The following is a 101,856-nucleotide window of genomic DNA, read 5'->3' on the forward strand; positions in this document are numbered from 1 at the left end:
TTGGATTTTGGAGGATTATGGCAATTTTCATTTCTTTGGAATCAGAACGGAAATGGTAGTCCTCCCAACCAAATGATTGAAATAGGGTCATTCATTCTCATTCCTATTCTAGAGTCCAACTCTTCCCAACCAAATATATTGCAAAAGTATTTGTCAACATTATAGTCCAAGCAAGGTCCAGGTTTCATAGAAAGATGTCACTTGGAGTGATTCTACATACTCATTAGTTTGTTGAGTGCTCATCAACAGTAACAAAGGATTATGTCGAATGCCTAAAATTGATAACAATATTGGAAATAATAGAAATATTCATTACAAGGTTGTTGTGTTTTAGACGACATAGTTTACTTTTTCAAATAGTTATTTCTCCATTTGATGAGAATTGGACAGAAAATGCCTTAAGTAGGATACTGTTGACCACTAGAAATGTTACAACAGCCATTTTTTGCCTCAAAAAGCAGCATTTCAAACTTCTAATATTAAATAGTAACTATTACAATTGCTATTATGATGGTGTTATGATGGACAACAGTGGAAAATAATGGATTATCTTTTCTTTCACTTTTTAATGAATAATTTTTTTATTGTAAAATTATTTTTGGAAGGAAATTTAATGTAAAAAAATTAATTATTTTTAAGGGTGATATATTTCTTCTTAAATTTCTCTTCTTCTGTTTGACTAAAATTAGATAAACATTGTTGTAGAACTTGTATTAGGACATTGTTAACTTCCTTGTCAATTGTGCAAATTTTTACCTTCCTTTTATCCAATATTTTGTACGGTCTGGCCAGCACCTAGTAATTGTTGATGAGTAGATTGAGCTTTATGAAATGCAAACTAGCTGTGTTAGTATAAGCTCTTGTGGTGACAACAGATGCATGGATTATATAATTCTATCCTGCCCTCATTCTGGCATTCAGAAATGGTGTATAAAGTATTCCTCAAGCTAAAACTAGCTTTATTTCAGTTCTAACTCCACCCAACACTGCAATTGCATGAAACATGATGGACACCTCCAATTGAATAACACTAAAATGTGGTCCACTTACTTGAATTTAAGATGTCACCCTCATCTAACCTCATTTTGGTAGGAGAAAGCTTATCTATGATCATTATTTTTATCTTGTCGCCTTTTCAAGATTCTTATCACCAAATGCATGCCTTGTAGGATGATTTCCAGTGCATGCTGCTCTAATAGACAGACTGGGTTGTCCAAAAAAAATGTAACATAGACTTGATGCCACTTGGCTTACCCATAGCTACATTTCTATTTAATCATCACTCCATCATGTCCCTCCATCCAAAGTATTAGGTAGACTTAATCTAGCCATAAACTAGTCCATTCAAATCTATTATAATACTAATATACTATTTTAAAAATTCAATTAAGTGCTATATTGGGTACAAAGTGATTATTATTTCTATTTTATAAATTAATTAGGATGTATTTGGTTGAGATAAAGTGGAGGAGGTCAGTAAACCAACTATGGATGACCTGGGATTGTCCTCTTCATAACTATTAAAGCATAATCTACAGTTAATATTCATTGCATGAAGAAGGCTCACTTTTTCACCAAAAAAAAAAGAAGGCTCACTTTTAGCCAAACGGTTCGGCAGCCAGACACTAAAATAAAAAAAAGTCTCCTTCCGTGAGGACCGCACTTTAGAAAATAGAAAGGCGACCTTTTTCTTCTTTAAATTTAACCCGCGGGTAAGCAGAACAAAGTCTCTCCCGTTTAAAATCCCAGCCCACCACATCAACACTAAATCCTCCGCCACCCACCACCACTACAACCACTGGCATGCTGTTCCGCCTCCTCCCGCGCCGCCAGTCCCCGCCGGCACTGCCTCCTCGGCGTAGAAGGATTGCGGTGGTTCGGCTGGGAAGCCGGCGGGGGTGGCGCAGCGGCCGGAGGTTCTTCGTGGGCTTCCTCCGGCGGGTGCGGTTGGGGTGTCTGGTGGCGCAGTACCGGAAGGCCTTGAAGCGGGTGAGGGCGCGCTACGCGGCGCTGATGTGGGATCTGATCGATGGGGCGGCTACGATCGAAGCCGTCCATTCCCGGACGCTCACGGAGTCCTACTTCCCGGCTATCGTGGGGCCGAAGCCGATCATCGTCGCCAGCTGCCCTAACTACTATAAATTCTGATAGAGAGATTATAATTTGTCTTCCCGCGCGCGCGAAAGGATGTTAGTATATGTAGTAATAAATGGGAAATGAAATTTAATAGGAGAGCAATATCCATTTCTCTCTTCTTCTTCTTCTTTTCTTTTTCTTTTGATTTTATGGGTATTTTCATGTAAATAGATTACGATATATTAGATATAGATGGATCCGCTTGATCTTTTACTTAAATCTCTAAATGGTGAGGATTTTTTTTTTTTCGATTGAAGAGCATTTTAGTTTGCTGGTTCTGCTTCAGGATTATAAATAGTTCTAGGAATTACATCCGCCTCAACTCATCATCATGATTTGCAAAGCATGATATAGAGGGATGCTAATCAGTTGAGATAACACTAATTGTTAAACTCATTAAGTTTTATTGCAGATTGTATTGAATATTATCTAAGATTTGGATCTAGTTAATTTAACTCATAGTACGACTTGACTTGTATCATATTGGAGATGAAAGGAGATACATGAACATGTATTGATCTTAATTAAGAAAAGTTTATGGAACCAAAAGTTTAAATACATTAAATCAAATAAAATATGAGAAATATCACAAATCTCTTCCCGGCTCTTCGTTTCCTAATGTCTCTCACGAATCCAAGGTAGAGAAATTTTTTTGCATGTTCAGTATCTCTCTCTCTCATGCATGCACGCACACACAAATACGCATCAAACTCGCTAATTTATAACTTGCATTAATTATCATCTTTGTAGTTCATAATTTTTACCAGAAAAAATAAGAATTTTTATATGGCTTGCGCTCAGAAATCTAATACATATATGAGATATTCTTGCTAAAAAATGATGGTAGGTTGATGATAGATATATGCTATGTGGAAAAAGAACCAAAACGATCTTCCATCTACTAATTAGATGCCTATTTGTTCGTAGTTTATGGACAACAGTTAAAGTGCAACTAAATTTGAGAGGATGGCTTACCAGCATTAGTGATTTGTGGACCAAATGGAGAAACAGAAAATTCTAACAACAAATGAGAAAAGTTGCGGATCAGTTGATTGCTGTTGTCTATTGCAAAATATAGAAGAAGCGAAATGCTCGATTTTTTTTAAAGAAATCAAATTCTATCTATTGTATTTTGTAGAAAATCTTATCAACCTTCTTCAGTTAGAAGCATTTGTGTTTAAGAAACTGCTTGACTCTCATCTCAAACTTGAGAATAACTTCGCAGCATTGACGTCGCACGTTGAGAGACGTTGATCTATTTTTATAAATACGCTGACTTATATTAGGATGCAAAGTTTATATAGTTGTACATTGAAGATACAGAGATCCTTCAAACTACGTATGAGATTGTTAAGTTTAACAGGTCTACTTATAGACCACTACCTTTTGTAAAAAATTTTAATTACTTTTTAAAAAAAAAAATTCTTTATAAATAATTTTTATAAACTCTATTTTTCTTACAAAAGCCGGGTGGCTTTGCCTCCCTCTTCGTAAAAAAAAAAATCTTTAGGTCCTACCTAGTCAAATTAGAAAGTCATCATTCAGACAGACATTTGTTCCTTAGGCTCTTTTTTAATGTTTTCATGTGCCTCTTTGTTAGAGAATCATTTACGGAAATTGTGGCCATAGCCTATGTACAGCCTGAAGTTCCATTGTCACTTTCATAATATTTTGTTCAATGATAAGTCGATATAATATTACAACACTATAGCAACTGGTTGTGCAAACTAATAAATTGTTATATGCTCTCCAAATATATTCAACTCTTTTATTAATCGCAGTTTGACAGCCAAGCAGCTGGTTAGCTTCCAGTAGGCAATTGTATTGTTAAAAAAAAAACAGAGAAAAATAAAAGAAAAGAAAGAATGCTTTGCTGTTTGTATATTGTAGATGCCATGCAGGCCAACCTTGGACGCGTGTAGGACGGACAGCCCTTTCACTGCTGCATGAAAAGATGCCGGCGTTCATTGCAAGACACGGAATCAAGCTCAGGTCCATCCAGCTCACCTGGGATCATGGATTGGTCCACCCCGTACCACGACTACCAGCAAAGGGTTGGAATGCTAGGCTGGCACTTGCTTTTTTTTTCGTGCCCACTGACTACACAGTTTTTTTTTTTTTTTTTCCTTAAAATAGAGGTATCACGGATACAATCAAACAAATCAAAAAACAGTACATCACGAAGTACACAAAGCAACTCGCCTCTTTCACTCAGAGATGATCCCCTGAATGATTGGCAATAAAAGAGGTCACCTAGTCGGCAGCCCCATTGACCTCTCTAAATACGTGCTTCGCCTGGAGCACCATCCCACCACAAACCATGGCTCGAATATCTTTCAACAGCGGATGGTAATCACCGACCCCCGAAAACATGCTGGACTCACCCAATGATCGTCGCAGAGTCACCCTCCAGAGAAACCTCTCTTCCCTATAGGGCATGCCGAAGCAGTCGAACGTAGCACAATCCAGCCCAGGTGACTCTCAATTTCGCGGCAGGCACGGAATTCCATATCAACACTTTTATATGTTAAATAGCACAATATACACAGCATATACAATTAAGACATAATTCAATCATGCATTCAATCTTTTATAAGATGGCTCAGGAGTATAATCAAACACCTTTATGATGTTAGTACAGTGGTGTAACATGTAAAGCAAGGGAGGTGCATTTCATGTGTAAAGATAAGAGTTAATTCATGCGATTGGGCACAACTTAGGTGGCATGGTTGGGACTTGGGCACCATGTGGGATGGTTAGGACCTGTGAGGGCTCACCTGCATTTAGCATTTGGTTATTGGACTCACCATGACAAAGTTGAGGTGCAGCGTGCTAAACTTATTGGAGCCAGGATCCTCTCCAGTTTAGGGTTAAACTGGAGAGATCTAGTCTCCATTCACAACTGTACAGATATTAAAAATCGTTCACATTAAGTGGAGCTACATGAAATCATCACATTCTTTTTTTTTTTTTTTTTGCTCTTCTGTATATAGAACTTACAGCATTCTAATACAATAGATCTTACAGCGGGAAGAGCAACAATATGGCCGAATCCCAAAATACTAATTTGGAATGATTAGCTACATATAAAGCGAGTCGATCCTCGACACTAGTAGCTTCTTTGTAGATATGTGCTGGCCTGAATGATCGCAATGTGGCAATCAATCTCCTCGCATCATATGATCGGCCAAACCCGGCCCTCCTAAATCTCCTCTCAATTCTGCAAGCAGAATGGAGGAATCATAAACGTGTGCTATCTCATTTGTGATACAGGATTCACTCAATCACACCTTGCATCATGCAATGAATGAATGGTCAGTTCAACCACGAAACTGGGGACATTTAACCTGGCTTTATGGTGCCCAATTACAGAATGAAGAAAAAAGGGAGCTTTCTCTTGGGTTTGGTTGGGAAATATACAAACAAATGATGGGCAAGTCAGCAGGCTGATCACCTTCACTATAAATATGGGACACATGGATAGGAACTCCCCGAGCAGAAGATGAGAGGTTGAAGCTCTGAGGATTATTTATTTATCCATGCAAAAACTTTGGCTGGGTCCTTGTAATCAGAAGGCATATCCATCTCGAATTCATTGATGGCCCGTTTGACACCTCCATAGGCAGCTGTCAACTCCACGTGGGGGAACAGAATCCAAGCATTAACACGTGGCAGCATCAAGGAGGATAGTGCCTTACAGTCCCTCACAATTCCACCTCCATCCAGGTCATTATGAATCCATACACCACATCTTTGTGCTCAAGATGTATCAACTCAGTATAACAGGATTTCTTTTTTTTTTTCCTCTTTTACACAAATTCCAACCTTCTTATTGACCTTCCAGAAAACCTCGTTACCTTACAGATGAGTTTGAAGAATAGGATAGTACCTATCAAACTAAAACAAACACAAAATTAGAAATTTGGTAATATCCCCTAAAATACCTGTCAACCGGAGGTGAGAGTGGATTAGATTATATCCGTCCAATTTTTTTTTTCATATCTCAATTAATATAAATACAAATTTAAATATTAAACTAGTATCCGTATCAATATTTATTAAAAAAATAATTTTTATAAAAAATATAAATATGTATAGACAACTATTTTTAATTAAATATTATATAGCATTTATAAAATTTTAAAATAAATACGTAACTCTGTTATCATATTATTAATTAGATTTATTTTTTGCTTAGTAATACTTTGGTCTATGGACATAAAATTTAATTATCTATTTATTATTTATATTTCTAATATCTTTACGTCTGTATCTATTTAAAATAAATATAAATATAAATTTTTATATTTAATATATATATATATAATAAAATAAATATAAATATGAATATGTTAATCTCCTACACGGGTTTGATCGAAAAAATATTCCATCCTTAGATCTCGCAACTATACTTTAAAGAGCATAAAAACCTTTACCACCAAAAGCTTTTCTAATCACCAACCATTCCAATAGAAATAGTTCCAACACAGCATTCCAAAAACAATCCGCAACAATTAATCCAAGCAATCTTGTTTGGAATTGCAAAATTGGCATTTACACTCGAAATTTTTTTCCCATTTAAGGCAAATCCCCAAACAACCCCAAACAAAGACCTTCTTTTTTCTCTTTTTTTTTCTTCCACTTTTTTTTTTTCTCAAGCACAATTTCGCCCATCACTAAACCACAACCATTTATACAAAATATCAAATACATAAAACTATGTTTCTTTTTTTTATATAACAATCATACAAGAGATCAGCGGTGGCAACGTACTCATTATCAAATTATTTGAAAGAAAAAGAGAAATTAAAGATAAAAATAAAGATGAACCCCAAACAAATACCAATTTTCCTTCCCGCTTGTTTTTCCTCTGTTGATTTCACAAACGTACGATCCCAATCACTAATGAACCAGAACAAATTATATAAATTTTGAAACACATAAAAATTTGATTTTGATATTTTCGATATCAAGACAAGAGATCAGTAATAAGGCCATTAAAATAATTCCCCCGGATTTAATCAAAGAGAAATTCCCAATCAAAAATCCCTCTTTCCCCCCCTTTTTTTCTCTCTGTTTAATTCACAAGCTCAAATCCTTCAATCACCAAGCCAGAGTATACATTCAACCACATAAAAATCTAATCTTATATTCATCACACACGAGTTCAGAGATCAGGCCATAATTCATCCAAATTTTAGAGGTAAATTATAAAAGGACAAAGCAAAGTACAATAATTGGGGGCAAATACCAAACGATCAGGATTCCGATCAGGCGCAAGCACAGGGGTTCTCCAGCGCAACGAGATCCTCCTCTCCACGGCTCCTAAACAACAGATACCCGACGGCGAGCCCCACGATAATGGCGACGAAGACGCCGCCGTTGAAGGACATCACGGCGAGCATGAGGAGGTACCCGATGCCCGAGTTGAGGCCAAAGAGGACGGCGGAAGCGAGCCTCGCTGGAGCCCACGGCCGGCCGGCGGCAACGGAGAGGAGGAGGGGGGTTTCCACGGACAGCGGTGATGACGGCTTGGATCGGGCGAAAATCTTGAGGCGGATCCGACGGTCCTCCATGTACTGGTAGAAGGCGGCGGCGAGGAAGAGGGCGACGAGGCTGAGGGCGTAACCCGGCCACGACTCGGTCCGCCACGAGTCGAAGAGGATAGTTACCTTTTTGCCCCAGTAGAAGGTCATGTGCATCATCTTGGCCTCCAAGAAAGTCGGGGGCAAAAGTGGAAAAGTGGAACCAAAAAACTGGGAACCGGGAAGACGGTAGGTGGGAAGGGATGCGTGGAGGGGTCGGAACTCGGAAGATAAGCACCCGGACGGAGACGAGAAGGTCATATAAGGAAGGAAAGGAGGGGTTTTTTATTTAATTTAGTGCCCTCGCCTTTTGTCACAATAACACTTTTAGGTTTAATCACGGTATTATAATAAGACAAATGTTAGGGTCCTTTTCTTGCAAACCCAGCATCTTTGGCTTGACGAAGCCGGTATTTTTAATATTATCATTAGCCCTAACTACCTATCAACCTACCTCATTATTATTTATATTTTTTATTTTTGCTATGTTAATTGTGTTAGAGAGCGTATGTTATTAATTCTTTTGAAAATTATGAATGAAAGGTGTCATTTACGAAAATCCTTGAATGATTTTGTATGATAAAGTTTTCACTTTTTCCAAACATACCATAATTAATCTAGTTTATAACTTTAATGGAACTAATGAAAGTAACATGTTTCTATTATTTTTCTGATTAGTTAAACGCCACAAGCTGGCTCCGTCTAACAAGCTTATTACTATATAATCTATTATATATCTAGAATGGAGTTTCGGCTTGTATAGAATTCTTCATTCATCGGAGCTAATTTTAATAACACCAGCATTAATATACTCATCCACCATCGATCTTTGTTTAATAATCAAAATATATTAATGATGCACATGTTAATATATTTAGTCAAAGTTAATTACTTAATATATAGCAAAAATTTAGTTGGAATTTTTTTTATTTATTATAATTTTTTAAAATATCATATTGCATCTTAAAAATAGTCAAAAAAGGAGGATAATATTACAGTTTATTGCATGATGACCAACAAAACTTTAACTTTTATAGCTTTTTATTTATTATAATATATTATATTATTATATTTCATTTCTAAGATAATTAAAAAATAGAGAAAAAAAATCATACAAACATATTGTATGAGTTACATGCTAATTTTCTATCTAATATTCGAGCCTGTATTCATTACTAGATACTATGACATACTTATGCTGTTTAATATAAAATACAATTTATCGATATTGTATTTTCTTAGGCATGCAATCGATTTTAAAGTAATTAAGCACAAGTTCTTGGTCCTTTGTGTCAAACTACTAAACACTCCCCCATAAACCTCAAGCGGCGACAATGGTTGTTTAGTAATTTCATAAAGAAGCAGGGTTCGAAGACAATGAGGGAGGAGCAACGCGTACGCATGTGTGCGGTACAAAGATGTACTTCTCCCCTATACTACACGCCATGGAGATTACGAGGAGAGCGTGGAAAACGGGAACAGGGATAATATTTACATATGGAGATAATATTTACACGTCAATCCCTTGCCAAATTCAGACTTGGGTGCAAGAAATTTTAGACATCAACATTTTTCAACGTGCCCGGATCTAATCGTTTTGAATCCCATGTCCTAAGTCAATCCCCTTCCACACCTGGCTGCATACCAAATGGGTAGGTTTGGCTCTTCCCTTGGAGCATGCACGAGTATAGGGTTCGTTTGGTTTGTAAAAAAAGAAGAAGAGAAAGTGTGGTCCACGAAAAAGTAATGAGATACCTCTTGTTTAGTTGGAGTTTTCAAAGAAAAAAGACGGAAAAGTTATATTTTCATAGAAATATGATTTCCATATTTTATGGGAAAGTTTTTCACATAAGCCGAAAATCATTCCATTTTTGTTTTTTTTCAAAAAAGACCCTTCTGTATTAAAGAGACATTAAAGACCTAATTTTTATTAAGGGTATAATATAAATTACACATAACTTTCTCAGAAAAGTAGATGGTCAATCAAATATAAGCACTCTAGAAATCTGTCACTTTCCTATGGTTAACCAAACATGCTAAAAGTACTTTTCCAGGTATCCTCTTCCTAGGAATCTGCTTCCTATGAATCATATTCTTGACAGAAAAAATGCTTCCTGCGAACCAAACGAGCCCATAGATTATTTTTTTTGGTACACCGGTCGCTCATATTAATCTCGTGTGAGCATAGCATACGAGGTAACTCAGTCTGTAACTCTGTTTGTCTTTCGATACACATGCATGGCTTGAAAATCCTTACACCTCTGCACCAACCACTAGAGCTCGTTTGGTTCGCAGGAAGCATTTTTCCTCCTAAGAATATGATTCCTGGAAAACAGATTCCTAGAAAGAGGATGTCTAGGAAAGTACTTTTGGCAAATTTGGTTGACCATGAGAAAGTGACAAAATTCCAAAGTGCTTATGTTTGGTTGGTCATCCACTTTCCTAGAAAAGTTATATATAATTCCTATTATGCCCTTAATAAAAATTAGGTCTTTAATGCCTCTTTAATGCTTCTTTAGTGCTGAAGGGCCTTTTGGGAAAAAAATAAAAATAGAGTGATTCCAACCTCATGGGAAATTAACTTTTCCATGTTTCTCATGTGAATAACTTTTCCATGAAATGTGGGAATCATATTTCCATGGAATACAACTTTCCTGTCTCTCTCTTTTGAAAACTCCAACCAAACAAGAGGCATTTCATTACTTTCCCGTTGACCACACTTTCCCCCCTTTTTTTCCCGCGAACCAAACGAGCCCGAAATGTAGGAATCATATTCCCATGAGAATACAACTTTTCCGTCTTTCTCCTTTAAAAACTCCAACCAAACAAGAGGCATCTCATTACTTTTCCGTTGACCACACTTTCCCCCCTTCTTTTCCCGCGAACTAAACGAGCTTTAGATATTGCCAAGAAGTGGAGGCGCATCCCCCCGCTGCCCCTCCTCCAATAACCACTCCACCACTACAACAGAATCTCCCTCAAGAATAATGCTTTCCGCAGCTAACACTCATCTCGCATATGAGATGCCCTCTCACGCAGCTCTGAGTTCACTAGGCAAAATTTTTTATATTTTTAAAAAGAAAATTTTATCTTCATTATATTCAAAAAATGGATTTAGAACTTTTAATTGCTTGGTGCAACTACTAGGATAATCCCTGTTTCATACAAGGACAGAGAAATAGAACTTGCTACCAAGAACCATTTTTGGACTATTGCTCTTGCAGGTTTACATATGTAACTTGGGGCAGGTCAGACAGAAATCAGATTGATTCAACCTTTAGATTTAGTTGTTTTGGAGCAATATACGCTTAACTTTGGTTGCTTGCTAAAAAATTCAATCCAATTTCAAGTTGGATTGAGTTTACATCGCGACCATGGGTAACCCGGTCTAATTAGAGCCAAATCAAAATTATATAATACCTATCTACCTGACCCATTTTGAGCCGAAGCACTACCTCTTTTGATTTTAGTGCTCTCGGTCCAAGTAAATCAAAATTTAAACAAGGTTCCTAAATGTAATGTCTGCATTCAACTTGGACTTTGATCAAATCGACTTCACCCAACCACGCCCAAGTTATGTTTCGGTTGAAAGTTTGGAGTTGAATTGGGTTTAATTTTCTTTGAGAGGTTCATCATCATATTGATTTGGATTTTGGTTGGGAATTTTGTTGACCAGGTTGGGCTCTTGTAAGGTGGCATGCACCATGGGATTGCCACTGGTTTGGAGCAGGTGCTCTTGTAAGGTGGGAAATGGCTTCGTTGCGCTCCACTTAAAAACCTCTTCCCCAATTTATATTGGCTATGTTGGGCTAAATCTGGACCTGTATCATCCCTCTTCAACCCAACTTCTTCAAGATGAACATTATGTGTGGCTCTCTATCCTTTGAGGCACAGCAGAAGTTTCAACTTTTAATCACTTTTTCAGGTATTTATCTCAATTCCGACAGAATCATCTAATAGTTGGGGAGCAGTGGTAATTTCTCATCAAATTCCCTTTATAAATTCCTCAACTCTAGAGGAATCAAACGACCTCTAGCCAAAAAGATCTTGAGCCTCATGGCCCCTCCAAAAAGTAGAAGGGTTTCTTTGGGTTGCCCTTTATAATAGTCCCAATGCGAGGGATTTCTGACATAAGAGATTGCAAAAGAATTTTAGTGGCTGCATTTTTTGTGACATGGATTCAGAAGCTGTTGATCATATCTTCATCTCCAGCCTGTTTGTTGCGCAAATGTGGGCACCAATCTCTTCTGTATTTCATCCTTTTCTAACTCTTTGTTTGAATGATGCTTTACCTGAATCCAATATAGCTTAAACACATGCCCGCATGGATTCTCACATACCTCTCTCTATTCAAGCCTTGATGCCCTCGTCATGCTAAGAATTTAAATTCATCCAAATCTAATTACAGGGACTATGATCAGCCTTGATGAGCCTGTGCTGCATTTTTCCTTAATTCATATAGATCACGGACCAAGTCCACCCTAATACAATTCGTCACAGTCCAGAATCTCACTCCACAAAGCTAGTCGGAAAGCATATTTTGAGTTTCTTAATCATGTATAAGTATCCAAGATTTTTATAATGAATAACTGATTTGAGACCAAACACGTGCCCGCACGGGTCTGCATACTTATTGTCGCTACATAAATACCTCCAACTCAATAATATTTGGTGGCTAAGCTAACTTATTCACTAAAGAAAAAAAAAAAAAAGAGTGCACCATGAATGATCCAATCTCCCCATGAATCAAACTATAAAATGCAGTTCATGGGGACAAACAAAAGTCCTGGAGGGGGGTAAACTTCGGTGCTCTCCACCCTGGATATCAGTCGTTCCTTTTCCACTGACGCTAATTTGAGAAGCCAAAGGTAGGGATCATCATTGGGCCGGAGATAGGTGGAGAAAATTTAAAATTTTACACTGGTAACTCAATAAACCAAACTAAAGTAATATTTAAAATTTACGACACTAGTTCACCTTACACAACTCAACCCCACGGAACCTTCCTGAGTGCCAATAGCGTTACCTAAATCTTGATCTGAAGCTACGTTATATCAAACCTGAAAACCCAACCTAACTCAAATTTCCTGGCAGATGGAAAGGTGTGCATTGGGCAGTGTTTTAATTGGGCGGATACAGGTTGTCATGACTTAAAATCTGGTGGACATTATGAAAATTTTTCTGAATTTGCATCGGCCTTATTTTGAATCAGGGATGAGCACAACTAAAATCAACAATTTATATTTGTTTCTAAAATGATCTTGTCCAATAATCAGAGATAATATTTGTTCTGAAATGATCTTATCCAATGCAGAAGACTCTCATAAGTGCTGTTAAAAAAAAAATGTGATCACATAATCTTCTAGCATGTTTATTGTGAGGCGAAGAGAATTGCTGACTGAGTTGTCTTCTATACTGTTCATCATATTAGCGAGTTTATATGAACTCAGAGTTTTACTATTTCTCCTCCACCAAGTTATATTTTATTTATTTTTTGATATGACTGGATGCATTGTTGGCTAGTGTGAACAGTCGGTGTACTGCACCAAAAGAAAAAAAAAATCATCCCCGGCAACGCAATGTCCGAGTTTCGTGAAGCTCTGGTGCTCTGAAATGCCAGAGCACAATGGTTTGTTTAATGGGTTTAATTGGATATAATGGAGATCGATGTGACTAGTTTATTTATTAAAGGTGACCGTCCTTCACTTAACTTGACAACCTGATACCACGTCAGCAAGATTTGGTTGGGACATAATCAAGTTAGAGTCATAAATTAGCAGACATGATTAACTCCTTAAATATATAGCTTGAGCTTGGAGGACTGGCAAGCTTGACCCACATCAACTCATTACTAATCGAGTTAGATTGAAATTATTAAGAATGAAACTTGAAATTAACCTATAAACTTGAAATTATATATTAGAAAGTGAGGAAAAATATATGAAAATACTTTTCCCTTCCATATCAATAAATTCTGAAAGGATCATCCCCCTTTTCTACCAACATAATTAATATATAAATAATGCATCTTGCTTTGCTGGCTGCTCAGCTCTCCCAACGAACGAAGCATAGAAGGTAACGCGCGCCAACTGGAACCCACGCGGGCTGGCTGCAGTCCCTAACGGTCAGGTTCGACCGTCAGCCAATCAGCGCGGCGTGTATCGCGTCGTCTTCCAGACGGCGTTGCAGCTCGATCATCGGACAAACCCCGCCCTGGATTAACGGTGCTGCGGGGAGCCCATCAATTTACACCAAAGTTCCCCGGGCCCACATAATCTTCAAGAATTTTTACAAATCTTCGCGTGCCACGACTCATGGGGAACTTGTCGGGTGCATGAATTGGTGCCCGTTCAAGATTTCGAGCTGCTTCGCCTCCCTTCTCATTGAAAAAATAAGCATATATATCTAACGGAATTTTTCTTCGGCTCTCGTTTAAATAGCCGGCCATCATTCTTTCTCTCTCCCTCGCTTCTCTCCGCGTGGTCCGCTGGTTTGGAGAAGGGAGCGAGACGCGGGGAGAGGAGAGGGGGAGACGAAGGGGGAAAGCGATTTCCGGTCTCTCCCTCCGCTCCGTTCTCTTTGGCACCTTCCCTCGAGGTAGATTTCCAAGAATTTGTTGCAGTTTAGATCGAATCGCGTAGTTTTCTTCCATGATTTTGTCCTGCGTATCGACTCCCTCTCGTGTCTAGGTTCTCCTCATCTTGACACATTTTGGTTTGTTTTTTTTTGTTTTTGTTCTTGATCGACTTCTTGATTCTTGTTGATCGTTGGCATTCTTTTGAAGCAATTGTGGACTTGGTACAATTGTCGTTAAAGAGATGAATCGATGCCTTTTTTTCTGATAGGCTTTGGATGTCATTAGGCTGAGCCTTTCCCTTTTTTTTCCCTGATTATTTTGGGTAGGTTTTGATGTCAAGCCGTTGATGTCAAGCCGATACATTGAGGTCTTTTTATTGCATCCAGGATTTAATATTGAAGAGTTTCATTGCATCAGGGTCTGGGATGAGTTGATTTAAGCTTTTATGGGGTATTGGTTCATAGGATGTGAAACAGATAGAACACTTTGATCTTTTTTCCATTGTTCTTTTAAAATTCATTTTAGTTTTGATAGTAACATGTAATATAATGCTGGCAGAGCTCCTTCTATACAATTTTGGTTTTTGAATTTACCTATAGACTTAAAATGAAAGCTTTTCTTGCTCAAGTTAGGATTATTTTCTTGGATTGTTTTGACTGGTCTTATTACTAGAAGAGATGAAATGTGTCGTTTGTTAATGGATGTTGGCAATCCTGAGATCTAGAAGCTCTGATTAAAGTGCTGCTACCTACTGTTGAAGATGGGGGTGATGTCGAGGAAGGTTTTGCCTGCTTGTGGAAGCCTATGTTTCTTTTGCCCTTCACTGCGAGCTAGGTCTCGACAGCCAGTGAAGCGATACAAGAAGCTTCTATCTGACATTTTTCCTCGATCTCAGGTCTGTTTTTATGTATTTGTCTGTTCCTTCATTGTTTAATACTTGTTGTTCCAGCAGATAACTAGCTTTTGGATGTTTTCTCCGTAACTTTTAAATTTGAACCACTTAGTTCTCACTGTCAATGAGAATGACGGCAGTCAGGTAAATTCACTGGTTTTTCATGGTGTCATGCCAATTCTTCTTGTATCAAAGAAAAATGCTGCTTGTTTCTTTTATGTTGATATGCTCTTTCTATTGATAGATGTTACCATTTTACTTGGTGCAAACTCTGGATGGTGTGTAGTGTTATCTATAAGCCTTTAAAATTTTGCTTCTAAGATGTTTAATAACATTGTCAAGCTCTAGATTAAACTTGCAACGAGACCCAATATTCAGTTTATCGTGGATAGTCAATATTGAATACTGAACTAATTAATAGCTTTTTTATTTTTGAATTCTAGTACACATCCACAGTTAGGATACATAAGTGCAAATATAACAATAATAAAAACTAAAATTTGTCCTCGAGTTGTAATTCGTGACATTTCGAAAGGTGGAGCTCATTGCTACTTTCCAAAAAAAGAATGAATTTATTTTCAAAATAATAAAGAAATTATGCATAAACATTGAAAATAGTTGAGTTTTGACAATGTAAAATTCCTTGTGAAAAGGAATCACCAATGTATGCTGATATTGTTCTATTGCAATCTTCACAACCAAAATGTTCTTTTTGCTATTCTACATGCATTAAGAAAATATCAACTAGATGATCCTTACATGGTGTAGTGGACATCACCAATGCCTCACCAACATCTACCCTTCTCAGTCATAGAACCCCCGACATCAAATTTTCCTTTCCATTAACAAGAGCTTGACAAAGCCTTGCTAGCATAGACCCTTCACTCATAGAACCCTAATCCTAAACCTATTGGCACATTTGCCAGCTCACCCGCTACTCTTCCTATTTTGGCGTGCATCAAAGCATCATAGACCCCTTATCGTTCATATTAACAAAAAAAAAACCCTGGGATTTTGAAATACTTTGCTAGAATAAAAAGAGGGAATATGGAGATCAAGGGGATGACATGGCATGAGTTGGTGTAAGGGAGGAGGGGATGATGGTGGATGGCGGACAACACAGAAGAGGCTGGATTAGGTGAAGAAACATAGTGAAAGGGATGGCTAAGCTACCATCAAAGGCACCAAGTATTGGGATGCCAATGGCTGCCATCATTGACAATGGGTGCTTAGGGAGGAGACTCAACTTCAAGGTGGCTATGAGATTGGGGGAGGGGGCACCAAGTATTGAGGGATGCCAATGGCTGCCATCATTGGCAATGGGTGCAGAAGGCAGAACCTCAACACTTCAAGAGGCCTCGTCAACTCAAAGGTGGCTATGAGATTGGGGGAGGGGGAAGGTGATGCCATGATCTGTTGAGAAAGTGAGAGAAAGGGTTTGTATTGAAGGGGAGAATATGATCGAGGGGTATGAGTGAGATGGGAATTAAACCTGGAGCTAGTCTACTTTAGTTCCTCCTGAAATATCTATTTTTAGAATTGATAGGTTCGACAAGAATAAGCTATTATAGCTCTAATCCGGTTTTTTCAAAGGTGTTTGGATGGAATAAGGCCTTGCCTTAGAGAAAGAGCCATGAAAAAAGGCATCATAGACTGCAATCATTTTAAAAACAAAGGTCATAATGTCTTGATGACATTTTGGGGTGAAAATACAAGAGACTAATTGACCATGTTAGTGCTCCACTTGACTACCAAAATGGTAGGTTATAACTTTTGTAGACCTACTAGCAGCTAAGAAGGACATTTTCCTAAGAAAAGCAACAAGGTCCAAGTCTGCTTCAATCGAAAAGTAAAGATTGTGCACCTCCTAATACATGGTAGTCTGCCTCTTTGGCTTCTAAACTTAGTCTACTTTAGGACTTTGGCTTCCTAATAGGCAGTGATGGCCACAAAACATGCTTAAAAATTTAAAGAGTAAGATTCATCTTCAATGAAACCAAAGCATTTAGACTGACTAAACAATCTTGTATCCACTGAGAAATAACATCACATTAGCAACAACATAGACAAATAAGGTATTGCATTAAAGGTTGCATCAATGGACAAACAAAATTTTTGACAAGAGCATCTTGAATAGGGGTGGCAAATAGTTGGTTTGGGTTGGGTTAGGTCAGTTTAAGGTCATATAGGAAGATTTTGCCAACTTTACTTAAAATTTTCAAAATAAAAAAGGCCCCTTGAGGCCCCTGTTTCGAACGAAACATGAAATCAAGGGCATAACCCTTCCTCTTCCCCTCCCTGGCCCTCCGCAGCCCTCCTCTGGTGATTCCTCTCTCTTCCTCCCTCCCTCTCTCTCTTCCTCTCTCCCCTTCTCTCTCTCCTCTGCCCTCCCTCCCTTGGCTTTGCTATGTTGGTACAAGCCTGATGCAGAATGGCATGGTACCATACCGAACTGTGCCTCCAAACAACTAGTACGGGTTCCGATACCGGCACAACAATCCTTGGTTAGAACTAAGATTGTTTGGGCTTTCGAATCAGGGAAAGAGGCGAATTGAGCTAAAGTAGGCCATACTAGATCAGACTAATTGGTTCTGCCTGGTTTTAGAAGTTATTGACATGATTCACTTGGTTTGAAGTTTTGAACTGACTCACACTTATAAAATTTCTGTCCCCCCCGTATTGTTCTTGGTCTCAACTCTCAACCCTCTTTCTCGTCTTGCCTATCTCTTCAATTGCTGCCATGTTGGACTATCTCGTGACAACCTCTAGATCTTTGAGACCATCTCCTCCAAGGTTAGCAGTACTTGTATCGTGACTTATGCTGGTCAGCTACTAGGTCCGTACGATAAGGTATGGTATTGTACCTATAAGGGTATGTAGTATTGTGCCATTGGGTGCTGGTACCGCAAATCTAGAGAGAGGAAAGGAGGAAGAGAGGCATGGGGGTACTTGTAGGCGGCAATTCAGTGCAGGATGGTAGGTAGGCAACATCAAAGGAAGTAGCAATAGTGAAGTTGTCAAGGTCCTAGAGAGCAATGGGCGATTTTGAGGAAGGGTTTGGCGGCTTTGGCCCATTTGGGGATCTTGGAGGGCTTGTAGTGGAAGATGTCAAGTGTGAAGAGCGGGTGGTTTAGGATAGAGAGAGGGAGGGGGAGGATGAGGCGCTTGGTTGAGGTAATTAGCAGTAGCAGTTGAGGGCGATCGATGGCCGGGTCGTGGAAAATCGGGATCAAGGGGTCAAGGGAAAACTTTATATATGTGCGACTGTTTTGGCCTGAGTGAACCAATTCAATACCACCTGAAATTGGGTAGAGCCGGTAGGTTCAGTTCGATTGGTCACCAAGCTTGCTGAATTCACCACCACCATCATCGGTCGTCCTTGATGCTCGTGATCTCCACAGGCTCCTCCACCACATCCACCACAATTGTCTTCTCTGAAAGCCACCATTGAGATGCTAGACCTCTATGCCTCCCTCTCTCCCTCTCTTTCTCTGCCTATCTCTCTAGAATTGTGGATGAAACCCTAGATTGGGCAAACTTGGTACCTGACTTGTGTGTAGCTGCGTATGCAGTACCAGCTCGGCCATCCTTTGAAGAAAGACAAAGGTAGTTCACTTAAATGTAATTGAGCTTAGTTTTCATGCACTTAACTTGCAAAAGGAATGGAGTGCAATAATTCAGTTGAGCAGGGGTTAGGAATTTGATAGCCTTGGTGAGATATAGAACCTAAGGTAATTAGTGTATTAGCTGTCACAAGATTCCCAAATGATTGATATGCCTTGTTAGGGCCTGCTCGCTTTGGGCTGTTATGCTATGAATTCTAGAATATATGAGCTAGGGATCTAGTACACTATTGACTAGTGAATTATCACAATGTCTGCAGATATGACATAGACATGCTATTTTAGACTTTCTAAGTCTTCTATTTTATGCTTTTTCTTTTTTCAATGTACTATTTGATTGGTGTTTTAGTTCATTTTGTTGGCTCGATTAGTCCATGTTCTTTATTGATCATAATATCTTTTAGATGGTACAAAATGAACCCCCTCCAAAGTTCATAAAAAAGAAGCTTGCGGTCTTGCTGAAATTTGCACAGCCATCTTAAAGTGAGGACGTCATCCAAAATGTCATTACATCTCACACTAGAAAATATTTCAGATATTTTCATTGAATTTTTGTTAATTATATGAGTTGCTTGTAGATATTTATCAAATCAATGCAGTCTAAAAGACGTGATCATGGGGTTATACTGTCATATTTTTCTGAAGTGAGATTTCTGCTAGTGCATTGTACAAACATATTACTTTAGAAGCTCCAGGTCTAAGGCCATCTTGTAGAACTCTCGGACTAACTACTGCCATAAATGTAGGTAATATCTTTGCAATATATTCCATTTCTGTATGCTTGCTGACTCACTTGGCTTGTTTTTGCCTGTTTGCCTCTTTTGTTTGTAGATTTTACTCATGAACTGCATCCTAATCTTTCAATCTGTATCATGCAATATTTGCCATTTGCCATCTATTAAGCTTGATTATCTGGTACTTGTGTCAATGTTAGAGACTAGACATCATGATCTGGTACTGATAGAAGACATTTCTTACTGACAAGGAGCAGGCTTCTCATTGTTTTCATTAAAAATTTCAGTTGAACAATTAATAAAAACATAAATTATTTTACTTTTTAGCTGCATGATTGCTCATGTAGCGACTAATAAACAGAATTTTATATAAATGCATTTACCAAAATAATTTGTTTAGTTGTACATCCTTTTTGTTGCAGGATGAAGAACCAAATGATCGCAAGATAGGCAAACTATGTGAATATGCTTCTAAAAATCCACTGCGCATCCCAAAGGTAGTTATCCTTCTTTTCTCTCTGCCATAATATGAAAAATGAGGTTGTATTCTCATTGTTATATAATATACAGCAAATTATATGGTCTTTTCCTTTTATTGATGTCATTTGATTCTTGTTGCTTTAAAAGGCTCAAATTGTGAATTTTCATATGTTTTGGCTGAACCTCTTGAAGTTTCTTTCTGAATCATTTAAACAGCATTGACAAAAGGATGGAAGATATACGTGTTTCTTAAGAATTGTTATCTTCCTTATATGTCAACAAATTGCTTTAAGTTTTTTTCTTCAATTATTGGAATTTCATTCCTTCAGTCGGTTTCACCTTATAGTTGGCTTCACTTAATGCAGTAATTGCATCAAACAAGGAAATATATTAGATTTTTAAATTTTGGCATTCTGGACTCTGCAAATGGAAGATGTCAAAGTTTTGTTAGCTTAGTCATTCACAATTCTTATGATGGTTTAATGATTTTATAAGATAAATTTTATTTGTATTTTGTAGTGTTAACTAGTTTCTTTATAGTTGATAGCAACAACAAAAGTGACCCGAAATGATTAATGTGAATAACTAAATTGATATTATAGGGATTGTAATCATTGAATATTTATCATACTTTTGTACTCTTTATTTTCTGTATAGAGATTTGACACAGGTAAAAGATCATTATATTGAGAGAGCATATTCTTGCAAGTTTAATTTCTAACTTGTCACCTTGCCTAATTTTGTAATGTTTTTTTGCATATGACTACATTGTTTTGTTTCTTCAAACTTATCCAGTGTTACATTTATATCTGTATAATTTTGGCAGATTACAAATTATTTGGAACAACGGTGCTACAAGGAATTGAGAATCGAGCACTTTGGCTCAGTAAAAATTGTCATGTGCATCTATCGTAAATTATTAATTTCTTGTAAGGAGCAAATGTGAGTTGTTACTTCTGATGAATCAAATGCTTTTCTAGTTTGGGTTCATAAGTTGTTCACCACCATCTGCTCTTTCCTCATAATTAGCATTATCTCATTTTGTTTGCTGATGATGTTCTGGCTACAGTTTTTTATTCCTGGTAAAGTGCTAGCTTCTGTTTTTCCTTTTTCTAAAAAAAATCAGCAAGATAAATGACAGAACACCATTCATATAGATAACAAAAAAGATCAAAGGAAAGGGACAGAAAAGGACACAGACTTTATATGTTCTTCACTGTTGTAAGTTTAGGTCGTTAGGTGAAGGTGAATAAAGAGGCTTTCTAGTATATGAGTCTAGAGGGAGGTTGTAATCACAAATTAAGCCATTCTGCAGCATTTGATCAGTAATCACAAGCATATAACATTTAATAATCACTATCAGAGCTCTCAAAATTGGTTAGACTAGTAAATTTCAAAAGTGCTTAAGCTTCCCACCTTATTTTAAACTTAGCCATCGCATATCAGTTTACATATTGTTTTCTCTTCATATTCATGTGGTTCTTATTTGCTGACTTATTTGCATCGATTGTTAGAAAATAAAATTATCTTTTAAATCAAGGGTTTAAATCTTGATATCGAGGCCTAACCCAGTCTACAACTGGGTTGTATATATTAGGATGGCTAGGTCGGTTATAAATATCCATTGAAAGCAAGAACTAAGAGGAAAAATAAACAATAAAAGTAGATTAAAAAATTGGTGTGTTGTGATGCTAGACCTTCCCAGGTGTTGGGACATAAAGGTCTTGGTCCATCTCACTCTAGAGAGAGTTGGGGTCCTGAATGTTTTAGGACAGTTTCTCTTTGTCCAATACTAGATGATTGATAGGCGACAGACAGAGCATCGATGTGGCTGGTGACTCGTGGGTGGACGCCCTCTCCTTGAGACTGGCCGACTATGGTTGACGTCGAGGCAGGGGAGGGACTGCGGGTATGCGACCTCCTCGACCTCGGCGGGGCAGCTTGGGGTCCGGTCCCTTGCCGAGAGGGTTCGGTACATACCTTGCCGAGAGGGTCCGGTCCCTTCCACTACCGGGGTGTGCGGGTCCCGATGTTCAGGTGTGCAGTACCTCGACTAGGATCGGAGTCAGGGTGGGGAAGCTTTCCCGGGTGCTCCGGCAGGAGCACAAGCTAGGGCTGCAGTGTGCTTGGATCTGGCGCCTGGGCCTTCACCCGAGGGTCGCGTTGTTCAAATGGAAGGTAGTCTAGGACCGGCATCCGACGAGAGCAGTACTCAGCGGACGAGGCTTGAGGATTTTCGCAGAGTGCGGGGTATGCGAAGTTGATGAAACTGTGGACCATGCGCTGTTGTAGTGTTTATGGGCGAGGGAGTCATGGCGTTTGGCAGGGTTGTTGCAGAAGGGTTGGTCTTAGGGGAACCAATTCTTTGAGAGCATCCGTCGGTTGTCAGGCAACCCTCTGACACGCCAGAAGGCGGTTAAAGCAACTTGCACAACATACCAGATCTGGCTGGCAAGGAATGCTCGAACCTTTGGTGAGCACAGCATGTCGCCAAGGCTCATAGCGGAGAACGCCCGGGTGCATGCGGCAGAGATTAGTCATGCTTCCTTCTTAGACACTCCCTTTGATAGCTCGGAATATCTGGGGTTTTTTTTCTGCCTCGGCAACATTCCGTACGATGTTCTTCACCTGGGAACCTCTATCCTCTAGCTTCCTCAAGATCAACTTCGATGTCGGTACTATATGAAGGCTCGATGGGTGGAGCGGGTTTTGTCATCAAGGACTCGTATTCCAGGGTTGTGGCAGCAGGAGGTTGTCAGTTATTCGATTGCACGGTTTTCGGTGCGGAGCTGAGGGCGGCCTGGACGGGTCTTCGGCATGCTCGGCGTGTGCTATCAGCTATTTCAGTCATCTTGGAGGGTGACTCAACTACGGTCATCAGTTGGATCCAGGGGGTTCAAGGGTTGCTGTCGGCGACCATCCATTACTTCGTGACATCTAGATGATGTTGAGAGATGGAGGAGTTGTCCAAGCTAAGCATATGTTTAGAAAAGCCAATGGGGTTGCGGACTGGGTGGCCACCTACGTGGCCAACCACACCAGCAGTACCGTGTGGATAGGGGATAGGGAGCTACCTCAGGAGCTCCATGACATTTTGTTTTCTGACTTTATTGGGTGTATCCGTGCACGTGTTATCAGAATCACCTGTCGTAGCAAAAAAAAAAAAAAATACAGTACCACCAAGAGTTAAAAGAATGGACGGGTCCTTAATCTTTGTTTTAAACACATTATGAGTATACATTTAATGCTTACATTCTGAATCATATCATTGATCTTAGCAAACTTATATTGACCTTTGGCCCAAGGTTTCAAGTATTTTTGCTAGTGTGAGTGCCAATCACTGACCAGCAAGGGTCATTGACCAACAAGTGCTATGCTGAAACAGAAAATATTAAATAAGGCCATTTTTTAAAAATCTTTTTTAAAATTTAAAAATTAAAAGAAATGATTTAGTGGGTATCATGCTAACCCTGTGTCAGGCTTGGCATGATACATGCCAACTAGCATGGACTGGCATGTGATGGCACTTAAAATCTTGCTTTGGTCAATGTAATTCAATGACGCATTCATATGCTTAATTTAGTAATAAGACCCCTTGATAATGACTTTTATCCATCTAGGGATACATCCGTGGGTTAATGATACTTGAAGCTTCGCCATAATTTCTGAAAAGAACACTAGCTATCAAGAAAGCCCTTTCGTTCCCCTCAGATTGATAATTAAAGCATTTTTTTATTTTTAAAATATCTTCCAACAAAGTGCCATGTACTTAATAGGATGGATCCTATCTTTTAGCTATAAAATTTCCAGTTTACAATATCCCTTAAATGGGATATGTAGTTGAGATACTTATAAGGATGTGTACTGTGTACCTTTTCCATTCTCATGAAAGGAGGTAAATGCATTTAGTACATATGCTATACAAAGATGGTAAAAGGACATGATTTTGCCAATTTAAGCTTTTAACCTAGTTCCCTCATCAAACTGAAGCTTAAAGATCTGGTTAGCTTTTCAAAAAATGGTTGTTAATCATGATACTATGGTCTATAATGAATTTTTTTGCTTTACAAGGAAAGGAAAGATTAAAGTGAGAGACAGAAAATGAAAACACAAGGAAAGACAGAAAACTTGTGGAGGTATCCTACCTCTTCATATATATACTTTTAAAATGAAGTTGCTCATATTGGCAATTGGAAATGGTCTAATCTGCTCGGTTATGATGGCCTGAAGGATAGGCTCAAAGCTAAGTGCTGCTTAGCCAAATTTTACAACCATGGCATTTTCCCCTGGAGGCTGTAATTCAACCAACAATGAATAATTAAGTTCTTTATTTTGTCTTCGTTATTGTGTCAAGGAGTTTCACGCAGAAGCCAATTTGTGGTACATATTTTTAAGGAGAAATACATACAAAAAGTTGACTTGCAGCCTTTTACTGTAGTGGCAATTTCTTTCTCTGATTGAGAGTGGATGCAAGTCTATTCATATTTGATATTGCTAATATAAAGATAAACTTTTGGGACTTTATTAATAATAGACGGAGGCTTGATTATAGAGAAAAATTTGCATATATTTTATAGGAAATTATACTAAAGTATCTCTTCTAAAAAAATTAGAAATAATATATTGTATGAGAGTGCATTGGTGTCACGACCCCCGCCCCGCTTCCGGCGGGCCGCCGCGACAGTCCTAGGGTGCGGGTAGGCATAAAGCCACCAGCCACCACGTAGAATCCTACTACCTATCAATCATCAATAAATTCTAAAAAAATTGGCATGATGCATGCACAAAATGATCATATTTCCTATATTGACTTGTCAGGATTATCTCAATATATACAACAACACTACCTGTCAGAGCAGCAATCACATAATCTGTCACATAATAAACCTGGACAATATATAGCAATACATTATCACAGGCACACAACTGATCTGCACATATATATATACCTGCTTTCCAATCCATCCATGGTCAACCCATATCCACAACAGGATCTATGACTGTAACTATACACTACATACAACAGAAGGTTTATAATACACCAAAAGGTATAAACCTCTATCTACATTATATTATGGAGCGGCACAGCTAGCAGGCAACCTCTAACCCTGCTCCTCTCTATACAACACCTGTTCTGAAATCAAAAACACCAAACTGGGGAGTGAGTATATGAATACTCAGTGAGGGGAGTAGAGAGTACTATGCACATAAGACAAGATATAATCATGGCTCGAGGTGAAATCTCAAGAACATATGAGCTGTCATCAATAACAGGATACACATAACTCAACATAAGAAATATGGAGTAATCATCACAGTATCACCACAATCACAATCAACTCATCTGGAGCATATATAGAATAATCAAGTAAACATATATGCTACTCATGAATATGCTCAACAGATCATAATGCTGGAACATACAAATCGGGTGTCAATATGCGAAGTCATCACTAGACAGCTGTCGGGAGGTGGGTCTTACGCCCCAGGCGAACCACAACAACTTCCTACTGTCACATGCATATGCAGGATAAGACACCATACCGATAATATAAATGCTGGCCAGTATTCAGAACAGAAATCCATAGAAAACCGTGAGACTCATCTCACATCTGAATACTAAATGGCACCTCGCGGAAATTCTACATCCGCGGAAAGCCATACTGCACCTCGCGGATTCTTACTATGCCCGGCGGCAAGCAGATATATAAGTCGCAGGACCGACCGATCCTACGCCTAGGGTCGTGTCCCCCCTAGGAAGGGATTGGGCTCCGCCCATCCAGAAGGCTACTATGTGTACACAGGCCGATGTCTAACCCCATCGACTATAGGTGTCTTGTAGATACTGCCAAGCCATGCATAAATGCCATAATGCATCCTTCCAATACTCTACTAAAAAGGAGCATAATCAAGACTACCACTCACTCGGCCACGACCCAATCATAACTAACATCAGGGTTGGGAGTGAGAAATCATGGGAGTGCAATGCAACTCAATATACCACTGAAAAGGTTCTACAAGTCTTTGAAATAAAGGAAATGAAATCAATTTACAAAAGAAGTCATTTCACAATTCGGAAACAATTTAACTACTCATCTACCCCTTGTAATTCCTCTCAATGTTTTCTCAAATGCATGTACAAAATAATCAAGCATGGAGAAACAAGATTATAGAGGAATCTACTACAATATCAATCAATATGCACAAGTGGAATCAATTCACACTTGGCGACATTCATGAAAATGAATTAAGAATGCTCATGGTGCAAAGTACATGACTCCCACTCACCTGCCAATCCTCCACGGCCTCGATACGCCTTCAAAACTTTATGATAGGCAGTAGGAGGTTTCTTCTTCTTGCTCCCTAACTTCTTGCCTAGCTGAAACATACATTAATCATGCTCTTAGTCTTGTATCAAGGGCCTATTATCTATGTATCAATCATAACATAGAAAGCTTTAGTTGACTTAACTTCCCCCTTCCCTAAATCTTTTTCTTTCTTTTCTTTTTATTTTTCTTGTTAATTAACTCACCATTTATGTGTATTAGGGACTCCCTTGCATGAGTATAAGGTCTTCCTTAGCCTAATCTAGGCTTAATACCCTATTATGGCATGAAATTTCTTATTTCCCACCCGGATGAACAGTACCCCGGACCGACAGCGGGTTACTTCATCCCGGTTTTGGTCCACTTTCCAAACTCCAAATTTTATGAAATTTTTACCTAACATTCTACACTCATGGGGGATTTCAAAGAGGTAAGATGCATTGCTATTGGAGGCCGATTGACCCCCGAAACAATTTGCCGAAGTTGGGACTTCGACACAGTTTTTCCGCAATGCCGGAAAAACTTGTCGAAATCTGATTCTTCCTCTTTTAATTACCTCTAAAACTGTCATCTACCCTTTCTATAGCCTAAATTCTTTAGAATACTAGGTAGGGACGGGTATTTACCTTTTTCTTTTCGAAAAATCGAGGTCTTTGCGTAGAGGAAAAAGAGACCTACGCTTTTTCCTTCAGCTGGCAGTGCAACCGAGACTCCCTTCCACCTCGAATCCCCTTCCCTTCTTCTTTCTTCTTCTTCTTCTTCTTCTTCTTTTCTTTCTTTCTTTTCCTTCACCGCCTGAGACCACTCTCTCTGTGTCTCTCCCTCTCTGTTTCAAATCCAACGCCTGAGACCACCAAACCCCCTAATTAAATCACATCAAGCACTGTTCACCCTTTATTTAACATTATTAAATTTTCATTTTGCCCCTAACACTTCAACGTATATACTGTTATGCCATTAACTTTTGATTCCTTCCAATTTACCCCTTATCATATCAATGCATCTTCATCATGCCATTAGATCCTGATTTCCTATATTACCCCTCTTTAATTACTTAATAATTATTCTTTTCTTTTTATATATAAAAAAAGAAAATTTTCCAGGGTTATTACAATTGGATCTGTCTCTTTGGCTTATCTGTGCCCTTGAGATGAATTTTCGTTCTCTATATCAAAAGGTATCATCTTACTCCATCACTTAGACTATTTGCAAATCCAGCAAATTTTAGAGGGTTAGCTGCATGAGTTTAAAGTTTAAAGTTTAAACTGTGACGGCCTTCTTGGATTGGAATTCACAACCAATCATTAGAAGGATATCCATAAAATCTACTTACTCCTTCTGTGGAGTCTTCTCAAATGAGAGTTGTGCTCTTCTACAACTGACCCCATGATGGGAAAAGGCTTGGATGATATGCTTATGATCCCTTTTTTTTAGCACTATCGCTCATATTTGTGTTTATTTGTGCAAGATTTGTTATGGATTTTGTATTAACTTGTTTCTGTGATTTTCTTAAATGTGTACTCTTTTCCTTTTTTTTGCTTGAAAGTGTGTGGTCTGGAATAGAATGAAGATGCAGAAATTCAAAGATGGATGCATATGATGCAAGCCTTTGAAGTGCATAAAATAGTTAAAAAAAGTTTTCCATACCGAGGTCCACTTTATAACCAAAAATATTGGAACCTCATATTATTATGGTACCTAGAAGAACACATAAAGTTTAGGTGCGATAAGATTTTGTTAGAAGACTGATTGTAAGTTATATTATTAAATTAATCAATTAATTTGGATGGTTTTGAAGTGTTTTAATATCCTATACTTAATTATAAGTTAGATTAAGGAGTTGACAAGTAATTACAACTATTTTTATTTGAATATGATTTTCTGATTTTATCTATTGTCTTCCACATCATATTGTAATTGAATATTAAGTATCAAGTGAATATCGATTGCTCTATAGAAAACTTGTCTCCCTTCCACATCCATTTCTTTCTCGTCCTTCTTCATTTTTCTTCTCGACCTTTGTCCTCTTACAAATTGTAGCTCTCTTGTATATTTGTTTTTATCTTGATTCTTGAGAAGCTTATAACTCAACTCATAGAGATGATATGAACATAGACAACAATATGGATTAATGGTGGAGATTTAAGAAATGTTGATGATTGTAATTGAGGAGTCAAAGCACATTGAGGGTGCCTTGTTGACTTTAAGATTAAGAGGAATATGGACCTTTCATGACCCACGTTGGCAATGTGCATATGGGGGCCTAAATAACATGTCACCGGTGGAGACACCATATCTCGAACTCATTCCCTTTTGAAATTCCAAAGTTTAACTTATCAAGCACAATTGGTGGGATCTTCTGAGTTAAATAATGCAAGAAATACCATCACACCAAGATGAATGGATAGTATCTTTTGCAGCTATTCATTTGAGTTGGTCAGCAATTTTATGGATTCAAATAAAAGATGGGCTGGTCAAAGAATGATCGTTAATAGTTCTTATTAACTCAGATTGATACTTATCCTTTTATCAACTTATAGATCCTTAAAGTGCTACGATATGATAGGAGCATAATCCAAAAGATATGATAAAGTATGAAAGAAAAAAGTATGAGAATAGGTATTATGGAGATGCTACTTTGAGTGAACACCTTTCTTAGAAATAACTTTTTTAGGAGAGTCTCCTCCTTAAGCTAAAAGCCAAGAAGTTCTCTCTATAGAGTTTGTGTTTTCCTCGATAATTATCAAGGTTTCAAATACCGGTTTCAGACCTTGTACTGGTATTTTGCCTGAATGTTACAGTACCAGATACCAATACATGGTACAGGACTGCATGCCATACCAACACACTGTGTGCTGGTGCTGGAAACCATCTGGAACGGTATGGTACCATTTGTACCATCCCATTCTGGCAGAATTTGAAACCTTGATGTTTATGGACTCACCTTTATTAGAATAATTCATTAATTCTATTCATGTTCTTCATCCTAGCTAGTTTACTTCTAATTTTATTAGAAGGAAGCTACCAGTAAGAGATTGGTTTATATTTCTGAAATTCTTCGATGTAGCAATAAGAGCATCTTCTCTTGGAAGTTGGAAGTCTCATGACATGCCCTTTGTATGTATGCCATCTAAGCTGCCTGGCACATTATAAAATGGAATCATTTTATTTTATATTGTTTCAGTGGATGCCTTGAAGGGTCATATCCAGCAAGCTTATTTCTCTTTAGTGGTGCTCCTTTATTATCAAAAGAAAAAGAAGATGTGACAATTATTCTCAAAGGGGATCTGTTGAATTATGATAAAGCCAAAGTTATTTCTAAGTTCACATGGAACAAAACATTACTTTTCCTGGTATATCACCAACTTGTTTTGAGAGTTGTAAAGCAAAAATTTGGAATAAAATAAAGTATTTGGAGAAAATTTTTTCTGTAGCACTTTATTTCCTAGCATTATCTATTAGCTAGGAAAGGTACAGAAAATTAAACTTGTCTTCAAACTAGATGCGCTTTGACGTGATATGCAGCTGGATGAACATGGCCATGGATAACTAAATAAGCCCTTCATGTCTTCATCCATATCTTTTCTAATAGATTCTTAACTGCGATGTTAATAGAGAATTATAGGTTTGACCTTTTCTGATTGTTTGGATAATTGGTCACCACTGGCACTCATTTATAGCATGGAAGAGCTCCTTCATGGTTGTATTTAACCTTCTCCTGTTCTTTCCTCGAATTGCATGCATTTAGTTCTCTTGTCTGTGGAGCTGGATTGTGTTCTACAGTTGATTTTGATCTTTGGGTCTGCTTATTGCCCTCTTTCATTTTTTTTCTTTGATATGTAATTTTAAGCTGCATAATTAATTTCCTCCTTCCCTATAGAAGTTATAATTATCTTTTTACTGATATTTTAAAGCAGAAAACCAGAAACTTCTGTATTCTATTTTCATGAAAGTAATAACAATCTTGTAAAATTGAATGATGATCAGTAAACTGAACTCGCTGCAGGCCGCTGTTTGCTAGCAGTTTATTGACCATTATACGCACTCTCTTGGATCAAACAAGACAGGAGGAAATGCGAATTATAGGATGCAATACTTTTTTTGACTTTGTAAATGGTCAGGTTGGTATATCTTTTTTGGGAACAAGAAAATATGACAGACACTCTAATCTGACAATTGATAATCTAGTCAAGCTAGGTAGCTCATTCCTTACAAGAAACTCTTAATTTCAGAGGGACAGTACTTACATGTTCAATTTGGAAGGCATTATACCAAAGCTCTGCCATCTGGCTCAAGAAATGGGGGAGGATGAGAGGGCACACAATCTGCGTGCAGCAGGCCTGCGAGCCCTTTCTTCTATGGTTAGTTTTCTCTCATGTGTTTAGTAGATGACACTTTGTTGATTCATCAGAATATTGTTGTAGATATAAGTATTATGCACAACATTGTTTACTGTACCATCCCGAACTAGGCGGTACGGGGGCGTACCGTACCAGTTTGGTACTAGTACTTGGTACGGATGGTGTACCGCACCGTACTAGTTCGGTACTGGTATCCAATATGGGTGGCATACTGACACTCGGTACGGTAAAAAGATCCTGTATCATACCGTACCGATAGTGCTAGTGTGGCATCGGTATGGGGTCTGGTACTGAAACGGCGAACCTTGATGAACAGTGCTTTGTTGATTCATCAGATGTTGAAATAAAAATTAATTGTTGTGCTTTATTCCATTCCTCTATTGTCTTTCTTTATTGATGAGATAAGGTACCAGTCTTGTATTGAAACTTTGAATACCTTGCTACAAGTCTTGTATTGAAAATATGAATACCTTTAGTATGTGTTGAGAACTTGAGATCCTATTTTCTGCTATGGGCAGCTATGGGCAACAACATTATGGTGTTTTTGCCTCATCTATGTTCTATTATAGTAACATGCAAAAAGTGACAGAGGACATTCACATCAAGCATTAGCTGATATTTTGCTATTTAATGAAGAGATCTAAATAGCAAATAAAATTGTCAACTTAGCAAATAAATGTTATTTAAAAATACAGATGTCTATAGTGCAACATCATATTATTGTAGAAACAGGAGCAGCGAAAAGAGTAGTAAGCATTAGAAAATAAGTTTTATTGTACCATATACTTGGTAGAGAGGATATCTTGTTTACAAATGAATGTAACAGCACGTAGAAAACTTGTTTTTGCTTAAGGTTTTCTTGGATCATTTTCCACAGTATTGACAGGAATATTAGCACATCCGCAATAAGGAAGCCATCAATCAGAGGCTACAACACCACATCCTCCATAATATTGGATTACTGCAATGGTTGGAGAACTCAAAATCAAATCATCATTCTCCTTAGTCCTTACAGCATCTGTTGTGTGGTTACCATGCCAAACCTGATTGTTACTAACTCACCTCTAGGAGGGTTTTTGGTACAACTCACCTCTAGGAGGTTAAGGCAGCCAGGAATAGGAGTATTGAAACTCTTGCTATTAGCAATTAGTTTCAGTTAGTAAAAATGGCATGCTTGAACTCCTTTGAATTTTCTCTGGTCCTTCCAGATATTCTAAACAGCAAAGCCAACAAGCGCAGCCGAATAAGATGTACAACTTCCATCCTCCTTTATAGTTTGATTACTAGGACAAAGATGAACACTTCATGATTCCTGTGCTACACTTAATTCTTTTGCCAGTACAATTTCTTCCCTAGACAGATGCTGGACAGCAAGGTGTAATCTGTTTTGTTATCGAATGATGCGATTAAACATGTATAGTTCATGTTCATTTCTTTTCCTCATATGTTATTCTATAAAACAAATGAACATTTTATCAGCTTAAGATGCTGCAAAATTCTCCTCATCTCAGTATGGTCTACGGGACCGGTACGTGACCGGTACGGTACCGGTTCGGACTGGTACGGAACTGGTACGTGACCGATTCGTACCGGTCCGGGCCGCCACCGGTACGCCGACCGGTACCGGTACGGCGGACCTTGCATCTCACCCTTTAATCATATGTTGTCATTTCAGTCCTATCATGAAGTCTTTATTTGTATCAGTTATAAACATAGACTGGACATTACTTTGCTTCATTATAGGTCTTTCTATATTAGTTGAGACAATCCTTGATGTCTGGCTTGGTGCCATTATTCCTCAAAAGAGTGGATTTTCAACCCTGAGAATGATGTAAATTCTGCCTGAGCCATTGCAAATATTTGTGCTGTTGAAAGGTTCTGCCGAGTTTTGATGTGATGTTTCTCACTAAATCAAGACTTAAGACCTGTTTGAAACGTGAGAAATCTGCCTATGTCTCATCATTTGGACAATGAATGGTTAGAGTTGAACTTTCTATATTCTCTTCCGTTTGCCATATTACCTCACCAAAGAGCTATTGGCTACTTATAAAATACGTATATACAAACTGAAAATGAAAAATTTCCTTTCAACTACAATTTTGCCTTCTCTCAGTACATGATTGGTGGTTCTTAACATTCAATTTCAACAATCCAACATACTTGGTTAGTTGGTTTTCTTCTTTAAGATTATCTTTGAATAGCTTGCTTCCTTTATCCTTCAGCCATTTAAATTATCTTCTGGGGTTTGTAATCCAATTGACATATAGCATGTGAAAATCAGCTTTGATGTAGAATTTGAACATTATATAATTCATAGTCACTGAATGAATCAAAATCCACATACTTCTCTTTCTGGTTTTTGAAGATTTCTGCTGGTCAATGACACTGCAAACCCTTGATGGGTGGTCCGATTGTTGTAGAAATTGCCATGATTGCATTTTTTTGGTCTTGGTTCCTGAGGCTATGTTTATTGTTAACATGTTTAATTGCTTATAAATACTTCAACTAACAGGTACTTGGGTACAAGGTTCGCTGTACCGGTCGGTACCGGTCGGTACCGAGCGTACCGTATCCGTACCGATGGGTACCGGTATCGGTACACCAATGTCGGTACGGTCGGTACCGAGCGTACGGTACCGTACCGACACTCGGTACGCCTATACTAATGCGGCACCGGTACGGGGTTCGGTACCGGTACGGCGAACCTTGCTTGGGTATTTAATCCACTTTGTTTCTCTAAGTGAGCCGACACTAGTTCAGTTTGGTTACTTCTTAAACAGCTTGAAAAATCTATTTTTCAAATGATAAGCGTGCCATTGAAGTTTTTACTTCCTTCTATGACCATGGTGAAGACTTAACTTGATACCAGAAAATTCATGTATGATAGCTAAAGATAATTCCCTCAGATGAATTTAGGGGCATCCTCATGTTACTCCCTGAGAAAAGGGCTAGCTATTGTTATCTGCAATTTGGTAATTGTCCTTCAATTTGGCAATTGATTTGTAAATTTTTTCCTTTTAGATTCTAGGTTTTCTTGATCAAATTTTTCCTTATTATCTCTAGTTGGGCTATGTTTGATGTTCTTTTTCTCATATCTTTTATCATAACCTCCATCCATTTACCTTAGGTCTTCTCCTCATTTTTGTACATCCTTTAACCAAGATTAATGTACCCTTGCATATTGGATTCCCTCAAACCTTCATTATAGATGACCGTACCTTCTTAGTTGATTATCTATTGCCTTGTTCTTCATTTGTGAATCTCCCACATTATTTGTGACATACTCATATGTCATTCTATCCTTTTAGGTTTTATAACACATCCATCTCAACATTCTCAATTCTACTACATTCGTTTTGTTATCTTGAACCTTCTCTATTTCCCAACATTTTGACCATACATATTGCATGCTTATTGTTCTATTTAGTTTCCCTTTAATTCATTGAGGCATGTATCAATCTCATGATAACCCAGAAATATCTCTCCACTTTATACAGTTTGCTCTAATTCTGTTGCATATGTCTTCATCTATCTTTTCATTTGTTTGTATAATAGATTTCAGATTGTGTTGAGATCCCTCCATGATAAATGGCCCTCAATTTCAATTGTCATTTTTACTAAAAGTGCATTTCATATCCTCCATTTTAGTTCTGCTGATTCTTGAGCGCTTATTATTTAAGGCTTTCTTCCATACATTCAATCTAGCATTTAATCTTATTCCTTTTCTCAATCACTTAACAATATATCATTAGAAAACAAATCGATAGATGTCAGTATTGTGGAATAATAAGTTAAACAATATTTCTATCTCTTGATTTTTTTTTCATTTGTTATTATGAATATGCTCTTTCTTGGGAGACAATGAAAGTTTAATGTTCGAAATTGAAATTAATTTGAATAATCACTTTGCATTTAGTGGATTCCTTGTTTGCACAATTTTTTTATTTCTTCATATTGCACTCCATTAGTATGCATATTCGTAGACCATTTTTTTCCTTTTATTTGTACACGATCTAATTAATTATTGATGTGTATATTTGCCTTCATTATTATTCACAGGTTTGGTTTATGGGTGAATACTCCCACATCTCCACAGAATTTGACAATGTAAGCTTGCTTATGTTGCAATTTTAGCATTTCGAATGAAATGAAGCATAAATTTTGTAATTTTGTTTATTTGGTTCTTACTTACAAGGTTTATTGATATGGTGAAATCACAAGTAATTACTGTAACCATAACCATCTAGCCTTTTTTTCAACTACTGGGAGTTGGCTTTATATATTCTCATTACCATTAAAACACTGCCATGGTCATAAGAATATGTCAATAACTATGAAATGGATCCTAACTTTAGGAAATTACTTTTAATATAATTAAGTTTCAATTAACCTGATAATCTACCGAGGAGCTCTGAATTTTTTGCATGTACAGATCTAGTAGCAAATGTAACACATCTTTAAATGAAAATTGTTCCGAAGGATAATTTAATATTTTCTGAGAAAAGAATTTTTAAACAATTTGAGATGAAGTAATATGAGAAAAACTCTGCTGCACTTATGCAAGAAACAATTGTGCAGATGGCCATTCTGATGTTCATATGTAGGCATTGCAGATAGCTGGGATCAACATTTTGAGATGACTATGGAGTAAAACTAGGAATAACAAAGTGAACTAGAAGAAGCTCGAGAGCTATACTAATAGAGATTAAAACTAAAGAGGTCGTAGTCTCAAATCTCAAACTCAGTCATTCACACATGTAACCTTTTTCCTTTTTACTTAATCTCTGCTTCTAGCATTCAAACATAAAGTATAGAGAAACAGTTGTCAACTTGTCATTATATTTGACTGTGATAACTGATAAGACTATTTTGAATCCTATGTGCTCATTCCCTCGATATTTGTTATTTAGTTATTTTTAATCTATTTTTCATATCCAAAAATAATGCTTCATGGAGAGCCTTTATTTCATTGCAACTTACCATTAGTGGATGTCTTTGCTGTTAAACTTTTATTAATATAGGTTGTTTCAGTGGCTTTGGAAAATTATGAAAGCCTCTATAAGAGCTCTGAGGATCATAGTGACGATGACCGAATCTCCCAAAACCGATGGGTGCAAGAAGTCCATAATGCTGAGGCTCATGTATCTCCTTTCCCAGTTTCCATGACAAGGATTGTAAATGATCGAGGGGAACTAAATCTGACTTTGTAAGACTTTGTGACCTAGAAGACTGCATTCATGCTCTCAAATTAGTTTTCTTTGATGAACAATTATGTCCATTCATGTCATTTTGGTTCATCTGGACAGGGAAGAAGACAAGAGCCCCAGCTTCTGGTCAAGGGTCTGTGTGCATAACATGGCCAAGTTGGCCAAGGAAGCAACCACTGTACGACGTGTTTTGGAGTCTTTGTTTCGGTATTTTGATAATTGCAATTTGTGGTCACCTCGTAGCAGGCTTGCTCTCTGTGTTTTGCTGGATATGCAAATAGTAATGGAAAATTCTGGTAAGAATTTGTTCATCTTATTGATTTTGTATTACATTCAACTTTCAGGCATTTAATACCAAGTAGACTTTTTCTAACAGGCTAATGGTACACAAATTCCTGTCTATTTACCTTATCAGTATGTTTTCTAACTTGCAGGGCAAAACACTCATTTGTTATTATCTATGTTAGTCAAGCATCTGGAACACAAGACTGTCTCAAAACAACCTGACATGCAGCTAGACATTATTGAAATAACCACCTGTCTTGCCGTCCAATCAAAAGCTCAGAGTTCTGTGGCAATAATTGGTGCAATAAGTGATCTACTGAGGCATTTGCGCAGAAGCATGCAGTGCACGCTTAGTAATTTAGACTTGGGTGATGACATGATCAAATGGAATAATAGATTTCAGAAGGCTGTAGATGGGTGCCTTGATCAGTTAACCAAGAAGGTAGGTTAATTAAGAATTTCTTAAAATTGTTTGGCTTCATACAGAGAAATATTTCAGAGGTGCTTGTGCTTATTACAAGTCCTATACAGGCACAACTTCTGGAATTAGAATTGATCAAGATGTTTACAGGAATTCATGCTATAACCATTGTTTTTCCAGTAAATGTGTATAATTTTGGCAGCAGCAACTGTCTGCAGTCTGCACCCATATCTAATATAATGATTGTGCCTCTGCTATTCAGGTTGGTGACGCAGGACCTGTTCTTGACATGCTGGCTGTGACGTTGGAAAACATCTCAAGCACTGTATCAGTTGCGAGGGCAACCATTTCTGCAGTTTATCGTATGGCACAAATAATAGCATCAGTACCAAATTTGTCCTATCAGAATAAGGCAAGTTGATGGCATCATTTTCTTTTTAAAAATTTATTTAGTAAACTCAGTTTTCTTTCGAATTTCCTGATATTATGTCCAGCCTCCATTATACATTGCAGGCATTTCCTGAATCCCTGTTTCATCAACTGCTTTTAGCTATGGTCCACCCAGACCGTGAAACACATGTGGGGGCACACCGTGTCTTCTCTGTTGTGCTTGTTCCATCTTCTGTGTGCCCTCGTCCTTCTTCAGCTAGTGTGGGTTTGTATAAGAAACAGGATCTTCAAAGAACGCTCTCAAGAGCTGTCTCTGTCTTTTCATCTTCAGCTGCTCTTTTTGGGAAGTTAAGAAGAGACGTGTTTTCCTTGAGAGAAAGCACATGTCAGGACAATGTGGATAAGGTTTCTAATAGTGATGATGGACAACAGAATAGCAGCAATGATGCAAAACTTTATAAACTTCAGTCATCTCAAAGTCGGATGCGTAGCGTAAAAGGCACTTCATTACCCTCAATTTCAGAAGAAAATTTTTCGAGCAGTCCATACAGGGAAAAGGTACATGACATACTCATCAAATATCTAGAGTCTCAGCTAGTTTTTTCAAATATCATCACAATGACTCTTCTCCCATGCACTCAACTTCAGGACCCAATTTCCCTTAGGTTGAGTAGTCGTCAGATTACGTTGATTCTTTCCTCCTTGTGGGCTCAGGCTATGTCACTTGAGAATACACCAGAAAATTATGAAGCCATTGCTCACACTTACTGCTTGGCGCTGTTGTTTTCTCGAGCTAAGGTAAATGCATTATATTTAGGGTGCTATGATTTTGTAATTGTTGCAATATTTCAATTGAAAAACTATGTATTATTTTGTGATAAGATTATTTATATGTGGAGTTATGTTGCACTAAGACATAACTTGATTTTGTTTGTTGCTATACAAATACTGACCTGCATTTAGCATTGACACAGTCCTGAAATGATAGGACAGGTTTATATCTGATTGTCGGCTAATATACTCATGTTATTATATACCATTCTTGTGATAAACATATGTTTTTCTAGTTATATGAAGTCAACTTATTGCATCTTCTTCAATTGCATTTCAGATAGAGGAATATCCTTATCTTTATTTTCTTTATTTTGTTAACTTTCTAGCGTGCATGATGATCTTTCTCCTTGAGGAAGATCTACCTAACAATAGAGCAGCAAGATAGGAGGAAGAAGCTGCAAAAAGAACTTTCGAACTTATAGAACAATAGAGAACAGAACTAGAAATTTCATTCAATTCAAAGTGGCCTTTTACAATGGCTAAGCACCCTATTTTGGTATAATTTTCCTTTTTAAATTTTTTTAGCCTATTTAAGCATTAAAAGAAAAGAAACAAGAAGAGAGAAAAAGGAAGAGAATTTCACCTGGCTATTTGTGAGATCGAGGCTGGTAATGGCTACAAATCCCCTTTCTCCAAGCTTTCCCTACTCCCCACCTCTTCCACACCTTCCTTGAATTCAAACGAGAGGAGAAAGACTGAGAAGACCTTTTCTCTCTTTTACCCAAATTTGAGGTCGGAACTGATAGGTGCCAATCAGAGTGGAACCAGGAAGTTCCACTTGGTTTGGACTGGTTTTACCCTGACTTGAACTGAAACTAGGAACTGTCCCAATTCTGTGTCAATTCGGTTTAGTATTTCTTTAGTGATGAGTTAGCATATAAAAGTTTCATACTTTTGGTTCAATCTTGTGAATGAATCTTATTAGGGTTAATTGAGGTCCACCCGTGGTATGGACCACCAATTTATGTCTGATCCCTGCTGACTGAAATTTTTATTCCTGCCCCTTGATTTTAAGTTCATTTCATGTTAGTCCCTGGCTATATATGCACACAACTGTGCGCATAACAAATATAACTGTGATAAAAATAGACCTGACTGTTTGCAGAACTCTGGCCTAACTGTTTATAGGGAGTAGACAGAATGCTGACTGTGAACGGGCTAAACAACAAATGACAGTCAAACAAAGGACTGGTTATCAAATTTTCCTTCTTATTCAGACTTATGCTATCCTTTTTCTAACTTCATTCTTTTGTGATGCAGAATTCATTTAATGAGGTATTAGTTCGGAGTTTTCAGCTTGCGTTTTCATTAAGAAACATTTCACTTAGAGGAGATGGTAAGTTCAAAAAATTTGGTTTAATTTTAGTGGTAGTGCAGATGATTGGTAGCTTATTTTTAGCTGAAACTCGTTGATTTTAAGGAAGTCTTTTAAAATTTCGTAAACCATCCATAATTCTATGCTTTAGTTATTTTCTTAATTATGGAAACTTTGATTTAAATCTCACTGTAAACTTGTCGCTGGCATAGGCTTGACACATTTACATTTACCTCATGTATGTCGATTTAGGGCCCCAAACGTGTGGATAATTTCATGGGGGTTGATGCAACTTTTGGGATATCTGACAACACCCCTTGTTCAAATGAATACTTGCATTGCAACTTAATTACATAATGAAACTACTCCATCTTTCCATTAGGGCATCATCCCAAATATATATGCAAGTGGACTGACACACCAAGATGCTCCTCCCTCGCAGACTCAAGGAAGATATGGACCAAGAGTTTGCAATGCAGACTGGGGTGGTTCTGAGAACTTGTTGAGTCTGAAGGTGAAGTTAATCATGAAATTTTCAGCAAGTGATAATGAAATCCATCAGATTTTTAACTAGCATAAATAAGTTAAGTGAATCCATTGGTGAGCCCTTGCTTTTAATAGAACAGTTTAGTGCCTGTATCCAGCGTTAGCCGTCAACTTCCTATACTATCTTTGCAAGCCAGGGATTAGCATCATCCCATGCCTTGAGGGGCAATATTGCAACAGTAACCCACTTCTTGTACATACTAGGTCGTTGCTTTTATAATTAACTTTTTGAGGACCGTGCTGCACATCGTATAACAACCTAGATGATTTGTTTTATTTGTCACTTTATTGGTATTTTTTTTTTTTGATACAATCAATTTCAGTAGCTGATGTTGTTTTTACCCTCTGTAGGTACAATGCCGCCATCACGACGCCGATCCCTTTTCACTTTGGCAACATCCATGATTGTTTTTTCTGCGAAGGCTTTCAATATTGTACCACTAATTCCAATTGCTAAGTCATCACTCACTGAGAAGACAGTAAGCAATTTTTTTGGAGTTGGATCATGTAATATAACATGTCATATAACATATCTCTTTTTTCCCTTCCTTTTTCTTTAGTTGGATCATGTAGTATAGCATCCTTGACAAGGCCTACCCATATTGGTTGCTAGAGGCCTAGATAGCAACATGAAACAGTTTGTTGATGCTTCATCAAAATATTTTAGTTCAATCTATCTAGACATATAATCAGCATCACCTGTCCGTCATCATATACAAGGTAAATGAGAAGGGTGGACAAAGTTACAGTCTGCTCAACTCATACCCCATAGGGTAGGATCCGATGGCTAGATTTCACTTGGAATCCCAAACAATTATTGCGGATGCAATTCACTTGGAGCATTGGATCCTTATCAAACAGTTCACTGAAACTTTCAGTCCCCTTATTAAAATGGTATCATTTCTTTGCATACAATTGTGTTATTTGATCATATATGGCCATTCAAAGCAAGGAATATTTGATTTACCTCATTTCTTTAGGCATTGATGGAAAATAAAGATTAGTTGACTCCAGATACTTTTGCATTTTCAGGACTTCTATTTAGGTGATTTTTAAAGTAGGCTTAAGAGTTCTATTTTGAGTGGAACTAGAGTGAGAACGTCCTACTTCGGTATATGTTAAATTGGACAAGTGATTAAGTTATTAGAATTTGACTCTTAGTTGTTTTAGTTTTAGATGCCTTTCTATGATGGTATATGATACTAGACCGAGCTGCTCGGTTCAATTGGTAGTTTGGTACCATACAATACCAACCACAAACTAGAACGATTTGTGATCTCTGTATGAAATGGAGCCCAAACCACTTGGTTATGGTCCTTGCTGGGCTAAACCACTCGGAATTAAGTGGTTCTAGGCAGTTCAGCCTAGTAAGGGCCTGCTATGGACCAAATTAACCCCTCCCCCTCAATAATTTAGGACGGTTCAACTTGGTACAAGTCAGTATGGAACAGTAATGGTATGGTACCATATCGATCAATCATCGGTACACAATCCAATAATGAGGCTGCAAACCTTACTTTCCATATAGTGTTTTGTGGGATTAATAAACTTGCATTTTAAGAAAGTTTCTGGGTGTACGCATAGAGACTAGTTACTCGATTATTAAAAGTCCTATTTTACTCCTAATCAAGGTCTGCCGAACTGGGCCGAACCAAACCGGTGCGAAACCGTGTTGGTTCGCCTAATATATTTGGTTCCGGCCTCGTACCGGCCAGAACCTCTATTGAGCCGGCCGGTAAGTGTCCGAGCCGGCCGGTTCACACCAAGTCAACCCGGTTCCGAACCGGGTTGATACTGTGGACTGCATCTGATGCTTTTTAAAGCATCATGTGTCTTCCAACAAGATTTTGAAAGCGGCAGCTCTCTCCGCCACTTTTGCTTTTTAATTATTTCAAAAACAACACCAATTCAGGCTATCAAAAGAAAAATCCAAGGCTAAATAAGGTTTGCTTTTTCTTCCCTATCTAATTCTCTTTTTTGGAGGGGGCTTTAAAAATAGCTCAAAAATTACAAAATAAAGGGATATCATGCCAAATTTTCGATTGGAACTTGATTTTTTTATATGTTGCAGATCTATAGACGATCTACACGCTGATATAAAAAAAAATAATTTTTGAATTATATATATTTTTTAAAAATTAAAAATATATTTTTGGATTATATATAAAAATTTTTATATGGTCTTCAATTCATCGGTAAGTCTCAATTTACGCATGATACAGAGGATAGGGACCGCGATGCACGATCTGGTAGAGCCCACGAGGATAAAATTGTATATAGGAGACGGACTCCTCAAGGTCATTCAGGAGAACATGATGCAGTTGCAGATAATCTCGCACGTGGAGTATGATCTATAGATGTATCGGGTTCCGAGTCGTATACTGGATTCTATTACCCGCAGCCACGGGCAGCCTATGATTCATACGGATACGGATATGGATATGGTGCACCTGAGGCATCTTTGGATGGCTACTATTTTACGCAGTCTGGAACATCTTACGGGTCGAATTTTACTGCCAGCATATTCGGATGGATCCCTTTACGGTCGTATTATCAGCTAGAGGATACCTCTTAGAGCCAGAGCTTCAGCAAGAAATCCGAGAGTACTTATAACCCGGCACACATTTCTTATGAAATAAACACACAAGACTACAATGCCGCTTAGTTAGAGGGGTGGCTGATGTGCCTCCTGATTATGCTGATGATCCGGATATCTGGGAGAGACATCGCCATTCGACTCAATTTTAGAAATCGGTATGTATGTTAGACTTTAAAGGATCGCTGAATCGGTACCGATAGGCGTACCGATTAGCCACTAGGCCGGTTCGGAATAGTTCGAAATGGTACTACTGGTTTGGCCTGGTTCACGCATCTAAAAGCCTAAAAAAATTTGGCCTAGCCGGTACGGGCCGATTCGGTACCGATATGGGCCGGTACCATGGTCTGCCGTACCGATCAGTACGGATCGGTACATATCGGTACCGGACGAAACCGGTACGATACAGCTATATTTTTCGCTTCCGACTATTCGCAATCCGTACCGGTCGGTACCAGTCTGTATCGACCCATACCGAACCGGTACCGACCCGTACCGGTCCGTACCGATCGGCCTATACCGATCTCAATTTTTTTTGGCTTTTGGCCTGAACCAGCCGAACCGATACAGTACCGGTTCAGTATGGTACCGGTACCGTACCGGTGCCCACCGGTACGTCGGTACGGTCGGTACAGCGGACCTTAGCCGGTACTGTTTTTTAATGCCGAACCGGACTGGTCAAAGACCGGACCGGTTCAGCACTGGCTGAACCGGCCGGTATGGGCTGATTCAGCATTCTTTGCTTTAAATGTATGTAATTGCTTGTATTATTTTTTTAATTTTTACGTCACTACTTGATTTGAGAATATTTAATGTTCAATTTTATGATTTGTATCATTTTAAAGCAATAAGTTGCATCATCTAGGTTAAACCGGAATCATAGAAACATCAAAAAAATCAAAAAATATCAAAAAGAATTCAAAAAATAAAAAAAAATCAAATTAGACTAAAATTTATTGAAAACGTTCAAAAAGAATGATTACCAATTAAATATTCTTGAAAACTCCAAAAAAAATGGGCGTGTCGGTTCACCCGTTCTGGTTCGGTACGGTATCGAACCGTGCCGAGCGCCGACTGGTACGGGTCCCGGTACCGGTTCGGCGGATCTTGCTCTTAACAAACCAAAGCCGTCATAAAAATTACAAAGAGGCCCTATGTAGCAGCTATTGGAAGGTACTGTATGTCATTTATTTTAATAAGAAATAAAAGATTTCTCTGCCCGGAAAGCAGGGTTGTGCATCATTGTTTCCTAGGTCCACCTATGCCTTTGAAAACCAGACCTTGGTTGTCCTGCATTGGAAATTTTCTTTTCAGTTTTTAGTATTATGTCCATGTTATCAATGTTTTGTACGGGATATGCCTGTCCGTATTTTAATGTTCAAGTAATATTAAATAGACTTTCCGATTTCCTTGTTGCTATTATGTAGTCATTATCACTTGTGGCATTACTTTGCTTCTTTTGTGGACCTGGTATTATCTGTATCTAATGAGCCTTATCCTGTCAACATGGGGTTGGTGATGATTGTTTAGGTAATAGGTTTTTTGATATGACACTGCTGTAGCTGACAGTATAATATGCATGTTCATCATGATTCCTCTATAAACTAAAAACTAACTTTTATAAAGGACGTTGCTACCCACCAGGTTGATCCATATCTCCGCTTGGTTGAGGATTGCAAACTGCAGGCTGTGAATACTGTAACTGAACAGTTGACAAAAGTTTATGGATTGAAAGAGGATGACAATGCCGCTCTGGAATCTCTTTCAGCACTAGCAATTATGGAAAATCAATCAACAGAATCCATGGTTTCCGTGATTGTGAACAGCTTGGAAGATTCACTAAGAGTAACCGCTATCATAAACCTTTTAAGAATTTTCTTTTTTTGTTAATTTTTTTTTAAAAAAATGGTAAATGATTTATTGACTTCTCTGTCCTTCTGCAGTCAGAGTTATCTGCCATAAGAATGCAGTTGCTTGATGACTTTTCTTCTGATGATGTATGCCCACTGGGGGCTCTGTTCATGGAGTTACCTGGACAGAGTATCTCATTTGGTTCAAAAACAAACTCTATATCTCAAGAGGTACTCACTAACTGTTTTTCAGATGATTTGCAATGTGAGCATTTCCTAAAGATGCCTACTTTTGAACTTTTGCAGGTCATGCCTCCAGCTTTTGCAATAGATGATGATATCTTTACAGAAGCATCTGATAGTCCAGCAGATTACAAGTCAAATTTGTCCAGGGACACCAATATCCTGAGCGTCAACCAGCTACTAGATTCAGTATGCTTCCAACTTGGTGTCTTTCATATTTAGATTTTCACATCACAAAAGAAATTAGAAAATAAAAATTCCACATACCTTGAATAAATTGAGGTTTGCTAGGAGTTCCTTTTCTGTATGAAGATTCCTGCTGCCTTCATATTTAGAAATACTCTGTTATTGTATAGTCTAGCTCCAATGTGCACTTGAATCATTTTGTATGTTGAATCTCTAAATCTATTTTTTTGGTGCTTCTGTTTACTGCCCAGACCCAGTTAGGGAATGGCCAGTGATAAATGGACTTGGGTGGATGCTCATAGAAGAACCGCTTTTGGAATGCATAGAGTTACTATCTGTACCAAGTTCGATGTAGTGCCAAATATATTCTCCACTCTCCAGTTCATCAAGAAATTGACTAGTTAATGCATGCCTGGGTCAATATTTATTGGCGTGTGAGGCCATTGGAATTCATAATGTACAATAAAATTTTGAAGCATGTTGACTAGGACCTGGTTATCTGTTTTCCACCATTCTTCGAAAGTAGATTACCAAAGAATTCACATTAAAATGTCAAAACTATTAAAGAAGTATGTGGACTGTTTGCCTCAGTAATTTCGCCCGGATGAGACCTAATCATAAAATCAAGTGTTTGGTCAGTCCTTGAAACCCATAACAGCCAGCTATGCCCATTTTGTAACCAGCAACACAAGTTTATGGTGAACTTCAATTATTTTGTACCCTAGACATCTTGATCTCAATATTCTCAGGCCCTTTATAATTCTTCCTAAGATCTGGTTGATATTTCTGTAGCTTCTTTTACTAATGATATCCTGCCTTCTTTACCTTTTTTTGGCCTTTATCTTCTTTATTTTTTAACCTATTCTTACCAAGCATTTGATACTTGGTCTCCTTACAACATGTCCTATGTTCTCAATTGGATTCAAATGATGACTTACTGTATGGCCATTTGCAGATATGGTTACGTATCTCAGAGCTAACCATGTCCCTTGATTAGTGACTTATATGATACGTTTATGCTACTTACACCCAGACAGGCCAGTCCATTATGCTGCATTGCTGGAATGACTTTATGGCTTTTGTCTCTAATTGTTCCCTTCACCAATGAATTAGACTGACATTGGAACTAATAGGAATATTGATTACAAATTGTTTCCTCAATGTAGCTGTTCCATTGTCTCTAGATATCTTCTTCCATACTACTGCTGAATTTGTTCTGAGATGACTGTGCAGCTTAGCAGAGCTAGCAGCATCAATTGCTTAGTCACTGTCATTCAGCTTGAAAATGTGAAAGGGCCATTCTGTATAGTTGGGCTTCAATATCCAACTACTAAGAGAAGCTTCAAACTATGAAGCCAGTTCTTTTGGCTCATCTATCAGGGCTCTGGCATTGCTAGAGGCCTAACCATCTCTCAATCAATATACATTAAGAGTGAAGACCAGTTAAGGCTCACTTTCTTTAGCATAAGCCTGCTCTTTCTTAGCTGAGTTAGATGAGGTGACCCACTTGCTCATATCTACCAACTGATCACTTAATTTGAAACTCTTCTTCCATTAAACCATCCAGGGAATTATGTGAAACATAGATCATGGAGCATAAGCTGGCTCAACATCCCCTTCCTTGCCATTTCAGGCATAAGCCTCCCAGTTGGATGCTGTCCTCAACCTTATATTTCGAGCTTTTCATCTCACAGCTTCTGAAACATCTTCAGTATATCGAACATATTGTTCAGAACATGATCAACAGCCTAACAGGAGTTATCTTTTATTTTTGTGGCATCGGGTACTTATAGACCATAATTAGTTTTCCAGGCGCTGATTTCATGTATGCTATCCTATATGGTTACTCATCATATAGTTTTTAAGAATTCAACTCTTTTTGCATGCTTGCTTTAATAGCCTCTCTTTTTTAAGATAATTTTGCACTTTGCCCTATCTCTGTGCCTAGTAGTTTTGAGTAGAAGTTCCTACTTGTTCTACCTATAGATACACCATCTTATCTGTTCTTGTTGGGCATTTATCTTATGATCAATTTTGTTCAATTTTCCCAATATCATGGCTATCTAGTGAAAGCACTAAATTATCTCCTTTTGTTCACTAAATGTATTCTTGTTAGGACAGCAATATGGTTTTGATTTTTGGCTCTATGGCATGCATTAGAAAACCTTTGGCTGATCGATTTTAGATGAACCAAAATATGTCATTTAAAAAAACACGCGAATAATTTGGTAAAACTGTTAAGATAATCATATAAGTAATTGGAAAAAAAACATCTAAAAGCTTTTAGAAATGTATATTTAAGTGAAAATTTCATGTCATAGAATTCATAAGCAGCAAGTTTTAAAATTAAATCTATCTGTATTCGCATATATCATTTCTTTCATGAGGCTATACAATAACTCTTATGATCTTTAAACCTTTGGTGCAAAGTTGAATTCTCTATATTCTGTAGTTGAAAATGATGCATCAAACTAAAGAAGAACAATAACAGAGGACTCTCCCTATAACTGCATTTCATCATTCATGTGCTAAAAAGATATACTTGTGCAGATTTTAGAGACAGCAACGGAAGTTGGAAGATTATCAGTATCAAGCACCGCTGATGTGCCATTCAAAGAAATGGCTAGTCAATGTGAGGCTCTTTTGGTGGGAAAACAACGAAAATTATCTGTTTTCACCAGTGCCCGACAGCAACAAGAAATTTTCTTGAGTGGGCTTTCACAAGATGACAACAGAATGAAACATTCCTCACACTTGTGCATAGGACAATTACAAACGGTAAACTCCAAACCAAAAAAAAAAGAGCAAATACATAAGCATTAGAATGTCAATAGGCATGTGTGTGCTTTATGTAATCATGATGTGCATTATTTTGTGGAACAATAACAAAAAATGTTGAAAGAAGTTGAACTCTTAGCCCTCGAATCTTCATGATTGTTTCAGAAGTGCTTACTGAAAGCCAGAAGTTCGTTCTTCAAAAATTTCATCTTTTGCTTGGAGTTTACCCCTTCTATGTTCTTTTTTTCCCCTTCTTTTCCTAACTCAGAAGAATGAAGCTATTCTTACTTTTTGTCAAGTTAGAGGTGCGTGATCCATTTTGTTTTTCATATGTTTTGCATATTTGGTAAAGAAGTTATTGATGTTCTCTTGTTTCTTTGTATTCACCCATAATTTTAAAGAAACATCTACTTTTTGTGTCTAAAACATGTTCAATATTCATTCTGAATGTCCTATCAGAAGCAATAGAAAATAGGATCTTTTGCATGGATACCCTTCTAAATATCGGATTTTATATGGATACCCTTCCAAAATTGATATTTGCATGTATACCCTCGTAAAACTCTGTTATTGTACAGATGCTCCTAATATAACGATTATTCTAACGGTGTTAAGAAAAATTAAATTTATATAATTAAAAATAAAATAAAATTATAAAATTGCACAATTGTCCCTGCCTTCTTTCGGGATCGTGATCTATTTGCATGTCTACCTATTAAGGATATTTGAGTCATTTTAATTTGAAACCGTTAATTTTTTAACATCGTTAGATAGAATGGGTATATATGAAAAAACAAAAATAAAAAATGGTAGAATAGTAAAACAAGTGTTTTACGAGAGTATACCTGCAAATATTAATTTTAGAAGGGTATTCATGCAAAATCTAATATTTAGGAGGATATTCATGGAAAAAACTCTAGAAAATATATGGGCAAATTTGTTAATTGTTGCAATTTTACTCTACTCCCCTTTCTTTTATCGGACAAGCAATATAGTTCAGTAAAATTCTTGTTTTCTTGCCCACCTTTTTATACTTATTATATTTTCCTTTTCGAAAAAATATGTATTCAGATAATCTTCTCCAAAATACAGGTTGGCAGTCCCTTCGATCATGAGCAGAACTTCAATGCATATGCATGCACCGTAACTACCACCACTACCCTTCTGTGTCCCACTGAATACCAATGGCAGCCCCAGTTCAGGCTCCCCGCTTCAAGCCCGTTCGATAATTTCCTAAAAGCTGTTGGCTGGTGAAATGGTTATGTTTATTGAGCATATCGCCCTCCATTGTGATCATGTAAAGTGAGTGGTGACCAGATTTGAATGCTCCAATATTCCGCATGCTGTGGCCAAATAGCTCTTGCTTGCATCTCCATATGCCATACCACTGAAGGACCATCTATGTTGATTACTTGGCAAGTGCATATTAGTTCATATCTCATCCTTTTCGTTCTTTCGTTAGATTCATTCATTCAGAGTGGAAGTTCCAAGATTCATGGAAGAGGTGATTTCAAGTTTGTATGTCAATGCTAAGAATGGCAATGGATAACTGGAGCGGATAAGGTTGGCGCATTTATTTATTCATTGGATTCTTGTTAAATGGCATGATGTAGTTATGTGTGCTATGTTATTGTTATGGATGGATAAATTTCTTAATATGGGGAGAGGACCCTTTAATAAACTTCAATGCTTGATTAAAGTGCGAAGCATCCCATAGTGCGAAGCACCTATTCAATTGAGAGAGAGAGAGAGAGAGAGAGAATGAAAGAGAGATAGAAAGGCGATGTACCAAGAGAGAGAGATGGGTCATAGGCGGTGAGGAAAAGAAATGCGCATGCTGGTTCAGTTTTAAGTGGGATTGAGCTGATAAGGAATCTTGTTTCAATGGATAAGAAGCTTCTAACTAATTTAATGGTTGAAGATTGCTCTTACTTTTGGTAAACGACAGAGATTGCTTTTTGATAGATATTTACTTATAATTCCAGCAATACCTCGTAAGGTGTATATATGTTTAGAATATGAAAGGAGGGATATTCTAAGAATAATTAAAAATTCTGACTATTATAGGAGCATTTTGAGAATAATAAAAATTTGTTGGAAATACTGATCTAGTGTGCATCTAAATTGTTGCATCTGGCTTGCCCTTGATGGTAGTCTAGTGCCTAATTGAATGGTCATAACTAATGCATATCATTGTCTGTCATTTTTGGCAGTTTCCTACGATACATGATTTGTTTTCCTAAAAGAATTAAGACTCTAAAACTCTACGGTACATTAATGTTGGGTATCAATCTTTTTCCTCTTTTAGTAAGGACCAGTAGGGGCACTTCCCACTGATTGTACTGGACCCAGCAAAGAGGACCATATCTTTTGGCAGCTAGGATTTGTGTATTCGATGTATGTTCCCATCTTCTGAGGATGGCCATACACTCCACATATGCTAAAGAAAACCCTAGAATAGACTCAACTGTTTTCAAGAAGAACCAAAGGATTCGAAGATTTATAATGGCAATCGTACGAGGTCATCACTCTTAAGTAGAACAATTCTGTGCATGTTAGATTGCCTGAAATCATATATTTGATATCCGATATTGGATCTCCATATTTTAACGCCGAAATAGATGGTTTAATCTATCAACCAAGATGCATGCAACTTGCCTTGATAAAGGTGGGACATCTATAGCTATAAGAAGCCTGATCATCCTTTGGATGCGGGCATCGGCCACACTCAGCATGTTATAATATCCTTGCAGGGATGCAATTGCTAATGGAAGTTGTACGTTATTTGACAAATATCGGCCTCCTGAAAAAACGTTATTTAGATATCTACCATTCTGACCGCCGGCGCGACAAATCCTTACTTACCGGTACGACCGCTGCACGTTAGAAATTATAGTCAAAACCTATAAAGATACTGCGAACTTAATAGACAACTTAAAATAGGTTGCCATTAGCGAAAGCTTAGCCATGCCGGTGCTATTCTAAAGTGCTCCAAACTCCTGTAACAGAGAGCTATGTCACTTCGAGTTTACTCTTGAGCAACAGTCGGCCGCTTAAAAACATCAGCAGAACCCAAAGTGACTGGTCTCTCAAGAAATGCTTTTGTAAATTGAAATATTTACACGTCAGCAAGAGAGGGTTAACAGGTGTGACACAAGAATAAGGGTGATCCGCATATAAAGTTTGTAGAAAAGATTAGAACAAGTATAAAGTTTCTGGGAAGATTCTGAAGCAGGTGCAAAACCATGGATGCAAGTTCCTACTGCTGAGAGTAGAGCATGATAAGCAAAATATTCCGGAGCATTCTTAAAAACAGGGGAAATCGCTGCTGAGGTATACTTGATTGTAAAAACAAAGCATAGACTGAAAGAATTCTTGTTTGTTGACAAGTCAAATGAAGTAAATCATGTCTGATGAAACTACGGCAATCAATTAGCAATGGCTGATCCATGATGCTATGAAAACATTAATGATGAAAACAAAATTGAGACATGCCTGCAATATCATCCATATGGAAAATAATAGCACCACAAAGTTCAGAAATATTAATTAAAGTTGTTTCCAACATAATAGTGCTTCTAATAGATTAGGCTCAAAACAAAGCATTAGGTGAAGTTTAAGATCTATAAGATCTTAACACTACCACAGATAAATTTAGCATTGGAGATAACAAAAAGGTCACAAGATCCATAATTATAGAACAGAACAGATCATATGGTCTATAGAGACCAGTGCATCACGTGACACTGAATGATCGTATGTCTTATCTGAGCCCTGGTCCACGCATTGCCCATTTTCCTGCAGAGCTAACTCAAGTTCACCTGAAAACTGGCTACTACCAGCCTCTGTGACCAGTCCCAGTCCCATCTGATGCTGCATTTCATGTGAGCTGCTCCTGTCTCCATGACCTCTAAGACCCCAAGGACTAATGTAATCGTTTGCAGCAACCGATTGAGCTATTGGGACACCGTCAAAGATGCTGCTTCCTGGGATTGTTGGAGCTCGATTTGTGGTAGTGTTGTTACTTCCCCATGGCTGAGCTGACAGAAGAGAGAGAGCACAGCTGGAGTCAGAGACTCCCAAAAGACATTCACCCGGCAGAACCTCTGGTGTCGAGATGAGGCTCCCTCTGCAGAACTCCAAACCAGCATGCAAAATACAAAAAATAAGATAGATTATCCCAAGTCAGATAACAGCAATGAATTAAAGCAACATGAAAAATGTGAATATGCAAAAGCACATAATAGAAATGAAAGAAAATAAACCAGAACAAGAAAATACAAAACTCGAGTTACATAAGGATGGAAGGTAAATATAAAGTAATATGTGTAGAGTAAAAAATATATATCTAAACTAAATTTCAAAATGAATGTACAAAACTAAATATATAAGAAAAGCGTGCAAAGCATATAAAAAATGAACTAAAATAAAACTAAAGGCCAAATATGTAAAAACTAGATAATATAAATAAAGCCAAAAATACAAAACAAAATTTGTCAAAGTTAATGTAAAGATGGAAAATAAGTAGAAAACAAGAATAAATCATACAGAAAAGAAAAATATCAATCTGAGTTTTCCAAAAATAAAAAAAAAATGGAATACAAATACAAAAAACCAAAAATGTTAGCCAAATTATAAAACAAATAGCAAACAATAGAATAGAAAAGAAAAACTGAATATTGAAAAACTAACTAAACTAATAACAAGCGTACAAAACAAAATTGGTTGACGTAAACATACAAAAGAGAATATTATAAACTAACAGAAAAAAATGATATCACAAAGAAAACCACAAAGCAGAATGTATAAAAAAGATAGAAAACACTAGAAGATCCATAATTTGAAATAAAACATAAAAACAAGAGGAAACCAAACAATAGAAAAATGCAAAAGATAAAATAAACAGAAAAAAATACATATCTATAGAAAGGTATAGGAAAAATAACAAAATAGAAAAAATAATGATACAAATTAGAGATACATGTCTCATCTTCCTACTCTTCTACCATTACTAGTCCTGATACGTATTGTTTGGTATAAGAGGATTGAATGGAAGTACCCCAGCAGGGGTATTCATAACAGTGGTTGTTAAACGCTTTTACTTTTTTGGGGGTTGTCAGGAGGGTGGGCGGTGGGGCTCGACATGAACAGAAATTGAATTTTGATAAGAAAGATAAGTGGAGAGTGAAAAATGGGTGGTTACCTTTTTATTTTGCCAGGCACGTAACTTATTTCTGCCCCTCAGAAAGGAGAGCAACAGCTAAAAGATGTATTCATTTGTTCTTTGAGCCATGAATTTAATGTTCACCTATTCTTTATCAGTAACATGCATTACATGTGCTGAGTTAAAGTTCACAAAAGCTAATCTTTCTAAATTAGTTCTTTTCTGTAAAAATTTCCTTCACTAAAACCTAATGTTTTTTTTTGGGTGCAATGCATATAACTTTTACTTAATAAGATATGCATCTTATTCTTTCACACTTCTAAACAAATTCTGATATCTCTCTTCTATTATTGTTTTCAAGTGTAGAGCATTCAACTAGCTTATGTGAAATAGTAATGGAAGACACTATTTACAATAATCTAAAGTAGAGAACACGCAGGTACCAAAAATATCACGACACAATTTTATCACCAATTTAACTATACTTAAAGAACTCGAGTCAATTGACAAAAACTAACTTACTGAAGCAAGCTATAAGATCTTGGAAACTACATCAACAACATGGTTCAAAGAAAATACAAAGAGTAAATAAAGACCATGCTACATCCTTCAGTTCTAGTAAATAAGTTTCCCAGGTTTGCAAGTAAAAAAGCAAATTACTCAATAATAGGGATATCAACATATAACGCCCAAACCGAAAGTATAAATCAAGAACTCTATGGAGAATCTAAAAAAGAAGCAAGAAAATAGGAAGCAGCGAAACTACAATATAATGCCAGATATGAATGACAAATCAAGAACCATCTTGGTATTTTAAAGAAGCAAGAGAATACGAAGGAAAAAGATTCATATACCAGCAAATCTTCCAAGTTCTCTATTGAACTCCAAAGGGAGAAGAGAAAAAAACACATCGAACATCTAAATTAAACAAGTGCACCACCGAAGGAGACCACAATAATGCAAATTGGATAAAGCTTGCTTTAAATACTGATTTGTCATTCGAAAAAGCCAAAAATAGTTGCATCAATACCATACAAAATCACAGGAGACCACAATAATGCAAATTGGATAAGCTTTCTTTAATTAATGATATATCAGTTAAAAAAGCCAAATGACTACATCAATATCATCCAAAAAATCGCATCAATAGCTGCATTTTCACATAAGCTGGATGAGAACATCTGCATTTAGACAGATAACCATAAGAGAAAACCAATAGATTGCGATTTGTGAATCCAAAAAAATTTATGTTTCTTCAACTGACTAGGTTAAACAAACAAATACAAGAAGCAAACCAAGCCTCCAAACCTGTAAGGAGAAATGAAAATTATCATAGAGAGAAGCAAGAGAACTGGGACACTGATCACTTTGAACCAAGGGTTGAAATTTTCTGTGTCAGTGTTTTGCTTGATTGGCACTTGCATGGTTTATATGGGGCCAGTGCTTGGCATGCACTGCATATCAGTAAGTACTGGCATACAGCCAGCATCATGGTCTGTTGAACCAGTCCGAACCAGTCGGTTCGGCCCGGTACCGACCGGTCCGGCCTAGAACCGGTACCCGGACAGCGTGGATACCGATTTCAGCTGTCCGGATATCGGTCCGAGCTGTTTTCGGGCTGATACCAACCGGTACATATGCATACCAGCTGCGTACCGGCCCGCACCAGTGGGAGCCGGCCGGTTCGGCCGGCTCGCACCGGTACTATTTTTTTTATTACCACAGCGCGCACGCATTGTGGTGTGAGCCCTCGGGCAAAGCGCCCTGCGCGGGCAAGGGGCTGCGCACCCGCGCACAGTTCCCCTCGCGCTGGTTTCCCCCTCGTGCGGCGCAGTTTTATGGTGCGCTGGCGAGGGGCTGCGCGCCCGCGCACAGTTCCTCTCGCGCTGGTTTCCCCCTCGCGCGGCGCAGTTCCCCGTGCTAGGAATCACCTCGCACGTGATTCCCCCGCCCACGCGAGGCGGCGTGCGCGGGCCAGCTCATCCGCGTGGGGTAGGGTCATAAATGCCACAGAGTGTCCGCAAGGGTGCAAACGCGTACGTGAAGCAAAAAAAAAAAATTTCCGCGCGCGTCCGTGAACCAAAAAAAAAAAAAAAGACCGGACCGGTTCCGATACGAACCGGTCCGGTAGGCGACCAGTATGCCTACCGGTACCGGTTCAGCGTACCTTGGCCAGCATAGTGTCAATGCTGTGTGCTGATATGGCACATGCACGGTATGTATTGTCCCATGATGACTAGAACTTAGATCTAATAAAGTTTACAAACCTTTAGCATAAAATGAGGTATGAACATGTCACTTTTTACGCATAAGTGACAAACAAAGAAAGAAAAACTGTGTGACAAATTAAGTTAGAAAGAATATTGTACTTGGGAACCAAGATAATATTCATGCTCATAGATTAAGAATTGCCAGTTTATGAGCTGATAATAAAAGTTCAGATAATAAATATAGCAATCACAAGACTTAATTAATGACAACAAACTCAAAGAATGGAACCCAAATTTCAATAATCATGTGTCAAGCTTTAGATGCAATAATCTATTGCGAGAGATTAGGAAAAGAACGTAGGGTTTCCTTAACTCCAAAAATTATAAAGGCTTGCATGGGGAATGCTTTTGATTGAAGGTTTGTTACATACTATGAAAGAGTGCTAACTCTAGGCTAGTTGTTGATACTTTCGCAAACACTAGCTTACTAAGCTTACTAAAAGGTGGCTCCATTCTGATCTGATGAACTCAAAATAAGTAGAACTTATCCACAAAATATAAATAGTGCAAGATAAGCAGAGTAGGTGATTGCTCACTTCTCATAAATGTCAAAGAAAACTAAAACGAATACAGTGAAAGCAAAAGAAAAGCTTAGAGAAAAAGATTGCAGAAGGAAGTTAGATATTGGCATGTATTAAAATTTCAATGACTTGGAACATAGACAAACTAGGTGCAAGCTTAATTGGATCATAAAACAATACAAACAATGAGTACTAATATATGCTACAGATGATTTCAAATTCCATATAGAATTGTGAGTTTTGTCTTCAACTGGACTCTGTGAAAAAGAATCACCTCAAAACCATAAAAAGAAGGAATCTGTGCCTTTGAATATTCTTTCAAGTTACCACATTGTACAAAAATTGATACAACAGAGAGGACCAAAACAATACAGCAGGCAACCATCTCTAATGCACTTTTAATTCCCATCACCACAAATAGAGGACAATAGAAAATAGCAAAATAAACCTGCTGACAAAAAATCAAAATTGCTGCACTATAAGGAAAGCAAAATAGCTGCAGTTAAAGATAAGCAACAACAGCGACAGTGGTATCAAAAGAAAAGAAAAAAAAAAGGAGCAGCAACAGCATTATATCTAGAAAACTGAAGAATCTATATACATATATACCCAAAGACCTCAAATTAAAGAACCACAAAGCACTGGTATGCAGTCTACTGCAGAAGAGGAAAGAGTCTTGAATGAACTATGTTGCTACAATTCATTAGACAAAAATGTAGGTATTTAGGACATCAAATAGTAACGGTAAAACGTAAAAGAGATAAAACAAGCTAAAGCAAACTTTATGCTTATAATTCTGCAGCCTACAGAAACTCCATTTAAGCTAAAGCAAATACCTTATAGCAGCTTTATGGTGTCAGGGAAAATTATAAAACAGTGTATTCAGACCGCCACCTCCCAGTTAATTTCATTCATGGACAAAACGAGATAAAAAGCAAAATAGGAATGAACATGGAAAAGAAAAGGTAGGCCACTAAGGACTTTGATCTGCATGATATAGCTGGCAATAGGATGATGGAAAACCCAAAAGAGATACTGTTGCAAATCTCACTTGGACTCAACTCCTGCTTCAGCAGCCTGCCAAGGTTTGCTCTTTCGCCGGCTTCTATTTTGCCGAAAGCTGTTAGACCTAGTTGACTCCTCATTGTTGGATCTCACCCCAGAACCATCTTCCTCCAGGACTGATTCAGAATTTTCTTTTACTTGTGAGTTGTGAATACCTCTTCCTCTTCTTCCCATTCTCAACTGTCGAGCCTTTTATATCTTTGCTCGAGGCAGAAGGTTTCACATCATCTCCTTCCTTCTTCCTCAATCTTCCCAGTATCCTCTTCATCAATGTCTTCTTTTAAAGGCTTTTGTGGCCTTCCCCTCCTCTTATATTTAGGAAGAAACTCTTCACCACCACTCCCTGGATCTTCATGACTTGTTACTACGGTTAACTTCTTCCCCTTCCCCCTGCCTCTACCCATTAATCCAAAATTTAATAATAGAGAAAACTTAAACAATCATAGAAGCTTCAATAGACACACAAAAAATAAAGCATCAATTGACTTACATTACCAGATATTCATAACCAACAGCCGATCTACAAGTATAATTAAGCAAAAGCCGGATCCACTCTCTAACAAGATTTGAAAACTAATAAAAGATGCAAGAGAGAAACCGATAACATATTTTAGATTCAAGAAAACTGGTAAGTTCCAGATAATCCTAAAAACAGACTATGATTAAGCATCCAGATTTCTATTTCAAAAAAAACAAAAAATGTCAAATGCGATGTTTCTGAAGATACCACATGGCAGTAGATAATCCCAAAGAAACAGATGCTTCACTTATTTTCCAAATATTGATCCCAGGAAGCTACAGAGAAGGAACAAAAATTTCATCTTTTCATTAGCATCACCATAACCAAAACTGAAGAATCTACAAAAGGTCACCCTTGGAAGATCAAAGAAATCCCTCCTTTGAAAATTATTAACCCTGTTACAAATTATTAAAAATTCCCCCATCATCAACCAGTAGTAGGACATAAAAGATGATCAAAATGCAAGAAAATCAAAAAATCACTTAAAGCAAGATCCAGATATAGAATCTGACAAAACTAAAACCCTACAGATAAGCTAGGCACAAAATAACAGGGAAATCAACCTATAACATCAAATCCGGACCCAAAATCAAGACACATATCTATAATCCAGAAAACTATCACCACATAACACCAAAATCTTGAACTATAAATCAAGAACCACGAAGTATTCAAAGAACACGAACGAAAATAGGAATTGGAGAAATTGACTAATATAACGACAAAACCTAACTAGAAATCAAGAACCATCTCGAATCTAAAAGAGAAAGCAAGAAAATACAGAAGTGGGCAAGGATCGCTTATCGTGTCTCCAGCGATGGCTCCTCCGCACCTTCTTGCCGTCGTTCTCGTCATCTACGGTGCAGATATTGATGCACGAGGACCGACCCAAAGAAGCCATGGACAAGGACGATGCCACGATCGTCACCATGCTCGTCGTCGCCACGAAGAAAGCCTAGAAAAAGGGGAGAAACGAGACCAAGAGGACCTCGAATCTAAAAGAGAAAGCAAGAAAATAGAGAAGTGGGCATGGATCGCTTATCGGGTCCCCAGCGATGGCGTCTCCGTACCTTCTCGTCGTCGTTCTCGTCATCTACGGTGCAGATATTGATGCACGAGGACCGACCCAAAGAAGCCATGGCCAAGGACGATGCCACGATCGTCACCATGCCCGTCGTCGCCACGAAGAAAGCCTAGAAAAAGGGGAGACACGAGACCACGAGGACCTCGAATCTAAAAGAGAAAGCAAGAAAATAGAGAAGTGGGCATGGATCGCTTATCGGGTCTCCAGTGATGGCGCCTTCGCACCTTCTCTCCGTCGTTCTCGTCATCTACGGTGCAGATATTGATGCAGGAGGACCGACCCAAGGAAGCCATGGACAAGGACGATGCCACGATCGTCACCATGCTCGTCGTCGCCACGAAGAAAGCCTAGAAAAAGGGGAGAAACGAGACCAAGAGGACCTCGAATCTAAAAGAGAAAGCAAGAAAATAGAGAAGTGGGCATGGATCGCTTATCGGGCCCCCAGCAATGGCGCCTCCGTACCTTCTCGCCGTCGTTCTCGTCATCGACGGTGCAGATATTGATGCACGAGTACCGACCCAAGGAAGCCATGGGCAAGGACGATGCCACAATCGTCACCACGCTCGTCGTCGCCAAGAAGACAACAAAGGGGAGAAACGAGACCAAGACCCAAGCAACGGGAGGAAGGGGCGGGGCCTCTAATTTAGGGAGGGAAATTTAATCTCCAAAAGTCGGCAATAGCTACCGACTTGGTGATAAAATTACTTATATATTGGCCATTTCGAATATTAAAATATATTTATGAGGTAATAAATATTTTAAAATAATTATACATAAGCAGAAAAATATTTCTTATTGTAAATAAATTTTGATATATACTAGTTTATTGATAAATATTAATTATTTATTAGTTTATATATTAATATATGAATTATATTATTTTTTTACAAATAATAGTCACTGTATTCTAATATATTAATAAGAATAAATAATATATTTATTGAAATTATTATGTCCATTAGTATATTAATGATTAATATATTTATTATATTGCAAGTTTTATATTAATTATAAATATAAATAATTAGTATAAGTATGTATTGATTATAATAATTAATATAAATAACTAATATCAATAGATAATTATATTATATCAATTATATGTTGTAAATATATATTATATTAATATAAATAATAAATACATATTAATATATAAATATTAATATGATAGTAATATACTATAAGTGGGGGTGTTTCTATCAAGCATTAATAATTTGAAATTATCTCCACTCAGTAATCTGGCGTGGAAAAAAAATACCACATTTTCATAGTATGGAATTTACCATTATTTTATTATCTCTCTCATCCTTTTTTCATACCAAATATGATAATGTGACATGGGATTTATATTCTGATGCTAGATTACTTCCAACCAAATGAACTCTTGGAAGAAATGAGGAAGTTATGGATGAAAATGTGTTGTTATTTGGTTTTACCTTAAGTTATGGAGAGAGATGTTTGCCTTATTTGGAATGAAAGATCCATGATTTTAAAATAAGAGAGAGAGAGAGAGAGAGAGAGAGAGAGAGAATGAGAGATCCACAATTTTAAAATAAGAGAGAGAGAGAGAGAGAGAGGGAGGGAGCAAGAATGCCGGTCCATGTTGTAGTTTTCAATATCCTTCTATAATTTCATCATAATCAAAATGTAGATAGATTTTTAAAATTTAAACATGTGTATCTTAACTTTTTATCCAAATATGAGATAGAGATGAATCTGGAATTGTCCAAAACTGGTGTGAAAGAGATAGAATGGCAAGGTACCTAGAGTAGATTGACTACACTGTTCTATCTGGTATTAAAGCAAGGTTGAAGTATAGACAAGTGGTATGCGGCTTTGTTGGTGATTTTTGTGTTTGTAGCTCGATATGGTTGAAGAGCTTCCAGTAATTTATTTTGCGGTGGTGCGAGTGTGTTGACTTTTATTTTGATAATTTAAGAGACGAATCATCATAGTTGTTGCTACTACCATCTCTCTCAACAAGTTCGATATGCTTGACCTCACTAGCGTCAATATGACTGCTTTTGCTACTATCGCTTCTCTCAATAAGTTAAACAACACTTATTATCCAATTTCAAAGTTTATTGTTGAGTCTTATTTCATAGGACAAGATTTGTGAAATATCTTGGATGAAATATAGATGATGACAACAGATACTCTCAATAATGCCCTTACAAGAAGAAAATGAAATTTGAAATCTAGAAGAATGATGTGGATTATACAAGTTTCAATTGATAAAAAAAAATATCTCTATATTCAGGTTGTAAAGGGGCCAAAGAAAGCATGAGATATTTTTGCAGTCATCTAGTTAAATTTTAGCAAGATAAAATATCACAAACCAAAATTACTTGAAGAGCAAATTATATAGTTCAATAAGTGATTGCATGTTGTTGTTATTGTTGTAACATTAGCAATGGTTGCTATGGCATTTCACGACATTGACAAGTGCAACATTGTCGGCATGAACTTCACAATAAGGAGAAGTGTTGGAAATCCATTGCATGTCCTACTTGTACTAAGATTTTATTCCTAGTTTACCTTGTTTCTTATTCTAATTCTAGCTGGAATAGTTTGTCCTTTTTGTGCTGGCTATTTTAGTTAGGTTGATCCTAGGCTTAACATATTTAAGTTTATTTTTTAGTTAGAGTAGAATATTAATGTTTTTGCTTTTTAGTATGAGATATTGATATTTTTATTTTGTAACAGGAGAGAGTGTAGTTTTATAAATTAAGGGGGGAGAGAGAGAGAGAGAGAGCTGCATGAAGAGCTAGAGAGAATTTCTTTTTGGTTAGAGAGAGAGAGAATTATTTTTGGTAAGGTAAGGCATTTTAGAGAGAAGGAAGGCTTCTTTATGAGAGGAACTGAACTTATTATTTTAGCTTTTATTTTATTTTGAATAAATTTATTTTTTTTTCCAAATTTTTTCTTCCACTATTATTTTCTTCTTGCAATTTTCTGCACATATTTTTTGAAATTCGGTGTTTGTTTTGGATCTTGAGTCGATCCATTCAATCTACTCTAGATAGTGTGCTGTTCTACAAAAGATTATCACCATGAGAAGAGTCGACTCTTCTAGATATATAAGGAGATTGCTTTGAAACCAGGGGACACTTTGGTCTTCCCTTACATGAGTAAGCTTGATGTTCATCTGATTTGTAGAAATTGGATCACTCCCCAAAACTCGAGATTAACATTCAATATTAGAAAAAAAATTGATGCTGCTGTAACATATATTTCTTTTGATTTTTTTTTATATTTTATCTTCTGATTTCTATTGATGTATTTATAATAAATCCAATTGTGGCTTTAAAAAAAAATAATTGTTACATGGGTCCCACACACAAGCAAGCTAGGTACCCACTCTGTCGTCAAAATAGGCGTCCATCATGAAGGAAGTATACGATCCTACGGGTTGTCAATGGCCAAAATAGGTTCATGCCCTCATTATACCAGCACCATGTTCCTAAGGGCTCGTTTGGTTCGCGGGAAGCATTTTCCTTCCTAGGAATATGATTCCTGGGAAACAAATTCCTAGGAAGAGGATGCCTAGGAAAGTACTTTTGGCATGTTTGGTTGACCATGGGAAAGTGACAAATTTCCAAGGTGCTTATGTTTGGTTGGCCATCCACTTTCCTAGGAAAGTTATATATAATTCCTATTATGCCCTTAATAAAAATTAGGTTTTTAATGCCTCTTTAATGCTTCTTTAATGCTGAAGGGACTTTTTGGGAAAAAGTAAAAATGGAGTGATTCCCGCCTCATGGGAAAGTAACTTTCCCATGTTTCTCATGGGAAAGACTTTCCCATGAAATGTGGAAATCACATTCCCATGGGAATACAACTTTCCCTTCTCTCTCCTTTGAAAACTCCAACCAAACAAGAGGCATCTCATTACTTTCCCGTTGACCACACTTTCCCCCCTTCTTTTCCCGCGAACCAAACGAGCCCTAAGAGAAAAAGCTGAAAGGGCCTTCATAAATGACAAGATGTGGTGATGTTATATTATTACGATGCACTAGTTTAGAATGTTGAATACCATTTGCTCTAAAAGTAAAAAAAAAAAAAAAAAAAGAGGTGTTAAGTCTCTCTTATCTTGAAATAAAACATAAGTTAGGTGGTAAATCAATCTTTATGAAAATTATGTTACTTAAGGTTATTGTAAACTATCAATTATTTTATACTATGCTATTATATAGAAATTTTGGAACCTCAAAACTCTCTGCGTCCGGATGTTTCAAGATAAACATGATCATGGTCGCAGCCATTCATCAACCATCCATCATCTTAAACCACTGATGGCTCCGATTAGCTCGATCATCTGCACAACAAATGAAATTTCATGATCACAGCCATCCATCAAGCTTCCATCATCATAAATAATTGATGGCCTCAGGTGGATCAATGATTTGCATGGCACACAAAATGCTATCCTTGTTAATAGAAAGGCTTCGGCATAAAGCACAACATATGATTTCTGCTGTATCCTTCTGCATTTTATTAGTTTAACCACTAAGATCAGGTATCGCGTATTATCACCATAAATATAATAATATCTTTGAAATTTATGAATAATTATTAAAATAGTGAGGAGCAAATGGAATAAGTCCAAGATCGGATGGATTGGTTGGGCTGAGCCGTACGAGAATTTTGCATGAATATCCTTCTAAATATCGAATTTTGTATGAATATCTTTTTAAAAATAATATTTACATGTATACCATCGTAAAACATTTGTTTTACTATTTTGTCATTTTTTATCTTTATTTTTGCATATGTACCCACATCATCTAAAAATTAACGGTTTCAAATTAAAATGATTAAAATATTTTTAATGTGTAGATATGCAAAAAAAAATATTTATAAAATGATCATGATGAAAGATAAAAAAGTAATTTCAAAATTTTATTTTATATTTAATTAAAATAAATATAGTTTTTATTAACGGTGTTAGAAAATCGTGATATTAGCTATATTTGTGCAAAAATAGTTTTTTTATGAAGGTACAAAAATAATATAAATTTTAAAAGAGTATTTATGTAATTTCTAATTTTTAGAAGGGTATTTTTGTAAATTAATCCAATGGAATAAGTCCAACACTGGATGGGTTGGTTGGGCTGAGCCGCACGAGAACGGCTCTTTTAATTTCCACCCGACCCAATTCCTCCGTCAACTAACCACTTCCTCTCCCTCTCTCTCGCCCCTCTCCCTCTCTGGATCTCTCATCCCCCAATCCGATCGGGTCTCCGGTGCCGGCGACCTCCGATCCTCGAACCCTTGGTTCTTGGCTTCGGCTCTTCTCCCCTGTGGCGACCGGATCTCGTCCTGTCGCCCGGATCTTGGGGAGTTCCATTCTCATCTTCTACACCCTTTCTCTCCTTCTCCCGAACTCTCATCCCCATCACTAACCGATTCTAGTTTCGGGCACCGGCGATTTTCGATCCACCTTGCCCCCGGACGCCTCCGACTCTTCAGTTCGGCTCATCTCCTCAAAGCCCACTGGTAGCTCTTTGAACACAGATTGATATTTTTTGCTTTTCTTGCTATTTGGTCTTGCTTCAATCTTGTTTCGTAGTTGTCGAGTATTCAATGATTCCGACTCTAGATGTTTATTTTATTTTACTTTGTCTTTCATCGGTAACGACGCTCTGAAAAGAAGACCATAATGTTAGAAACGACAATTTTTATGTTTTTGATATGATCGGCACCGAGGTTGTTCGAACACCAAGACTGAATTAGGTGGTTATGCTGGCAGCACATTTCATGCATTCTGGCATTACAAGATTATGTGGTGGGGCGGCGGTTTATGTTAATAACCAAACCAGATCATGCGCATGTTTGTGAAATGGTCCATAATTTGTTTTGAAAGTTGTATGCATGGGCGTTCAGGAAAAGCTCTAATTAGTCTTCTTCTTAGTGTGGAAATGGTCCGGTTATTCCTTTATGCTAGATATTCTATATGTTGGAATTAAATCTGAAGTTCTTGAGGTATCCTGACCAGCAAAGGAATTTTCTTCGTATTACTTGCATTAGCATGCTCGAACACTTTATATGAAGCAAAGCTGAGATCCTTATGGAAATATTGGAGAGTGCACATGGCCTACTTTTAAGTGGGACTCATGTCGAAAAAGGTTCCAGTCTTGTCCCTGTGCATAGAGCTGCTGGGATTCTTGACGATTTGCCCATATGTTGATCAAATTCGAAGAAGTTACTACTAGTTGAGGTATCATCATTGATGAAATGCCTGTTGACACGAAATGATGGGTATCTATTGAGAAAGAATATCAAATGATCAGTTGTTGTTGACCTTGCGCTTCCATGTTGGTTTCCTGGTTTTGTTCTTTGGTGCCCAAAATGTCTAATGATATGTCTTTTCAGTAAATCTTTTCTATGTAAAGAAAAAATCCTCGTTGTTATCATCATCGTCTTTATCATTATCCAAGACCTTTTTGCTGTCAAAACGTGGAAACTCTTAAGTGATGAAGCTCCATGGAAGAATTGAGCCAGTTTTATAGTCAGCTCTCAACCTAATGTCACGCCGCTAAGCTTTAATCCTGATTATCGACCAAGGTAATTTAAAGTAAGAGAGAGGGGCCTAGCATGAACATAGAAGGCCATTGGTGGACAGAAGACACTACATTATTGGTTGCAGAATGTTCATGCAGCTAGGAAACAACTGTTGAAATTCCCCTAGATTTGGAAGAGTGTAAAAAGAGGAAGGTGCTAAATTTCAATATAGGGTGTCATACATCCGTGAGACACAACTCAGAAGCCAAAGATTCTAACTGAAGCACTGTTCCATTCGTATAGGCACAATATCTATATGTCATCACATCACCTGTAACTCAGAGTACCCTGCTTTCATGCAATTAATCAGTTATGTTTGAAGCTATTGTCATACTGCTGTTTATATTAAGAATCCGTGCTGCATGAAGTTTATATTTTAATGTGCTTTTTAATTATCTTTGTGAAACTTTTTGCTTGAGTTAAATAAATATATATATATATATATATATATATATATATATATATTTCCTAAGCTTTACACGATGTTAGTAGAGTACTAGCTCCTTACCGGATCCCGATATGCATTCAGTTTATCTAACTGAACTTTTCCTGGAAACTCCCTCCCTGTGTTACTCTGACACATCACACTCAAGTTCCAGATATTGTCACAGATTTGCTTGATCAAGTGAAGTTTAATTTATAATGCATTTTTAACATTTTATTAAATGTTTTTTAATCTTATGTTCCATGTTTTGTGCATTACACTAGCTTATCCATTACCAACGATTCAGATAACAATTCTTGAGGAAACAATGTCCTGGTTCTAAGAGAAGGGCCTTTGGATGCTAAGTTTTGTGTATGACATTGTCTCTGCCTCTAGAGGGTTCTAATGTTAAGATGTCGGTTCTCTTTCTAAATTTATAATCGCAATAACAAGCAGGTATTGAAGCTCATTTACTGCAATGGCGGCCTTAAAAGCTTTTTGGAACAGCCCTGTGGGCCCCAAGACAACTCATTTCTGGGGACCTGTTGCCAATTGGGGCTTCGTTGTAGCTGTATGATTCCTGACTTCCCGTGTTGGTTATATTTTTATAGTTTCTTTCTTTATTCTCAGCATGTTTCTGTAAAGACTGGACAAAGGAAAAAAAAATTGCGGCATTGTATTAAAATGAGCACTTTTAAGTGAGAAAAAAAATGCATGACATCATCTTATTCTTTGCTCCTTGAAAAATAAATAATACTCTAAATTTAATATTTGCACATTATATTACTTTATGGACTTTTGTTTGTAGATTGTTGGTTGAGAGCTATGTAACCCTAACACTTTGGCTTACCCATCTACCAAAACCTGCCCCTTACGTGAATGTGGTGAGATACATTGGTATGAATAACAAGAAATCCTTAAAAAACAGAAGAATTTGGAACTTAGACATGTTTTCACATCCAGCTCCGGTAACCAAGTCTGTGCAGCATAGATGGGGTTATAGGCATTGTAAGCTACTGGATTGGAACATTGAATTGTTTTGAAGTTGTATTGTTTGTTGGCTATCAGATTCATACAACTAGTTTTTGCTTCCATTAGACAAAGCTATAAACTGATGGCTGTTTTTTTTCCTGACAAGTAGAGGCATAGAAGATTTGGATCTGCATTTTGTAACAATTTAAAGCTACATTGTCAGTAATTTATTCATGGTTTCTCAGAGCATATATCAAGCAATATTCAATTGTTTGAAAATTAGTTCATTTTATGGGCTAACTTTGCATTTTTGAGATGCTTATTCCTCTTACTTATGTGCCTTTTAGATTGTACACTTGCAAATTGATATGTCTGGTTATAACTTGTATCCTCCAAAGTCCTTTTAGACTATGGGTGGTAACACATTATAAACTAAACCTAAACTAGTTCAGATGAATACAAGTATCAAAGATTCAAAAGAACCGGCAATGCCATATATTAGATGCAATCATTATTTCCAAATAGATACTTTATTTGTCAATGTTGAAATAATAATGATAATTTGAGTTAGGATGGGCTGCTTTAAAGAGCAAATGGCTTCATATACTCATAACTTTTTTTTTTGGTCATTGGCTTTGCTGTAAGATTTGTGTGAAGATAATTTCTTTACAATGTCAAAACTGCCTGTATTCATATCTCACACAAGTGGTTTTCATTCTCCTTCTTCCCTTATTGTGCCCACCCCCTCCTCTTGCTACTATAGAGCCTACCTCATTGGTGGCTTCCCTGTGTAATGGGTTATCTTGACACTCCATTTTTAACCTATCTAGAAGTGTCTAACACTTTTGGACACTTGGACATGGTAGGACATGATAAGACACAATTGGATGCTCCACTTTGAGGTGTCCTACTGAAATGAACAAGGTTTCTGATGCTTGGCACTTTTTTTAGAGTGTCATGCAAGGGGCTCTTAGTTTTAAGTGCTAAACACACTTGCAATGAAGTGTCCTTAAGTTTTTCTTTCTGGATACTTAGCGAAATGTTCTTATATTTCTAATATAAAGTTATCAAGATTTTATGGATGCTTTAAGCAAAGTATCCCTATGTATTTAAAGTTATCACAGCTATATCCTATATGAACACTTTAAGCGAAATATCATTATATTTTAAATACACATATATCATGGTTGGTTATCATTTTAGGTATCTCAACAAATTTAAATGAACCTAGAAAATAAATTAACAACTTGCAAACTCATGGCTATTCCATTAATTTATTTGTTAAATAGCATATAAGTTTCTCTCTTTTGTTGCATAAGATTCAAGAGACATAAACACACTATATATATAGATACATACTAATACTTGTGTATATGCACATGCGCCCGCACACACATTATATATATTATATATTATGTCTCCTTGCCTAGATTTTTGGAGATTGCCATGTCTGACGCTTGAGGACACTTGGACACTTTGCACCATGCTGAGCGTCTAGGTAACACTGCCTATCTTCCTACATAGATAGTGTTGATGCTAGTGATCACACCGCTAAATTAACATATCCTCTTCAGTTCCTCTTTCCACTTCCTATTTTCCTTTTTCTATGGCACTAGCTAATAGAGGACACTATAGCCTAGGTTTTAAGTTTAATTGAAGTTGAACCTTAGTTTTGGATTTTGGTCAATCTCGGCAATTTCAGTTACTTTCTGTCGAAATTGACCAATTTCATTCCAGTTTTGGCCAATTTCAGTCAAAACTAGCCTTAGATGCCTTATTTAAGTATATAGGCTATATAATATATATTTTCAAAAGTTTCTCTTTTTTTTTAGTTTAAAAAGAGGAGATAGATAATAGATTTAACCTTTGAGAGGTCGAGGCCTTCGAAGAAATGCTCGCAAACAACTAGATTCAAAATATCATAAAAATAACATTTTCAAAATGAATTTAATATCTATAACTAGAGGCATATGATTAAATATTTACTTAAACACAAAAACATTAGAAATGCTCAAATTCGTTATATTTATGAGTTCTAGTTCGACTGAGTAAAATGAATTCTCAAATAACTTAAGTTCGAGAAGTCAATTACGTATACACACATAAATTTGACGTAAATGCAAATATCTAATTCAGCCTAATATTGTGGAAACTATACAATGAAGAAGCTATATCTAAAATGTTCTGGAATAATCTTCTTGATTTCTTTTGTTTTCCTATTTTTTTCTTTTTTATGAATTTTCTATAGATTTTTTGAGCGAAACTCCAAAACTTGGAGCAAAATTTTTAAAGTCACCGAAACTCCACATACCTAGCCCAAAACCATAATGGAGTTTTCAAACCCTGGCTAGAGCAATGGAAGGTTGTGGTTGGATCAAGCTCTTTTCCCTCTTCATCCATCTCTTTCATCTGAAGATCGATACCAGTAGCTGAATCACCGATCATCTGATAAAGGTCGGATCCACTTCAATTAGCCGGGAGATAACTCCGCCAAGGTGGGGAAGCTTCTCTGCAAGCAATCAAGCACTACAGGGCAGCTATAGGTAGGGGTGATGGTGTCTGTGAATAGTGGCAGTTGGTTGACTTGGGGGCAAAGAGAGACAGGTAATGGCCAGATAGTGGAATGGGAGCTTTCTTTGTGTGATGACAGTTGGTAATATGGTTGATCCGCCGAAGGGCAGAGAGTGCACTGCTAGAGCAGTGGCTCATGGGGGGAGAAGTTGTGTGAGGAGAGAGGGAGGGGCGCAAAGCTGCTGCCTGTCAGTGAGTTGGGGTAGGATCCTCAAATAGAAGATATATCTTAGACAGTGACTTAAATGACTCTGGTGATGGTACCCAAGACAATATTCAAACGATGTCTGCTGGCAGGCACTCGAGGTGGTGGATATTGGCCACAGTGGGCTGTAGCGAGTGATACCACTGGCAGTATTCGAGCACAGGGTAGAGAAAGAGAGGGGGGGAGGGAGAGAGAGAACAGAGAAGGGGTAGGGGGTGGGGAGTTCTCTGTAGGTATGTGTAGTCAGGCAACAATTGGTTGGAGTTTAATGGTGCCAATGATTGGTTGATTGTTTATAGGAGGTTGATGGATTTGTCTATTGAGAGGGGGTGAGAGAGAGAGAGAGAGAGAGAGAGAGAGAGACAAGAGAGTGGGGTGCAAACTAGATGCAAAAAGCCAGAGTGGGGGAGGGATACATTGTGGAATTAGAAACAATTCTCTTTCCTTTATTTTGTTTTCTTTTCTTATAAAATTTGAGCTGTCCAAATCTGAATCTGATGTTAAAAAATTTTGAAGTGTTTGGCCCTACATATTTACGACAATAGACCAGCCTAACTCATGATAATAATAAACTACTGGTCAAACTTTATAAATTCTTCTGCAGAAGGTAAAAACAATGAAAAAAATAACTCGTCTCTAAAAAATTTAGTTAATTGAACAAGTAATTAGTCAGTCACTAAGAGTGGAACTACATTTGCAGAAACCAAATTATAGGCTGAATATGAAAAGAGAGAAGAAAAGAAGAAAAAAATAAAAGTTTTAAGTTATTTTACTTAGAAATAAATATTTGGGAAAAAATATGCAATGAGAGCTTCCATTTGCTTGTTGTATTATGTGTATCGGGTATACATTTTTCCATGTTATATGGATGAAAAGTAACTATTATCCTCAGCAGGTCTAATGTTACTGAAACGAGTTATTTGTATTTTATAGACCTTATTTGCATCATGCGGGACATAGAAAATAGCTATAAAGAGAAAATTTTATGCTAAAATTCATTAGTCTTTTCATTTTTTGGTGCATAATTAATTTGAAGTTTGTCACCACAGTGAAGTCAGATACTTCCAATCGGCTGTTTAAAATTATCATTCTTTTGAGTTGTTCTGACAGCTGACTGTGGTGGCTCTCACTCAATGCAAGTCGGTCATATCTGCTTTTGAAATCATTCAACTTGGCTGTCAATTGTGAAGATACCCTGTAACTTTGCTGCTCATACTGTATAGTTTTTTGACTAATTCTTGATCACTGTGTACTGGTGTTCCAACCATATGTGTTCTTTCTTTTTTGTTCTTTTATGATGAAAACCTTTATCTCTTTTCTATTCATGTTCTGACCTGTTCATTATATAATTGTATAACTTGATTGGTTTGTGAAATTGTTTTTGTGGCTCTGCTTTTTCAGGGTTTGGTTGATATGCAGAAGCCTCCAGAAATGATCTCTGGCAACATGACTGCAGGTTAACTAGTTACTTGGGTTAGAAGATTATGATTTTTCATTTTTCCATTAGCTGACCTAGAGTAATTGTCAATTTGGTTTCGCAGCCATGTGTGTGTATTCAGGGCTCTTCATGAGGTTTGCATGGATGGTGCAGCCACGAAATTACCTGCTTCTAGCTTGCCATGTCTCTAACGAATCTGTTCAGCTTTATCAGCTTTCTCGTTGGGCAAAAGCCCAAGGGTAAGAACGTTGCTCTGAAGTTTTCTGAGGAATTTACTTGGCTCTGTATCTGAAAATTACTGAAAGGCCTTTACCTGGATGCTTCTTTGACCTCGTATAGATAAGTTGCTATTTTGTTTACTTTGGGAGATTGCTTAACACATTGAACCAGGGTTTTGTGGTACCCGTGGATTATTGTTTGTGTTGTTTGGTACTGCTATGACATGAATCTTGTTTAGGCTCCTGCTAACAACTCAGTATAGCAGCCTTGGGATGGTTGTAGCCTCTTACGTGGTACTTTTATTGATGGATATTTTTTGAGTTTTAAGAAACTCTGCTTGTCATCATCTTATGCTTTGTAGTTGCTTGTTAATTCATGGTTTGTTTTGCCCGGCAAGCCCATATCTTACTGCTTACTACTACATCAAACAAACATTGATATTCATAATCATGTCTGACAAAAAAAGGGTGTTAGGTGCATGACAGGCTGTTTTTTTGGTAAAAGCCTTAATTTGAAATGGTCTAAATTGGTGACCTCTTAATGTGTATCTCATATACAGTGCTACAAAATGCTTAACATTAGGTACCGACTTGATGATACATTAATCTGGTCAGGAAATAAATCAATTCACATCGTTAACTTAGTGATTTTGTGCAGGGTCAATAAATTGAAAATGTGCATTTCTCTGTTCTTGGAATGAAAATTTAAGAAAATTGCTAGTTCTTTTGTGGTCTTGTGGTCTTTGGCATTTATTCATGTTATGACTGTTTTTTAAACAGATACCTGGTTAAGAAAGAGACGGAGGTGCAAAACTAACCTCTAGGAGGTTCTTCAAAGTATTTTCTGCAACTCAGTGAGAGGATGATGTGCAACTCAAGCTTCATGTTGGTCAGCAAGCACCAGAATCTTTTATGTGAACCATTATTGCACGAGAAATTCCCCCTTAAAGTGCTATTTTATTCAGACATCATAAACATGTAATGATGTGTTTTCTTTCTTCTTGAACCTTAATGAATTACTTGTACTTCCCATTTTGAGTATGATAAGTTCCTTACCAGGGCATGTACCAAGTTGCTTGTTCATGTGGGATCCGCCTCTCTCTAGTATGATCTGAGCATCTACTAGCTCTTAGCTTATGTGAGCCACTAATTACCAGCTTTGTGTCTTCGATCCAGGATAATATCATTGGTATCATCTGCAGAGGCATATTTGGATTTCATTTCAAGCACTCAACTGAATAGGAGTTTGAGCAAATTATAAAATAATAGATCCCCTCATCATTTACTGGCATAATTATGATCTTAGCCATAATCTGGTCTCTATGACCTTTTCTCTCTTCATGGAGCCTCAGCCGGCATTCTCACCTGCGCTGCCATGTGAAGCAGCAACCTAAATTATTGTTTCATGGTTGCGTATGTTGATCTTCTGATTTAGGGATGTCGATCCACTAAGATTGATGCTATTTGGACCAGCCTTAAAAGAAACCATTACATGTAAACGGTATCTAACTTTGCAATTTTTCTCATGTCAGCAATTGCTTCCTGCGTGTGCACAGGTAAGGTGACAAGCATGAACAAAACGGATGGCTGGGGAATCATGCTTGTCTAAGGGCCATTTTAAATATGCTATGGATTATGTGATTCAAGATGACAGGAGATTTATAATGTCAGTGCCTTCAGCGACAATCCACTCCTCTTGCAGTTGACAATCCACTCTTCAGCTGGCTAATTAAAAAATGAATGGTAACTTGTTATTAGAAGGAATGATTATCATGAAATATGAATGGCATCATCGGTTGCATGAACTATGTATGTTGCACGGGACGGTGAACAAGCCAGTTGACAGCAGGTTTTTTTTGGGTAAAAACGGCATTTTATATAGCTCTAACATATATACATTCTGCCAGATTAAGAAAAAGTAAAGAGTACAAAGAAGAGAGAATATCCTCGTAGAAAGCAGTTGATGGAAGGATTAATGGTCTTATATGATGACTCTGTTTAGAGGTTCTTGCTGGTCGGTAACCTTGCATCTTTTAAGCAGACGTAGACCTGTTCATTGGGACAGCATGAGGTCCTTAAAGTAAAAGACCAAAGGTCGAGACATCACCAATGCTTTTGTTCCAAAGGTTCGTAAGAGTTATTAAAGGTATATATGCTATGAATTGATCTATTTATTAGATCTCGTTCTAATAGTTAAAATCTTTAAACATGGCAAACTAAAAAGCAGCACATTGCGTCACGATTCTTTGATAAAACTGAATATTGCCCTATAGCTAATGCTACTTGCAAGTCGCATGGCTATTATATTTGCTTCATGATTTGGGATACCTCATCCACAATCAGTTTCTCGTGATACTCAAGCTGCATTTCGTATAGCAGCTTGATTCTATATATCTTGAGTGGACAAAACGTGTAGAAATTAATATTCATGAGATACTTCAAGCTGGGATTACTCAAAACATAATTTGTCTCTTCTCATGTCAAAGGGCAGATATTCTTACTAAAGAACTTGGCATAGAGATATGATATTTAGAGATATGATATTTGCCATATATGGTCAACGGCTTCTTGCCTTCTATAGCTATAGCATAAGAACTACATATAAGATATGGCTAGCCAGCTGTAGTACTCTTGCCTCCGATGGTTGTAATACACCAAATACATGTAAAATGCCATCTTATCTTGGGCTTAGTTTGGATATTAGGTTATAATCAGATATTCATCAAGTTAATGGGTCCAGACAATTTTTCAAGTTATTTAACACACTCAAAATCTTTGCAATAAATTCCGTCTACAATACACAAAAGAAACCTGAGATTTTTTTTTGGGGGGGGAGACAGGAGGTGCTCCAACACTATGTGCCAGCAGAGCCTACTAAGTGCCTGCTCTTTTGAGGGTTCAAAAGTTATTCAGAAATCTATATTTTTTTATTTCCAAAGCAACATTTAGACATGAAAATAATTTATCCATATTCTTTTATGTAGGGGAAATTGGCTCCAAAATCTATTATGTATGTTCTTTTGCATTACTGCTTTTTCGAGTGAGTTGTTAGAATCTATCCATATTTTTTGCAATACCCTTTATTATATATAATAATATTACATTGCATTATATTATATATAATATAATATCAATAATATATTGTACTATATAATATAATATAATATAATATATTGTAATAAAATATATTATAATATATGGTATTATAATAATAATCATATATTTTATAATGATATTATTTATTATGTTATATTATAATAATAACATATTATTATATAATCACAATATAATATAATATAAATATAATATAATATAGAAATATATTTATGTATCGTATAATATATAACATAATATAATATATAGAATATATTATATCATATATAATATTATTATATATAATGTTATGTCATATTATATATTATTCTATAATATAATAATAATATAATAGAGTATATTATTATATTATTGTATTATTAAAGTGTAAGAGGTATTTTAGGACTAAAAAAAAGTTATTTTTCTGCCGATAGGAAAATGACTTACCCATCTTCTAGGTGAGTAAGATTTTTTCTCTATTTCATAAGTAAACGCTATCTATGGAAAGATAACTTATTCATTTAGAGAAGGATAAGAACATAGATAAGTTGGTTAATAGAAAAGTTGGCTCATCAAAGAACGATCCCTAATGGGTATTTGGAGAGAGAGGGCCCAACCCAATTGAATAAGTGCTCAGGAGTCGATCTGACTTATAATTAGGGCTACAAATGGGTTGGGTCGACCCGCTTAAGACCCGACCCGACCCGCTTAAGACCCGACCCGACCCGAATTTTAGGACCCGCGGGGCCGGTCGGATCCTAAATTTGGACCCGTTCTATTTTTCGGATCGGGTCGGTTCTGCCCAATTCCGACCCGCACCCCGATCCGACCCGACCCGACCCAATTTTTTTGCATCAATTTTTTAAGACATGCAGGCCTGCAGGGGCAGCAGGGCCATTGGGCCGCAGTGCTAGGCCCACAGCCCGCAAGGAAAGTAGAAACGGATGATATATAAATAGGCCTGGAAGTGGGCTCGGGTCGGCCCGAAGCCCATCGGGTCGGGCCGCCCGTGGGCCGGGCTATGGGCTAGGCTCAGTGCATTTCGGGCCGGGCTCGGGCTGAATGATGCAGCCCAAATCTATTTCGGGCCGGGCTCGGGTATTTCATTGGCCCGGCCCGGGCCCGTCCAAGCCCGGGCCCATTTCCAGCCCGAATCGCAGGCCGAATGCCCTAAAGGCTAAATCCTAATCGTCCGAATCGCGGCTAAACCTAAACGCCTGGTGCCATTTGCCCGAGGGATTTGCAGAGGCGGAGCGGACGAGCGGTGGAGGCGACGAGGCGTGGAGCTAGGGTTTCTCTGGTCGTCGTCGTCATCGTCGACCGTCCAAGCTCGGCGAAGTGGTGAAGAGGAGTCCCGACCATCCTATTGTCGGCGAAGCTAGGTTTTGAGGTACGATTACGAATGATCTTCTTCGTTTTGGTTGGGATTTGCAGAGGCGCAGGGCGGACGAGCGGCGGAGGCGTGGAGCTAGGGTTTCTCCGCTTCTTCTTGTCGGCTCGTCGCTGGTTGCCAGCCGTCGTCGTCGACCGTCCAAGCTCGGCGAAGTGGTGAAACCCTAGATCTGAGGGCTCTTCGACCGTCCAAGCTCGTCGACCGTTCTCACCCCCAGGCCCCATCGCGATCTGAGGGCTTTCACCCCCATCGCGATTTGAGGGCTTTCGGATGGCGGATGGTTGGATATCAATTTCCTTTAATGTTTTCTCCTTTTCAGAAAAGAATATGCTTGTAATATTAGAAGAATATAGGAACATATATTCCAACAAGTTTCATAGTTGGCTGATTGAAGATTTTTTTCCTTCAATTTGCATGTATTTAAATTATGGCCTTGGAACAATCAAGTATAATAAAACTGAGGATAAATTGTTTCCAGCATGCCTAGATGGATTATCGAGTTTTATAAGAGTTAAATCTATAAATGTTCGGAATGATAAATAATCTTGTATCCAGCATATGTAGACGGATTTTGGTGCCTGTACATTCTCGATGCACCACAAAAGTGAAAGAAAAGAGCTTTCATTCACATATTTGATATCTTTATGCCCGTAGGCTCAGAAGTTCTGAATGAAACAGCAGCCCACTGTGTGAAGTCACCGACCCGGCCCGGCCCACTTCCAGCCCTATATATAAATCATCCGCTTCACCGAGTCACCGCTTGGACCCCTTCCTCCCTTTTTCGCTCCCGTGCGGCCGTGCCCTAGTTCTTGACTCTTGAGCTGCGGCGGAGGATCATTTGGAGGAGACGAGGAGTAGACCGCTTCCGTGCTCGGTGCCCTAGATCTCCCATGCGGCTGTGCCCTAGATCTTCAGCTGCGGCGGAGGATCATTTGGAGAAGAGTAGACCACTTCCGTGCTCGGTGCCCTAGATCTCCTGACTTTCGGCTCCCCATTCCGCGGATCTCCCTCTTCCCATTCTTCAGCGTCCCAATGTATGTCCCTCCTCCAGTCCTCCGTATTTTTTTTAGCATAGGCCGGGAGGAGGTTCCGGCGAAGGGGGCTTATCTTGTAACAGGGCAACGACGCCAGACTTGAGGGAGAGGGAGAGGGAGAGGTGGGGGTCGTCGGGGATAGGCGGGAGATTTGGAGGAGGGGCGTGCCACACTTGGGGAGCATCATTTGGGCCTACTTGTTTTATTTTCTACCAATCTGTGAGATCTAACCTAGTTTGCACTTTTATTTTAGATCTAATCATAGTTTTCAAGATTTTATATGCACGACATTCTCTCTGCTAAAGTCTTCCTTGATCTGGTTTTGAGCAGTGCTGTGGTTTTTTTTTTTTTTGCATAACTTGTGATATTCTGTAAGAGGACGGGTTTATATACGATCTATTTTCTCATGAAATGACAGATAAATTTGGGTTTATATACGGGTTTATATATCGACCCGACCCGACCTGAATGACCCGTCGGGTCCAAGCGGTGATTCGGTGAAGCGGATGATTTATATATCATCCGTTTCTACTTTCCTTGCGGGTTGCGGGCCTAGCACTGCGGCCCAATGGCCCTACTGCCCCTGCAGGCCTGCATGTCTTAAAAAATTGATCCAAAAAAATTGGGTCGGGTCGGGTCGGGGTGTGGGTCGAAATTGGGCGGACCCGACCCGACCCAAAAAATAGAACGGGTCCAAATTTAGGACCCGACCAGGCCCCGCGAGTCCTAAAATTCGGGTCGGGTCGGGTCGGGTCTTAAGCGGGTCGGGTCACGAGTCGACCCAACCCATTTGCAGCCCTAGTCGGGGTAGGTAATGGACCCGACCTGACCCGTCTTTCAACCGGGTCATTTCTGGGTCCAAAATTAGGACCCGAACATGCAACCGGGTCGGATCGGGGTCACCTAGGATCCGACCCGATCCGACCCATTTGCAGCCCTACTTATAATTCTGCATCGGGTTAGCCAGCTATTCGCTCATATTGCCATCCATCCCTACTAAGGAGTAAGGAGGTCCGTAAAAGCTCGGATCAGTATTCGCTGCCCTAGAACAAAAAGGACCCGCGCACCTCCTTGAGCTAACGGCGTCGCAGATCGGTTCCCTCCAGGATGGCGAAGCGAGGTAAGGTCTCTCTCCCCACCTCCCGCCCGTCTAAGTTTTTTTATCTCCTTTTCTTCCGTCTATTGGTCACGTGAATCGCGATCATGTCGTTTGTTTGTCTGGTCAAAGATGCTACAGATTATTGTTTTAGGTTTTTGATTTTTTGTAGCTTTAGAGAAACCAGAGATTGACTGTTGCAGAAGCCTTAACGAGTCTAATCTTTGCTGGACAAATGTGTCCAATTTTGGGGTCATTGTAAGGCTCGATCTTTCGTCGAATCAATCTATTCTTTGTTTTTTTCGTTCAAAATTTGATCCGTTGCATTACACCTTTGTCGTGAAAAGTTTTTGTTTGGTTAGATTTTTTAGATATCGTCTTATCCAGTTGAAAGTCTTAGAATTTTTTCTTATTAGAAAAAATATTTTTGTTCAGATTTTACGATGTTATTTGGATGCTCATGAGAGGTTAGTTACCGTTGAGACTATTAGGTTTCTATTGGTTTATGATTTGTTGGTAGGATATTAGCATTCTACGCAGTGAAAGCTGTAATCTTGTATTTTCTAATTCCGTTTTCAAGTTTCTAGTAAACCAAAAGATTTTTTTTGAATTTATCCGTTTAATATTCATGAATTGCAAATGTTTGTTTTTGGTGTATATTTTATGTTAGAATTCAGTATTTGTTGTATTTCTCCGATTTATCTTTGTTGGTGCACTTCGAGGTTCTGCCGGAAATAAATTCTGGATGCCACTGGGTCTCCCAGTGGCAGCGAGAGTCAACTGTGCAGACAAAACAGGCATGAGAAACCTCCATATATCTCTGTTTAGGGTATTAAGGGCCGCCTCAACCTTCTTTGTGCCTGGGACATGGTGATGGCCACCCTTAAGAAGGGAAAGCAAAGAAAGTCATGCCTGAGGCAGCAGATTTTCACCCCTTACTATCTGTTATCATTAGCCCCTCATGGATCTCATAGTCGATACTGTAGTTTTGGTGGCATGCAATTGCCTTGTTAAGAAAGACTCATCTAGTCCACTAAAACTTGCTTTGATTGTGTCAATATTACCGGAAATTAGTTGGTGAGCAATGCTATCGCACAACTGCGGTTGGAGATCTTCAGTTGTTTTGTTAGACATGATTGTCTGTTATTTGTTTCAAGCATGCTACCACTTATGTGTTTTTATTCCGCACAATACAACTTTATATTATTGGCCTTGTGTCATTTAACAGAAATCGTGAATGCTTGTAGCTGATACTGTCAAATCATTTATTGTTTTGTTGTTTGAGATTGTGAATGTTTCCAGCATATTGTCGAATCATTTGTTATTTCCATCAAAGCATTAGAGAAAGTTTTTTTTTGTGTACTACATCTTCTTGCTTTCGGCAATTGCAAGAGAGTTTTGATCAATGTAATGGTGACAGGAGATTTTTCTGGGTGAAATTCTCCTCAACTTGCTGGGAGCAAACCAATCATGTTTGTATATTTCTAAGTAAACATCACATAGAAAGTCCTTGGGTGTTGATGGTTTTTCTTGAAAGTTCAATCCTTCCAGGAAAGCTCCTCCACCTAAAGGCGGTCTCATATTCCATCGCCTGGAGGAGCAGCATTGCTGCCATTACCTTTTGGGACTGGCCATCATACACATTTTTTCTTTCAGTTTTTTTATTTAAACTTAGCATCAGGGTAAAAGTGTGTTGTTTCAGACCCAATTGTCTCTTTCCACAATGAATTGTGTAATGTCAAGTGTGACGAAGGGGATTTCTCTGGGTGGAAGTCTCCTTAACTTGCTGGAGCAAACCAATCATGTTTGTATATTCCTAAGTAAACATCACATAGAAAGTCTGCTGGTGTTGACGGTTCTTCTTGAAAGTTCAAACCCTTCCAGGAAGATCCTCTACCTGAAGGCAGTCTCATTTTCCATCGCCTGGAGGAGCAGCATTGTTGCAATTACCTTTTGGGACTGGCCATGAGACAGACATATACTTTTTTTCTTTTTCTTTTTTTATTTAAATTAATCATCAGTGTAGATGTATCTTGTTCTTTAGCTGGTGGCCTTTTTCTACGAGTAATGGGTAATGTCCAGTGCGACGAAAGTGATTCTTCTAGGTGAAGATCTCCTAAACTTAAAGGAGCAAACCAATCATGTTTGTATATTTCTAAGTAAATACCAGACAAGAAGTCCTTGGGTGTTGATGGTTCCTCTTGAAAGTTTCAATCCTTCAAGGAAGTTCTTCCGCTTGAAGGCGGTTCATATTCATTGCCTGGAGGAGCAGTGTTTGCTGCCATTACCTTTGGCGACCGGCCATGTAACACACATGGACCTTTTTCTTTTGGTTTTTTTTAAGTAAAGAAAAATTTGAGCAGTTTTTTAATCAAGACGCCTTTTCCTCCTATCCTTTTTACTTGCCTCATGCTATGAGGAATGGTTAATGTTACAGGTACAGAGTTTGGATGCCTGTTCTCCTTAGTGCTACAAATGTTTGTGATTATCATTAATATTTCAGAAATCAGAAGTGCATATTACATTGTTGATTTTATATTTCTTTGCTTTTCCATTGTGTTAGAAGATAAATCTGATGTAGTTGTGTTTATTTTAAACTTATCGCTTCCCTTTGAGAATCATTCTCTAGTCTCTATATTCCATGCGCAGTCTGTTTTTGTTGTTGTGCATTTGTTATCTAACATGAACCCAACCCTACACAGCATTTCACTTCAGTGATCATTTTCGATTACCAGCAAAATCTCCTTTAAGAGTCACTTTCTCTCTATCAAAAAAAGAAAAAAGGAACTTGTATAGCAATATGGTAGTGTCGCTAGTATTTTTAATTTTTTTCCCACTACTTGGAGAAGTCAAGCAATATTTGGAAGGATATTAAGCATTTCATTTCTTTCGCAACCCTTCAACTCTAGGGAAGTCAACAGAGTTCTCAAGGGAGTTATAGAGAGGTAAACTAAAATTATGTGGCCAGCCCTCTCATCCATGGCTGGCCATATAGTTGAAGATATGTATGCCTTCTCCTAACTCTTATATACTTCTTGGGGTTGGGAGTTATTGAGCTTAGATGTTTGGTTGCCCAAAATGGATCGCATGGAGTTCATATAGCCTAAAGTCTCCATAGCCATTTGTGAGCATCACAAGAAGAATGTTGCACCAAATGAGATTCTTAAAGTTTGAAAACTACAAGTGATCCAAAGATCTCTAATTGATCTGAGTGGTGGTTGATTGATTCATGCCACCTAATAGCATTAGATTGCATCTCAAGCTTCAATATTGTGAAGCTGGCTTGGAAGATGATGTTTCATGCAACTTCTACTATAAGTGATTACTTTCTAGTTTCTCCTCGTTATTCCATGCACTGATTGTGTGCTTGGAAGATAGTGTTTCTCCTTCAATCCCCCTCGGGCTTAGGCTACGAAATCATTCGCCTAAGCATATTCCTTTTAGAGGGTCATGCACCCAATTTAGGAGCATTTTATCACATATTCCTTTCTCAGGTTCATGAACTAACTCTTCCCCATCAATTTTTTGCTCAAATCATCCTTTTTAATCTTGACACAGGGGCTTCTTACTGAAGGACTGACAAGTGTAATGGTCGATATATCTCCACTAGTAGAAAACTTGTCCACGTGCCCTTGGCAATCTTCATCATGACTGTGTTCCTTGATAAAAAAATTTACAATAAGAAGTGCTACCATTCCTTGACTCTATGGGAGCAAAATTAGAAAATCTGAATTGGTTATGACCTTCAAGAGATTTCTTGGTCAAGTACTCTTCTATTTGGGAACCAAACCTCTTAGTGACAAGAGATTATAGCAATATTACCTGGATGCTGCATGGTTGCCAGGTGCTTAAGCATCCAGAAGTGTTTGTATGGGGCACCACCCTTATTTCAAAGAAATAAAGTTAGGATTTCTCAGGTCAAACACCTGGGAAAATAGCTCCCAAGGTTCAAACCTGAAACTGCGTAGAAATGAACGAAAGATACAACCTTTGGGGCAATAGCCTGACGTGCTACTTAGCTTGTTAATTTCAACTTGGTAAATTCGATGCATCTAGTGTTGTGCTTTATTCATCTGGGCTAAAGGAGGTTATGCTTATTATGGTAAATTTCATTTCATCTGAAATTCCCCCTTGAGCTTTTGTTCATTGCTGTTATGTGTGAAAGCTACTTTGTATCTAATTTATATCTTTGCCTGCCTGAGTTGTGGATAAACGAAGACAGGCGACTTTTGGAGTTTGACATCATATGTAAATATTCCATTAATAAAAAAAGACATCATATGGAAATAAGCTTGAATAGTAGGTAACAAAGTTGTAAATTGACCTTACTTTAGTTCTCAAGATAAGCATGCAAAATCTTTGGAAGTTTTTGTCATGAAATTTATTTAAAATTTCTTGAGCAAGCAATAATCAGGAGAATAATTTCAGTATGTTTATTGCATTCCAATATTTATGTAAAGGCTGCTTTTATTAAACACAGATGTAGCTAATTGTGATACAACACTGATATATTTACTTTTATTGTTCACAGAGCAGAAGCCAACAAAACCAGATAAAAAGAAGGAAAAACATAAATTGGCAAAACTGAAAAAAAGGATGCAGCGAAATGAAGTTGATCCTATATGTGGTGATCATCTTCCACAGAAGGATGAACAATGTATGGATCAAACATATTATAAGTATATGGATGTTTTTGACTAGTTCTATTTCTCTTTGTATGCACCAAGATATCATGTGAAAGGCTTCATTTTTATTTTGAGAAGCATCAAGCAGTTTATTGAAATTATCAGATACATGTTAAAGCCAGTTAAATTACCTATACGAGAATGGTGTAGATAAGCTCTTTTGGAATAAAGAACAAGTACAGAGACCAACTACTGCATATACTTAGGGTGGCCAAACTGCCCTTATGAAAGGTATGAAGGACAAGTTAGATAATAAAAGAAAAATGCACCAAAGGTTTTGATGATTCTAAAGAGAAACTGCGCAGTAGCAATACAAAGGCTGTCAGCTTTCCACTTCTTTTGTTGATTAATCCAGATGGTCCCACTGAATTTAGTATTTACAAGTCCTGCTATAAGTTCGATGTGGTTGTTTTAGTTTAGGAGCATTCTATTCTCGCTTTCATAACCACTCCAAAATAGCTCCAATTCCTGCTCCCAGATGTTTAGAATCTTTTTAATACTATTACCTATAGTGACTGTTACAGTGAATCTAATATGATGGCCTTAGATCAATTAACCTTTTCATGTTGCTCCATTTGAATGTAGGATATAGTAAACCTTGATTAAAAAAATGGCTCTCTCTTTAAAATTGACTTATCAAGCACTATACATTGTTCAAATGACCTAGATACTCCCACTGCCTATCATCTCTATGACTGTCATGTCTCAGCTTTAGCAAGTTATTCTGTGCCTTCCTTTGTGTATTTTAGATTTCTTGTATCATTATTTTTTTCTTTCTGAGAACTGGAATGGGAGAAGCCAGGCTGAAATCAAGGTGAGGGGGAGACTCAAATCCAGGTCGTTGGTACCCAAGCCTTGGTGACTTTACAAACTGAAGTAGTTGGCACCCGCATTATGTATGTGTTTTATTCAGAAAACTGTTATGCCTGCTGGTAATTGCAAAAAAAAAAAAGAAAAAAAATTCAAACTATGAAATGGATCCAAATTTCTTATGGTTATGCTGGTTGATTTAGCTGGATTATCTTTTATTTTACTTTTCGTGATGCTCATTTATTAAATATGCTTGTCACTTTTGCAAGCTTGCACGACAATAGGCAATGATTCCAAAGCAAGGAGAAAGATTGGTGATTCTGCTGAGTTTAAAGAAGCAAATATTAGAACAAAAATTAAAACTGGTGAGAGTCAATCTTCATTTGTTGTCGTGCACAATCTCGATTCTTGAATACTGATGACTTGATTGTGCCACAAGAATGTACTTCTGATCTCCGACTCCTCCTTGCAGAGAAGGTGAAAAAAGCTCGGAAGAGTAAAAAGAAAGATCTCCATGTACCTCCAGACGAGAGGAAATTGGAAGAAAATCATAGGGAAATAGATCCAGCAAAAGTTGATGAAATCTCATCAGTGGATGAAGATTGCTCGAGAGGCATGAAAAGTATAGCACTGCTATTCTTTTTACTATTACAGTTGAACCTTACTCTGCCATATTTATGCTAGTTGTGTTTTAAGGTCCCATTTAAACTTGGATACCAGGTTAAGACATATACATTAGCAACAACATGACATATTTTATACAAAGAAACTCTCTTAAGATATGCTTTTCATTGTTTAGCAGATTTCTAGCATGCCAATATGCATGGTGATCCATGTGCCAATCAAATTCTCACACCAAGTAACGGTGCAATTATGCCAATCTAATATGCAATGGTTGTTGTCATCCTTTTTAGCAGACAATAGAAATGATTAATGATATCCCTCTATCTGATATGTAAGCTATGAGCCCAAGGTTGTCAAACTTCCTAGATGATCTCCTTTAGAGAATTTTGGAATGGCAGGGCATTAAAGCTTTAGCTGCCATACATAAATATGTCTGAATACCTATATTGTCATTTCTGTATAGATGGATAAATATTTTCATCTACTATGCTGTTTAAGAATGCAAAAAGCTTGTATTGATATATCAAATTATCAAATCAATTAAGCAATGATTTATTTAAACTACTACTCCCTAATTTTAATATTAACAACCATAAGGATTATGCTAATTCTTGAACCACCAGTAACTTTTGCAGCAATTTAGAAAAAGTAACGTAGGCACTTATATGGATGCATATTTTGTCCAAATATTGTTACTCCACTTTAGGAATTAATGAAATTTGTAGTCCACCTCCCCCAAAACATGCACACACGCATGCACACGCGTGTGCACAAAAATTCACTCGCATACACACTCACACACACAGATAATATATATCTATATATATATATAATTTTTTTCCAGGCATATCCTATTGATCAATCTTTACTGTTGTACTTATCGTGTGCTGTCAACCAATTGTATTCCTTTTTCTTATTTTGCCATGCTTTCATGATTTAGGTACTTCTATTCTTGAAATTCTTGTGGCTACTCTTTCAGACTAATTAAGCCATGATAATAAGTTAAATAACCATGATTAATAACCATGGAAGGTAACTACATCAATCTTCTTCTTCTTTCTGTTTTTTTAGTACAAAATCATTTGTCATTTATTGATTATTGACAAGCTGTTTTGTCTGATACTCATTGGTTCTGCCAGTTTTATAAACATTTTTGGCATTTGGTGTATCAAATTCTCTTTAGTCTTTACGCTAGAACTGCTTCTCCTCGCTGACTTATGTGGCTGAATAAACCTAATTTTTTTGCTATTTGAAGGATAAGATAGTTCAATTCCTCTAATGACTTATAGGTTCTGATTTCAATTTTGCAAATCTGTTGCCATCTCTTGATAAATTTGTGTTGGGTTTCTGAAAAGTAGAGTGTAGTGTTTGATGGACCATCTGTTTCATTTATTTCTAAACAATAAATGCTAGCCAATTTGTCGATATAGCTTGTCGGTAAGGGTTATGACATTCCATTTGTTCAAGAAATTCATACTTATGTGTTCCAATCCATTTTATTCATTTATCAACTACAGTACTTTTTATCCTGAAAACAATTCAATCACTTTTATGGAGTAAGACTGACATAGATCCTCTTAACAGAATGGCTTATTAGTTACAAAGAGAGCAGACCGGGCTTGAAGGTACTGCAACAAAGAATAGATGAGTTTGTAACTGCTTATGAGGTGCAACAAGAGCAGGTACATATTTTGCAATTTTTTTATTCTATACATGATTCTTCTAGACATCTCCGAACTGAAACAATCGTAATGGAAACGTGTTCTTTGAATTATCATATACACTTTTTCATCAGTTTCTTTAGTTTCGGTCTTAAAGAAAAAGATTCTATGCTTTCTGATTCATAAATGTCATGTCAATGATCAAAGAAGTGAAGTTTTCTATGTGCTTCCATAAACTTACATACAACGCTCCTAATAGTTAGATGCTCAAATTTGCAGTTAAAATTCAGTACTTATCCATAGCTTTCCTTTTAAAAATTGTTACATCTTATAACTCCTGAACTGGTATCTACAGGAAAGGAAAGAAAGGGAAGCACATGCTGCAGAAGGAGGATGGACAGTTGTGGTGCATCATAAAGGTAGAAAGAAAACAACTGATTCCGAAACTGGAATAACTGTGGGTTCTGTTGCCCAAGCGGCTGTGATGGATAAAATGGCCAACAAGAAAAAAGAAGTTGCTCTAGATTTTTACAGATTCCAAAGACGGGAAGCCCGGAGGAATGGTACATCAATTTCACTGAAAACATCTGCATTTTGCAATTTTATTTGCTTAAAACTCTATAAGTGATATTACCATTTGTCATAATATATGCACATGCACTATCAGGGTTTAAGTTATTGTTTCTACAAGTGCTTGCTGTGAGAAGTTAATAGTGATGCAAACCTTCAAACCTTATGAATGCTGACATGCTTGTTTCTTTTTTTTTTTGTGGTGATTGCTCACATGCTTGTTGTATGATTCTTTCTCATTAGTTGGGCATTGTTCTTTTAATGCTAGTTGATTGCTTCTCCCTCTTGACATTTCTTCTTCCCCTCACTTCAAATAGTTTGTGTGCTTTTTTACCCTTCTTGGTAGCTAGCGAACTTTGTCCTATCAATTGACTAAAGGTTGCATATCATGATAGTTGAGAATTTAATTATAAATTACGAGTGTCAGACATGTTTAAATAATCAATGGCCCTTATTGAAATACTGCTGAATATATAGGGCTTCAAGAGGAGGGGGTTTACTCGGGGAAAGGAAAGAGGGGGGGGGGGGGGGGGGGTAAGGGAAAAGGGGAAAAATCTTGCTGTAAATGGGACTGTCTTTACTCCATCTTCACTCATAAACATGTCTTGAAATTGGTCCACGATAAAGTTTCATACTTTTAAGCCTGATCTGGAATAGGATGTTGAAAGGTTTTCCAATTTTTTTGGATTGTTCTATTCACAAACATGTTTCTCTGAACTGAAACCGTTAAGTATCTGAGTCAGAATTGGGCAAAATACGATGACTTTGGGTAACCATTCGGTGAATTAGTTTTAGCCAAAACATTTTGCTGATGGAGAAGATGCCTTGCCCTTTGCATTCCTGCCTAGAACAATCTGATAATCTGGCTAATGTTTTTGGTGATGCTTCAAGTGGCATATATCTTTTGGTTTCTAACAATCCGACAGTTTGATCATACTAACATTTACAATCACAGCTAGGTGGTTAACTCTTACCTTCAATCATATTACTGCAAATTTTGGATGGTCGTGTAAGTCCATACATTACATGATCTGTTGTCAAGAAAAGGAAGAGAAGGAAACCCGTTAATATGTGTGTTGTTTGGTTTCTAGGAAACAAGTGGAAAAGGATGGAGAAATTTTGTGAATGAAAATTCAATTTTCTGAGTCATTGGTCCATTGGAAATAAAAGGTGATTTCTTTTTTGATTGCTTGCAGCACAGGAAAAAGGAATGGAAATCAACTTCTTTTTTCCTTTTTTGGCTGTTTAGATGCAAGAGATAGGGGTCGTGATGGTTGGGTTGGTGGGTGGTGGCGCCTTGGATGATGGTGGGCGAGGTGCACATAAGATGCTGTACAAGGAGGGCATGCTGGTGGTAGATCAGGTTGATATAGGGTTGATTCCGATGGTAGATTGGGTGATACATTGGGCCAAGATGGGGAAGATCAGGTAGAGATGGTGCCCTATCCCGTGGATGGAAGTAAGCCGGGCGGAGGTAAGTTGGAAATTTTACTTCCATCTCTCTGGGAAAGAAGATCTGGAAAAAGAGAAGTTAAGCTTTCTGGAAATTTGGAGAAGTATTTCCCATAAGTTTGGTTTCCTACCAACCAAACAAATGGAAATGTACTTTTCTGGGGGAACTGATTCCATGGTTTTTTATTTTGTTTATTTTATTTTTGCAACCAGACACATTTAAATGTTTATTGTCTTGTGAATTTCATACGGAAAAGAGGTTTCAATGAATTCCAAGGGTTAATAGATGTGCTCGAGTGCTTAATTCTATCTCAAACAAGAGGAGGAAGAAAAAGGTGGACAAGGGAGCTCGAGTGACAGATGTTAGAGCTGCAAAGTTCAGATAGGAAGTGTAGTTAGAAACTTGGATGAGGCTCTTCTCTTTTCCTAGTTACATATTATTTTAATTTCATAGTTGCACAAGTATCAAATGAAGAAAATTTATTTCAATTTTTTTTTCTCTCCTTTGACCTGCTGTTGTATCTTTAGGTATCTGTTAGCCTTACAGATATATAGACTTAATTCATGATGTGATTGTGATCTCTTAGTAGGTCAAAGGGAGTGGGGGGATACATAATTTATATACATGTTATCTATACTCACTATCTACTCTTTTGCTCTCGATCAGTTGCCTATGGTCTAAACATAATCTCTGAATTGGGTGAGTGGATCTGGAGAAGAAATCCGCAAATATGTTTTGATGTTTGTACAATAATAAAAGTGTCCTGCTTATGGTTCCTTAAGGGATTTGTGTCTTCACAGATTAAGTTGCTTGTAGTACTCTCTGGAAGCCTGTACTGTGGTTTTGCTCTTTCATTCATTTGCTCATTTCAATCTATAACTCGTCTCGCAGAGGTCATGATGCTACAGAGCAAGTTCGAGCAGGACAAGAAAAGGATACAGCAGTTGAGGGCTGCCAGGAAGTTTCGGCCTTACTGAAGCTGCATTTGGTTCTGGTAATTCTACTATTCAATCAGTAATAGCATTTCCATCAACTAGTCAACATCACAGACGGTGCCAGTAAGAAAAAGCTAATGCCATGACTGAAAAGAAGCGTGATAAAACTTCAGTCAACTGCTGATTCCTCAAAGTGCTCGCTTGTGAATTCTGTAAAGCCCATTATTTCTATAATTCTACTGCTTGAGTTGGAAGACTTGAGTTGGAAGACTTTGTGGAATCTATGAGAATGGACATGTTGTAATTTTATACCGTCTTCCTTTTCCTCTGGTTGTAGTTACAATGCATTGTTAACATGGCATTGACGGATATTACTGTGGACAGCATTGTTACACACCTTGAGTTTGACCTAGCTTTGTGGGTTTATGTCAATGCACGTTACTGCAATTTAATTATATTGATCTGGGATGTTTTGTTGTCCTGAAAACTTCAGAATTTTTCCAATCAATGTTTGTTATCATCCTTTTGCATATTTAGCCCACTAAAATGTTTCTTTCAGGACCAGCTCCTTTGAAATCAATTCTCAGTTGTTCTTCTCACTTTTTTTTATACAAATATTCTTTAGATATCATTATTTATTTCAGCCTTCAGGTTAAATCCAAGACGCCTTATTCGGGTTATTTAGCTTGCCCTAACGCATAAAAAACCCCAACAGAGGGCATCTATTGAATTTATGATTGCAGCATTCTCTTTGTAGAGATGTTATATACCTATTAAAACAATGCAGTACATGTGAATCCACTTGGCACTAGGTAGTATCAGAGGGCTGATTAGGATTGAAGAACTGGATGCAGTGATCTATCGAGACCGATGAGAGATTATCTAGATGACCAGCAGATGTTATAAAGAATTAGCTTATTTAATACCGAGTATTACAAAGATTCAAGCAGGCTAAATTTGAATGACATGGATGAAACATTTGGATGGCAGCTGTAAGTGCTCTCACTTGAAATTTAGATGATCTTGGTGGTTGGCACATAGCCAAATGACAGAGGCATAAATAGGGTTTTTACAATTCTCAAAAATAAATAAATAAATATTAAAATACCTGAAGTACAATCTTTGGTTTTCATGAAATTATGTCAGTTTTATTATGAGATATGCTAATATTCATAATTTAGAAGCAACTTGTGACTTTTAATATGAGCTCCCTCTTGACTTCAACTCTATCGCTATCTAAGGCTGTGTGTGGGAGAAAGAATAAATGGGAGAATATCTCCTTAATGGAGGAAGATCCTGCCGAACACCTTAAAAATGTCTCAGAATATAGGTCTATCAGGATAGGTGCCAAGAGTAAGAGAGGTGAGGGATAATTTTATTCCACCATATCCCACGAAATAGGAGAACTTATCCCCTCCAATTACTATTTTGCTCCTATCCATTCTTTAAAATCACCAGAAGGTGAGAGAGCAATTTTGTCATTATGATAAATCTAAATCATAACAAAAGTCGACGCCATCGTTAATCTCCTGCACTTATACTTCCAACCAAACTCTAAAAGAAGACTTACCCTACAGAATAGCCTATTCCTTCTACAGTCCAAGGGATATCACTCCAAAACTTATTCTCTCTAGTAAACATTGCCTAGGATTATATATTATCCTTTTTCAACTTCCTAGCATCTTGATATTCTGCACATGAATTTTATAATTAGGCTTTCTGGGTGAGTCTGCCACCTGATCCCTTTCAAGCTCTTATATTTTCAAACAGGTGAGATTGTGTTATTATGTTATTAACTTTTGAAAATTAAATACTAAATCAAGATGGCCATCTCGATTTAGATGAACTAATGTCTTTAGTTGGCGTTGGTTTTTGGTGCCTGTCAAGATGGCCAGAAGACCAATATTACTGAACCTTGCATATGAGAACCACATCATCTTTAGCTCTGGTATTGGGCGCAAGGGTGCTCCAGAAATTAAGTGAATCACTATTTTCTTCTCCTGTTATTTTCAACCAAGGATATTTAAAAGATGAAGAAGGCAAAGGGAACTTCTTCAATGACCTTAATTACTCCCTTTGTAATTATTTATTAGTCCGATCAACCCTTTCACTTGGTAGAAATAAAATAATTTCTGCTCCATATGATAACAATGGTTTTTAGCTTCTATAACAGGATATGACAGACAAACATGCTTTCTGATCATCCCAATATTCAGTATGCCTAATTCCCGAAAAAATATCAGCATATTAAAATAAAATACTATATTTTATAGTGATATAACTTTGATTTTATTATTTTTATTTTAAGTTACAGTTTTTTTTGTTGAAGGAGGGGGCGTTGCTCAAAGAGAGGTTCATAAATAATAGACTAGACAAAAGGTAATAGACTGTTAATAGAGGCTTTCCCTGGATACTTCTAATAAAGGTAAAACTTGAACGTCGATCTCTCAAATAATCACCAAAAATAAACTTTAATTATCTGATAAACTAGCATTTTTCTAATATCTATAGTGCTTTTGTTTCATATCAAAATCTATCTACAAATGGCTGGCAGTGAACCTCGCTCTTGCATATCTTTCCTGGTCCGACATGCCATATTTCTTGTTGTGCGCTTCTCACTGCAAAGCTTACGAGTGCTTTTCCTCGCCATCAATTCTTGGCCAAGAATTAATTACTACTCGACAATGCTTCGTGTTTGGTTGTGTCTTGGTTGCCAATCCCCGCGTCCCTCCAAAAATGGCATTCTAGGGGGCTAAAGATTGGTTGCTTTTTCACAACATATCACGATTCATGGGGTACTGCTCTCAGCATAGAAATCTACTTCTTTTAAGGGCTAGAAATTAAAGTTGGCATCCTCACATGAAAGGTGTTTGTGTTAGCTTGGATCACTAATGTCGCATGGATTTATCGCTTATGTCTGTTGCCCATCAGACCGACCAACCTTGACATATGTCCCTGAATCAAAGGAAGTTAAAAAGCAGTTAAAGCTCCATTAAGGAAGGTGATTATAGCTCTGCACATTTAAGAGGCACGTTGCGGGATGGTTATAGCTCATCTCGCATGTTTGGAATAGATACAGCACATCCATCTATTTCAACTCCTCCGCTCTTCTCGGGCAATGGCTCCTTGCCCTCGCTTCTATATATACATAACCTGGATGATCTCGAGGTATAGTTACTCTACACTCCGCTCCACTTTGTATAATTTGTACTCTCATATCTCTATTATTCCATCGAAGCTCGATCTGACTTAGGCATCAAAGGATCCCACACCGAATCAAGTTTGGCAACTCAGATTTTCTACTCTGAGCCAACCTTTCGGTCCAAGCAGACCACAATTCTACCAACCGCCGCTCACCATTTCAACCAATTCATCCAGCTCTTCAAGTCAGATTTTGGTGCTTTGTCAGGCCTGATTTTGGCAAATTACATATAAAAATCATGTGCTAGATATTGTTGTTCATGCGAAGCCACTGCGATTCATGAAGGCTGCCACCTTGTTGGCTCGTGAATGTAAGTCTGGCGACAAGATTGTTGCCACGCATATCTACACAGTGAATCATTTCTTTTTCCTTTCTTTTTTCATGGCACTCCCATGTGAGTGAACTATGAAGTTTAATTAAAGTGGAAAAACAGAGAAGTTGGTGAGAGTGTGGGTATCCCACATTTTCAGATATCGAAGGTCACCTTTCTCTGTTCGATAACAGGCTGTGATCAGGAAGGTCACCCTTCCATTGATTCAATTTGTGAAAACATTAGTGAGATACTCTTCTATACTTTGCTGATGGCAGGGAACTTGACTGGTCCATCATATACTGGTGGTGTGAAGGTCTAATTAATCATGGGGTATGGAAATGGAAGAGCTCAATTGCTTTTTAGAGGTCATAACTTTGTATACACTGCCTGTAAGAAGCTCGGCAGGAATCTTGGACCGTGTCCTATCTGCAATCTTGCACCTGAAACTGTGGATCATCTGTTTGTAACCTGCTCTCCTTTGATCATTTCTGCACCAGCTGGATGCAGTGAAATTTTGCTAAACCTCTCAAGGCCTAATTTTCCTGAACAAAACGCTCGTGTGCATCTACTGTTTCTAGAGATGGCCTCCATGCCTTCAGCGACTGGTCCCTCCTCTGCAGTGACACTTTTATCTTCTTTCTACCCTTTATTGCTCCTGTCAGATGAGAAGGATCCTTTTTTAAGTTTTCTTTCTGTAATTGGGATGCTCTCTACTTTCTCTGTACTTTTAACACTTCTTATAAAACTTAGCATGCACTGCCTCCCTTTAAATCAAAAAGAAGAAGAAGAAGAAGAAAGCTTAGTATACACTGCCTGAGCTGATTTCTATGTAGGAGATGGTATAACAAGCATGATGGGAGGATCCAATACTTGCTTTCTTTGGATTGGATGGATGTAGCATGTATGTATCCTAGAATCGAAGATTCGCCACCATTTCAAATTTTTCTTGAGTGCTGCCCACTCACTTAGCTGTTTGGTGTGGCACTGGTGTGGTGTCTCATGAAAGGCTCAACCCCATTGCAATATTAATCCTCTCCTACATATCATAGATATCTCTCTATATTGTGTTTTTCATGTTCCTCCATGGGATCCAATTGTAAAAGAAGAGGACTAGGTCTTAAACATCTATAATAGCTTTATATTTCTTTTCATATTTTAGATCCCTGCAACAATTAAATAAAAGTAATCACAGGATGCTCATCCAGTCACACAAAAAAGGAGCAATACACAAGAAGCTGATCCTAGAACTATGAGTTGCCATCCCAGCATCATATGGATTAATTTTAAAAAAAAACTTTTTGTTTGACCAACCAATTTCCCATTACATAAATGCACACAAGTTTGAAACAGCCTGCACACACAACTGGTCCTTCTACAGTTGAAGTCCAGGGAGTGCTGCTATGTCTATCTGAAATAAACCAAGATTAGGGTTTGCATGTAAAGTTGCAAGCCTTACGTGCTATGCGATTCAGGTGATTAGGCGCTAAGATACGTTTTGGCCTATATGTAGAGTTAGAGGTGAATTTTTTTTTTACGATGGAAACAAAGAATAAACTTTGATGCATATATATCTTGGGATCTAGTCCTAGGACAAAGCAAAACTTGTGCTTGCCGAAAGCGAGCAGCATGAGTCAAAAGAAAGAATACTTCTAAAAGCTTGTGGTGTCCATTAAACCAGATGATGTTTTTAAAAACTTATCATAACCTTTGAATGCAGCAATTAGTTTTGCATCTCTGACTAGGTTTTTTGGAAGATAGTGGAGGAAGAAACATCTGGTCTTTACTCCCAGATTACAATAAAGCTTACCGTAGCATGTAAGTAATACAAATAAAGAAGAGATAAGTCTTAAGAATAAAGAGATGTAAGTATTATTTTTTTACAGTAATGATAGGAAAAGGCTCAAATTTGATTAGCAAGTTGCCGAGATATAAAGAAGAAGGCATCAAGGGATAGGTCAAAAGAATAAATCTTAACCTGATCAAACCCGGGAAAAACAATCAGGTGAAGTCATTTCAAAAAAATCAGTATTATCAAAATTGTTTTTTTAACTTTATCCGCTTAAATCTGACATATTCAAGTAGAAGTTATTTCAAACATCCTCTAAACAAGCTTTTTTTTTAAAAAAAATATCCTCTGCCCTAGCTGGACAGTGGATAGAGCTGCAATTGAGTGGGGCAACTCGTTAAGTCATCAGATCTCGGCCCAATTACTAAACTGATCTATTTTTGAAAACCTGTACATCGGATCGGGATGAAAGTTAGACCTAATTTCAAAATCAGGTCAGGTCTAGGTCCTATAATTTCTAACTCGACTTGATCCAATCTGGCTTATACCATCCAAATCCAATTTTTATCATGAAAAATATATGCCTAACTTAACTTTGATTGAATCTGACCCAGCCCGAGAACATGAATCATACGATACACTTTCTCCTTATCCATAACTATCTTTTCTAATTTATTGCATGATCCCTCACCTAAATTATATCCTCTTTATCCATCCTAATAGTCCCACCTTTTTTCACCTACTTTCATTTAATATATTTCATATATTTATTATTTATTTCCATGGATTCTTATTTACAATATTATTGAATATATTAATATTTATTATTTAATTATAGTTTATAAAATATGTATATCAGCCCATAAGTCAGTACAATGACGAAGCAGCTGTTGTTTACTCGACACGATTGTACGAGGTCACAATTCACCCAACACGATCATTCGAGGTGAACAAGAATTGGGGATCGGATGCGAGCAAAATTCTTACCTATGGATGAGATATTCAATTGACTCCCTCTTCTTTTTGTGGGGGTTTGAATCCCTACAAGTGAGCAGAAAAGGGAGGAGAAAAGAGGCTCCGATGAACTATCATAATAAGTAAACAAGTGTAATTTTCGCTGCCCGACAGTATGGCGAGATTCCCCCATCTCGAGAGATCTGCCTTAGACTCCATACTGAGGGACAAACCCTGAAGTGAAGGATAGGAATAAGATTTTTAAATTTTTTAAAAATAAAAGATCATATTTAAGTTGGTATTCTTTTAGTTTTATTTCAAAAATTTTAACGATTTTATGTTTGATTATTAATTATTTTATTTTAGCTATAAAAAATAGATAAATACTTGATCCAAATTAGACTCGAGCCAGAATATTTTGGGTTAAGTCCAATCATCCTCGACCAGACCTAACTAACCCATTGGCTTAAAATACTTTTTTCATAAATGCAACCCAACACAACCTATTTAGTTGATGGATTAAGTTTGAGTCCAAAATCAAGATCCAATCATGGAACTAGGCCAAATCGGAATCAAGCTTCGGACTGACCTAACCTATTTTCAGCCTTAACAGTGCCCTACTTGCCAAGCCCAAACATCATCCATGCTGAAAGAGCAAGTCAAAAAAATATTATATCCTACAATGAGTATCTCTCTAGAGTCAATATTGCTTTTTATTTTAGCATGAATTGTTGCTTTAACTATGAATATATGGCATGCAGGCTTGTAAATAAGTCAAGTAAAGCTTGGTATGTTAGTCGAGCTTGAGCTGTCCTTCTACCAAGGCTGGTTTAGAAGAGGATCAATGATGGCAGTCTTTCCTAGCTAATCTCCTATGAATATTGTGGAAGGGCAGAAATGAAGAGTTATTTCAAGACCAAAGGAGGGAGTCTACTGAAATGGTCATTTGTGCTTGGCGATTGGTTAATGAGTGCCATCAAACGATGGATAGCAGGAAGTTAAAAGGAACTAGAATCTAGAATTGTTGTATTCCATGGATCTTTGTGGAGTCTGATCAACAAACTCTCATTTGCAGGCAATCCCTACAACCCAAGTGTTTTTTTTTTTTTTGATAAATCATAGAGATCATACATGTCTAGTATAAATACATCCCATAAGATCAGAAAGCAAAAGAAAATTTAAAGAAGGAAGTATGTTTCATAGCTGCATCCAAGAGTGCCAACCAAGTAGTTCCAGGTTCGAAACGCGCGGGCGTCGATTAAATTCGGGGACCGGATGCCCCACGCCTGGACATGGGGTCTGAAAGCCCTACTGGTCGGCTGGTAGCCTGCGTGGTGCCAGGTGTGACGTACTCACACGGAGGGTCGGGTCGGATAACCGAGCCGGCCCACGGGTGGGGAGGGTATGAGTAAAATAGATCGGGGTGCCCAACACACGACTCGGTCTACCCGCATCGAACATTCTCCTGGCGGGGTGGGGGCTCAGTGGTCGGGGCTGCTACACGGGGGTGGGCTTGTCCCTTCCTCCCCCCTTCCCCTTTCTTTCAGCAAAAAAAAAAAAAAAAAAAAAAAAAAAAAAAAAAAAAAAAAGAAAGAAAGAAAGAAAAGAAAGAAAGAAAGAAAGAGTGCCACCCAAATGCTAAGCAATGAAATAGGCAACCCAGTTTTCTGGTTATTTTCGCCTCCCTGTACACATGGAAAACTTGAAAAGGCACTACAACCAGATTTTTTTAAAAATATTTTCGATGGTTCACTAGGTCAAGGTCGTCTTAAATGGGATTTATTATTCGGAATGATCAAGGTACAGTCCTGCTTGCTGCTTCAATTCCTCTTCGTCATTCTCTGCAGTTGAGTCGATGGCTGCCTAGTTTGTCCTGAAGGTAGCTATTCAAAACTTATTGCCATACAACATTATTTTGGAAAGGGATTCAGCAATGGTCATTGCTTGGATCAAAGGTGAAAGTTCTTCTTTACATCCTTCAATTGAAACATTAAGGCCACATCAATGTCCCTTTGATTGTTCACCTACAACCATGTTTTCAGAGAAGCCAATCTGGTTTTTTATTTCCGAAGTACCTACCACTCAGATGGAAACTATTAAAATGACAGACTTGCCTTCACACTTTGCTCAGCTGGTTATGGCAGATGCTTCAGCTGCAATTTTCCATTATTTATGGTCTCTTTATCCTTTCTGAAGAAAAAGGTCGAGCTTGAGTTTTGGGCTTGTCAAACTGGGGTTGTGATGTTGAACAAGTATTTGCTATTGACCTACTATTAAGCTTAATTAGGATGCTTCAGCTACAATTTTCCTTCATTTATGGTCTCTTTATCCTTTCTGAAGAAAAAGGTTGAGCTTGAGTTTTGGGCTTGTCAAACTCGGTTTGTGATGTGGAACAAGTATTTGCTATTGACCTACTATTAAGCTTAATTATATATATATATATATATATATATATATATATATATATATATATATATATATACATATATTTATATATTCAGAGTTGGCTTATTCTCTCATTAACAATCTTGAATGAGTGTCTTATGATATGGTCAAGCAAGTTTGTTATCAAGCTAAGATTAAGTTACTCACGAATAGCCTGGCTCGTTTATTATTATAAATTGATACAATTATAATCACAGCAAGGCGTATGAAAGGAAGCAATGTGTTTTATTTCTCAAAGAAAGTACAATATATGTTTCATATCAGTAATCTAGCCTCACATTGACTCTAGGAAATATACGAAATTTGTACTCTTGGTAAATTGTAGAAGAAGTAAGCGATGACCAACAGCATTACACAATCTCTCAAGTTGGGACTTACAAATAGACTTTTAGATACTATTGCTATTGCTTCATATCTCCCTCAACCTCTAAAAAAAAAGAAGAAGAAAGAAACTATTGCTTCATATTGATGCACGGACGGCTACAAGGAAGAGGAGAAAGGAAGAAAAAGAAAAGAAGGGGAGGAAGAAGGAGGTGAAAGATGAAGAAGAGAAAGGAGGCTTTTTAATTCTATCATTCATTAATCCTAACCAAGTGCATGGACTTATATATATATATAGGATCACAAAATAATAAAAAGACTCCTACAAATAAAATAATTTTATAAAAATCCTAAAATAACAATATGCAAACAAATCCATCAATATAAAATAAAATAATATAAAATCAAATCAATCTAGCCACAATAAAAGTGGCTGGATCTTTTTTTTTTCTGCGGTGACCGTAGCTCTGTATCACAGATAATTCGATACTGATGTCTGCACCACCACGTATCATTTTTATGAGATGGATTTATGCTTGCAAAGGAAGACACATGTTTTCATTCTACTATCTTCAATAGCTGTAGCGCATATGAAGGTGTAATCAAAGGGAAAAGTTGATGGATGCCATTTACCTGTAATTGTGCAGGTGCGAGTGGACGAACGGAACACTCAACCTTGTCATCCCAATTACAACGTCAAATTCCAAAATCTGACGTGCCGCCAGGCGATTCGTTCCTTTCGCATGCTCTCGCTGTTCTGCCCCGCCGAGCCGGGCGACTCTCGAAACGTGGGAAACCGGTGGGTGGGTGGGTGGGGCCGGGCTCCGACTGGTGGATGACAGCTGGCAGCGTCCGCATACGAAAGGCCAGCGCGGCATGATACGTGGACCCGTCTCTATGTGTTTGCTCACAGCGGGCCCCACAGACCGGGGCCAATCATTGCTGCGGGCCCCACGCGCTACGTTACCAAAGGGCAATAAATGCCCCCACGCCGCCTCTCCGACTGTCCAAAAAAAAAAAGAAAAAAAAACGCCACCCGGACCTCCGTCGCGACGGAGAGGAATCCTTAAGAAATCGGCCCCCATCGATTCGATTTCGAACAGGCGAGAGAGAACGGCACAGATATAGAGGTTTTGGATCCTGAAATGTCTCTCGCTGGAGACGCTGGTCTCGAGAAGGATCAGGCGGTGGCGACGGCGGCGGTGTGGATCGGAGAAGAGAAGGACGCCTCCATTGTCTGGGAGAAGGAGCGGTAGCTCCATCACCGGGGCTTAATCGGGAGAAAGATTTCGCCTTTACTCGAATCGTGAGCTTTCTGGACACTGAATCGCCGCCCCCCTTGTACTCCCTTCCATTTCATTAAAAAAAAAAAAAAAAAAAAAAAAAAAAACAGCGCCCCCTTCGGCATCGGTGTCCGTTTCCCGGAGGAGTCTGGGCGGAGATCGGTTCTGAGTTGGGAGTTTTTTTAGGTTTTGGAGATTGAGGCAATGTCGACGAAGGTGCGGAACGGCGGCGACGCGGTGGCGATCTCGGCGGCGGTGGAGGTGATGGGTGGGGTGCAGATCGAGGTGGAGTTCGCCGAGTGCGAGTGCTGCGGGCTGACGGAGGAGTGCACGCCGGCGTACATCGCGCGGGTCAGGGAGCGGCACAACGGGCGGTGGGTCTGTGGCCTCTGCGGCGAGGCCATCAAGGACGAGATCTGCCGCGCTGGGCGGCGGATCTCCACGGAGGAGGCGCTCGACCGCCACATGAGCTTCTCCCGGGACTTCCTGTCCGCGTCACCGCCGGCCAACCCGGCGGAGGACCTCATCGCTGCCATGCGCAACCTCCTCCGCCGGAGCCTCGATTCTCCAAGGACTCTCCGGTCCACCCCCACCAGCCCCCACGGGAAGGTAGAAGACGGCAGCGGCGGCCGCCACCGGAGCTCGCTCGCGCGCTCCGAAAGCTGCTTTCCTTCTCTGGCTCGCTGAGGGCATTGGGCGAAGCCCGCACCGCCACAAGAGGTTCGGTGAAAGGAGTACAAACTCTAAGCGAGTAACCCGATCCAAATACCATTTTAATAAAAAAAAAATCCTTAGATCTCTCTTCAGTATAATAGTCAGGGCACTAATTCTTCAGAAAATTAGAATAAATATGCTCGAATATTAATCTTTTAGTTTTATTTAGGTTTCCTTCTTCCAGTCTGTTGTAAAGATTTCGATGGACCAAATGCCATGTAGAAATAAAGGAAATGGAAGAAAATTTCTCATTTTTCTGAAATTATTATTTCCATTAATAATTTTTTTCCAAGTACGGGAAAAAAAATCCTTGGTTTTCCCGGGGCCACGTCGGCGAAGGGAAGCCGCGTCTATTGATATTGGCACCCGCGTTTTCATGTTCTTATACGCACTCAGTCGGGCGGGTCGGGCGGGATGTGTCAGAAATATTTGATTCTGTGGATCGTTTGATAGGGCCAAGGAGTGGAATCATGGGTGGAAATAGAATTTTTTTTTGTTTATTCATTATTTATTTTATATTCAGTGCCATTAGTGGAACCGTTAAAACTAGTGGTTCTGGTCACCGTAAACTAGAGTAGAAGATCTCCGTAGCCACCGCCAATAATTGTAGGAGCTCTTGGAAAGGTTTTTTTTGTGTGTTTGGAAAAAGGAAAAACCGATGTCGTTCCGCAGTTTCCGGCCCCATGCATGAATGTCTCGTGATATTTTTATTTTCAAATGAGATGACGCCCTTACCTTTTCCTTTCCATGTGGGTTTTTGGCATCCATTTGTTCAATCCAAATTCTCACAATCTTACTTGCGTTGCAGCAGGAAGCGAGGAATGCAGTTTACAAGAGATTGGGCATTCATTGGGTACCATGTTATACAAGAAATGAACCAGATTAATGCTACCAACTACTCCTCAAATCATAGTTTATTTAACGGAGCGAGCATGCATTGGTGCGGTATTTATTGAGTCTCGCCTTTCTGCTGATGACATCGCACCAAATCGTCCTAAACCGGATGGTTTGTTTTCTATTGAACTATACCAACACTGATTTAGGATAACTCAACCGCTCGATTATAGGATTTCGACTTTTTGAGACTCCCGTTTGATGGTTCGAAAGTCTTTGCCTTCTCCCTCCCCATCCTTGGTTTGAGAATTTTAGGGAGCCACCTCAAGATTAGATCATCTTTCACTGCTCGCTCCTTTCTTTTTGATCCGGCCATCATAGTAAGCCTTCTCTATCTCTCTCCTCTTGCCTTCCTGCTAGAATTAGAATTAGGGTTTAGCCCTTGCCTCTCCACTTCTTCGTTAGGTGTTCATTTTTTATTTTCGAACATCGGATGTCATATTGCTAAGATCAAGGAGAGATTTGGAAGAATCACCAGAAGCTCTTTTGCCCCTTTTTCTCTCTCGCCCTCCCCACCCTGCTCCACTTTCTCTCTCTTCTTCTCTCTCATTCTCTTTCTCCTTTCTTTTTCTTGATTTGGTATGCCTCAGAATAGTACGGTATGGATCTATATCGTACCGAATTGATTACTGGCCGATATATCTCGGTATTGATTCGGCAAATCTTGATACTAGATAATTATTTTTAATATTTTTTAATAAATGAATTAGCTAGTTCTATTGGATATGTGTTATATTTAGTAAAGTGTCAGATTGCACAACAATCATATCAAATGATCTACCAATTGGCTTGATATGTGGAGTTCGACACAAAGCTCAATAAGAGTAGGATTCCAACCATTAACTATATCCGAAAGAGATCTTTGATGAATTGCGCTAGTTTCATCGAATCCATGCAAAAATCATGCTAACCAGCACTTGCTCGAGTTCGACTCGAAGCTCGATAAGCGAAGGATCTCAATCATATCCATAAAGAGATAATATCCTAGATGAATTGCCCCACTACATTGAAATGATGCATAAATCATGCTAAGCAGCATTTGCTTGAACCAAATTGTGCCAGAAGCTGCATATATCATCTGTTGAGAAAAGTTCATCAGGATCACAAAATACTATCTTGGCAACTCGCCACTCAACAACTCCCTTGCATGATAACTATTCCTTAACGTTCCAGGAATCCCCTTGTCTCATAGTACAGGGAACGAGTGCACGAGAAGGCACCATATGTTAGTCCCAAGAGATAGAACCTGAAAGCTGTCTCATCTAAGAATAGCTTCACAGCATACATAGAAGATTCAACCTGACAGCATACCCAAATAGTTCTGATACAAACATTTAAACTTGCAGTTTACCATAAGTTCCTAGCAGCAACTCTCAAATCTAGTATAGAAAATCTGTTAATAGGCTTCATTTAAGGCATGTTTGGTTGGAAGGACTTGGATACTGAAATGAAAATAGAAATGAGAGACTTGCATTTTAGGAGAAAATAGGAATGTCCCAAACCAAATGCGTCAGGGAATACAGCCATTTCGATTCTCATTCTAATCTATTTCCATTTCGATTTCGGTTGTGAACCAAACGTACCCATAATCTATTTCAACTGATAGAGAACTCTGAAAACTCCAAAATAAGTCTGATGCCCTATGTATACAAACAGAAGTAAACTGTGAGGACGAGGGAAGAAAATAGAAAAATGAAAAATGGTACCAAAATGGTACAATAGTACACAATTTTTAAGATTAGTATTTTTTGTTTATAGGAGAAAAGCCAAACTTGCACAAGACAATAGCATGTGTTAGTATCAAGAAGGATGGGCTAATCCCCACCCATTGAAGGTATCCCTTCCATCTAGCTAGATTTCTAGGCAGACCAAGCTCAGGGAGTCAGAGCTCTGCTAATTAGGAGTTGAAGCCAGGATCAACATCGCCTCAAAATTCGAACCCTCACCCTGTTGCCCAATTGGTGATTTTGATAAATTTTTAGTGTGTACTCACAGGCACTTGAACGATTTCTATTTCTTGGATGTTGGCTTTATACTACACAACAAGTGCTGGTTATTGATTATTGTCTCAATTAACTAAGAGAGAAAGGGGATGGTTTGCCTTTGTGTTTCCTCTTGGCTGGGTGTGGACTTGAAGGCTTATAGGTTGTTCCCCTTCCAAATTATGGAGCCAAGGGAGCAAGAAAAGAGCCTGAGATTTCTGATTTGG

The 101,856-nt window shown here is 37.9% G+C and overlaps 5 protein-coding genes and 1 pseudogene across 32 annotated transcripts; 4 read left to right on the plus strand and 2 right to left on the minus strand.

Moving 5' to 3' along the window:
* Window positions 1–7,255: 7,255 nt before the first annotated feature.
* On the minus strand, window positions 7,256–7,970 carry LOC103703291 (copper transporter 5.1-like). Its single transcript, XM_008786092.6, has one exon. The coding sequence runs from the start codon at window positions 7,839–7,841 to the stop codon at window positions 7,407–7,409; it is 435 nt and encodes a 144-aa protein (XP_008784314.1). The 5' UTR covers window positions 7,842–7,970; the 3' UTR covers window positions 7,256–7,406.
* Window positions 7,971–14,148: 6,178 nt separating this feature from the next.
* On the plus strand, window positions 14,149–49,064 carry LOC103703292 (protein SEMI-ROLLED LEAF 2-like). 22 transcript variants are annotated; one of them, XM_039131519.3, is made up of 20 exons: window positions 14,149–14,318; window positions 15,023–15,193; window positions 19,970–20,044; window positions 20,854–20,969; window positions 30,360–30,474; window positions 30,586–30,714; window positions 34,774–34,821; window positions 35,736–35,920; window positions 36,021–36,217; window positions 36,356–36,648; window positions 36,890–37,039; window positions 37,141–37,575; window positions 37,666–37,815; window positions 39,112–39,187; window positions 40,064–40,191; window positions 43,935–44,153; window positions 44,252–44,389; window positions 44,465–44,590; window positions 47,138–47,365; window positions 48,458–49,064. In XM_039131519.3, the coding sequence occupies exons 2-20, from the start codon at window positions 15,059–15,061 to the stop codon at window positions 48,617–48,619; spliced, it is 3,105 nt and encodes a 1,034-aa protein (XP_038987447.3). In that variant the 5' UTR covers window positions 14,149–14,318; window positions 15,023–15,058; the 3' UTR covers window positions 48,620–49,064. The 22 variants fall into 22 exon arrangements, with proteins under 22 accessions (XP_038987447.3, XP_088570596.2, XP_088570598.2 ...); XM_088714470.2 differs by having other exon boundaries at window positions 14,152–14,318; window positions 14,971–15,193; XM_088714472.2 differs by having other exon boundaries at window positions 14,152–14,318; window positions 14,971–15,193; window positions 43,953–44,153.
* Window positions 49,065–56,237: 7,173 nt separating this feature from the next.
* LOC108511153 (uncharacterized) lies at window positions 56,238–56,924 on the minus strand (annotated as a pseudogene).
* Window positions 56,925–63,140: 6,216 nt separating this feature from the next.
* Window positions 63,141–71,462, plus strand: LOC103703293 (mitochondrial pyruvate carrier 1). 2 transcript variants are annotated; one of them, XM_008786101.6, is made up of 5 exons: window positions 63,143–63,488; window positions 65,434–65,548; window positions 70,127–70,181; window positions 70,267–70,402; window positions 71,162–71,462. In XM_008786101.6, exons 2-5 carry the CDS (start codon window positions 65,456–65,458, stop codon window positions 71,196–71,198), a joined length of 321 nt encoding a protein of 106 aa, XP_008784323.1. In that variant the 5' UTR covers window positions 63,143–63,488; window positions 65,434–65,455; the 3' UTR covers window positions 71,199–71,462. The 2 variants fall into 2 exon arrangements, with proteins under 2 accessions (XP_008784324.1, XP_008784323.1); XM_008786102.4 differs by lacking the exon at window positions 71,162–71,462 and having other exon boundaries at window positions 63,141–63,488; window positions 70,267–70,406.
* Window positions 71,463–76,860: 5,398 nt separating this feature from the next.
* On the plus strand, window positions 76,861–88,222 carry LOC103703294 (uncharacterized). 6 transcript variants are annotated; one of them, XM_008786104.3, is made up of 7 exons: window positions 76,861–77,021; window positions 81,529–81,654; window positions 82,762–82,857; window positions 82,965–83,114; window positions 84,701–84,798; window positions 85,133–85,340; window positions 87,692–88,222. In XM_008786104.3, exons 1-7 carry the CDS (start codon window positions 77,009–77,011, stop codon window positions 87,775–87,777), a joined length of 777 nt encoding a protein of 258 aa, XP_008784326.1. In that variant the 5' UTR covers window positions 76,861–77,008; the 3' UTR covers window positions 87,778–88,222. The 6 variants fall into 6 exon arrangements, with proteins under 6 accessions (XP_008784326.1, XP_008784327.1, XP_088570331.1 ...); XM_008786105.4 differs by having other exon boundaries at window positions 82,777–82,857; XM_008786106.5 differs by having other exon boundaries at window positions 76,865–77,026.
* A 9,520-nt stretch (window positions 88,223–97,742) lies between these two features.
* Window positions 97,743–99,004, plus strand: LOC103703296 (uncharacterized). Its single transcript, XM_026803064.4, has 2 exons — window positions 97,743–98,062; window positions 98,226–99,004. Exon 2 carries the CDS (start codon window positions 98,244–98,246, stop codon window positions 98,724–98,726), a length of 483 nt encoding a protein of 160 aa, XP_026658865.1. The 5' UTR covers window positions 97,743–98,062; window positions 98,226–98,243; the 3' UTR covers window positions 98,727–99,004.
* The last annotated feature ends 2,852 nt before the right edge of the window (window positions 99,005–101,856 follow it).

The sequence above is a fragment of the Phoenix dactylifera genome, chromosome 18 (assembly GCF_051530095.1).
Source record: "Phoenix dactylifera cultivar Ajwa chromosome 18, Ajwa_hap1_PhDact_Kaust_v1.1, whole genome shotgun sequence".
NCBI classification, from domain to species: domain Eukaryota; kingdom Viridiplantae; phylum Streptophyta; class Magnoliopsida; order Arecales; family Arecaceae; genus Phoenix; species Phoenix dactylifera.

Bases quoted from the DNA above. Each gene is read 5' to 3' on its own strand.
- LOC103703293 (XM_008786101.6), top strand. From the start codon at position 65,456: ATGGCGGCCTTAAAAGCTTTTTGGAACAGCCCTGTGGGCCCCAAGACA. The intron at 70,182-70,266 runs GTTAACTAGTTA...TTGGTTTCGCAG, and splicing joins CTCTGGCAACATGACTGCAG to CCATGTGTGTGTATTCAGGG. The intron at 70,403-71,161 runs GTAAGAACGTTG...TTTTTTAAACAG, and splicing joins CGTTGGGCAAAAGCCCAAGG to ATACCTGGTTAAGAAAGAGA.
- LOC103703292 (XM_088714459.2), top strand. From the start codon at position 15,059: ATGGGGGTGATGTCGAGGAAGGTTTTGCCTGCTTGTGGAAGCCTATGT. The intron at 36,649-36,889 runs GTAGGTTAATTA...TCTGCTATTCAG, and splicing joins TTGATCAGTTAACCAAGAAG to GTTGGTGACGCAGGACCTGT. The intron at 44,390-44,464 runs GTACTCACTAAC...GAACTTTTGCAG, and splicing joins CAAACTCTATATCTCAAGAG to GTCATGCCTCCAGCTTTTGC.
- LOC103703291 (XM_008786092.6), bottom strand. From the start codon at position 7,841: ATGATGCACATGACCTTCTACTGGGGCAAAAAGGTAACTATCCTCTTC.
- LOC103703294 (XM_008786104.3), top strand. The intron at 81,655-82,761 runs GTATGGATCAAA...CACTTTTGCAAG, and splicing joins TCCACAGAAGGATGAACAAT to CTTGCACGACAATAGGCAAT. The intron at 85,341-87,691 runs GTACATCAATTT...CTCGTCTCGCAG, and splicing joins ACGGGAAGCCCGGAGGAATG to AGGTCATGATGCTACAGAGC.
- LOC103703296 (XM_026803064.4), top strand. From the start codon at position 98,244: ATGTCGACGAAGGTGCGGAACGGCGGCGACGCGGTGGCGATCTCGGCG.